This window comes from Hypanus sabinus, chromosome 12 (assembly GCF_030144855.1).
Source record: "Hypanus sabinus isolate sHypSab1 chromosome 12, sHypSab1.hap1, whole genome shotgun sequence".
Taxonomy (NCBI): Eukaryota; Metazoa; Chordata; class Chondrichthyes; order Myliobatiformes; family Dasyatidae; genus Hypanus; species Hypanus sabinus.
The window spans coordinates 109,427,244-109,535,567 of record NC_082717.1 but is presented as its reverse complement, the minus strand read 5'-3'; the positions used below and the strand labels follow the sequence as shown (position 1 = coordinate 109,535,567).

The window sequence follows — 108,324 nt, the reverse complement described above, 5'->3', positions numbered from 1 at the left end:
ACAAGTCTCCTCTGCCATTCCTTTCAATCCCATGCTCCTCCCTGTAATCTGCTATTTACTTAGATGTTTTGGAGGAACAAAAACATGGCATATGGGGCAAGCACAGGAGTTGAGGCCAAGAGCCAATTTGGCCCCAAGTGCACAGAATGGTGGGGCTGGCTTGGGGGGGGGGGGGTTAGGTGGCTTGTTCGTGCAATTATTGCATGTCCTATGAAGAGGTAGTCAAAACATGGATAGTGAGAGACTTTCTGCAGCTCAAGCAGATATAGAGAATGTGCACTTAAGAAGGGATAATTGATTTAAAACTTTATGAAGTTCAAAGACACTTGTATTTTAGCCTGCACTCTTAACCTCTTGAATGTCAATCATTTGTGGGGCTGGGAAGAAAAGTACAAGATAGCTTTTTGTAAATGTAATCTCTCTGGAGTACAAAAACCCCAGGCCCAATAAACAATTGTAATTCTAAATAATTCATACATAATCTTACATGAATGTGATGTCCAAAACTCACTGCAAACCCATGGTTTAAATACAGTGAGATGAAACAAAATACTTTCTGGGACACATGGGAACTAAGAGGAACACCTTAATTGTCACCTGAGATTAAAAGTTCATGTATTTAACTGTATCTAGCAATTAGCATGCAATACAGCATGAAATCTGTTGGAAGGTGAGAAACCAGAACAGGTCTGAAGCCAATATCTATTCTGGTAATGAAACTTGAATGGAGCATGAACAGCCATTGCTCCTTTCTCTGAAAATTCCATACAACATGGAAATTTGCTCAATGCTTATAGTGGGAAACAAAGCTCAACAAAATGCAAAAGCTGTTTAACTGACCAATTTAAAAATAAGTTAAATTCTTCCATCCCACTTTCAAAGTTGTATTTATATTTACATATGCATTTAAATAAGTGTTTTGATGCAGTAATAACTAGTATAAATTAGGGTACTGCAAGGCATCACCTCATCATGGAAAGAAAAAATCTATATTTATTTGCAAATACATTCTCTCCAACTATATATAACTCTTGAAAAGCAACTAGATTTTTTGACCCCTCCTCAACTAACTCTGATTACTCAACACTTCTCCAAACTCTTTCTAACTTGCCCACCTTAATTTTTGATAGACAAAAGTTAAAATTCATGCCTGATTTTTCTTTGGAAATGAGATAGAGAGATGGAAAGCCAAACTTGAAGATAGTGTAAATGTAGAATGTGTAATAAACTGAAAGTCTTGCGTTGTTAATACCCAGCACAGACCATCAAAAACCCATTCCCCACTCAATTACGTTAATGGAAGGTGATGCAAATGTGTGTCATAGTAGAGAAGCAGACACATTCAGTGGATTCTTTGTGATACTTCATGTACCTAATGTGGCCACTGAGTGTATGTTTGTGGTCTTCTGCTGCTGTTCCCATCCATTTCAGGGTCCATTGTGTTGTGGATTCAGAGATACCCTTCCACACACCACTGTTGTAATGTGTGGTTATTTGAGTTACTGTCACCTTGAATCAGTCTGGCTGTTCTCTGCCTCCCTCATTAAAGTGTTTTCACTGCAGCTCACTGAATGTTCTTTGTTAATTTTTTGCACCATTCTCTGTAAACTGTTAAGAAAATCCCAGGAGATCAGCAGTTAGAGATACTCAAACCACCCTGTTTAGCACCAACAATCATTCCACAAAGTAACTTGGATCACATTTCTTCCCCATTCTGATGCTTTGTCTGAACAAAACCTCTTGACCAATACCTGCATGGTTTTATGCAGTGAGATGCTGTCACATAATTGGCTGATGAGCAAATGTACAGGTGCATCTAATGAAGTGGCCACTGAGTGCACAGTGGTCCACAGATCACACCTACAACAAATCATTGCTTTGTTCTGTGAAACATTATGCAATTAAAACTGGAAGAAGTGATATTAATGTTCTAAAGTCCTAGAATCCACTGCTTGGATTTGCCTCACCTTTGAATTGCTCAATATGAAGATAGTAGGAAGTGTACATTTCCCAACACTAGCATCCAAATCAGTTCAAAAGGAACTCAATAGATAGGCGACCCAAGGTCCAAACCAATGTTACAATGTTTGAAGGAACTAAAACTGATCCCAACTTATTATTTTCCCCTTATGAAGGAAGAGACTTTAAGGAAAAGATACCCAGCACATTCCACATTGTCAGTCTGTGTGTTTTCCATTGATTCTATTGTATTTCTTTCTTCTGTGAATGCCTGCAAGGAAACAAATGTTAAGGTGGTACACTGACATACAGTACTGCGCAGAAGTCTTGGGCTCATGTACCTAAATTCTGTAATGTGAAGATGCTATCAAAAATAAATGAAAAGTTACTGAGTATCAAAAAGTGCTATGAAGTGCAGCAAACAGCAAAAATCAAAATCAAATAAATATCTGGTGTGACCACCCTTTGCCTTTTTCTGGGTACACTGTCGGCTGGGAGGTTGCTCCAAGCACCTTTGAGAACTTGCCCCGGTTCTTCCGCAAACTTTGGCTGTCTCAACTCTATTTTGCCTCCCCAGGTAATCCCAGACAGCCTTGATGATGTTGAAATCAGGGCTCTGTGGAGGCCACACAATATGTTGCAGACACCTTGTTCTTTTTGCTGAAGTTATTTCTTTATGACCTTGGCCACGTGTTTAGCATCATTGTCTTGCTGCAGAATGAAGTTGGGACCAATCAGACGCCTGCCTGATGGCAGATATTGTGCAATGGATGAGAATCCGCTTTAATTTCCCAACATTGAAGATTCCGTTAATTCTGACCAGATCACCAATTCCATTTGTAGAATTGTAGCCCCAAACCCGCAGGGAACCTCTGCTGTGCTTCAGTATTGACTGCAGACACTCATCCATGTAGTGCACTCCAATGGGCAAACTGCATTGTTTGAGCCAAAATTTCATATTTTGACTCATCAGTCGAGAGCACTTGCTGCCATCGCTCATCTCCCTAGTCTTTGTGCTTTAGTGACAAGTTGAGTCTCTTGACTTTGTTTCACTTTGGAGCAATAGCATTTTGGCAACAACTCTTCCATGAAAACCACATTTGACAAGACTTCTCCTGGCAGTACAGGGATGTACATGGGTTTCTGTGAGTTCAGAGCTCATAGCAGTGCTGAACTTCTGATTTGGAAGGGACAATATGATGCATCTCCCACCTACTGAACTCCAATTCAGTGGCTGACCTCTGTATTTCTGGTCCTCAGCCATGCCTATTTTTTTGTGTTTCTTCAGAAGACCTTGGACAGCACATCGTGAAAGTCCTGTAGGCCACAAAATTTCTGCTTGGGCAGACCGTGCTGATACATGATGACCACCTTGTGCCTTGTTGCAATGCTCACTCTTGCCAAGGTGTAAAAACTGACAATTTGAAGGCTAAACTGTCATATCTTTTAGTTTGACTACCCTTTTCCGAGTTTAATTCCTTCTGCAACGGCTCCAGTTAATCAGTTTAGTTCCTTCAACTCAGGATGGAATTGGTCATTAGCATTCAGTTTGTTATCTTTCTTTAATCATGCACAAGGCTCTGTAACTGCAAAGTAATCGTATTTATTTGAAAGGTGGTCTATTACTTAATATGTTTTCTTTAAAGAAATACAAAAAATTTGCTCTTTTCTACTGACACTAATGCAGAAGAAAAAACATCTAAAACAAAATTTCTATAAAACTCTGGAGTGTCTAATACTTTTGCACAGTAGAGTGTGTACTTAGATAATACATTTACTTTGAATATTCAGAAATAGATAATACTTAAACAGTGCAGAGGTTCACTTACAATCATTTGAGAATGAAAAGATCTGCACATGTATTCTCTCTTCACAATTTATTGCACCTATATCTTATGCTAATAAAGCTAAATAGAGCAAAATGTCCCAGTTTTTGTGGGGTAGATTGTTTATAATACACTGACTTGTGATGGTTTAACTTAACTCACCTTGCATCATGTTGTAAGGCAGTGGATTAAATAATGCATTGAACTACAGAATGTGGCCAAAATTCACAAAGCTACTGCGACCCATTCTTTAGATACAAATGGAAAAATAGGTATAATAAATGTTTCTGCTAAATTAACAATGGATAAAAGATAAAAAGGTTTACTTTGTCACATGTACATTGAAGCATCTTAGCAAACGCCTGTTGTTTGCTGTTTGTTGTTGTTGTGTGTCAATAATGAACAGCCTGAGGAGTGTGCCCTATCACGAGTGTTGCCACACTTTCTGTGACACCATAGCATGCCCACAACTCACTTACCCGAACAGTAAGTATTTGGAATGTGGGAGGAAACCAGACACCTGGAGAAAACTCAGTCATGGGAAGAACATGCTAACATCACACAAACCAATCTTCTATCCTTGGACTCGCTTTACACCGCACGCTGTCGGAGCAGTGCTGCCAGGATAATCAAGGACACGACCCACCCAGCCAACACACTTTTTGTCCCTCTTCCCTCCAGGAGAAGGTTCAGGAGCATGAAGATTCGTACGGCCAGATTTGGGAACAGCTTCTTTCCAACTGTGATAAGACTGCTGAAAAGATCCTGACCCGGATCTGGGCTGTACCTTCAAAATATCTGGACCTGACTTGCACTACTGTACTTTCCCTTTTCTATTTTCTAGTTATGATTTATAATATAAATTTTTATTATACTTACTTCAGGGAGCGCAAAGTGCAGAATCAAGTATCGCTGTGATGATTGTATGCTCTAGTATCAATTGTTTGGTGACATTAAAGTAACTCCATGAAGTGGTGGGAATCAAAGCTCAATTATTACTGGCACTGTAAAACAATTGCATAAACTGCTACACTACCATGCCGCATTCTGCAAGCCTAAAGCAGCATGATAGCAAAATTGTTAACATATCAAAATGATGAAGTCACCTAACCTAATAATCCACAGATTAAATTTCAATTTAATTCACAGCATTAAGAATTTAAATTTAACCAATTAAGTCTTAGAATTTAAAAGCACAATGATACTGCTAAAATGATTCAGTAATGTCTTTTAGTGAAGTAAATCTGTTGTTCTTACCTGAAATATGGTTAATCTTGTCTCTGTGCTAGATCCACAAAATGGTTGACTCTCGCTTGGCCTCTGGATTTTGGAATGGGCAACCTAACTCATTAATTTCTTGTGAATGAATCAAAGCAGCGATAAAATGAAAACATAAAAATAGTTGTTCCCCTTTGCGCCTTGGGCAGCAACCTTGATGTTTCTTTAGCATTCATCTATTTTTTTTTAAACAAGGCCAAGTTACTAGCTCAACACTCAAGCCAGCACAGTGTGTGAAAGGAGTTGGTCAGATTCAAACCCAGGACCACTCACCTCGAAGTACAATGCAGATGCCACTACACCACCAGCCGGCGGTAAATGAATAACTTGAACTTTAATCTGATAAGATGGTGGCACATTCAGGCGCAGTGGACTCTCAGGGGTCAACCAAAGGTGCCTTTTGTTATCCTTAAACGTCAGCTGTACAATCACAGGACAATGCTGGACATTAAGAAATTCAGGTACTACAGGTCTACCCATCAGCGAGCTGCTTGTTGGCAGAGCTACAGGAGCTGGACTTGGTGTGGACCATGTTCCTGCCTGCTACAGGAAGGCATTGGAGTTGATGCATGAAGGCAGCGTGCAGTCTAACAGTGAGTGATTGTCTTAGATGCTTCTCTTGGAATCTCAAGACCACAGTGTACATTGGTAATGTAAAATGCTGCAAGTCCTTTTCCCTTGTTTATTGGTGAGAAGATGGCAGGGGAGCTGTGTGACCTCAATTGTGGTGAGGTCTGCCTCATGCCTCAAGCTGTGGGCTTAACTGTTGCAGCATTCCAGGACAGGAGACACCGAGGCAGTGCAGCACACATCCACGCTGGGTTGAGGGTTGGTCCCTTCCATTGGTGCTGCCTCCTAGTGTTCAACTGGTGGAATGACAAACTGCTTGTTCTTGCCAGTAACACTGATGCACCATCAATTTATAGGATATGTCACTCAGGGACTTGGGCTGTATATTGTGTGACTATGTTTACTTGCTTTCTTAAATATGCCTTGAGCTGTGTATGACTGTTCTCAGTGTGTTTTGTATCTTGGCCCAGGAGGAACACTTTCATTTGGCTGTATTCATGTGTGGTTGAATGATAATTAAACTTCAAATTGATTAAAACAGCTGGACTCTTAACTCTTTGAGCGCCAATTATTTGGGGAAAAGTAAAGGACAAGATAATCTTTTGTATTTGCAGTCTCCCTGGGTGCCTAAAAAGCAGGCCCAATAAACTATTACAAGTCCAAATAATTCATGCATAATCCAACATCCATGTGATTTCCAAAATCATTGCAAACCCATTATTTTAAATTCTGTGAGATGAAACAAACAGATTATATGCCACAAAATTCTTACTACGACTGACAGGACCTGTTAACACCACCTCAATTGGTAAATGAAAATAAAAGTTCAGCAAAGGAACAAAGTTTGTTTTCTGTTTCAAAGGTAAATGGAGGTGAAATCAATGCAACTTATCAAGTGTTGGGGTGAGAGGGGCAAGGGATAGGAAGTTGATTGCATAGCATGAGAACTGGCACTTTAGCTCTGTGTCAATGCTATCATGTACAAAAGTACTGAAGAACATACAAGTTTAATTTGTGCATTTGTAGGTTCAATTATCCAGCGTAACTCCAAATGGGGCACGAGTCTTACTAGCTTAATTTCCAATAGAAATCTGAATGGAATTGAGATCTTTGTACAATTCAGCGCTACCTGTTCTTAAACAGGCTAAGTTGTAACTTAATACAATATGCTTAACCAAAAGTTGTAAAAGACAGACCACATGGTGATGGGGAAAAACAACTTCACGGCTATGAAACGTCAAGCTGTATCCAAACTTAAGTATCACTTGCTGATCAAGCACAAGATGATTAGCACAACCTACACACTCAAAGCAGGTGATTCAGGAGTCCACACCCATGAAGAGGAAGGGCATGCAATTTATGATTGCCAGGATCCACAAATGGAAGAGTGATTTTTACATTCAGTGATCGTCTAGAAACTGGTTTGCTTCAACCCCACTCAATGGAGTGATTCATTTAGTGGTCGACTGTGTAATCCCTATGTAATACTAATCTTTCAATGATTGGCTTTAACATATTAGCAAGCTGTTAGTTGCCCTATTAATTATCTGACTCAAGCAGGGTAACAGAGCTTAAGGCTACATCCACACTACACTGGATAAATCTGTAACTGAAGCATTTCTCTTCGTTTTTACTCTCCGTCCACACTAAAACAGCGTTTTTGTCCCCCAAAACTGCAGATTTTCAGAAACGCTCTCCAAAGTATGTAATTTTGAAAATGCCACTCAGGCAGATCAGTATGGATAGGGTAACCAGAGAAATCTGAAAATGCTCTCAGACGGCAGTGCGCCATTTCATTGTTTTCTTGAATGCAACCTAACAATTTCAGAACAGATGGCAACGAGACTAAAGCCAGAAGAGTTAGAAATGTACTCACTAAATACTTTGACCCATAACTTACTGACTAAATAAGTATACTCACTTTGCCCTGTTTTCTGTCCTTGCTTGTATGAAGGTGGTTTCCCTATTTATGCAAGTACTTCTCTGACAATAGATGTGTAACAGCCTAAAGTAACACTGTATGGAAATAGAAGATAATACTGATGCTTTATTAATGCAACAGACTGTCAGTTTTTCAATGTTCGTCGTTAGCCGGGTCATACTGTCCGTGAACTCCCTGTCAGTTGCCTCCATACGTTCCAGTATTTGTTTTTTTAAAGTTTTAAGTCCTCCTGCACGAGAGCCAACAGCTGCCCGTCATTTAAGTTTTTCTAGTCTGTAACTGAACAAACACACACTGTCTTTCACAGCGAGATTCGACACAAAACATGTCGCTTGCTTTTAGTAGATGTGTCCTGCACAGTAGGAGGAGATTCGCCAAAATATCCATTTCAATGTAGACAGAGGTATTTTTAAAAACACATAGTGTGGACGCCTATCGTTTTCACGTGAAACCGGCATTTTCAAAATTATCCAGTCTAGTGTGGATGTAGCCTAAATGTAAAAGTCTATTTGCACAAGGTTCGTTAACTGAAATCACATCTTCAGTATTTGGACATCAAAGTTTTTGAACTGGTTCCCCAAGAGCTCCACAGATGACAAGCAAAAGAATTTTGTCTCTTCTCTCCACCACCCCCCAGCCCCACGTATGTCTATGCATGAACTGTGACAATTAGTGCAGATACATGGCCTGCTTTTCAAGTTTTTAGTATTACAGCATGATTGAGCTTCCTGCTATTCAACTATTTATTTACAGGAACTACATGACAGGAGCAATCAAGAGAAACATTCATGAATGAACTCCAAAGAGATAGCTTGCTGCACAATTCAGAAGGGTGAATAACAAAGGAATAGTCACACACTGCTTTTTCGGTACAATATATTTGCTTCAGTGAATGCTGCATTAAATGCAGTTTGGGCTTTGAACAATGTCACAATACAGTGGTTTGCCATTCTCCAAAAATTAGAGATCCCAATTATACCCAGGCTCTCCTGACCCAGCCCAATATTTTTTTTCTTTATAACAATTACCAATCTCAGTTCCCTTTATCTCAAAATTCCATTGTCTAAATGCAGAAAGGGTTGAAAAACATTCCACACTTATACCAAAACTATAACTAAAATGACAAAATGCAAGACAATCAGAAATGGTTACTGGCAAATTGGTTTTTGCAAGTGGAATTGACCCTTCATGATACTTGCAAACCAAAACAACCAATTGTGCTTATTATTAGCTCACTGTACACTATTTGGCTCAAAATATAAGACACAAAATACAAGTCACCTCAACTTCCTTTGGCCAACAGACCTTACAGAAATACATGGCTAACAAATGTTTTACTAAATGTGCCATGACAAAAGAACCATCAGAACTATTACACAACCTCAGCCGCACAACCCAAAGTAATACATAATATGGAGTACATATCGGTATCAATGCTCAACTTTACAGACTTTACAGCTTTGAGGGGAAGAGGAGAAAGAGATTGGGAATATTGGGAAGGAAGGCTTCAATAAAGCATTCAGTTTAAACAAAGGCAGCCCCGGTGTATCAGCTGAATCTTCAAGACTTTTAACTGACAAAGAAATTTTCATTTCTGGATCAGGCATTCTAGACACCTTAAAGCAAAAAACAGTACACCTGATTTTATGTTTGATCCAGAACAATTCATCCAACTTTGACTAACCACTCAAGTACACTAAACTGGTGAAGTAAAAAGATTAGATCATTTGCTGGTTTAATGGCCATCACATTCCCCACTTTCATATGCACAAAAGTTATGCCATTAAACAAGTTCAACACTGAAAAATAGTGGGAACTTTCATAGACATGGCCTCTTAAACGCATTTGTAAGAACACTGTCATTTAAAATCACCGAGCATTCTGGATCTTGAAAAACAAATTTGCAAAGATTATACAACAGAAGAAACATGCACATTACTGGCATATATAAAGCGATACAATGTATTGAAAAAGTTCACAATAACATAGCAAGTGATTCTTCACTCGGTGCAGACCTCGCACAGTCTCCTTCACAGTCTCCACATTCAGATTAAACAGCCTCTTTCCCTTCCCCCCACCATCCCAAACCCTACTTCCAGCCCGCCTTTACCTCAGTACAGAGAAAAGCGCCTTTCCAATGTGGCAGCGCTCTGCAAGTCTTACTGCTAAATAAAATACGATAGTCACAGGGTGAAGCACAGATGGGACATAATACTGACAACAGAACTTTTCAGTGGTGGGATGTTCACCATTTGTAAATGGAGAACTCAACATCACCACACTACGACATGCAATTGAGCCTGTGGCTTCCTGTGATATCCCCTTTCGTCCATTGAAGACTGGTGATGAAGTAGTTGTACCACACAATGAATCTGTAGCTATGAAGAGACTGTGACATCGGATAGGGAACCATTCCGATTATAGAAGAATTTGCTGAAGGCATCTTCAAGCAAGGTGGTTAATCGACTCTGATCAATCTGTTCAAAAGATGGGAAGAAGCAATCATGATCAACACAAAAATGCCATAAAACTAAAACAAAATTTTCATATTTATTCAGAAATTTAGCACAATAATAGCCAAATAAGCTCATTCCACCAATTATACCCATATGACCAATTAACTAGTTTGGATTTGGATGCGGTCACAGGGAGAATGCACATACTCCGTACAGACAACGGTGCAACTGAACCCAGGTTGCTGGTGATGCAATAGGAATAATGTGAACTGCTACACTACCATGCCAACCCAGTATCTTAATTTACTTTCCTCCATTTTTAAAAAAGGCAACTTAATTGCCTATTTTATGACTTGCATTAGTAAACAGCAATCCCAGTATAATTTCTACCATATAGCCCTCCAGATAATCTTGACTATTCCAAGATTTAAACACGGAGTGCACTATCCCAGAAGTGGCAGAGAATAGACTTCAATCCCAATCTTGGTGCTGTCTGCCTGGAGTTCACACATTTCCTCTTGTTTTCCTTGTGAGTGTATGGGTTTCGTCTGCTTGCTCCAGTTCTCTCCCACATCCTAAAAGTGTGCAGATTAATCATTCACTTGAAAATGCCCCCGTGTGCAGGCAAGTGGTAGAATGGGGGGAGGAAGAGGAGCAGAAAAATGAGATCAGTGTTGAAGGATCCACTTCTACTGTATCTCTCCAGGGCCATCTAGTTTCTCCTAAGAATTGAAAACTGCAACACGACAAAAATACTGAAATGTTTATGCACATGCCCAAAAGTATGAATGATAATGGATTCTGGTTCAAAAAGTGATTTGTATCAAACTTTGCACAACTGTCAATTAACCATCTCAGTGAAATTGAGTAATGATATTAATAGTCAATATAAAGAACATAAGAGAGAACAGAAAGATCATGCTGTGTAGACATTTCAAAATTTGAAAAGCAAAATTAAGTCGCCTACCTCACTGATAAATCCCAACTGAACAAGTTCTGCTGCCAGCTCCTGGCAGCTCTCATCTATAAAGAAACATTAGCATCAATATTACTGACCGTACTTGGACATCCAGTATTCACATGTTTAGTAATCATAGCTAGCCTGCTCTTTTTGGAGCAACACACACAAAATGCTGGAGGAACTCAGCAGGCCAGGCTGCATCCATGGAAGATTACAGTCGACATTACGGGCTGAGACCCCCAGCATTTTGTATGTGTTGCTTGGATTTCCAGCATCTGCAGATTTTCTCCTGTCTGCTCTTTTTAAATTCTGTATTTCTAAACATAACTAATAGGTTTTATTTTCTTCATTCATGAAATATTTATAACTTGTTAAAAATAATCTTGAGTTTTAAGTCCTTCAGGCAATTTACAGTGTTTCATCTTACAAGTTTTGAAATCCAGTTCTGACTACTTGAGCCCAGAGGCTGCACATTGTTTTTATTGGAATTACTAGTTGGTTTTCATTGATGTCACTGATCATCTTGACTATTCCAGGACTTAAACATGGAAGTGCACTATCCCAGAACACAATGGTCTCCAAAGGGGAATAAACTACAAATCAATATTTGCCCTCACCACTAAATTACTTTCTTGAACTGGTAATTTAAATTTTGTAACATCAAATAGATCTTGGGCATCTTTGCAAAGAACCAAAATCTTCATTTGCACAAAGCAATGATCAGAATAATACATACTAGGCAACAAATCACAGCTGAGGTGTCGGTTTAGCTTGTCTTCCAGTTTCAAGAGTAGAGTTAACTGAAGGAAAAAACAATCACATCAGTGTAAATACCTCTTCTATCTTTTTCCCTCTGAACTTATTTTCCTAACAATGCAGCTTCAAAAATTCGTCATCACTTTTTCCACTGATATAACAGGTTTTGATCCTGTGATATTTTGAACTGATCAGTTTACTTGCAATTTTAAAACTATTAAATGTAACAAATTAAAATAAGGGATTACTGGCAAAAATCAGCAATAGTGAGGCTCAATTTTTGTTCAATGTATATTAACTGATATAACTTAGAACATTAAAAAAATAGAATCTAATGGCAGGACCATCTGAATTGCCAGATAGGTCCTACGCACATCTGGATTGACATGAGTAGAATGGGGGTAGATCTGGGAAAGATTCTTCATCAGTTTATTAGAAAGCACAGAGAAATATTCAGCAAGGGCAAGTACAGGGTCACCTCCAACAGTCATCCAACAGATGTGTTAAGCACAAATGCTCTTAGGATATTCTTAACAGCCACATTTTTATTTTAAAAAATGAATTTTGCTTCCCTGATACTTTGACACAGTTACTTTTACATGAAATACTTAAAATACTTAGGAGTTTAAATAATTTTAGAGTTGATAAACAACTTCTAACTTTTAGATCAATCATTGTGGAAGATAGGGGGAAGATTTTTTAAGCAAAAGGTTCTGATAGATGTTAATCAGTAAATTGTGTATCAGTGGCTATATTCTGACAATGTGAACAGTGTCATACATAGAAAACAATTAATCATCACAGAAAATGAATACACTGAAAATAAATATTTGTTGTGATGAATACATCTGTACTTAAGCTCATTCAACGCAACATGCTTATTAACAATTAAAAAAGCTTACATGATGTTTGGCTCCTTCATCAACTGGCTCAATATTGCATTGCATCTGAACAACCTGAAAATCAAGTTTAAAAAAAACAGGCTGAGAATCAGGTTTATCACAGACATATATCATGAAATTTGTTTCATGGCGGTCGTATACAAAAATCACACCAAAAATAGCAAAGATTTGGAATTACAAGGTGTGTTCATGTACTATTCAGAAATCTGATGACAGAGCAGATGATATTCTTAAAACATTGAGTGTGGGTTTTTAGGCTTAATTAAACAAACAATTCTATTTATTATCTGAAACCATCACTGAAAAGCTTTCTCCTTCCCAATTCTGACAAAGGCACTCAAGAAGACAGAAGCAAGAATAGGCCACCTGACCTACTATTTTGATAGACCAATGCAGGCTTCACATTCTCTATCACAGACCCTCCGTCCCAATGCCTTGAATTTTCAAATATTCAAAAGTTTTGAATATTTATCATGATTTGGCCTTCACAACTTCCATGGGTGAAGAAATTCTAAAACACCTTGACTATTGCCTTATCTTGAAACTATGCCACCCCGCTCCTCCATTTGAAAATCTCTGATAAAAGCATCATCTACCTTGGCAAGCCCCCTTAGGATTTTCTATGATCACCCTGAAACTTTTTTCAACAGATCGGCCTGCCCTGCTAATTTTCCAGCATTTTCAGATTTGAATATTAATGAATAGTTGTTTGCCTCATCACTGTCAAGATGAGGCCACACTCCGGTTGGAGGAACAACATATTGTATTCCATCTGGGTAGCCTCCAACCTGATGGCATGAACATAGATCTCTCGAGCTTCCAGTAATGCCCCCCACCACCCTTCTCCATCATTTCCCATTCCCTTCTCTCTCTCTCTCTCTCTCTCACCTTATCTCCTTGCCCACCCATCGTCTCTCTCTGGTGCTCCTCTTCCCTTTTCTTTCTTCCATGGTTTTCTGTCTTTCACCAATTAGCTTCCCAGCTCTTTACTTCATCCCTCCCCCTTCAGAATTCACCTATCGCCTTGTGTTTCTCGCTCCCCTCCCCCCCACCTTTTAAATCTACTACTCAGTTTTTTCTCTCCAGTCCTGCAGAAGGGTCTCAGCCCAAAATGTCAACTGTACTCTTTTTCATAGATGCTGCCTAGCCTGCTGAGTGCCTTCAGCATCTTGTGTGTGTTGATTGGATTGCCAGCATCTGCAGATTTTCTTTTGTTTGTCAACAAATACAAAAGATTACTGATTGGAACTAATTCGCTGAAATATTTGGAAAATCTAGGACTGAAACCACTGTAATTTGCTTCCTTTCCAAATCAGTGCATAGTGGCTATGCACGTGAATACAATTCTCAAAGTGTACTATATAGTGATAAAACCTGGCAAAAGATCTTCAGCAATTAGGAATAGACTAACTAGATTTATAGTGCTGGTTTCTCAGCGCAGCTTCAATATTTCGTTGATAACAATCTGTCACCATGGGGAAACAACTAAAAGATTCAAGTGAGCCCATCATCACCTCTCATCCCACTGGGAATGAATAACAAATCTGACTTTGTCAACATAAGCATCACATCCAAAATGAGCATAAACGAAGTTTCTAAGGCTGCAACCTCAGCTGGAAGGCAATTTGGTCAAAGACTGGAACCTTTAAGGGTGCATGTAATTTCTTACCTTCCTGGTCTCCAGTTCTGCAGGTTCCGGCGTAGGTGTTTTCACAGACGGTGGGATGATGGGTGATGTTACAGCCTCCTGCTGTGGCTGCTGAGGCATGGGCATCCCAAATGCAGTCAAAGGATAAATGCCATTCCTTCAGGTTGAAGTTAAAGATCAAAGGTCACTGATATAACACAGTATAGAAAACAAACTCCTTTCAGGTCATTCAACCTCATTTCTAAAATGAATAAACCTGGAATTTAATTTAAACTAAACAACTACAATTAAAATCAACCCTACTGTGGAATGCTTACCTCACATCCTCTAAAAATTTATCTAACTCCAGTGCAGGAAACTGGGAGAATCTGTGGGTGAGGGAAAAAAAAGGTGGTCTAAGAAAACATGCAAAACATTGTTTAATTTGAAATAAATTCAAATGAAAAGTTTAAATTTCATGAATATATTAGGTGTCTAAAATACATATTTAAAAATGGCTTGTTAACTCATGTTTATATCCATGGATGCTGCCTGACCTACTGAGTTCCTCCAGCATTCTGTGTATATATATCTTCACATACTACCTTGAGATTCTGTAATGTATCAGGAAATTAGTAAACAATGAATCCCATCACAGAACTTGCACTTCATTGAGATGACTGCAGCCTGCCTGCAAATGAAGTGAAGGAATGGTACGACCAAAACTGAAGGTAAAAACTTAATTGTAAAATGAAATCAAATACATCTATAAAGCATCAGTAATGATTGGTGCAGATACACTTAGATTATACCTAGCATTTGTAGATATTACAACAGAACCTCACCCAGTTCAGACTGTGCATGTGGAATCAGGGTATCAATGTAGATTGAGAGTTGGGTGACAGAATACAGCAGGAACAAATTGGTGTGTTTGTTTGGCAGGAAGTAACTGGAAGTACAAGTATATCAGTTCAGTGCTGGTTCAGCAGAGACTCAAGATCAATAAAGGAATGTTCCAATTTTGTGTAGCAATTATTGACGATCCATATCAATGATTTACCTTCTGAATGTGCCGAGCATTGTGAACATGCTATGTTGGCATTCACTTGTGGGCTGCCCCCAGCTCATTCTTAGATGCATTCCACTGTACGTTTCAATAAACATGAGATCATTTGAGATAATAGTATGGATAACAGTTTAGCTGACTTGCAGAAGGCAAAAAATGGGAACAAAGGGGACCTTTGCTGCTCGACTGTCAGGAACTAGTAGCGCTCCAAAAGGAAATATATGTGATAATTAAATCTGAATCTGTCCATAAGGACCAAATGTAACATTAAGTTTGCTGAAGACATGAAACTGCATGTTATGGATATGCAGGATATGGATACTGGAACAATGGTGGAGAAATGCATTAAGTTGAGCAGCATGATGACATAGTGGTTAGTGTAATGCTATTACAGTGCCAGTGGCTCATGTTCAATTCCACCGATGTCTGTAAAGAATTTGTATTTTCTCCCCTTGACTGCATGGGTTTCTTCTAGGTGCTCAGATTTTCTAACACATTCCAAAGACCTATAGATTAGTTGATCACTATGGGTGTCATTTGGTAGAGCAGGCTCATTGAGTCCAAAGGGTCTGTAACCACACTATCCCTAAATAAATTTAAGTGTGGGAGGAAAGGAACTGTCAACATTCGGGGTTGAAACTCCGCAATGGAGCTTGCTGCTTGACCCAGAGTTCTTCTTGCTGATTGTTAGCAGCAATATCAAAATATGGGTCAAAATATCAAATTAGCTTAGCTCTTTTCAGTAGGGATAAAAAACGTTGGTTGTACCTGCCTACCCGATCTGTACTCCTTCTGCATCATGCTGGAAAATCTCTGTTAGAACTATACACCTGATCTATAAACCTTCTGCATCACAGTGGAAAATCTCTGTTAGAATTACAAACCTGATCTGTACTCCTGCATCATGGTGGAAAATCTGTTAGAACTACATACCTGATCTGTACCCCTTCTGCATCACGGTGGAAAATCTCAGCTAGAACTGCAGTCATGTCCATGTTTTTTGTTATTTCTTCCAAAGCATTTTCAGGAATCATATCTACGAATGAGAAAACTGCATTAAAATCATATTCAGCCAATGATTTGAAATCCATTTCAATATAGCAAAGAAACTGGTCCAACAGTAAATTTAATTAAACAAAAGCAAACAGCTTTTCTTTAAAGAAGTCACAAGATATAAAGACAGTGCCATTCAAGTAAAACTCCTTTCAGAAAGGTGACAAAATCAAGGAGTACTTGAGAAATTGCATGGCTCATGGGGCACCAGGACCCCCACATGGCAAAGTGGAAGCAGTACAGTTGGGGTAGCCTACGTCTGAATATTTCTAGGGTCAATGATGCAGCTAGCTTCAAAACCAGGAAACTAAGTAAATGGGCCAAGGGACCAAGGTTGTGAAGGAGTAGTGAAGGATAGGATCAAGGACCAGCTGATTAATAGTTCACCAGACTAGATGGTCTGAAGGGCCTGTTTCTGTGCTGCAATGTTCTATGATTCCAAGTGTTAACTTAGGAAATAATAACCAGACTGAAAGGAAAGGAGAATGTAAGAACAAAGAATAAATCAGCTGATAAGACTAGAGGCTACAGAAATGTGCAAAAGGTACTGTAACCACACACAAATAAAAGTGTGACCTAACAGCCATTAGAAGGATTAAGATATTAATATTTGGGGGGGGGGGGCAGGGTAAGGTAAGGAAAAGGAAGCTAGAATGATGAAGGAATGTCTCCATTAATGACAGTCTAAGAACAAGAAGATTGTCTATGGTCAGGAGACCAAGCTGAGGGAGTGGTTCGGATGACGATGAGAAACAAATGCAATGAAGTCACTTATGGGACTAATAGCCAATATTTTTCCAATCCAGATTTCACTATGAAGACTTTGCAAACTCTTAAATATGTTTAGAAGAAACAAAAGCAACAAGCTTATTTTACATTCATGACTTTCATGGATGTATAACGCAAAGATGAAAGTAAATGCACGAAGGATGCACTGTGACTGTCTACTTTAGTATACAAAGCACTCTCATATCCCCCATCAGCTACCAGCTCTCGCTCTAAACTTTCCCTTCACCTTCTACTTTAAAGAGGCGGCCACCTCCCCCCTCTCCTTCCAGTCCAGGTTAAGGTCACGACCCAAAATGTTGACTGTTCACTTCCCTCCACAGATGCTGTCTAACATGCTGAGTAATAAAAAAGTTAATTCAGGCAGAGAAGGAGTGGATTTTGAAATCCCAGCAAATGCAAAGAGAATTAGCCAAATAAAGTTTGTAAATGTGGATACTGAGCAAATAACAACTATCTCAATTCTTCTCTTGCAAGATATGGCACACAAACCAAGCTCAATGAAAACAAAGAGGGTTACAGGCCTTTAAGTTGTAAAGAAGCATTTTGAATTCTACTGCAAATTAATGTTTCACAACAAGATCAAGTCACATTTGATATATCAACTCAAAACATTTATCATTTTCTTCATTACTTGATCTGCTTATTTTTAGCATATTCTGTCTTTAGTTCAATTTCTAAATTTTAGAATTCAGTGCAGAATAAAAGTGTTACATGAATCAAAGATGATCATTTAAATTTACATAAGTACTTACGAGGATGACTGACAATACAATGTGCTGCTAACAACTTTAATGAAGGTACTTCAAATAGAGCTGGGTGAAAAAGTAGTTCTCGGGCAGTGGGACGTTTAACAGGATCAACCTCCAAACATTTTTGAATAAATTCCTGTCATGAAAGGAGTCAAGAGAAAGTGCATTTAAACCACTGATATTCAGTGGCCTATTATACTAGCTTCTTACCACTAGGAGCATATTATGAATAAGTGCTCTAATTCAGTAAGTACACCCTCAACTTTGGACTATACATTTGGCATAAAGTAACAATTCCCATTGTTCAGTCTTTTTATCTTAAACAATTCTACTACGCTGATTAAATTCTACCTTGTGTTTCAGAGTAACATTTCAAACAGTTCAAGCAGCAATGGGATTGGATTTTTATTTTGTGTACATGTACTGTAATGACTGATCATCTATACTCTGATTACCTCCAGTATAACAGTCAAAGTTTATGCACACAACAGCCACTCCACTGACTCATGATCATACCTAACAATTTTTAAAATAATACAGTATCAAGTATTGTCTTAAAGCATCCAAATGCTTCTACATCAGCTACAGTGCCTATAAAAGGTATCCCCCCCCTCCTTGGAAGCTTTCATGTTTTATATTTTGCAACATTGAATCACAGAGGATTTAATTTGGCTTTTTGACGCTGATCAAAGAAAAAAGACTTGTGTCAAAGTGAGAACAGATCTCTCCACAGTGATCTAAATTCATTACAAATATAAAACACAAAATAATTAATTGCACAAGTATTCACCCCCCCCCCCCCCCAGTGAATATTTAGTGGATGCACCTTTGGCAGCAATTACAGCCTTGACTCTGTGTGGAAGGGTCTCTATCAGCTTTGCAAATCTGGACACTGCAATTTTTCCCCATTCATCTTTATAAAACTGCTCAAGCTCTGTCAGATTGAATTGGGATCTTGAGTGAACAGCCCTTTTCAAGTCCAGCCACAAATTGTCAATTGGATTGAGGTTTGCACTCGGACTTCGCCAATCCAGGACATTAACACTGTTGTTTATAAGCCTTTCCTGTGTAGTTTTGCCTTTATACTGAGGTCACTGTGTTGCTGGAAAACAAATTTCCCAAGTCACAATTCTCTTGCACACTGCATCAGGTTTTACTCCAGAATTTTTTACTGCATTCATTTTACCCTCTACCAGGGTCTGCTGCAGTGAAGCATCCCCACAGAATGATGCTGCCACCACCATGCTTCAGGGTAGGGATGATGTGTTTTTGATGATGTGTGGCTTACACCAAATATAGTGTTTAGTCTGATGGCCAAAAAGCTTAATTTTGATTTCATCAAACCACAGAACCCTCTTCCAGCTGATTTGAGGGTCTCCCACAGGCCTTCTGGCAAACTCTAGCTTACATTTCATGTGAGATTCTTCCTCCCCCCCCCCCCCCCATTAGTGGCTTTCTCTTTGCCACTCCGCCATAAAGCTTCAACTCGTGAAGCACCAGGGTAACAATTGTATGCACAGTCTCTCCTTTCTCAGCCATTTAAGCTTGTAACTCCTCTAAAGCTGACATAGGTCACTTGGTGGCCTACGTCACTTTTCACCCTTCTTGCACGATCACTCAATTTTTGAAGACTGCTGCCATCTTCTTTACATTTCTTGATGATTGACTCAACTGTACTCCAAGGGGTATTCAGTGACTTGGAAATCTTCTTGTATTCATCTCCTTACTTGTGTTTTTCAATAACCTTTTCATGGAGCTGCTTGGAGTGTTCTTTTGTCTTCATGGTGTAGTTTTTGCCAAGGTACCTACTCACCAGAAGTTAGACCTTCCAGATACAACTGTATTTTTACTACAGTCAATTGAAACAACTTGTCTGCACATGGGTCTTCAAAACCAAATCTCCATTTATCTAATTTTGTGACATCTAAACCCAACTGGCTGCACCAGTGATGATCTGGTTGCCATATTAAATGGGGATGAATACCAACGCAATCAACTACTGTTCTTTACATTTGTAATTAATTTAGATCGGTTCAAAGAGATCTGTTTTCACTTTTTGTGTTGCACAGTGTCAAAAAAGTCAAATTAAATCCAGTGCGTAATTCAATGTTGTAAAACAATAAAACACAACTTCCGGGGGTGGGGGAGAAGAGAGCAAATACTTTTCATAGGCACTGTATCTTTAATGGAAATGTCATACACACTAAATTAAAAAAAGCTTCACCAAGCAACACTGCTCAATCACTCAAAAAAAAAAGCCCTAGTGCACTTGTAAAGCAGATGAAAAGTTCCTACCTATAGTATTTAACCAAATCCTTATGAATGAACACTTGAAAATACCCCACCCTCAAAAACAGTATATCCAAATAGTTGTTTTAAATTAGATTATGGCGAATATCCAATTGTTTCCATAGATCTGCAACATAAATCACTGATCTAATCTATTTCAAACTCACTAAACAGATTTCTGCCAAGTGCATGCTATAAAATGAGTCAGATAATATCAACCATGTCCTCAACCCGTGGCTGAAAAGTTATAGCCAATAAAGTCCCAGTACCTTGGAAACAGTCATGGCCAAGAAGAACTTAAATGAGAAAGCTGTACTCAAAGTAGCTTAATAGAAGTACTCAATTAACACTTCTCAAAGTGGGGTGGTGGTCTGATCAATAATGAAAAGGAATGAACATAATACAGGAAATATACAAATTTTAAATACATCATAAAATGTGTCTTTTACTAACATATCATAATTATATTCTTTTGAATCAAGTAATCCAAATTAAATTTTGAGTGGAAAAATGTCACAGCAGTTGGCATTGCCATCTCACAGCTTTAAAGACCCAGGTTTGATCCTGACCTTGGGTGCTGTCACATTCCCTCATAACGTTTCTCCTGGGTACTCCGGTTTCCTCATGGTGCCAAAGCCATGCTGGTTGATTAACTGACTAAGTGTAGGGTATGGCAGGAGAATCCAGGTGAGAAAAGAGTTGACGGGCATCCACGATGCCAACTCTATTCAGAAGGTGTTAATGACTGGCTGTGTGATATTAAATTCACAAACAACTGCACCTTGCCTTAGAAATGCATGTCTCCATGTTAAGTAAGAACTTGCTGAAGAACACTTTACATCCTTCCACACATTTTAACCAACATAATAATACACTTACAAAAAAAATTAGTTAATTTAAATGAAGTGGAAATCTAAAATCTGAAACCACCTGATTCCATCACTGACATCTAGTCGTATTAGCAAAAGTAAAGTTCAGTACCATCACAAATCACTCATGCAGATGAGTTTTCACGTAGCCTAATTGAAATGTGGTCTGATGAAACTACAAACAAAATGCATGGCTCACAACTGAGTGAATGAATGTTGTGCTTAAATTCAGTAAAATACGGCAATACATACTCTTTGTAGAGTGTCTTCAAGTAACTGAATTGCATTATTGATTGCTTCTTGTGACACATAGGATGAGTCTCCATTACCCTGGATCTCCAATACTGCCATCTAGAAGAGCAAAGAGTGACTGATGAATTCAGCCAAATTGGACGGTCTACTTCAATTAGTTGAAACTAAAGCACTAATGCAAAAACTATTTACGACTATTTGTTCATCTCCCTAATTTCCTTCAAATTAACAGCAATAAATCACAAGTATACTCCCATAAAAGGCACATCTCCCAATAAACAGCAATATCATAACCTGATCATATTCCAAGATCACACTAGCATAAGTTTTCCTATTTCTTTCAGCAGCAGCTAGTATAAAAGATTAAAGACCAAAAGTTAAATTGTGAGTCTTATTTCAGCTGTTCTAAAAAACGTTAGCGTTGAAACATCTAGCAAGCAGTATAAAACTGAGTGCTGACGGAATGCTCACTCATCATCCATTCATTTGTGCCCACTGGGCTTTGATATTTCCACTGGCCAAGTTCAAATCAGACATGGCTTAGAAGAAAACTAGAAAGTGGTTTGGAACTTAACAGAATCAATTCATTTTTAAAGGGAGAGTTTCTTGTGGACAAAAGTGCCATCTGAGATAAATGTTGTTTTCTTCAAAAGTTTAGCTGCCCCCAAACTGAATTTCCCATTCCTCACCAATTGAGGTATGTATGTCCCTCATGATTTTATAAGGTAGATGGTTTCAAAATTACTTCAGCCAGAGGGTGGCAAGTCTGTGGAATTCATTGCCACAGACAGCACTGGGTACAGTGGCATGGAAAAGTTGGGCACCCAGGTCAAAATTTCTGTTACTGTGAATAGCTGAGCGAGTAAAAGATGACCTGAGTTCCAAAAGGCATAAAGTTAAAGATGATACATTTCTTTAATATTTTAAGCAAGATTACTTATTTCCATCTTTTACAGTTTCAAAATAACAAAAAAGGAAAAGGGCCTGAAGCAAAAGTTTGGGCACCCTGCATGGTCAGTACTTAGCAACACCTTTGGCAAGTATCACAGCTTGTAAGCGCTTTTTGTAGCCAGCTAAGAGTCTTTCAATTCTTGTTTGGGGTATTTTCGCCCATTCTTCCTTACAAAAGGCTTCCAGTTCTGTGAGATTCTTGGGCCATCTTTCATGCACTGCTCTTTTGAGGTCTATCCACAGATTTTCGATGATGGGACTGTGAGGGCCACATGGCAAAACCTTCAGCTTGTTCCTCTTGAGGTAGTCCATTGTGGATTTTGAGGTGTGTTTAGGATCATTATCCTGTTGTAGAAGCAATCCTCTTTTCATCTTCAGCTTTTTTTTTCACACATGGTGAAATGTGTGCTTCCAGAATTTGCTGGTATTTATTCATTCTTCCCTCTACCAGTGAAATGTTCCCCATACCAATGGCTGCAAAAAAGTCAAAGCATGATTGATCCACCCCCGTACTTAACAGAGGTGTTCTTTTCATGAAATTCTGCACCTTTTTTTCTCCAAACATACCTTTGCTCATTGCGGCCATAAAGTTCTATTTGAACTTCATCAGTCCACAAGACTTGTTTCCAAAATGCATCAGGCTTGTTTAGATGTTTCCTTACAAACTTCTGACGCTGAATTCTGTGGTGATGATGCAGGAAAGGTTTTCTTCTGATGACTCTTCCATTAAGGTCATATTTGTGCAAGTGTCATTGCACAGTAGAACAGTGCACCACCACTCCAGAGTCTGCTAAATCTTCCTGAAGATCTTTTGCAGTCAAACGGGGGTTTGATTTGCCTTCCTAGCAATCCTACAAGCAGTTCTCTCGGAAAGTTTTCTTGGTTTTCCAGACTTCAACTTGACCTCCACCATTCCTGTTAACTGTCATTTCTTAATTACATTACAAACTGAGGAAATGGCTACCTGAAAACACTTCGCTATCTTCTTATAGCCTTCTCCTGCTTTGTGGGCATCATTTATTTTAATTTTCAGAGTGCTAGGCAGCTGCTTAGAGGAGCCCATGGCTGCTTATTGTTGGGGACAAAGTTTGAGGAGTCAGGGTATCTATAAAGCATTGAAATTTGCATCACCTAGCCTTTCTTAATGATGACTGTGAACAAGCCATAGCCCTAACAAGCTAATTAAGGGCTGAGCCCTTGGTAAAAGTTATGAGAGCTCAAATCTCTTGGGGTACCCAAACTTTTGCATGATGCTCCTTTCCTTTTTCTCCACACTCTAAAATGTACAGAACAAAAATAATACACTAACCTTGCTTAAAATGTTGAAAAGAATGTTTCATCTTTAACTTTATGACTTTTGGAGATCAGTTCATCGTCTACTCACTTAACTATTCACAGTAACAAAGATTTTGACCAGGGGTGCCCAAACTTTTGCATGCCACTGTATATTTAAAGCGAAATTGATGCATTATTGATTAATCAGGGCATCAAAGATTACTGGGAGAAGGCAGCAGAATGGTGTTGAGAGGGGGATAACAATCAGCCACGATGGTACAGTCCAGGGTAGGGGAGTCTAAAGCTAGAGGACACAAGTTTGTGAGATGAGGAAAGAAACTTTAAAAGTACCTGAAGCATAAACCCCCCCCCCCCACCAAGAGAGTTGTGATGGGTAACTAACTGGCTTCTAACTGGTTGCATCACTGTTTGGTATGAAGGGGGTCACTAGACAAGATCAAGAAATGCTGCAGAAAATTGTAATCTCTGCCAGCTCCACCATGGGCACTAGCCTCCCCAGCATCCAGGACATCCTCAAAAGGTTGCTCCAATCATTAAGGTTCCCCTCACACAAGCCATGCCCTCTTCTCAATGCTACCATCAAGGTGGTGATATAGGCACCTGAAAACAATAGACTTTGATTGGCCATTGAACCCATGAACACAAATTCTCGTTTAATTTTTATACTTATCATAATTATAATTTATTATAATGTACTGCCATGTACTGCTACCACAAAGTAACATATGCCAGTGATATGAAACCTAATTCTGATATGTGGAACATGCTGCCAAAGGAAGCTGTAAACAGACATAATTGCAACATTTAAAAGACATTTGGGCAGGTTAATAAACAGGAACTTTTAGAGAGATATCAGCCAAATGCATGAAAATTAGACTAGCACAGATGGACAGCAGGGTCAGCTTGGAGAAATTGGGCTGGGGAGCAAGCTTCTATGACAATGATTTGAGTGACTGGACGTCATCAAGCTGCCAAAAGGAAATTGCTCTGTGACTTGAAAAAGCTGTTTAGTTTATAATGGACTGAAATCTACATGTTATTCAGGCTGAGATAGTTATTGGACAGTTATAAGTGAAAATTATAAATGAATGATGGCAGCTAAAGATAAAATAAATTGCTGCATTTTATATTAAAATATATTGCATCAGCACAGATATAAATTTCCTATATAAGGTAGGAACCATTTTTAACAAGGTTCCATTTGGAAGGATCAAGGGAACAGGAAACAATCTTCAGGGGTTTTTGTTTGGCAAAAATACAAAGTTAAAGCATCACAAATTTCCGTTTAATTTCTCCCTTCCCTCAAATGTAATTTTCAAACATAATAACAACATACCTCTAATGCACACATTCCAAATGAATAAATATCAACAGCCGTAGTCACATTTGTTACAGCTATAAAAGACATAACCAGCATTAGAATACAAATTCCATACACTTCAAAGATTAGTATTCAAGATTGCTTAGTTATTCCCTGTACACAGGTGTAAAGGAGGATAAAATAATTGTTACTCCAGATCCAACGTAGCACTAAAAGACGCAAAAGGCAAAGAACACAGTAATAATTAGAATAGAATACTGGAGGGGCAGGGATTCAGGAGAATGTGGGGAAAATAAAATGGAGATGATCAGGGACATTGTATAGCTAGACTACACAAGTTAAAATTGTAATTGCAGGATGTTCTAATGTAGCTATCCACATTGTTTAGTAATACACCGAAAGACAATATTGAACATGTCCTTTATAGACAATAGGTGCAGAAGTAGACCATTTGGCCCTTCGAGCCTGCACCGCCATTTTGAGATCATGGCTGATCATCTATTATCAATACCCGGTTCCTGCCTTGACCCCATATCCCTTGATTTCCCCTATCCATAAGATACCTATCTAGCTCCTTCTTGAAAGCATCCAGAGAATTGGCTTCCACTGCCTTCCAAGGCAGTGCATTCTATACCCCCACAACTCTCTGGGAGAAGAAGTTTTTCCTTAACTCTGTCCTAAATGACCTACCCCTTATTCTCAAACCATGCCTTCTGGTACTGGACTCTCCCAGCATCTGGAACATATTTCCTGCCTCTATCTTGTCCAATCCCTTAATAATCGTATATGTTTCAATCAGATCCCCTCTCAATCTCCTTAATTCCAGCGTGTACAAGCCCAGTCTCTCTAACCTCTCTGCATAAGACAGTCCAGACATCCCAGGAATTAACCTCGTGAATCTACGCTGCACCTCCTCTACAGCCAGGATGTAACCCTGGCAACCAAAACTGTATACAACACTCCAGGTGTGGTCTCACCAGGGCTCTGTACAAATGCAAGAGGATTTCCTTGCTCTTGTACTCAATTCCCTTTGTAATAAAGGCCAACATTCCATTAGCCTTCTTCACTGCCTGCTGCACTTGCTCATTCACCTTCAGTGACTGATGAACAAGGACTCCTAGATCTCTTTGCATTTCTCCCTTACCTAACTCTACACCGTTCAGATAATAATCTGCCTTCCTGTTCTTACTCCCAAAGTGGATAACCTCACACTTATTCACATTAAACATCATCTGCCAAGTATCTGCCCACTCACCCAGCCTATCCAAGTCACCCTGAATTCTCCTAACATCCTCATCACGTCACACTGTCACCCAGCTTAGTATTATCAGCAAATTTGCTGATGTTATTTCCAATGCCTTCATCCAAATCATTGACGTAAATTGTAAACAGCTGTGGTCCCAATACCGAGCCCTGTGGCAGCCCACTAGTCACCACTTGCCATTCCGAGAAACACCCATTCACCGCTACCCTTTGCTTTCTATCTGCCAACCAGTTTTCTATCCATGTCAATGTCTTCCCCCCGATGCCCTGAGCTTTGATTTTACCCACCAATCTCCTATCTGGGACCTTATCAAATGTCTTCTGAAAATCGAGGTACACTACATCCACTGGATCTTCCCCGTCTAACTTTCTGGTTACATCCTTGAAAAACTCCAACAGATTAGTCAAGCATGATTTACCTTTGGTAAATCCATGCTGGCTCGGCCCAATCCTATCACTGCTATCTAGATATGCCACTATTTCATCTTTAATAATGGACTCTAGCATCTTCCCCACCACCGATGTCAGGCTGACAGGTCGATAGTTCTCTGTTTTCTCCCTCCCTCCTTTCTTAAAAAGTGGGATAACATTAGCCATTCTCCAATCCTCAGGAACTGATCCTGAATCTAAGGAACATTGGAAAATGATTACCAATACATCCGCAATTTCCAGGGCCACCTCCTTCAGTACCCTAGGATGCAGACCATCTGGACCTGGGGATATGTCAGCCTTCAGTCCCATCAGTCTACTCATCACCGTTTCCTTCCTAATGTCAATCTGTTTAATTTCCTCTGTTACCCTATGTCCTTAGCCCTATGGTGTGTCTGAATTTTTATTTCATCCAATATAAGGCTTTTCAGTTGAAAAAGCAGCCAAAATAATGCTCCTTGCCCATAAAGTTTGAAGTAAAACTGTGCTGGAATCATTCACTGGTCTACTTCAGCAAATAGATAAAACTTCGTTCAGCAAAACTGGCTAGCGGGAAGTCTGGATTCTCTGGCTTTGCCAGAGTAAACCCAAACACTATTCAACAAATACAGTATTTCCTCCTTTGTAAAACATGATCAATTTGAAAGTGTCCCTTTAAAAAGGGCATATCAAAATCTACAACAGATTTCAGCAAAATAGGTGTGTAATAAGAAAGTTGTATTTATGAGATGAACTTTTACTGTGATAAGTTTGATAAGGAAAGAAAAGCTTTTTAAAAAAAATGTAAAGGATGAAATCAATTTGTATTTTCTCTTTGAATGCCCCCCTCCCAATTTTTAACTAATGAGCTGTGTATAAGAATGGGGATAGGAAGAATACTATACTCTTGACTCTGGTACTAGTGAAAAACAGCAATAAAAGCAGCTGACAAGATCTAAAATTGAGTATATCCAACATGCAGCCAAAATAAAGACCTACTTATTTGGATGCTACTTTCTACAAAAAAAAATCAAGAATCAAGAAAAACTGGAAGATGGCATGCAAAAATGAAACAAACTATCCTTTCTCAAGCACTAGATCCTTTTTAAAACTCTATCCTGTTTGTAAGCAATAGTGAAGTTGCCCTATTTAAAATCAATAACCAATCTGATTTGTGGATTAAATCATTTTGTAATCTGTTCCTTACCTCCATATTCTGGGGCAAAAAAGTGCAGGTTCTTCTGTTCCTCTCTACAGGTTTTCACATGGTTATTAATTGTATCTGGTGCAACTGCAAAGTAATATTCAGAGGTTAGATAAAGATGAAAATATTTATACAATGTTGCAGTCATTATTCAATCTAAGACAGATTAAAACATTATACAAACTACTTTGCTCCCCCTCTCCTGACTAAAGGTGTTGGCAATTCCATGAAGAATATCAATCATTCTTTACTCAGTCAGATCAATAAGTTGCAGAATGATTGCAGGCAAACCACAATCAAGGTCCAGATGCACACTGAAACCCAACCAACATCACTTCAATTGACATAAATTGATATACAAGCAGGCTTTTTCCACTGAGGTTAGGGGAGCGAAAAAAAAGGGACATGGGTTAAGGGGGAAAGGGGAAAAGTTTAAAGGGATCATGGGGGGGGGTGGCTTCTTCACACAGAGTGGCGGGAGTGTGGAATGAGCTGCCAGATGAAGTGGGAAATGTGGGCTCACTTTTAACATTTAAGAAAAACTTAGACAGGTACATGGATGAGAGGTGTATGGAGGGATAAGGTCCAGGTGCAGGGCAGTGGGACGAGGCAGAAAAATGGTTAGGCACAGCCAAGATGGGCCAAAAGGCCTGTTTCTGTGCTGTAATGTTCTATGGTACTGAGCAAGGTGCCATTCTTGAGTGCGCCCTATTTACCTGCATTTTGCCCATATATCTAAAACTTACTATTTATTTACCTGTCGTAATGTCCTTTAAACACTGTAATCGCTTCTGCATTTGCTTCCTGTGGTAGATTGCTCCACATTGTAACAGCCATACAATTGCCCTTCAAACAATTTTCCCCCTCTTATTAAACAATTCCCACTAGTTATAAACTCTCCTACCCTAAGAAAAAGACCATGACCATCCAACTTATCTAGGCCCTTCAATATTATAAACGTCCATGATTACCTCTCAGTTTCATTCGCTCAAGCATGAAAATATCTTGGCCTACCCAACCTCTCCCTGATATAAATCAAGCCCTCCAGTCCCAGTAAAATCCTTGTGAATCCTTTCTGCACTTTAACTTAATCACATCCTTCCTATAGTGCAATGACCAGAACTACAGACAATATTCTAGGTCTGGTCTGGTCTCTTTTGAAGCTGTGACAGGATGTCCCATTTCTTGTGCTCTATGTCCTGCTCAATGAAGGCAACATACCAGACACATCCTTCACTGCCTATCTACCTGTGTTGCTACTTACATGGAATGGTGTACACCTTGGTCTCTCTGTTCCACCACACTCTCCCAGGACCATTACTCACTGTATCCCCATGTCCTGGTTTAACTTCACAAAATTCACCTATATATGCCCAAGTTAAACTCCAAACTAATAATAGTATAGTGCATAATATCCACTCAGTAATTAATATCATAAAACAATTATAATCCTGAATAATTCCTCAAAAATGCATAGTACGATTTATGTAAAGTTGCAGGGCAGAACATCTGAACCCATGAAGCCCCTGTACAACTTCAACAGAAATTGAAGACATTTACTGTATTGAAAATATTGTGTTCATTAGCACTAAGAGGATATTTTCACCACAAAATAAATTCAACAAATCTGTATAAAATAACTTCCTACCCAAACCATTGTCTACATGAAACCATTTACACAGCTCTGATGACTACAATGTCCAACAAAATTTTTCACCAAATTTTAAGTTAACTGATTTACAAGTAGCCCTGCTTTTTCCTTCAGTGTGAATAAATTCAAGTCATTCACATATACGGTGCCAATAAAAAAAATACCCCCCCTCCCGGAAGCTTTGATGTTTGTTTTACAGTAGATTTAATTTGGCATTTTTTTGACTCTGATCAATAAAAAAAGAGACTAATGTGTCAAAGTGAAAACACAGATCTCTACAGAGTGATCTAAATATAAAACACAAATTAATTGATTGCTTAAGTATTCACCCCTTTTTCCATATGACACACCAGAACATCACTGGTTTTAAAAGCCAATAGGTTTTAAGTCATATCATTAGTTAAATGTGTGCAGTCAAGGTGTTTCAGTTGAACATAATAAAAATACACGGTATCCTGGCAAAAATTACACCACAACGACAACAGAGCACTCCAAGAAACTCTGAGAAAAGGTTATGATAAGCACAAGTTAGGAAATGGATACAAGAAAATTTCAAGTCACTGAAAATCCCTTGGAGTACAGTTAAGTTAATCAACAAATGGAAAGAATATAGACAGCTTTAAATCTCCCTGGAGTAGACTGTCCTCAAAAACTGAGTGACCATGCAAGGGGACTAGTGAGGGAGCCCACCAAGAGACCTATGACAACTCTAGAGGAGTTACAAGCTTCAGTGGCTGAGATGGGAGAGACAGTGCATACAACAACTGCTGCCCCAGGTGCTTCACCAGTCACAGCTTTATGGGAGAGTGGCAAAGAAAGCCACTGCTGAAAAATAAACTCTCATGAAATCGTGGGTAGTTTGCTGGAAGAAGGTTTTATGAAACCAAAATTGAGCATTTAGTCTGATGGCCAAAAAGCTATGTTCAGTGTAAGGCAAACACTGAACATAATCAAAAACACACCATCCCTACTGTGAAGCACGGTGGTGGCTGCATCATGCTGTGGGGATGCTTCACTGCAGCAGGTCCTGGAAGAAAACCTGATGCAGTCTGCAAGAGAACTGCAATTTGGGAGCAAGACAATGACCCCAAGCACAAAGCCAAAGCTACACAGGAATGGCTTAAAAACAGAAAGTTAATGCCCTGGAGTGGCCAAGTCAGAGTCCAGACCTCAAACTAATTCAGAATGTGTGGCTAGACTTGAGAAGGGCTGTTTCCTTGCGATCCCCATGCAATCTCACAGAGCTTGAACAGTTTTATGAAGAATGAGGGAAAATTACAACGTCCAGATGTACAAAGCTGGTTGAGCCTATCCACACAGTCTATGACTAAATGCTGACCCGAAGGGGGCAAATACTTCAACAATCAATTATTCTGTGTTTTATATTTGTAATTAATTTAGATCACTTTGCAGAGATCTGTTTTCACTTTGACACAAGAAGTCTTGTTCTGTTGATCAGTGTCAAAAAATCCAAATTAAATCCGAGATTCAATGTTGTAAAACAGTAAAACATGAAAATTTCTGGGGGGGGGGGGATTTTTCTTTTTTTATGGACACTGTACAATTTATTTTAGTCCCATCAGTTCAGTTTATTCCAGAACATTAATACATATCTAAACTGAAGTAAAATGAACTGTGACATTTACTAACCATTTACTTGGAAGCAGACTGTGCACCTGTAACTCAAATTAAACTTCACTGTAAACAAATCTGTAATTCTAACTATTTTTCCCTTCGTGTCGTGCAAATACCATAGCAATTTCCAAAATGTGTTTAAATGTATACGGTGAATAAAGTTGATTCAGATTTAAAAAAACAATTTTATTAAATTTTGGAATTAATGCATTTCTCAGCAGGAAATATGTTTCTGTGCAGATACTAGCCAAACTAAATACATAAGCATCACTAGATAGCTCACACTGGTATTCTGTCCAGGTATACACATTACCTGGAAAGTAAATGAGAAATGCAAAACAATGTATTTTCAAATACTGAAAGCTTGATTTTGTACCAATAAGTGAATACAAAGCTCTGTAAATTACCTGAAATAGTAAAGATACCCAGACAGTTAACTAGGCAGAAATAGGATTCCCCTTAGACCTTGGCCAGAAATTCAACCATGACTCACCATCCACTCTTTAAAACCCCTCTCCTACCTAAAGAGCATGACAGAAGAATGCCCTTATTTGTCTGGATGGACAAAGATCTAAAACCATGGAGGAGAATGCATGACAAACACTCCATCCACAGGCTTAGGGAATGCAGCTGGTAGTATCTGCAGGATGCATGGCAGCAACCCATTCAAATTTCTGTTACAGCTCACCTCAAACCATACACAGATAAGGGCTGATAATGATAAGAGGACTTCTTTTTTAGCCTGAAGGTGGTGAATCTGTGGAACACATTGCCAGAGATGGCGGAGGACAAGTCACAGGGTACACTTAAAGTGGACATTTTTTGATTAGTAATGGCATCACGAGGACAATAGGAGTATAGATAGGGTAAATGCAAGCACGCTTTTTCTGGATGAAACTAGAGCTGGAGCTCAGAGGTTAAGGGTGAGCAGCATTTAGAGCCCAGTGAGAGTGGCCAGTGGAAGTGGCGGATGCAAATTCATTTGCAACATTTAAGAGAAATCAGGACAAGTACATGGATGAAGAGGTATGGCGGGCCATGGTCCAGGTACCGGTCGAAAGTACTGGGCAGAATAAGCTTTAAATGGACTAGATAGGCCAAACTACCAATTTCTGTGCTGTAGTGCTCTGTTTGGGATAATAAATCAGCGACACTCAAATGGCATTAGATCAATGGGCTGAATGGCCTAATTCTGCTCCTATATCTTATGATCTTATGATAAGTTGGCTACAATTCCCATAGCCTACCTTGGGCATATTTGGGCTCCCTTCATAATCAATGGGCTAAAATCCTGAACCATTGACCAAACGAATTCAAAGCAGCAGCCCGGCCCCTTTCAAGAATAAATGAAGATCAATGACAGCCTATGTGCACACTGAGAACAACTTGAAATTCAATCCAGTTAACAAAGAGAAAGACACAACCAGATATTGGAGTAAGTTATTAGCCTTCCTTTTATCATTATTCCAGTTACTTTGTGATGTTACAGAGATCCACAGAGGGAATTCATATTAGTCTTGTTTTAGTGGAAGCATGATTATATCTAATACCACTTCAGATTCAATGAGAGGCCAAGAACTATGAAGTGCTGTAAAATAAGCACAAGTGACCATGAAACATTTTGCAATTGCTCATTGATTTTAATAAAATCTTTTGAGTTATGGCATTGAACTCGTCCGATAAAATATGTTCAATTAACTTCTAAATTATTGGATTTCCCAAAGACACTCAGATCTTTAAAGTTAAATCCAGGGGGACCCCTGGACTTCATTTTTCACTAGTCAGTGCTGAAGTGCCAGATTAGTCATTCCTAAATGGTTAAGAAGGGAAGGTTTGTATACAGGGTTAGAAATGGAACAGAAACAAAACAAACAAACAGCAAGATGGAAGGTCAACATAAGCGAGAGAGGAAAAAAAAGATTCTTTATCTAAAGAAATCTTCTGACAAATTATGGTTCACAGTTTTTTTACCAAAACATGATCAAAACAATTTTTCCAGTAGCAATCAACTTTTCAACATTCAGATCCAAGGGAACAGCGCTGAACATAAATGCCATAGTCAGACAGATCCCATGAGAGATTTCTGGCTCCAACATTGCATATTTACTCAAAGCACTCCAATCTTCTAAAATAAGCACAGCCAAGTGCAAGGTATAATTTTTTTAGATTTGCAGTGTATTACTGTAGAGTTAATATAGCTATTATGCATCAAGGTCACAAAATCTAATTGTTCTCAATAAGTACAAACCAAATCAATTGGACACCAGTTGCCCAAGATGTTTCCTCTTGCATTGTCAGAGCATGGGGTTCCCAACTTGGGGTGCACGGGATAAACAAGATTGGGAAATATTTTGTAACAGGAACACAACAGGAAATGCATGTACAAATTTAAAGCAATCTACCACATCATATCAAACTGATAAATATGGAAATCAATCTACAAAAGCCAATCTAGAAATTTCAGAAATTTTGATATATACTTGGACAAAGGAGTTGATAATACAAAGGTTACACACAAAATTCAACACATTAATCTCATCTTCAAAAGTAATGAAGCTCAAGGTAAGAAACAATCATTATTCCATTACAAAGTAAAGTCAGAATGAGGAAAAAGGTCATTTTCTAGTCAGAATATACAAGTATTTATCCTCTAGTCAGCCTTAATCACATTCACCTGACTTGCTCCTTTGGTCACATTTATTTTTAAACAACGTAACCACTGTAAAAATTTAGATAAACCAACTATTCAGAATTCTTGATTGCAAGACATTTAGTTCATTGTTAATCCAGAATGTGAACCAGGGCTCCAGAGTGCAAGCAGAGTGTTCAACCAGAGGCAAGCAGAACATGAAGCGCAGCTGGGGTCCAACCAAAATTGGAATAGGAGTCTTGAACTCCAGAGGCCAGGAACTTGGGTAGGTTTGTGGCAGGATCAGAGATGCATCATTCTTGCAAAATTCTCATTTCTTTAAACTGAATGGGTTTACTGGAATATTTATTGTACTGCTGCTTAGTGTGTAGGTGGGGGAGTTAAAAGCCTAAATCTCTTAGTGGTACCAAAATCCCAAGGATATCTCCACTGAACACTGACGGCTCCTCTGTTGAGATCATTAACAGCACCAAATTTCTTGGTGTTCACCTGGCAGAGGATCTCACCTGGTCCCTCAACACCAGCTCTATAGCCAAGAAAGCCCAGCAGCATCTCTACTTTCTGTGAAGACTCCCACCTCCCCCATCCTTACCACATTCTACAGAGGATGTATCGACAGCATCCTGAGCAGCTGCATCACTGCCTGGTTCGGGAATTGCACTATCTTAGATCGCAAGACTCTGCAGCGGATAGTGAGGTCAGCTGAGAAGATCATTGGGGTCTCTCTTCCCACCATTACAGACACTTACACCACACACTGCACCCGCAAAGCTAACAGCATTGTGAAGGACCCATGCACCCCTCACACAAACTCTTCTCCTTCCTGCCATCTTGCAAAAGGTACCAAAGCATTCAGGCTCTCATGACCAGACTGTGAAACAGTTTCTTCCCCCAAGCCATCAGACTCCTCAATACCAAGAGTCTAGACTGACATCTACATCATTTATTATATTGAAATCTGTCCTCTACTGTGCCCGTTGTCTTGTTTATTAATTAAATAATTATTGTGCTGCCCTGCACTGTTTTGAGCATTTTATGTAGTCCTGTGTAGGTATATAGTCTGGTGTAGTTTTTGTGCTGTTTTTACATAGTCTAGTGTAGTTTTGTGTTGTTTCATGTAGCACCAGGGTCCTGGAGGAACGTTGTTTTGATTTTACTGTCTACTGTACGGGCATTTTATGGTTGAAATGACAATAAAATGCGACTTGACTTTACTTGAATACGTAGTTCCATTATATCTACTTTCAAATACTGAATTATTGCTTGAAACATGAAACCTGGAAGTGAACAAAACCCTAACATAAGGTGGCTCATTTATTCTCCATTCTCAGTCCCCTCGATCTCAATCTGGATAGCTATCTGTTTTCCCCTCAGATCAAACACTGGAGGGAGTTTGCTTTTATCTTTGCTGTCACCATCTCCGTTAATTTAAACTACTGGCTAGGTTTCAGGCAGTTTTATTCCAATTAAAAAGCAGCACTTATTTTTTCGTGCTCTTTCAAAAAAAATACGGCAGATAAGTTTTTATCTTCTTTAGAATATTCAGCATAATAGAAAGCAATGAGATAATATAAATAAGAAATAAGGAATAAATATCAAATAAGGAATACCCAAACAACTGAACACCAGGTTGAATGGACAAGGAAAAATAAGCAAGATTATATATATCTACTAAAGGCTGATGATTGAGGAAGAGCCTCAGAATTGGACTCCTCTTTAGACCAGAGGCAGGGAGAAATTTCTTTCGTCAGTGGTGAGACGGTGGAATTCTCTTGCACAGGTGGGTATGGAGACCAAGTTATTGAATACATTTAAAGCAAAGGTTGAACAAGGGAGAACAGGAAGATTTGAGGCCTACTTCATTACTTTTGAGAACCAAGAACTTTCCAATTGGAACCTAAAATTAGACAGCACGAAAGTCAGCCAGATAACATTTTGTTGGAGTATCTATTATAAATGTTCTTGCATCCCCTAGAGTAAAGTATTCATTAGGGATGAGTCAACAGGATCCTGTTCCTAAACCTTCAGCTCAAAGAAATTTTCCGCTGTTACGTAGCAACATATCTGGTGTGACAATCCACAGTGAGAACGCAGTACATTTAAATTAGAAACATAAGAAATTCTACAAAAGCTGGAAATCCAAAACAACAGAGACACAATATGTTAGAGAAACTCAAGTTCTGAAGAAGGGTCTTGGCCCAAAACATTGTCTGTTTGTTCATTTCCATGGACACTGCCTGATCCACGGAGTTCTTCCAGCACTGAGTGTTAAGATTTAAATTCTGTTGTCTTACAGGCTGCAATGGCAAATTCTAAGTAGAATACGTAATCATATCATGGACAGCAGACCTATCTCAAATACATCCTCATCCATTAAGTCTTGATGATTACTTAAAACAAATCCAGAATCCGATGGCTGGTAACTCTTAACAGGTTGGAGTCCTATAGCATGAAAACAGGCACTTGAACTCACATCATCTCTAGTTACCAAGGTGCCATCCTGAACAAGTCCCATTTGCCTGTAATCCTCTAAAGTGTTTCTAATCACACAGCTATCCCAATGCTGTAATTTTATCCACCTCAACCTCTTACTCTGGCAGCTCATTCCAGATACCCACCATCTTGCACTGGGAATATTTGTGCTGCTCTGCAGGAAGAATGCAATTAAGGTAGAGAAGGTGTAGAAATGATTTGCAAGGACATTGCCAGGACTGGAGGATGAGTTCTAACGAGAGACTGGATAAGTGGGGCTGCTTTCCCTGGGACAAAGAAAACTGAGGGGTAACCCTATGGAGGTTTATAAAATTGAGTGAAGATAAATAGTCATAGGTTTTTTCCCCAGGGTAGTGGAATCTATCACCACAATAGGTCAACACAGATTCAATCTCAGTGGCTCGTCACATGGCCTTAGACCATCTGGACAATACAAACACTATGTCAGGATGCTGTTTATCGACTATAGCTCAGCATTTAATACCATCATTCCCACAATCCTAATTGAGAAGTTACAGAACCTGGGCCTCTGTACCTCTCTCTGCAATTAGATCCTTGACTTCCTATCGGAAGACCACATTTGTGTGGATAGGTAATAATATCTCCTCCTCACTGACAGTCAACATTGGTGCACCTCAGGGGTATGTGCTTAGCCCACTGCTCTACTCTATACCCATGACTTTGTGGCTAGGCATAGCTCAAATACCATCTATAAATTTGCTGATGATACAACCATTGTTGGCAGAATCTCAGATGGAGACGAGAGGGTGTACAGGAGCGAGATATGCCAACTAGTGGAGTGGTGTCGCAGCAACAACCTTGCACTCAATGTCAGTAAGACTCAAGAGCTGATTGTGGAATTCAGAAGTCGAAGGAACACATACTGATCCTCATAGAGGAATCAGAAGTGGAGAGAGTGAGCAGTTTCAAGTTCCTGGGTGTCAAGATCTCCGAGGACCTAGCCTGGTCCCAACATATTGATGCAGCTATAAAGAAGGCAAGACAGTGATTATACTTCATTAGGAGTTTGAAGAGATTTGGTATGTCAACAAATAGACTCAAAAACATTTATAGATGTACCATGGAGAGCATTTAGACAGGCTGCATCACTGTCTGCTATGCGGGGTGGGGTGGGGGGACTACTGCACAGGACCGAAAGAAGCTGCAGAGGGTTGTAAATCTAGTCAACTCCATCTTGGGTACTAGCCTACAAAGTAACCAGGACATCTTCAAGGAATGGTGTCTCAGAAAGACAGCATCCATTATTATGGCCACCCAGCACCCAGGGCATGCCCTTTTCTCACTGTTACCATCAGGTAGAGAATACAGAAGCCTGAAGGCACATACTCAGCGATTCAGGAACAGATTCTTCCCCTCTGCCCTCCAATCCTTAAATGGACATTGAACACTAGCTCACTTTTTAAATACATATTATTTGTTTTGTTGCATGATTTTTAATCTATTCAACATATGTATACTGATTTACTTATTATTTTTTTCTTCTTCTATATTATATATTGCATTGAACTGCTCCTGCTAGTTTAACAAATTACATGCAATACCCGGTGATAATAAACCTGATTCTGATTTAAAACTAGACAGCACTTAATAAGGTGGGAGAGGAAAGATGTCTTGTACAGCTGTACCAAGACATCCCAACTGTTGTACTCAATGCCTTGTTAAAGAAGCAAAACATCTGGTTCATCTCGTGTACCTGACTCACCACTTTCAGGGAACTTTGTACTTGTACCCCGAGAGCAGGGGTTCCCAACCTGGGGTCCACAGACTGTGTGATTAATGGTAAGAGTCTAAGGCATAAAAAAGGTTGGGAACCCCTGCCCCAGAGCAAGTGAAATCTGTGGGAAGATGAGCACAGTTAACCTTTTCAAGTCAAACTTTCAACCGAAAATGTTAACTTTTCCACTTTTCACAGCTATCATCCAACTTCTGATTGTTTGCAGCATTTTGCTTCAGATTTCCAGCATCTGCAGATTTTATTCACAATTAGTATCTATTTTGATGTCAGTTAACACAGAAACAAAAATCACAACTAAAACCATGAAACAGATCCTGTTACAAGTCCTATTGATAAAATCCATGCTGATTACAGCTGGCAGAAAATAAACTATGTTTGACGACCATCAAGAAACAAATCAATTAGATAAGCTACTACAGGATAATTTCAAATGAAGTAATTCCCATTCAATATTACAGACTTCTAGGAACTAACAATATTTATAGTTCTGAATTTCTTAAAATATGTTATCAAAAGGTTTCTAGCACCTTCATGTTGCTTTAAGAGAACAAGAAATTGAAAAATAGAAATTATCAATTGTATCACTTCAGCAGTTTCAAATGAAAATGATTTCTGGAAGATTTATCATAATCAAATAATTTAAAACTTCATAACATTTGTTTCAATACTTCTGCAACACTGATCATTTAATAATTTCTCATAACTACACTTATGACCTTACAAAATTTTACATTTCATTACAGCAGTAACATTTGAGAAATGCTGAGGCTGATGAAAGTGCTCACAAATTTATTGATTTATGGAAGTAATGTATTCCTGGAAAACAGCTGCCCGAAGTACATTATGGGCAGTTGGGACATTGCAATCCTGTGTACCAAGAGTGGCAAGTATGTTTTTAAAATATGAAAAATATCAAACAAGTATATCAAAAGGCCAAAAGACACTTCAATAAAAACCAGATTGAACACGAATAAACTAAGGACTGTGTACTTTGTTCCATTATTTTTACAGGTCCTCCATCAGAAGTACAAAAAGAATCCAGTTCCAACTTTGGCATAACATGATTTTTTTTAAGTCGCAGAACAGACTGGGATAAGGAATTTCAGCTGCAAGGTTACACAGCAGAAAATGTGGTATTCTCCTTTAAGCAAAAGAAATCAAGGGCACCTTGAATCAAATTTGTACAAGAAAATCACGGATAGAGAAAAGTTGTTCCATTAGTGGATGGTCAAAGATCAATGCCATAAGATGAAGATTTTGAATAAAATTTACTTTAAGCATACAAGAGAATGGAAGGAGAAAGTTGGTTTGATAATTACCTGCAACTTCGTGTTTGGAAGGGTGGTGCAAATTCATTCAAATCAATGCTTATTGAAGAGAACTGTATGGGTATGTCAAAGAATATAATCTGCAGGGTTTTTGGGAAGCAGCGGGGAAAGAGAGAAACTGTTCAGAGTTTCAGATGTGGTAGATTGAATGTGTTCCTACTGCTCCCCAAAGACAGCCATTCCATGAAATCAGTACCTCAAACCAATTCAATGATTTTCAAACAAGATTACTTTGTTTGCTGCTCACTCAGTAGAAAAAATAACAAAATTTCAGTTCTTGGTTTCTGCTTTATTTTGCATCAAAGTACGATTTATCCTTCAGTCTTTAATCTATATTCACTGGATAATTCTAAATTCTCAAAAATCATTTTTACATCTTAATTAAACTAAAATAGAAACAAAATAGTTCTAAAATCTTATATTTGATTTACATTAATATCAAAATAGGACCCACATAGAACATGCAGCGCACAGCACAGTACAGCCGGCAACATTTTGCCGACCCACATTCACAATCTAAACCTTCTCTCCCTCCGACACAATCCATAACCATCTGTTTTCTCTTACATACTTATGCCAATCTAAGAGTTCATTTTTATCCCTATCAGATCACCACCTACTACCACCAACAGTTCCAGGCACATACCAATCTGTATAAATCACCTACCTCTGACATCTCCGTTAAACTTTGCTCTGCTTATTTTAAACAGACCTCCTGTGAGCCAGATGTCCAACTATTAGGCTTGACTTAAAGGCAAAGTCCAGAATGCAGCATGACCAATTCCTCCTCTACTACACTGCTTATGTTGGAAACCAACTCCAGCCCACCCTTGCCCCCAGTTATTCTCTGATTCTGTATGCAATTGCAGGGAAAAACATGCAATCACAGTTTCATGGTTTCAAGCTGCATTCAAGGTACACTAGACACAAAATTCAGGAATGATAATTCAGTACACTATAGATGACATGCTCCACCATCTGTTACCTTTCCTTTATGAGAGAAACAAGTTTGAATCTGTTCTTAAACAAAAATGGATTCCAGGGAACTAATTCAAAGAAGAACAGGGCACTGGTCCCATTTCTATGGGTTTAGAGCATAACACCGTAAGATAAAGAAGCAGAATTAGGCCAATTGGCCTTTTGAGTCTGCTCTGCCGTTTCATCACAGCTGATCCATTTCCCTTCTCAGCCGTAATCTCCTGTCTTTTTCCCATACTCTTTCATGCCCTGACCAATCATGAATTTATCAACTTCTGCCACTGTTTACTAATCTGTCAACTAAAATAGATCATATTGCAACTTACAGATGCATGCAACATAGGTCCTATAAATCTCATATCTACAATTTTGGTTCCACTTCACTGGTTGCAATATGCTTTGAAACATCAATGCTCAAAAACACACTCAATTAATGCAAATTTCTCGAGGAAGAAAATTCTGAAAAAGAGTCAAAACATCTGAGCAGTTAACACCCTGTGCCTTCCATATAACTAGTGTTAGCCTTAGTGTGCAAATAAAATGAAAACAGTGAACATCATAAACTGTAGGGAAGACCTTGTGGGCCATCAGGTTTCTGACGTATCCTGGTTTTTTCTTCACCTGTACTAACACACAAGACAAATTAATGACTGGATGCAAGGATTTTATGAACATTCTATTTATCATAAATACCGTAACATTTATCATAAATAAATGTTCACATTTGGCCTTGGTTCTCAGCATTCTTACAATAATTTATCATAGTTTCAAAGATGTTTAACAACCCATCTCTGATGCGGACAGACAAGAAACCGTCTCTGGCATTTTGTTGTGGGAATTGATAAGACACACCCGATTGATATAATTGACTTTATGCATGCATGTATAAAAAAAGACTGATGTGTTCTTTGGAAGACATGACAATCACATCATTAGTGAGTCATTCTTCTCTTATTCATGAATAAAGATATTCTCTATCGTTTTGAATTCAGTGTCCAATTTATTTGTGATCAACTTTAAAGGAACTTCCTTAGCAAATTAATTTCCCTAACAATGTGTCCCTTTTATATGGGGTCTAAAGAACTGTTATACTGTGAGCTACTGAGAGTTTGAGAAACGAATTGATAAGGAGATCACTGGAAACGTTTGACCATGAGCCAGAGTCTCTGGGGGAGACAAGACCAGTGCAGAAGAGGAGCTCGACTGGCTGGTGACCATCCATGAGCTCCTGGAGAGGGGCAAGATGGTAGATGGTAGACATGGTCCAAAATCCACCGAATAGTCAAATTAAAGGACAACAGGGACTTCAAAGACTGAGATAAATTCTGGCCAGAAAAGGGCAAAGGAATTGCATTGTGATTGAAAACTAAATTTGATTACAGATTGACCTAAAACTAACAGGTAAGAAATGAGTAGTAATGAAAGCAAATGCTCAGAGGCCACTGGCGCTATAACCAAAGAGCAGAGATACAATCTCAAGGTCTGACCATCCACCAACAAAGGCTCTGATGAATAAACATACTGTGAAAAGGGTAAAGTAGTACAAGATGATTAAGCAACTTCTGGGTAAGCCCCCAATGCCTCTGGGCTCCCCAGCAGTCAAGGGATGACTGGAACATGGAAACAGCAGGTCTGTGATTACTTTTTCTAGTGGTTTATATGGATGGAGCTAGGGAGACTGCACCAATGCAGGCTCTTTTGATTTAAAGAAAATTCGTTGCCGGAAAGGTGAAACCAAAGGAGGTGATAGGGGACCAAATTGGGATTTAGAATACATGATGTGGTGTTTTAATAAATGGGAGGAAGTGGCCAAAAAGCACCAGCCACCAAAACCTAAACAGACAAACATACTTTATTGATCCCGAGGGAAATTTGGTTTCGTTACAGCTGCATCAACCAAGAATAGTGAAGAAATATAGCAATATAAAACCATAAATAAATAAATAAATAAATTGATCATGCCAAGTGGAAATAAGTCCAGGACCAGCCTATTGGCTCAGGGTGTCTGACACTCCGAGGGAGGAGTTGTAAAGTTTGATGGCCACAGGCAGGAATGACTTCCTATGACACTCAGTGTTACATCTCGGTGGAATGAGTCTCTGGCTGAATGTACTTTTGTGCCTAACCATCCATTATGGAGTGGATGGGAGTCATTGTCCAAGATGGCATGCAACTTGGACAGCATCCTCTTTTCAGACACCACCGTCAGAGTCCAGTCCCACCCCCACAACATCACTGGCCTTACAAATGAGTTTGTTGATTCTGTTGGTGTCTGCTACCCTCAGCCTGCTGCCCCAGCACACAACAGCAAACATGATAGCACTGGCCACCACAGCCTCATAGTACATCCTCAGCATTGTCCGGCAGATGTTAAAGGACCTCAGTCTCCTCAGGAAACAGACAGCTCTGACCCTTCTTGTAGACAGCCTCAGTGTTCTTTGACCAGTCCAGTTTATTGTCCATTCGTATCCCCAGGTATTTATAATCCTCCACCATGTCCACACTGACCCCTTGGGTCACCGGTGCCTTAGCCCTCCTCAGATCCACCACCAGTTACTTAGTCTTTTTCACATTAAGCTGCAGATGATTCTGCTCACACCACGTGACAAAGTTTCCCACCATAGCCCTGTAACTCAGCCTCATCTCCCTTGCTGATGCATCCAACTATGGCAGGGTCATCAGAAAACTTCTAAAGATGGCAGACTCTGTGTTGTAGTTGAAGTCCGAGGTGTAGATGGTGAAGAGAAAGGGAGACAGGACAGTCCCCTGTGGAGCCCCAGTGCTGCTGACCACTCTGTCTGGCACACAGTGTTGCAAGTGCATGTACCATGGTCTGCCAGTCAGGTAATCAATAATCCATGACACCAGGGAAGCATCCACCTGCATCACTGTCAGCTTCTCACCCAGCAGAGCAGGGTGGATGGTGTTAAACGCACTGGAGAAGTCAAAAAACATGACCCTCACAGTGCTCGCCGGCTTGTCCAGGTGGGCGTAGACACAGTTCAGCAGGTAGACGATGGCATCCTCAACTCCTAATTGGGGCTGATAGGCGAACTGGAGGGGGTCTAAGTGTGGCCCAACCCAAGATGGAGGAGGCAAAAATACAAATAATCAAAGTAGATCCTCCTCTCCCTCTTTTCTCCCCCTTCAGGACTTCATCTTAAAATTCTAGATGACGAGCTACCAGAAAACCCTATTAAGAAAATAGTAGTTTTCCATGGGCACTGCAAAATGGAGCCCAGCAGCTGCAACAAGTACAATTGTCAGTCCTATTCTGGGAACCAACTTCCCCCATATGAACAGATTTTCCCATCTGGTGCCTCGAGCACAGGGGTTTTTCTGCTCCCACGGAATGGGAACTGACACCACCAATAAAGTTTCCTCAGGGTGTAGGGATGCAAATATGGTTACAAGCCAAGAGAGTACAGTCTGTCACAGGAGCTAGCGAAAGCCATAGGGAAAGTATGCTGTCTGATGGTACTCTTGGAGATATACCCATCCTCAAGCCCTGCAGAAATTAGGAGTTCCATCAGTGATGTCCCTAACTCTATTAGAAAACCTATCATGTTCCACAATTGGTTAGCACAAACTTGTGAAAAATTTTACCCCTTTACCAGAGATATGTAGCGACTTCTGCGGGTCGCATATGGCAGTGCCTAGTCCGCCCTCAAAACAACGATTCGCTGTACCCCGGGAACAGACTGTAATTAAATTGAATTGACTTTATTGGGTCCTGGGTGAAGATAACCCCAGTAATCAGAAGTGGTTAGAACAGGTCAAAGAGGACATCCTAGCAGGGGCCAGACAACAGTGATTTTGGGGAGGTCATGAGATACCAACAGAAAATGGGTGAGCCTGTTAAGATTTCATTTCTTGGTTTAAAGAATTGTGAGAAAATAGTGCAGGAATACAATTGGAACAAAATGGACCTTTAGCCATGCAAACTTTTTAAAATTGTGATCCGAAGTGAACTCATTCAAATTGGCTCATGTGGAGCGGCAGAATAAGACATAGGAAGAAGTGACAACTTTCCTTATTAATATGGAATGTAATGGACTGTTCAAAAGTACAGGAGAGCGAAAGGACAGCATGTGCAGCAGGAAAGAGGGCGTTATGAAGGAAGAAGTCACAGGAGTGGAATGAGAGGGGAAGCGAAAGAAAAAGCAAATTCAGAGTATTTTTCCAATCGTTATAACCTATTTTGGTCCCGATACAGGAATGATAGCGACAAATCATCTGAAGATTCATCCTTTCAGGATCTCTTGTACCTTTAGATGAGACAGCCCCCTCCTTTTTCCTCAGAATGACCCTCCACTTCGACTGAAAGAAGTGGACCTGTGTTTATGGGCATTACATAAGAATCATGTGGGTCTAGTTGTCTCCGCGGCGCCCCACCAAGTCACACTTCAGAAAAATGTGAGATTCTCCTCCATTCGCCTATACCGTTTATCTTCTGAGGCTGTTAACAGTATTAAACCTGTTATTGAGACATTTTTTTACAGCAAGGAGTGCTACACATAATACAAAGCCCTTGCATTACCCCCACATTGCCAATCCCAAACCCGAGCAGGGCAAGTGAATAGAGGTTTGTGCAAGATTTGCAGGCTGTCAACCAGATAGTATAACCCTTTTTTCCCTGTTGTACCAGACACAAATGTTATTTGGGCTCTATACCATCTGAATCGCAATGGTACATGGTGACTGACCTCTGCTCAGCCTTCTTCGCATGAGGACAGTCAATACCTGCTCACCTTTATGTTTAATGGACAATATACCCAGAAGAGGTTGCCTCGGGGCTAAACGAAGAGTCCAGTGGTATATGCAGCTGCTGTACGAGGTGATTTGAATACATTACAGTTGCCTGGCACTGGTGGCATTTTACAATATGCTGATGGATTGCGGGAAAGACTCTGTAGCATTGTTAAATCACCTGACAGCCCATGAACAAACAAGCCTCATTATCCAAGTTACAGTTCTGCTGAACAGCTGTTACCAATTTGGGCCATGTTCTGCAGAAAGGCACTAGGAGACTTGGTTCTGAATACGTATCTGAAAGCGCACAATCCCCAAGACTAGAAAGTAAACAGATGCTTGAATTCTTCGGAATGTCAAATTACTGTTGACACCGGGTTCCTGGATACAGAACCTATGATGTTATGCTATACTACAGGACACACCGTCTCAAACCCAATGGAGCCCCGAAATGGAACAGGCCATAAGGTTCTGAAGAAGGAACTGCTCCAAGCATCAGCCTTGGATATTCCAGAAGCCTTCCAGTTATATACTAAAGGAGGAATTTGCGAGCACCATGTTGACTCAAGGACACAGTGGATTGAAAAGACTGGTGGCATAGTACTTCACTCAATTACCACCCATGGTGTGTGGTCTGCCTATGAGCTGTAGCAGTGATATCAATGATGGTCAAAAAGGCAACGCATATTAGAGCACTCCTATACAGTACTGACTCCTCAATTCACCAGTGACACAACACTTTACAGCAACAAAGTGAACAGGCCATTTGATTTTTAAAGAGCACTTGCCTTAATCCGACCACCCTTGCTCCCACTCACAGTGACACCGAGCGACATGATGCTGTGTTAACTGCAGAAGCCACTACCTCTCCTCAACCTTATTTGATTTCTTCTCCTTTAAATAACCAAGATCTGATACTTCTACTGATGGTTCACTGTGTAAACCTAATGATTTTGAGGCACTGGCTAAAGTGACTCCTCATGAGGTATTGGAAGTAGGTTCCCTCCCTTCAGGAACATCTGCACAAGTCATTGCGCTACTTGCACTCACTAGAGCTTGCATCTTAACTGAGGGTAAAACTGTCAATATCTATAATCGATTCACGATAAGCTTTGGGGTAGTACGCACACGATTTCAGTACCCTCTGGTAGCATAGATTTACCACCTCCTTTGGTAAAGCTATACAGCATGCTCAACTTACAAAGAATTTGCTACAGGCTATTTTATTGCCCCAGCAGATTGCTGTAATGAAGCCCATACATATAACTCCAACCCTGTGGCACAAGGTAACGCTGTAGGAGATGCAGCTGCAAAATCTGCCATCCCTTCTGTGGACGCCATAACTATTTCAATGAACTTACAACAATCTACACCTGGACACACTACCACAGATTCTTTACTGGCTGCACAGCAGGCAGCCAGTGCAGAGAAACAGCAACTTTTGAAAAATAAATACTATACCCTTGATGCCGATGGATTATGGTCTCACCCTGATGCTGCCCCATTTGTCCCCATGGTCTCCTCCTTGCCCTTGTTAGACTGGCACATGGCCAAGGACATGTAGGAAAAGGATGAGGAGGAGTGAAACACCAAATATGACAGCAGTGGTTTGTGCCAGGACTAACAGCAGCAGCATAACAACCAGTTAAAACTTGAGATTTGCCAAAGTAGTAATTGGGGGAAATCTCTTGTTAAATTTGATCATTTGACAACCCCAGAGGTACCATTTATGAATCTGCAGATAGACTTGTATTTATGCCAGCAACTGGGGGCATACAAGTATCTGTTAGTAATAATGGGCATCTTTTCTAAATGAATAGCGGCCTTTCCCACACAACAAGATGACACTAAGACAGTAGTTAAATTACTGATGGAGATTATTCCCTGATTTGGGATTCCCTGTAAGTTTAATAGTGACAGAGGAATGCACTTTATGGGGAAATTAACTAATGGATAAACTCTGGGACTCTCCTGGGAATGACATGTGCCCTACCAACCACAATCATTGAGAATAGAGGAAAGGATGAATGGAGTACAGAAGTACACTCTGACCACAATATGACAAAAGGCGGGATTAAAATGGCCTGAGGCACTGCCATTTGTTCTGTATACCTTGAGAAATCATGTCAAAAGACCATCAAATTGCCCTCTTTTTAAGTATTGATGGGCAGACCTATGCCCATGGGTTGTAAATCCCCTTTGACAAGTTCCCAAACAGCGCAGATATGGACAGATGAGAAAACCCAAGAAATAGTAAAAGTTCTAGGTGAAGCTATTAGAATGAATCAAGAAAAAAGTGACTGCGGCCGTGCCCAAACCTGGGGAGAGATATATACATCCATTTAAACCATGTGATGATGTATCTATTAAATCACTGGAGAAAGATTCTCTCTCTCTCTCTCCTCTGTGGCACCCTGTCAAGTGCTGGTAACCACCACTATGGTGGTCAAGGCACAAGACAAGGACAACAAAGCCAACTGGGTACATGGAACCAAGTGTGAGCTGTATCATGCCCCTCTTCCGAAGTCCGATAGTGTACTGGAAAAGACGGAAAACTAAAGGAAAATGCAGTGGCTAACGATATATGGACTTACTTGCCTTATTACTTTAATGTCTAGATTTGACTGCGCTTTACTTATTTAGGCTTAGCTCCGAGTATGCTACTTGGACCAAGTTGCTGAGTGGGTACAGGGATTCCTGCATAAGCAGGTGGGGTGTATGCCTCTGTGGCCTATACCCTTCAATCAAAAGGAACAGGAATGCTTCTAGGATATGCCCAAAGCCTTAGCTGCATACTACTGGCCAGCTGAAGGGAAATAATGAACAAAACAAGTAAACGAAGTACAAATCAATAAATCTAAATGGCTACCAATTTCTAAGAGTAATTGCTTCAAGGTGGTACATGCCGAACCATAATTTAGCAAACCCTTATGTGCCGAGATTGCACGTAGCTACCCAGAGAGCTGAAAAGTGCTGGTGTCAGACAGACAAGATGGGTTGATTCATGGAAAAGAATCAGAGTAAAGAGAAATCTAGTATCTGGTGGGGTGTCTATTGCACTCCTGAAAGATCTCCTCTGTTACTAAATGGTACATACTGGATAGGTGGGGATTGACTTAACCCCAGCTACCTTTTAACTGGACTGAATGCTGTTACCCTGGATTTGTGGTGCCGATGGAACATTAGTCTCATGGCCTAACTCCCCCTTACCTTAAGGGCGATTACAAACACAAAGGTTCTGGGTGAGAGCTTTCCCTTATTATGGGACAGGAAATGCAACATGGGAACTGATTAATATAGCCTCAACCCTTCAATAATTAGCTAATGACACTGTCTCATCCTTAAAAGGGTACACAAAGGTAGATTAAAGGCTTAACTGCTGAGGTAACAGCCATACAAACTATGGCCCTGCAAACCAGGATGGCCTTAGATTTTGCTTTAGTTGAGAAAGGAGAAATGTGTGTCTTTTTTGGGCAAGAATATTGTACCTATGTTCTTGATGAATCTGAAAACATAACCTACTTAGCCAACCATATCCAGAAAAGTGTAAAACAGACACAAGATCAGACAATTTCCATAACTACAACCCTCCTGGGGGCTGGGGTCCTTTGGTAACACCTTTGGTAGTTGGTGGGAACACTGGTACATTATGGAATTATCACTATGTGTTCTGGCTACCCAATTCGTAAGTGCAATCCTACCCTGTTCAATGAATCACCCTTTTCTATGTGCCCGAGTTAACACCAACACGTATGACCCAGAATACAATGAAGAATTCTTAGATGCGACCTCTACCCTCAGGGTATGAGGCGCCTTTTGAAAACACCAATCTATGGAGTTGATGTTATGATCAAAAAGGAGGGAAATGTGGAAGAAAATTCTGAATAAATTGTCAAAATATCTGAGTTGTTAACCTGGCACCTTCCTTTAAATAGCAAAATGCCTTATGCTGGCCTTAGTGCATTAACACAGCTGCACAAACAAGATGAAGACAGCGAAGGTCAAAAACTGTAGGGAGGGAGGACCTCGTGGGCTGTCAGGTTTCTGACAATTAAAAAAGTATCTTTGTTTTTTCTTCACCTGTCAGGTATAAAATACAAGACAAATTATACTTTTGTACGTTAATGACTTACTGGATTCTAAGGATTTAATGATCCTTCTATATAACATAAATAAAGTTTCACCATTCAGCCTGGGTTCTCTGCATGCTTGTAATTTCGTAGTTTCAAGGATGTTTAATAACCTCACTCTCTGTTATGGGCAAACTGTCTCTTGCATTTTTTGTGGAAATAATGAGAAACAGGGGATTGATATCTTTCAAACTTTGATGTAATTGACTTTCTGCGTCCATGTATAAAAAAGGTTGCGACTATATTTCATTGGAAGACTTGATGATCGCACTGTTAGTGAGTCATTCTTCCCTTATTTGTGAATAAAGATATTCTCTAGGCACTCCAAAGTCAGTGTCCAATTTATCTGCGACCAACTTTAATTGAATTTCATGAGCAAATTAATTTCCCTAACACTTGACCAGTTTTGAGGAGACTTTCCAATAAACAAGACTGCAAAATAATATAGTTGTAGCAAAGGTGAATTGCAAATACTGTACTTTGAAACTAAAATGAAACCCATACACTGGTAATTCCAGCAGCATTTTTGTCAAAGGAGAGATTTTTCTGTCTGCCCATTGGAATTAGAAATGAACAACAAAAACCAGGGTGTGAATTGAAAGACAACAATGATATAGCAGGGAACCATAAGCCTCCACAATTGAAACCGCATTTGTCACAACAAATCTTAGTTCATGACAGCAATATATTCAATTTTTAATTGAAAACCATTTTAGCATTTAGTTTAAATTAAAGACAACATTTTAAATTATTTCATACCAATGAAAAGGTGAACTTGCATTTATAAACACTTTCATATTCCTGGCAAATCACAAAATACTTCACAGCCAACAAGCCGCTTTTGAAATGAGAAGCTATGATTTTCACAAACAGTAGGTAATATGTATCACAAAAATAACCATAATGAAATAATCATTGCTTTCAGCAGATGACTGAGCAAATGAACATTAGAACCTTACACGTCTTCCTTTAAAGATAGACTGATATTTCCTCATGGAATTCAATTTCATGTCTACTGTTCAGTTTAACCTGCCCTCTTTGGCATGTTGAGTAGATATCAGTGTTTAGGTCAATTTATTAGTCGTTTTAGTTTGGGGAATGTGTATCTTTGCAAAAGACCTCATTAATAAGAACTCTTCCACTCTGTCTGCTAACAATGTGTTGTAAAGAAAATGAATAACAAATTAATTAGGAATTTAATTGCTAAGATGCATTCCTGATACTTATACTTTAGGTATAATGGATGACCACATCTCACAAAATACACACATGGTTTGAAGTCGGAATACTTCCTCCAAATTTCTGGCTCAATTCTTTATCACACATCAGCAATAATCTACTTCAAGAGATTAGACAGCTGAATATAGTGAAAGAAAAGATATTAAGCACCAAATGGTTAGCAACTTTTCCAGAAGAAAAATCACTGACAGTTGGAGGAACTGCTCTTCCAAAATTTGGTGTGTATCAATTGCAATGGCTTAGAAAAGAACACCTTGAAATTCTGTCACACAGTATTCAACGCTGATAGAAAGAGAAGTTTTTGATTTGACTTTTCATCAGAACTGGTCTATTTCTCTCTCCAGATGTTCTGATATTCTTTCAAAATTATTTTGATTTCAGACTTCCAGTATTATCAGTACTTTGGCTTCAAAGTACAACAAACTAATTGTTGTGTGCCTGATTAAAGGCAAAAGAAATCAACTTGAGAACCTACTTTGTTGGACATTGTTAACTGTGTGTAATAGAACCTTGCTGCCAGATGCCACAGAAGCGTCCGTATTTATTGAAACGAGCTTTAAGATGTCACTTTACAGAACTCAATTTATTTTAAGACTCTCTACAAAAAGCTCCATATAAAGCTAACAAAGCTTTGTAGTGTAAATACATGCACTCATGCAAAGCTAAGACCGCTAAGCATTCCCAACATAAATTGTTTACATTGGCACATTTAAAAGCTAAAGACAAACAAAACAATACACAGTCACATCACAGGAGCTGAGAAGTTTCTCACCATTAGCAAATATCCTATGAAAGACTGTTCGCAACAGAGCGGCCGTAAGCGGGAAATAAAACAAGAAATTGATGAGTGATGGAACAGCGAGCATTCACAAATACAAACCAAAAGCTTCAAACAAGACTCTTCTGTAGCTAGATGAAGGTGGGGAGGAGTGGGAGGAAGAAAAGGCAAAAAGGGAGAGCGGGAGGGACAGGGAAGGCAAAGGGAAAGATAGGAAAAGGGCAAGGAGTCTCTAGAGTTCATGAAATATTAGTGCAACACTCTTAATCTAGCTCACTTCCCCTTAAAGGTACCACTATGATTTTCAGCCCTAGTTTACAAGAGGAAATCACTTACCACAATATTCTGGATCAAAAGGAGATTGATTCCATTGTCAAACCTTTTTATTGCATTCAAAATTTACTATTGTTAATTACAAGACAAAGGACAAAAATTGGGCCTGGAGGGAGAAGCAATGTTCTCGTCTAGAGAATGCAATGAGTTGAGAAATTTCATTACTGGTGTTTGATAGTTTCAAAAGTGTTGGGAAATCTACAGATTTTCCATGTAAAATATGGATTGAGATTTTAGCCATTAACAAACAGAACTCAAGTAATGTCGGACAGAACCAACTGGTACCAGTGATTTGAAAGCAGTAATGAATACTAACGTTTTCAAAAATGGCTTTTCCCATGCCCAAATCAAGAACACTCTAGTTGGATAACTGGAAAGAAACTAACGGTCCAGAAATTGTCACAAGTCGTGTTGTAAGCAAATGGAAGCTTGAAATGGTCCTAATTTTGATCGGACAAGGAGAGCAACAAAACAAAATTTGATTTTTTGCAATCTGAAATGATGAATGATCAAGAATCACAGCAAATCTGCATTTTGAAATAGGTAAAGTAAGAAACTTCAGTGCTCTACATCAATTTTTTTTTGGTGATTGAATAGGTCAATTACTTAAGAGCATATTTTAAACAATGCTAAATGCAACAGGCTAGGATGAATTGGAATTGTTTAAGTGGAAATGAATAGTGGTGCAGTAATGTTGTATTGTTCCAACAATCGGGATTCCATCCCAACCTCAGGAATTTCTGCGTGCTCCATGCCAAAGAAATCCTGAGTGTTTTATGTTCACCTCACACATTTCAAAGATGTGCAGTTGGTAGGTTAATTAGCTCCTGTAAACTACCCCATAGAGCAGCTGCTTGTTGTATCGTCAGGATGGAGTTGATGGGGTGTATGAGAGGCAATAGGATGCATGGAAATAAGTAGAAGAATGGAGATGATGAAACTGCTTTGAGCAGGCATAAACAATAAGCTGAACAGCCTCCTTCAGAGAAGGCAAAGTTGCTGTTGAGAATTGTTGGGCTTGGAAAACGTACAAGATGGAGATAAGAACAGATTTCAGTGGGTCTTGGGCAAACAGGTAAAGAGTTGGCATTACTGACTCACGACAGTATGTTAAAGAGTATCAATTTAAAAACATCTGCAAGTTTACTAATAGGAAGACTTTGCCTTTCAGGTTTCTCATTTCAGCTTGGATACCAATACAAAATCGGTAATGTTTGAAAGGATTGAAAGGTATTCCCAGATGCAAGATGACTAAACTAGTTTCTAAACAGAGTTAAAAAAAAGTTAACTCAATACCAATCAAGCAAACAATACATTACAACAGACCAAGGGAGAACATGAATAACTGATTCCAGCTTCCAAACACTTACATATCATGCAAAAAATTTGAATTAGCTCAATCTAATCCTCAGAACAATGGAATTGTGAACATGGAATAACAAACAGGAAATTAAGACATTTAAATATGCACATGGAAAGCCAACAAACAAAAATGCGGGCCAATTATACAAACAGGCTTATAACAAAGCTCTTCAATTAATAGAACCATTCAAAAATGACTTCTCTGCAAAAAAAAATCAAAAATAGTAAAGTAATTGTACTCATGAAACAGTCAGGAAAGAAACCTGTCATCCTCATCCAGACCTAACCCTGGTAAAACAGTTCTTGATTCTCAAAGTTGCTTCTCCACAACCAATCAAGCACATCTAAAGTAATGATGTAATGTAGGAAACAGCTAAGTTGCACAAAACAAGCTCCCCACAAAGTGATAACATTCAGGTTTCTGTTGACGGGGACAAGAAGCAGATAAAATCCCTTCACAACTCCTTAAGATTTTACGCTCACCTGGGAGAGCGAGAAAGAAGACATTAAAGTACAGAGGCATGATTTAGGATCCAATATATAGCTGCCATTTCAAATGTTCTAAAAAGACATTCAGGTTGTCGAAGGTAACTAGTCAAAACAAAAGCGGATGGCCACATGGCTCAGACCAAGACGAAGCATTTCAAAAGTTCAAAGTAAATTTATCGAAGTGCATACATGACACCATATACAACCCTGAGATTCATTTTCTTGCAGGCCTGCTCAGTATATCCAAAATAGAATGATAGCCATAATAGAATCAATGGACGACTGCACTAATTTGGGTGTTCAACCAGTATACAAAAAACAGAAATTGTGCAAATATTTAAATAATAATAATAAATAAGCAACAAATACCTTGAACATGAAATGAAAGAAAGTCTGTAGGATGTGGGAACGGTTCAGTGATGGAACAAGCGAAGTTGAGTAAAGTTATCCTGTCTGGTTCAGGAGCCTGATGGTTGAGGAGCAATAACTGTTCCTGAATCTGGTGGTGTGGGTCCTGAGGTTCCTGTACTTTCTTCCTGATGGCAGCAGCGAGAAGACAGCATGCTCTCGGTCATGGGGGGCCATGATGATGGATGCTGCATTCCTTGTAGATGTGCTCATGGTGGGGAGATCTCTACCTGTGATGGACTATGCCATATCCACTACTTTTTTTTTAATAAGATTTTCCATTCAAAGCATTGGTGTTTCTAAACCAACCAATATACTCTCCAGCACACATCTACAGATGTTTTAGATTCCATGCTGAATCTTTGTAAATTCCTAAGGAAGAAGAGGTGCTGCCATGCTTTCTGCATAATTGCACTTAAGTGCTGGGCCCTGAACAGGTCCTTCAAAATAATAACACTGAGGAATTTTAAACTGCTGACCCTCTCTACTCGGATCCTCCGATGAGGACTGCCTTATGAACCTCTGGTTTCCTTCTCCTTAAGTCAATAATCAGCTCCTTGGTCTTGCTAACATTGTTTTGTATTTATGGCACTACTTAGCCAGATTCTCAATCTCTCTACTATATGCAGATTAATCACCACCTTTGATTTGGCCAACAACAATGGTTTCATCAGCAAACTTGAATATGGCACTGCAGCTGTGCTTAGCCTCAGTTATGAGTGTAAAGTAAGTAGAGCAGGAGGCTGAGCATACAGCCTTGTGGTACACTTATGTTGGTGGTGACCATGGAGGAGATGTGGTTGACAATCTGAACTGATTGGGGACTACAAGTGAGGAAATCAAGGATCCAATCGCACAAGGAGGAACTGAGGCCAAGGTCTTGAAGGTTATTGATTAGCTTTGAGGACATGTCAAAGGATTAAGTAGCCTAGTTAATGCTACAAAGCCCTCATGACAAACTCAAGGGATTTGGTACTGAATTGGAAGAGCTCAGACAAGCAACAACTTGACAGTCATACAACTCTCACTCACAACATTTTAGTTTGAGCACAGGATCCTTTCAAAATGATCCCTCTATTTATGTTCTGAGCCACTGGAGTGATAAATGCATTGAAAAATACAATCATTAAGGAATGCCCTGGGAAGTTCCAACCTATACTCCCCAAAATTTCTCTACATGTTAAACACAAAAAAGTGTCAATTGGCTCCCATTCCCCTCACTCAGCTAATGAATGGGTATTCAATGTTCAATGACATTTGAAATCTGTGCTAAAGGTACCAAAGAGAGCATATACTTCAGCATAGGTACTTCAGGATACAGAAGTGGAACTACATGAACCACAGTCGATGTTTCTTGTCTTTTGCACACTGATTGAATGTCCATGTTGGTGCAGTCTTTCATTGATTCTGCTATGCTTATTGTTCTATTATGGATTTACTGCACATGCCCTCACGAAAATGAATCTCAGGGTTGCATATGGTAATATCTATGTGCTTTGATTATAAATTTACTTTGAAATTTTAAGTCTAAATGATCAGCACTGCCACAAAAGTTGTGCAGCATATAAAGACCTGACACACACCTGATAAAGACCTGACCAACTTACCCTCTATCCTTTCAGGATGACCACTGCATATACCTTGTAGAGATGAATTGTCTTCATCTCAAGGACATCAGCACTATTGCATGGCATTGATAATGTACTAGGTGATGGAGAAATCTGCCAGCCTTGACGCAGAGGCAGTGACAAGATACTGAACTACCAACAGCATCATAAAATGCTGTTGGTTGGTATGCTAACCACAATCAGAAATATTCAATGGCACCACCATGACTGCAGTGTTCATTCACCATTTGCAAGATGGGATTGCAGTGAATGATAAGGCTTCAACAGTTCCTCCCAATCTAAAGAAACAAACAAGGAATCAAATTTCCCAGTTGTATACCTGTAAGATGCTATGACACACATTAACAAATTACCCTAGGTAATTTCTCAGTAAGGACATGTTCGGCACAGCTTTGTGGGCCGAAGGACCTGTATTGTGCTGTAGGTTTTTCTATGTTTCTAACTTAACTTGAAATATAATCAGCATTAATTTTTGTCACTGGGCCAAATCTCAGGAGCTTTCCACACAAATCCACTTTGGGAGTACATTCACATAATCTACAAAAATCTTAGGAATCAGTAAAGCAATGCACAAATATAACTAAAGCATGAAGTTATATTATTTCCCCATCTTTTTTTAATCGTTCCTGGGTTGACAGAAGCTCATAACTAATATGCATAAAAAGCCAGTGGGGGGGGGGGAGGAGAGAGAAAACCGAGCCATGATGGGTAGCTGCCATCCAGTAAAAATCATGAGCAAGCCTTGCTTCTGGCATCCCATGACAATGCCAGGTCAAGCCATCAATGAAATTTGTGAAAGCTTTATTTTTAAACCATACAAGCATGATACTGAATGCGCTCTAAATAATAAATTATCAGCAGAATAGGGATAACCTTTTTTTAAATGCAATGCTGAATGACCTGACAAGAACCTCTGGGAAATGGAGCCCATTCCTAAGTGGGGTTTTTATTTAGAACAAGCACAATGAAACAAGATCAAAATAAAACAGAACAAACAGTAAAACCTGCATAATTAGCAGAATGAATATACTACACAGCAATATAAATGGACTGTGTCACAGTTTAAGAATATTTTCACCATGTTTGTTTGCATCTTTTGGACTGAGGGGGTGGAAATTGTATCAGGATTAGAGCAGCATGCCTCCATAAAGGCCAAGCTAGCTATTCAGAAAAAAGATTTAGAAGGACCTCTCTGTATTGTGGTATTTAATGGTAACAAATGCTTGTAACTTCCCAATGATATTCCAAGCTGATTATAATCAGAATCCTGAGTGTCATACATGAAAACTAGTCTGTGTTCCTGGAATCTTAACTCCCAACCAGGAATGGCACCACTCTGATTTAAATTTTCTTGCTAAAGATATCAATAAGTAGCATATCCTCCAGCAAACACAACAAATTCAACATATGAAATCTGCAAAGATTTCGCAACAAATTCAGAAGCAATTCAGAAACCACTTGGGCCTTGTGCAGGATTCCTTACAGATTGAATTGCAAGTTGAGTCAGTGGTTAGGAAAGCAAATAGATGCAAGTAAGGTAAAATGGCTACATATTTTTGGAGAGCTGGAGAGTAAGGGAGTTTGGAGGCAGGCTGATTTGACAGAAGTGGGGAAAAAACACCTCGAGATGAGCGAACAATTTGAAAATTTGAAAGGTCTGCAGTTTTAGGGGAAGAATTAAACAGGAGGTGGAATAAACAGACTAGCTAAATTTAGAGAAGGAGTAACAGAAAAAAATCTTTAAAAAATGCAATTACTTGGTTTGATAGCATTGCTTCATCCAATAAGCCAAAATGGCTCTATTATCTTTGCATAAAAGTTCACATTCTATAACTATGAAAGACTCATCAAGAAAAACTGTAGCAATTCAAGGAAACAGTTTTGTACCCTCCAAACCATAGAACTCGACTGAAGTATTCGTGGAGAGGAAAGATGAGAGAGAATTGGGGCAATGTTAAAACTATAAATGGTGTCCTTTTACCTTCTCCTTCACCATCCAATGAGCTAAACCAGCCCTAAGTGATGCAGAGGTTCACCTGCACCGCTTCCAATATTACTTAGTGCAGTCTGTGTGGCTGACCTTGGAGAATCCAAGTGTAGACTAGGCGACTATTTTGACCAACCCTTGCTCTCCATCCACAGTGACCACCTTGTGTTAAAAGCTGCACGCAATTTTAACTTTCTTTCCCACTCCCACAACTATTTGTCTGCCCTCAATCTTCTTCATTGCTACAGAAGTTAAATGAAAGTTGGAAGAATATTTCATATTCTGCTGAGGTACATTCCAACCCAATGTTATAAATACTGAATTTCACAATTTCAGATAACCCACATTTTTGTGTTTTCACACACATACCTCTCCGTGTAGCTTACTTTTTAAAAAAAAGTCCTCTCCCACCTGGCTCAATTTGCCCATTGCCCCCTCCTCATCTTCCTAGCCTCTGTCCCACCTCCCTCTTCTACTGCCCTTTTCCTGCTCAGGCATGATGCAGAGTCTCAACGTGATAAACCATACACATTTTGCCTCTACAGATGCTGCCCGACTGCAAAGTTCTTCTCAGGTTCAGTATCCAGAATGTGTTTTATCCTCTCAGTGATGATCTGATCATTAAAGGGCCTTTATAGAAATTGTGCTCAATACAGTAGATTTGAGTTCTTCTAGCATTTTGTGTGTGTTGCATAAAAATGAAAGTAATTTAGATCAATCTGTAGCTAGAATTTTCAAGTCTTACAGATATGGAGTAAAGATTTTGGGTACAAGTTACGAATTGCAGATTGGCAAATTTTATATTCAACCCTCTTTTTCTTCCCCCTTTCTCTCAAGTATCTTCAAAACAGTGAATTACTTTCAGCTTCTATCATTGAAAGATAGTAAACAAGCATGGTTAACATTTAAATAATACACTTTACAATATACATCTTTAAAATAAAAGAGGACAAATGCTCCAGACAGTTAAAGTTACTTTTGTTTCAAGATAGACTGGCAGACAATATTGGGAAAATTAAGGCAAAGACAGTTATTGCAAGAAAGTGCTGCTAAGGTAAAAGATCATCCATAATCTTTTCTAAAATTGAAGTTACCAACTAGTCCACTCTTACTTCCTAATTTTATATTCAACCCTCTTTCTTCCCCGTTCTCTCAAGTATCTTCAAAACAGTGACTCACTTTCAGCTTCTATCATCTAAGACAACCCAAGGGCATGTAACATCATCCGCTGTTGCTGTGTTATCATGCTGTGCAATATTTCAATCTTAGTAACACCAATACTACAGACTAAGGCTTTATTTGTGCACAATGTGCTTTAGAGTTATAAGATCAGTAAAATCAAATATTAGGACAAACATATTTGGACTGAAAAATCCAGTAAGTGTATGTACATGCACAGCTGTTGCTAAAATGCTCCAATGCTCTATAAAAACCAAGCCAGCTGTGTTTTTGTTGTTAAATAATACAAGTTTTGACTACACTAAAACAATGAAGGTGATGTGCAAGGCAAAGACTCTATACTACTTCAGTAGTTGAACTTCATAACCTAAAACATTTCTGTACCACTGTCTTTTTTTTTCCTTCTTTGATAAGCATTTTGGGACACAAGTTCCACACACAACTATTCCTTTTTCACCTAACAAATGTAAAACTTTGACAATATTCCAGAGATGTCAAACCCAAACGTCGGACGAGTATTCTTCCCTTGGACTTATTACTAAAAGTCACAGCTTCACCTATTCACCAACTGTGCTATCAGAGATGCTGAAATGGATGATCCATTGACAAGGGCAAAGTCCATTTAGAAAAAAAATCATTCAACAGTTAAACAACAATAAATTATTTAAATGGCTAATTAAGCTAGTGTTAGACTGAATAGGATAGTTCTCCTTGGGTGGTGGTGAGAAATAGGAAATAATGAGGTAAATATAAAGGGACAAGTCCTCTGTTACCTACACTGGTGGGAACATGACCTCCCATGTCATTTTCTGGAAAATTCTGCATGGGAGTTTGATCAAAGTGACAGGGCTATAATATAAGCTAAATGTCAGATGTACTTCAAGCAAGACACTCAGATACTGTCTGTAGTTAAGGATAAAACACCAAGCAGCTGCCAAAGATTGAGTTTAGGAAAAAAAAAATCAGCCATTGAGAGAATTATTCACAGCACTGCTCACTTTGAAGTTGAAATGGCCAATATTATGTCTTTCCCTCAAAGCCCAAAGCAATCTGAACCATGCACAAATGCATAATTTAGCCATGCATAAAATGCAATGCACTATTTTCACTCACTCCCATTATAATCGTGTCCTGATTGAACTGTACATACAAAATACAGCAAATTAAAAATAGTCAATAGTTGTCCACAAACAGATCATTGTGACATTAACCCAATTAATTAAACCACAAGTTTTGTTGCATTGCCCACTGTCACAAACATTTTTCTTTAATTGTTCCATCAAAAGGGCTTATCACTAGCAACATGCATATTAAAATTTAATGAACAATTTAATAAGGATAATATTAAATTCCAGTTGGTGTTCAATCAGCATTGCAATAGTTATATCTCAACTGCAACCACAAAAGTTATTCTTGTTCAGATTTGGAAAGGGACAGCAAAAAGAAAGTACAAATACTAAATTTATAAAGTCGAGTTTAATGAAAGCAACTTGGCTCATGGGTTTTGAAATATAGATTTAGGCAAAAAATATGTGCTCTGAACAGGTGGAGGTTGGGGAAAGAGAAAATAGGAGACAACAAGGTGGAGGGGGTAAAACAAGAAAAAAAGAGTTAAGTCTGAGAGGCTGTTTAAAAACAATGAGAAAAATAGAGCTGACTACATACAGTACACAGAAATCAAGTTGTAGTTTGTTTGACCTAAACCCAGCGCTTCCACTTAACTGGCATAGAAGAGTCTACCGACATTGATTTGACCCACACAAGCTGGCCAATGTTCATAGAATGGCTCTCAAGTACACTACTTTGGTGACGAGGAGCTTTTCTCAAAAATATCAGCAATCAAGCACAGCCACTGATCTGATCTTTAGTTGGCGTAAAATAGTGCACTGTTAAATCACGCTAACTAGAAAGAAAGCAAGTAATACTTTCTTGTTTGCATTGCTAAGCTAGTAAAACAGAAATATTAATCCATAAATTGTAAAAGACTGGTTGGATGGTCAAAGCAAAGTTTCACTTTCTTTAATAATTTTTCATATTGCTAAATGAATTCAAGATATTACATGTTATAATTTCTGATACTTACCAGACCCAATTTTTATAAGTCCATTATGCTGAATGAATATCGTATCACAGGTCAGATTGCCATGGATGATGGGAGGATCACAAGAGTGCAAGTAGCTGGTTAAAAGAAAAACAACCACAACAATTTTGGTTACTTGAATATGCACAGAATTTCAATACATTATTTTTTTATATCAGCACAATGGCACCATACAAAATGATTTGTGGCTTACAGTGAAATAATTTAGGGAAATTAAATAGCAGTACTGTTTTGTTTCTTTAAAAAAATACATTTAACATTTTATTTAGTTATGTCTATTGAGCAGTCTGTTGAGAAGGCTCTTGTACAATAAAATGGATTCTTGTCCTCACCATTTACCTTATGGCTTTGCAATGTATTGTCTGCCTGCATTTTCTCTGTAACTATAACACTTCATTCTGTATGTCAATGCTTTTCTATTCTACTACCTCAACATACTGATGTGATGAAATCTGTATGGATGGCATGCAAAATGAAGTTTTTTCACTGTACCTTCGTACATGCAACAGTAATAAACCATTAAGTCGAAGACTAATTTGACAACCATTCCCAGTAGTCTGGGGCCAGAGGATCATTACAGCTTAAAAAAAAGAAAAGTTTATTATTTCAATAGTGCTCATCAATAGGTCACTATTGAGTCAGATGTTTGAAGATCTCCGGGTGACATTGCTACCTTTCACTCAGGCATGTTGTGAGACAATACAAGCAAACAGAAGGCAAGGCAATTGGTTAGTTGTTACTAGACTAACATGCATGAAGAACAATGGATTTCAAAGGGCAAGTTGAAGACTAAAATGTACTAACTTTCGAATCTGAATTCAGGTTACCTTCAAATTATAAAACACACATTAAAATATTGTGCAGTACTACACAACAGATTATAACCTGGAGAGGAAAAGAAAGGCCATTGAAGAAATATGACAATAAAAAGAAGTGCTGAAAGCACACAAGGGGCAACAGTAATCATATGATCTCATGAATCCACAACCACACAGCTTACTCAGTTAATGACTTGGATCTTGGATGAGGAACTGAGTGGGGGGGGGGGGGGGTGTTAATAAGTTAGCAGATGTCAAAGGTTGATGGAGTTGTGGATCATGTGAAGGGTGATTGCAGGTTAAATCAGGACATTGACTGGATGTGGAGCTGGGCTGAGAAGTGGCAAATGATATTCAACCCAGAAAAGTATGGAGTGATTCATTTTGGAAGGTCAAATATGAAGACCATACGGGTTAATGGGAGGATTCTTAGCAGTGTGGAGGAACACAGGCTTTGGAGTCCACATCCATAGATCTCTTGAAGTTGCTGTGCGAGTTGATAGGGTTGTTAAGAAAGTGCATAATATGTTGGATATCATTAGTCAGGGGATTGAGCTCAAGAGCCATGAGGTAACGTTGCAGGGGCTGCATGGACTAGAAAGCATATCTTATGAAGATAGGTTGAGCGAACTAGGGCTTTTCCCTTTGGAGGAAGATGTTAAATGGTGACCTGACAGAGGGATATGTGATGATAAGAGGCATGGATAGATTGGATAGCTAGAGAATTTTTCCTAGAGTGGAAATGATGAAGACAAGGGGCATAGTTTTTTGTTTCAGGGACATGCCAGTGCCAGAATAAAACTTTTTTTTTATTATTATGTACAGTTCTCTGCTTTGTAGTTAGTCAAGGGAAATTTTACCCACAACAATATTCTTCAGTTTGAACAAGGCAGCTGCATTAAGTACCCATCTGTTGGATTTTGGTGTGGTAAATTGGGAGAAAAGACAAGCTTAAAATGACTCGTGATCAAAGACTGAAATTAATTATTCAGTAATAAAGCAGTTTTGAGATTACAAACAACTGCCTTTAATAAAGAACAGTAAACACAAAGTGCACTGCAGATGCTGTGGTCAAATCAAGACGTACAAAAAAACTGGATGAACTCAGCAGGTTGGACAGCATCCGTTGAAAGAAGCAGTCAACATTTCGGGTCGAAGTCCTGACGAAGGATTTCGACCCAAAACGTTGACTGCTTCTTTTAACGGATGCTGCCCGACCCGCTGAGTTCATTCAGCTTTTTTGTACGCCTTTAATAAAGCACCCATGAACTACATATTGGCTTTGATCTGTTTTAAAATGCACAGCTAAATTCACCACTAGCTTACCAGCCAAGTGTGAATTTGTTTTTTTTTGTGAGGGAGGGGTTGGGAGAATTAATTTTTGCAAAAATAAAAATTACTAGGTACTCTACTTCCAGCCACAGAAAGACATTGGTGCTTTCCAACACTGCTCATGCTCATAACCCAGGTTGATTTATCTTAAGGACTACTGGCATTTGAGAAACATACTTAATCAACAGTCAAGTTATAATAAAGATAAGCAAGGAAAACTATGTCCATCACAAGAACTGAAATAAATTCCAGATCTAACTTCTTACCTCAATGCAGACAAAATCTGGGTGCACCATCTCTTCCAGGCCTATACAGAAATCAGCAAAGTTACAGTGGAATAGGACTACAAAAAAATCCATTTAAATAAAGTTTGCTTATATGAAACACAACAGTGTTCCCAGGAGAGAAATTTCTAATACAAGGGGGCATAATTTTAAGATGTTTGGATGGAAGTATTGGGGGGGGGGGGGGATGTCAAAGGCATCCTACTTACACAGTAGTGCATGAATATCCTGCTGGGGTGGTGATAGACATAGATACATTAGGAGCATTTAAGAAAAACTTAGGCACATGGACGACAGAAAAATGGAGTGTTATGGAGGAGAGAATGATTAGACTGATCTCAGCATTCAGCAGCATTATCTCGCAGCTCGAATTCAATACCCTGTCTAATGAAGGCCTACATACCACATGCCTTTAAACTATAAACTTGAGAGGCAACTTTAAGGGATCTATGGATGTCAACCCCAAGATCCCTCCATTTCTCCATATTGCCAAGAATCATGACATTAACCCTATATTTTGCACAAGTAAAGCATTTTATAGTTAAAGCACAAAGCAATCCTCCAACCACAACTAACTTCACCACATTTAAATCACAGTCTGATGTAATTTGCAGAAAAAGCACTTGGATTTATTATCCTACTCTAGCTGTCTTCAGGATGTCAGGTACTGGCAGAGAAGTAACTTCCTGAATTGCTTTGTTTTCTGCAGCTAAAGCATCTCAGACATTTCAAGATTTGACGAATGGTGAAGCAAAATATTCAGCACCAGATGGTACACAAGATGGACTCCTATGTACATTTGGCCCTTCCTTATAAATAGCTGAGGCTGCAGAAATTTTTTGACTTCCTGTATTATATTTGAATGATTATATTGCATGTAATGCAGTCATGGTGTCCCACTCTTATTCAGGGGAAAGATGTGCATCACACAAGCAAACTTTAGTTAAACTTGCACTAACTTTGCAGTTCCAAACCAGACAGTGGTAGAAATCAGGAATGCACAGCAAGAGGCAGATATCCTCACAATGTTCAAGTAATTAGTTGACCACTTGAAGAACAAAGGTATAGAAACTGGAGGTGAAGTGTTGAAAATGTGATGTTGGTGACCAATGTAGACAGTGGGCCAAACAGCCCATTTCCAGCTTGTGGGACAATGAAATTTAACAAGAAATGCACAGTTAATAACATTTGTGTCACTGATAAAGCTGCTAGGATGAAGTCAAGTAACTCATTCTTCGGTTTGTCACAAGCAAAGTCTAGCAGCAGGATTCTTCAAAACTTGACTTGTTCAAAGTTCAAAATAAATTCATTACCAAAGTACATATGTCAATGTATACTACCCTGAAATGCATTTTCTTGCAGGCATTTAGAGTAAATACCAGGAAACATAATAGATTCGATGAAAGACCACACGCAACAGGACGGACAAACAACCAATGTGTAAAAGGCAGCAAACGGTAAATACAAAAAAAAGTAATAACCATCGAGAACATGACATGAAGAGTCACTGAAAGCAAGTCCATAGATGGTGAGAACAGTTGGAAGGGTGCAAGTAAAATTGAATGAAGTTATCCTCTCTGGATCAACAGCCTGATGGTTAACAGGAGGAAATCTGCAGATGCTGGAAATTCAAACAACACATACACACAAAGGGTCCTGACGAAGGGTCTTGGCCTGAAACGTCGACAGTGCTTCTCCCTATAGATGCTGCCTGGCCTGCTGTGTTCCACCAGCATTTTATGTGTGTAACCTGATGGTTGATGTCATGAACCATCCTTAGCACCGATACTCATGTTCCTAACCAGCACAAATACACCATTCAGAGCTTCTTCAGGACAGCATTTAAAGGTGAAAACCATCAATCTGTCAGTAAAGGTTGGGCTGTAGACAGAGGTTTACATTTTGGATCCCTGCATGGTTATCATCAATACATACAATTTATTGTCCACCCCTAACCGCAAGCCATTTTAAACTGCTGAAGGTACTTTTAGGAATGTGGATAAAAAGTTCATGAATTTAAGTCTGATAATGGGAATATACTTCTGAGCTGAATGAAAAGGGAATTTGTGAGTGGTGGTGTTTCTATTTGTATTGTGTCTTTCCTTCCAAATAGCTTAAGTGGGCCTGCGAGTAATCATACATATTGCAAGTAACACACAATTGAAAACAGTCAGTTGGCTAATCAGGTGCAAAGCCTTTAGTGTGGTATCAAATCTATATCCATCTGGGCAGAGTGCATTTTACCACATTCTTGATTTTTCCGGTGAGAAGGGCTCTAGATTCAAGGATGTGAGTACTTGCCACAGGATACCCAGGTTGTGCCTTCCTCTTTTATGGCTTGACCAGTTACTGGTCAATGATGACTTCCAAAATGTTGTTAGAGGATGGGACAAGGGTAAATGTCAATGACAGGTGGCTTTGCTGGATGGAGATGGTCATTCTTTAGCATGTATAAAAATGTTATCACCCTGTGCCTCAGCCTCATCAAGGTTTTGGAAATAACAATCTATAACATACCTTTTCATTCATTGTTTTGTGGTTTTTCTTTGTTTTTTTCAAAAACTGTTTTAAGCTTCCTGATGACATGTACTCTGTTATGAATATTACCTGGAGGAACAAACAACATTTTCCCAAGTGTCAAATGTATTGAACATGGATACAAAATTAATGCATAAGATACAGGAGCAGAATTAGGCCATTCAGCACACTGAGTCTGCTCTGTCATTCTATCCCCCTCAACTCCATTCTCTCCATGACTAATTACGAACCAATCAACCTCAGATTTAAATATACTCAATAACTAGGCCTGCACAGCTATTTGTGACAATGAATTCCAGATCCACCATCCTTTGGCTCATTCCTCTTGATCTCTGTTCTGAATGCATGTCCCTCTATTCTGAGGCTGTGACCTCCGGTCCTTGGCTCACCCACTAAAGAAAACGTTCTCTCTACATCCATGCAATCTGGGCCTTTCAATATTTAATAGGTTTCAGTAGGATCCCACCGCCCCCCCCACATTCTTCTAAACTCCAATGAGTACAGACCCAGAGCCATCAATCAGTCCTCATATGTTAATCCTGTTAACCCAGAATCATTTTCGTGAACCTCCATTGGACTCTTTCCAGACCAGCACACTTTGAGATAAGGGACCCAGAACTGCTCACATTACCCAGGTATCTGAACAATGCTTTAAGACTCAGCATTGCATCCTTGTTCTTATATTCTCATCCTCTTGAAATAAATGCTAACACTGCGCCAGGTGTGTCGAGCTTCGGCACCGAAGGGACCGCATTAGCGAACTGGATCTGCAGCTCGATGACCTTCGTCTGGTCAGGGAACGTCAGGAGGTGATAGAGAGGAGCTATAGGCAGGTAGTCACACCGGGGCCTTGAGAGACAGATAAGTGGGTAACAGTCAGGAGAGGGAAGGGCAAGAGTCAGATACTAGTGAGTACTCCTGAGTCTGCCCCCTTAACAATAAGTATTTCCTGTTTGAGTACTATTTGGGGTCGGGGGGAGCTACCCGGGGGAAGCAACAATGGCCGTGCCTCTGGCACAGAGTCTGGCCCTGTGGTTCAGAAGGATAGGGAAAGGAGGAAGGCAACAGTAATAGGGAACTCTATAGTTAGGGGGTCAGACGGGCGATTCTGTGGACGCAGGAAATAAACACGGATGGTAGTTTGTATCCAAGGTGCCAGGGTCCGGGATGTTTCTGATTGCGTCCATGATATCCTGAAGTGCAAAGATGAACAGCCAGAGGTCGTGGTATATTTTGGTACCAACAACATATGTAGGAAAAGGGAGGAGCCCTGAAAACAGACTACAGAGTTAGGAAGGAAGTTGAGAAGAAGGACCTCAAAGGTAGAAGTCTTATGATTACTGCCTGTGCCACATGACAGTGAGTACAGGAACAGAGTGAACTGGAGGATAAATGCATGGCTGAGGAATTGGAGCAGTGGGCAGGGATTCAGATTTCTAGATCATTAGGACCTCTTTTGGGGCAGGCATTACCTGTACAAAAAGGATAGTTTGCACTTGAATTCGAGGGGGACCAATATCCTGGCAGGGAGGTTTACTAAAGCTATTGGGGAGAGTTTAAACTAGAATTGCTGGGAGGTGGGAACCGAACTGAATAGACAGAGGAAGGGGCTGCTGGCTCACAAATAGAGAAAGCTTTGAGACAGTTCAAGAGCGACCATAGGCAGGTGATAGAGAAGGAATGCACTTAGACATATGGTTTGAGATGTGTCTATTTTAATGCAAGAAGCATTATGAACAAAGATGATCCCAGATTGTGGATCAGCTAAGATGTTGTGGTCATTACAGAGACTTGGATGGTTCGGGGACAAGAACGGTTACTTCAAGTGCCAGGATTTAGATGTTTCAGAAAGGACAGGGAGGGAGGCAAAAGAGGTGGGGGCATGGCACTGCTGATCAGAGATGATGACACTGCTACAGAAAAGGAGGAAGTCATGGAGGGACTGTCTACTAAATCTCTGTGGATGAAAGTTAGAGACAGCAAGGAGTCAATAACTCTACTTTTTTTAAAAAAACTAGACCACCTAATAGTAACAGGGACATAGAGGAGCAGATAGGGAGACAGATTCTGCAAAGGTGTAATAATAACAGGGTTGTCATGGTGGGAGATTTTAATTTCCCAAATATTGATTGGCCTCTCCCAACAGTAAGGGGTTCAGATGGGGTGGAGTTTGTTAAGTGTGTTCAGGAAGGTTTCCTGACACAGTAGGTAGATAAACCTACAAGAGGAGAGGCTGTATTTGATCTGGTATTTGGAAATGAACCTGGTCAGGTGTCAGATCTCTCAATGGGAGAGCATTTTGAAGATAGTGATCACAATTCTATCTCCTTTACCATTGCATTGGAGAGGGATAGGAACAGACAAGTTAGGAAAGCGTTTAATTGGAGTAAGTGGAAATATGAAGTTATCAGGCAGAAATTTAGAAGCATAAATTGGGAAGAGATGTTCTCAGGGAAATGTACAGCAGATATGTGGCAAATGTTCAGGGGATATTTTGTGTCATTCTGCACAGGTGCGTTCCAATGAAACGGAACGGATGGTAGGGTACAGGAACCGCAGTGTACAAAGGCTGCTGAAAATCTAGTCAAGAATAAAAAAAAGCTTACGAAAGGTTCAAAAAAACTAGGTAACGATAGAGGTCTAGAAAATTATTATACTAGCAGGAAGGAGCTTAAGAATGAAATTAGGAAAGCCAGAAAGGGCTGTGAGAAGGCCTTGGCGAGCAGGATTAAGGAAAACCCCAAGGCATTCTACAAGTATATGAAGAGCAAGAGGATAAGATGTGTGAAAATAGGACCATCAAGTGTAACAGTGGAAAAGTGTGTATGGAACCAGAGGAGATAGCAGAGATAATGAATAGACTGCTTCAGTATTCACTACAGAAAAGGACCTTGGCGATTGTAGGGATGACTTACAGTGGACTAAAAAGCTTGAGCACGTAGATACTAAGGAAGAGGATGTGCTGGAGCTTTTGGAAAGCATCAAGTTGGATACGTGGTACCCCAGGCTACTGTGGGAGGTGAGGGAGAAAATTGCTGAGCCTCTGGCAATAATCTTTGCATCATCAATGGGGACAGGAGAGGTTCTGGAGGATTGGAGGGTTGCGGACGTTGTTCCCTTATTCAAGAAAGGGAGAGGAAATAGTCCAGGAAATTTTAGACCAGTGAGTACAGTGGTTGGTAAACTGATGGAGAAGGTCCTGAGAGGCAGGATTTATGAACATTTGGAGACATAATATGATTAGGAAGTGTCAGCATCACTTTGTCAAAGGCAGGTTAGGTTGTGCCTTACGAGCCTGATTGAATTTTTTGAGGATGTGACTGAACACATTGATGAAGGTAGTGTAGTAGATGTAGTGTATATAGATTTCAGCAAGGCATTTGATAAGGTACCTCATGCAAGGCTTATTGAGAAAGTAAAGAAGCATGGGTCCAATGGGATCTTGCTTTGTGGATCCAGAATTGGCTTGCCCACACAAGGCAAAGAGTAGTTATAGATGAGCAAACATGAGGAAATCTGCAAATGCTGGAAATTCAAACAACACACACAAAATGCTGGTGGAACAAAGCAGGCCAGTCAGCATCTATAAGGAGAAGCACTGTCAACGTTTTGGGCCGAGACCCTTCGTCAGCTGCCTGATCAGCTGTGTTCCACCAGCATTTTGTGTGAGTAGTTATAGATGGGTCATATTCTGCCTGGAGGTCGGTGACCAGTGGTGTGCCTCAGGGATCTGTTCTGGGACCCCTCCTCTTCGTGATTTTTATAAATGATCTGGATGAGGAAGTGGAGCAAATTTGTTGATGACTCAAAGGCTGGGGGTGTTGTGGATAGTGTGGGGGTCTGACAGAGGTTGCAGCAGGACATTGATAGGATGCAAAACTGGGCTGAGAAGTGGCAGATGGAGTTCAACCCAGATAAGTGTGAGGTTGTTCATTTTGGTAGGTCAAATATGATGGCAGAATATAGTATTAATGGTAAGACTCTTGGCAGTGTGGAGGATCAGAGGGATCTTGAGGTCCAGGTCCACAGGACGCTCACAGTTGCTGCGCAGGTTGACTGGGTGGTTAAGAAGGCATATGGTGCATTGGCCTTCATTAATCGTGGGATTGAGAGCCGAGGTAATGTTACAGCTATCTCGGACCCTGGTCAGACCCCACTTGGAGTACTGTGCTCAGTTCTGGTTGCCTCACTACAGGAAGGATGAGGAAACCGCAGAAAGAGTGCAGAGGAGATTAACAAGGATGTTGCTTGGATTGGGTAACATACCTTATGAGAATAGGTTGAGTGAACTTGGCCTTTTCTCCTTGGAGTGGCAGACGATGAGGGGGTGACCTGATAGAAGTGTACAAGATGATGAGAGGTATTGATCATGTGGATAGTCGGAGGCTTTTTCCCAGGGCTGAAATGGCTAACATGACAGGGCACGGTTTTAAGGTGCTTGGAAGTAGGTACAGAGGAGATGTCAAGGGTAAATTATTGTTGTTGTTGTTGTTTTTTAAAAACGCAGAGTGGTGAGTGCATGGAATAGGCTGCCGGCAACAGTGGTGGAGACAGATGCAATACAGTCTTTTAAGAGACTCCTGGATAGGGACATGGAGCTTGGAAAAATAGAGAGTTATAGGTAACCCAAGGGAATTTTGAAAGTACATGTTCCACACAGCTTTGTGGGCCGAAGGACCTGTACCGTGCTGTAGGTTTTCTGTTTGTTGCATTTGTCTTCTTCACCACCCACTCAACCTGCAAGTTAACCTTTAGGGAAACATGCACGAGGACTCCAAAGTCCCATTGCACTTCTGATTTTCGAAAAAATATCAATTCCCCATTTAGAAAATGGACTAGCCCTTTCTTTATTCTATCGAAGTGCATGACCATAACTTCCCTACACAATATTCCTTCTGCAGGTACTTTGCCCATTCTGCTGATCAGTCAAGTCCTTCTGCAGATACTCTGCTTCCTCAACATTATAGACCCATGCATCTATCTTTGCATCATCCACAAACCTGGCCAGAAAGCCAAGATGAGCAGTTGACATGTAACATGAAAAGAAGCACCCAACACTAACCCATGCGGAACACTACTAGTCACCAGTAGCCAACCAAAAAAAGTCCTCTTTATTCCCATTTTGCTCCCTACTAGTCAGCCAATCTACTATCTATGCTTGTATCTTCCCTGTAATACCATGCACTGTTAGTTTAAGCAGTCTCATATGTGGTACTCTGTCAAAGGCCTTCTGAAAATCCAGTTAAACGACATCTACTGACTCTTTGTCTATTCTGCTTGTTATTTCCTTAAAGAATTCCAACAGATTTGTCAAGCAAGATTACCCCTCAAGTAAACCATGATGACTCTGGCCTATTTTATCATGTGCCTCCAAGTACTTGGAAATCTCATCCTTAATGGACTTCAAACGTCTTTCCAACCACTCAAGTCAGGCTAACTGACCCATACTTTCCCCTCCCTTCTTAAAGGGTGGGGTGATATTTACAGTTTTCCAGTCCTCCACAACTTTTCTAGAATTTTGAGATTCTCAAACGATCATTGTTAATGCCTCCAAGATCTCTTCTGTTACCTCTTTCAGAACCCCAGCGAGTCGTCCATTTGGTGACTTATCTCCCTTTAGACCTGTCAACTTCCCAAGCACCTTCGCCTGCCTTTGTTATAACAACCACACTCACTTCTGCCCCAACACTTGAAATTCTGGCAAACTGCTCATCTCACAGTGAAGTGAAGGCTGATGTAAAATATTCAAAGCTTGCCCGCCATTTCTTTGCTCCACATTATACCTCTCTACCATTATATTCCAGCTGTCTGATGTCCACTCTTGCCTCTTTTTTTTTTGTTACACTTTATATATCAGGAAAAAAACCTACTGTATCCACTTTTATATTATTGGCTAGCTTACCTTCATATTTCATCTTTTATCTCCTTTTGGGTTTTAGTTGCCTTCTGTCGGTTTTGAAAGCTTCCAATCCTCTGACATCCCACTAACTTTTGCTATATTGTATATCCTCTCTTTAGCTTTTATGCTGTCTTTGACTTCCCTTGTCAGTCATGGTTCTGTCATCCTCCCTCTAGAATACTTCAGTTTTGGAATTCTGTACCTTCCAAATTGCTCCCAGAAACTCCAGCTACTGTTACTCTGCCATGCCTCCAGAACCTTCCTGGAATTCCCTTTACTCCTCTGTAATACCAATACATCTGACTTTAGCTTCTCCCTCTTAAATTGCAGGGTGAAGTCTAACATATTATGATCACTGTCTCCTAAGGGTTCCTTTACCTTAAGCTCCCAAATCAAACCCAGTTCATTACACAACACCTAATCCAGAATCACCTTTCTTCCTGTGGGCTCAACCACAAGCTGCTCTAAAAAGCCATTCACAGGCATTCTACAAATTCTCTCTTGGGATCCAGCACCAATCTGATTTTCCCTATCTACTTGCATATTGAAATTCCCCATGACTGTCATAACATTGCTTTCTCACGTTCCTTTTCTATCTCATGATGTAATTTGTATCCCACAACCTGGCTACTTTTCAGAGGTCTATATATAACTCCAATCAGGGTATTTTTACCCTTGCAACTTCTTAACTCCACTCACAAGAATGCAACATCTTCTGATCCTGTCACCTCTTCCTAATGTATTTTGCCACATTTCTTTTAAAAAACCAACAGAGTCACCCCACTTCCTCTGCCTATCAGCCTCACATCTCGATACAATGTTTATTTGTGGATATTATGATTTTCTTTCAGCCACAAATTGAAAATGCCCAAACCTGCCAAACACTAATTGTGCTGCAAGGTCATTGATCTTACTCTGTATAATACATACATTCAATACAGCACCATCAGTCCCGTATTCATTACCCTATTTGATTTTGCCCTCATGTTACCTTTAAACTCATCCCACTGACTGCAATCCTGCTCTATCATCTGTATGTCCTTCCTCTCGGACTCACTACACAGTGCATCTACTTGAATACCAACTGCCGATCCTCAGGTCTATCACTGGTTCCCATCACCCTGTCAAATTAGTTTAAACCCTCCTGAATAGCTCAAGTAAACCTGCCTGCAAGGATACTGTTTCCCCTTGGGTTCAGGTGTAACCCATCTGCTTTGTACAGGTCATACTTTCCTCAGAAGAGATCCCAATGATCCAGAAATCTAAAATCTTCCCCCAATTCCTCAGCCAAGCACTCATCTGCCAAATCATCTTATTCTCACCTTCAGTTAACAATCCAGAGATTACTACCCTGGAAGTCCTGCTTTTCAGTTTTCTGCCTATCTTCCTATATTGTTCCTTCAGAACCTCCACCCTTTTTCTATCCGTGTTACCAAGTGTGTACCAAGACTTATGGCTGCTCACCCTTTTCCTTTAGAATGCTGTGGACCCTATCCACGATGTCCCTGACACTGGCACCTGGGAGGCAACATACCATCCAGGTGTCTTCATCATGTCCAGGGAATCTTGGCTCCTCAAACTATGGAACTCCCTATCATTACTACAATCCTCTTTTCCCTCCTTCCCTTCAGAGCCACAGCACCAGAGACCAGTAACTTAACATGTCTCTAGCTCCTATCACCGACCAGAACTGAGCACAGTGCTCCAAGTGGGGTCTGACCAGGGTCCTATATAGTTGCAACGTTACCTCTCTGCTCTTAAACTCAATCCCACGATTGATGAAGGCCAATGCACCATCTGCCTTGCCTTCTTAACCACAGAGTCAACCTGCATAGCAGCTTTGAGTGTCCTATGGACTCTGACCCCAAGATCCCTCTGATCCTGTAGTTATCAGGGAGACTAAGTCTCCTAGAGTTACCACATCTCACACAAAGAACATGCCACTAACCCTGGACCCGTTCTCATGACACCAGCTATGTACTAATATACAGAGAAAAACAAACTGACTAGAAATTTAAGTAGAGCCTCTGCCTTTTCCCACCAAAGTCTGCCTGACCACTAACACTAGCCTGGTCCCACAACAGCCACTCTGCTTACACCTCTCTTCTTTTTATTGGTTCAAATAAAACTCACTACCAATGACATTCATCCTTTTCAAATGGCTCACCCCCTGCCAAGATGCTGCTCTCACTTGCTAATTCAAAGAATGTACACTCCATGATGCCATCATCCCCTCAATTAACAATACAGAACCCTGAAGAATGAACACAATGTGATATTTCTTCAAATACTTCAAATAGTTAACAGATAACTTGCTTTCTTTAATATTAATGAAAACTTAATGTTTTAAGTGCAAACCACTGAAGGATTTAAAACAAAGGTTTGATGAAAATCTGTAGCAATTAGTCGATATTTTACTTTTAACTGCAATATTATAAACAAGTGTCTAATAAAGCAAGTATCACTAATAGGCAACTTACTCTTGCTTTATTTTCTTTCACATCTGCCCAGTATTTGTGGAATTTCACTATGTTCAGGTGCTCCAACTGAATGAGATTGTCAAAGACAGCTTTAACCTTATCCTGAAAAGAAAGGATACTCTTAGCAGAAATGATCAACATAAATTTGATGTCTTGAATTTACACTGATATAAAAATAACTTGACCAAATTCTTAAAGGGTGCTGTCAAGAAACCACTAAAACATAAAACTTGTTACAAAGAAATATTTATAATCACAACATCAACTATCATGATTTTATAATAACCAAAGCAATGTTAAACAAATGTTGCTTTTAACTGATTGCATCAAAATAATTTAAAACTTTATTTTCACCTCTTGTAATTTGAAGTTTTTTCGTTCTGAGAACTGGACTTCATTCCACACAACTTCCACTCCCTCTTCAGTGTCCATTGCCAAATATGCACTGTCAATTCCAGGAACATTCCGCTGATTCACCTACAATAATTTCAGAATGATTTCAGTAGATCATCATTTAATACAAGGAACTTAAAAGTACTAGCTTGGCTTAGTTATCAAAATGTTGCCCTTAAAGCCCATTCTGGACTGCAGAACTCCTGTATATCATCTAGGCTAGTCACTGATGTAGGTCCATGTCTGAAAGAACTGGTTTTGAAGATGAGACTTCGAACCAAATAAATGCTTGTGGGAGTTGATTAATTTGACTACAAAAGTTTGGTGTAACTTTCCACAAACTGAAAATTGAGACATTCAGTATATGGCAAACCTTTCAAATATATTTCAGCAATCTGATGCTTGATATCTTCCTTCCCCATTTCTGCCAAGTAAAACAATAAAACAGAAAGCAATGATGTAATGAATTGATCTAGGTGAACAGTACGCAAGACAAGTTTTTCACTGTACCTCAGTACATCTCTGAAAAATAAATTAACTTGCCATTTGGATGCATCATAAATGGTGAAAACTCATTGACATACCTATCAATTCACAAGGTGTCTGTATATTTGACCATTATGGTACCAGTTAACCATTTGATGATTATGGACTATTTATCTTGCTTATGTAGGAAAGGCAAGTGTATGACAAATCTGAATCCAAAGAATAGATGCTGCAAATATACACCACTGTATATTAGATTAACACATGGTTCACTATGTTCCTTTATATAATCGGACCAACTGAGAAAGGATAGCTCCAAGGCTAACATACTGAGAGTAGCATGAGATACCAACAGATTTATTATATGGAATGAATGAAATTTTTTACAAGAAGAAAAAAACAATTTTCAATGTTTTGCTTTCATGATTCTTGCATGTTGCATTATCCGTGCCTGTACACTTTGATACAACCTGGTTTGGTTGTACTTTGCCCTCTCTTTTCAATAATTGTCTTTGCCTTTGACCAAAAGTACACCCAGGAACAAATGAAAACATTTTCAACTCTGAGATCACGTAATTTGAATCACTAACTGGACAAATTTATACCAGGGTTAATTGGGAACACAGATCATATTGTTTTGCTGGGAACACCCTTCCATAAAGTGATGTTATTTTCCCCAATTAACATGCTACTTCATGAAAATCTAGTTGTCAACATGTAGAATGCCTTTGTATGCATATAAAATGGATTTTCCAGACCATCTTCCCTTTTTACCCTACCTTTTGTCCATTTACTAACCTGCATTTACATTTTGGCACATCTTCTAAAGGCACTCCACTGTCAATTTAATGACTTTTAATTATCCAGAATAATTATTTCCATTATTTCAGTATTTCCAAAAATCAGTTCTCTTTTTTCTAATTTTGGACTATGTTTCAAATTTTAGGTAGAAAACTGGTTGCTTTAAACTTCTATTGATTGATCACCTTCTCATTACTGCCATCAAGGAGAACCATAAAATATCAGAGCAGAATTAAGCCACCAGTGTGCTCCACCATTCGATCATGTCTGATTTATTATCCCTCGCAGCCCATTGTCCTGCCTCCTCTCCATAACCTTTGATCCCTAAGAACCTATCGACCATTTTAAATATACCAAATGATTTGGCCTCCACAGCTGCCTGTGGCAATGGATTCCACAGGTTCACTACCCTCTAGCTGAAGAAATTCCTCCTCATCTCTGTTCAAAAGAGACATCCTTCTATTCTGAGGCCAAGCTCTCACAATATTGAAGCATTCTCTCCATGCCCACTCTATCTAGGCCTTTCAATATTTGATTGGTTTCAATGAGATACCCCTCATTCTTCTAAATTCTGGTGAGTATACTTTAGAGATACAGCATGGAACAGGCCTGTAGGAGCCATGTATCCATTTTCTGTCTGTCTGTATTTTGTGTTGTAAGTTTATTATAGGGAGTTTGCCAAGTAGGTTAGGGCGCAGAAGAAGTGAAGAGGATAGCTACGAATTCATGATTTGTTTTTCTGTTGGTCTTTAGTCTGGTTAGAGCAGAACAAGTAGGGGGAATAATTTTTTTTGTTGACATTCAAGAACACTTAGTTACATTTAACCCTAATGTTAAAATATGCTAAGATCACTAATGTTCAAATGTGCTTGAATACATTTAGATTGTTATTTCATTATATCTTTAGCTTTACTTTCATTAATTTCTTTGTTGCTACAACAGTTCATTTTTGCTGGTTTCTTAACAAAGGATTGAATGCACTTTCTTCGACTTAGAACTTCATTATTTGTGGAGCATGTCATACCCTGATACCATGTCAACACCCGGGGTGGGGGGGGGGGGGGTGCCACCATGCTTAATCTGAGTAGTTTTGGTTTGTTTTAGTGTTCACTACAAGACTGCACTACCCAGCAACCCATCTATTTAAAATCAGCCTAATCACAGGACAATTTACAATGACCAATGAACCTATCTTTGATTTGTTGCAGGAAATCGAAGCACCTGGAGAAAACCCACACAATCATGGGAAGAATGTACAAACTACTCACAGACGACACTGGAATTGAACTCCAAACCCTCTGAGCTGTAATAGCATTGGGCCTTTTATTCCCAGGATAATTCTCGTTAATCTCCTCTGGACCATCTTCGTTACTAGCACATCCTTTCAGCCCAACACTGCTCACAATACTCCAAATGTGGTCTGACCAACTTTAAGTATCAACATTAAATTATTGCTATTGCACTCTAATCTTCTGGAAATGAATGTCAACATTGAAGTTGTCATCCTTACCTCCAACTCAACCCACAAGTTAATCTTCAGGAAATCCTGCATGAGGACCAAGTCCCTTTACACTTTTGATTTCTGAATTTCCGTTCAGAAAATAGGCTATGTCTTTATTCATTCGACAAAACACTATATCCTACCTGCCACATCTTAGCCCATTCCCCCAAACTGGCCAAGTCCTTCGACAGACTCCCTGCTTCTGCAACACTACCTGCCCTTCCATCTAACTTTGTATCCTTTGCAAATTTGGCCATAAAGCAATCAATTCCATCAAATCAACTGACAAATAACATGAAAAGCAGCCCAACACTGACCCCTGCGGAACACCACTAGTCACTGGCAGCCAACCAGAAAAGGCCTCACTTTATTCCCACTCCTTGCCCCTGCCAGTCAGCCAATCATCTGTCCATGCTTGATATCTTTACCATAACGCCATGGGCTCTCATCTTGTTAAGCAGCCTCATATGCAGCATCTTGTCAAAGGCCTTCTGAAATGCAGGTAAACAACATCCATTGGCATTGGTACAAGAGCCTGAAGATACACACTCAACATTTCAGGAAAAACTTATTTTCCTCCTACATCAGAGTTCTGAATCAATCATGAACACTACACTCACTATTTTTCTCTTTATGTGCACAATTTTTATACATTCTTTATTGAAACTTACAGCAATTTATATATTGTACTGTACTGCTGCGGCAAAACAAGAAATTTCACAACATAGATCAGTGATAAGCCTGATTCTGATACTGCTGCTGGTATTCAAATTTTGGTTTATGAATATCTGCCATGTGGAGGAGTTGAGCATTTACACTTCATTATTAGTCACTTGTAAAAGGAAATGCCAAACACTTGACAGACTGACCTCCCAGCAACGATTCCATCCTACACTTACTAAACACACAGTTGTGCAATTGCTTGTAACATTGAGGATACCTCATTGTAACCATTTATTACAAACATGCTCAACTAATCAAATAAAACTCTTACAAGCAACCAAAGTTTAAGAAATACTCATTAAATCCTCAGCTAAATAAACAAATAATTTCACAATTTTGTAAAACTTTTTTTTTAAATTGCAAGCCTGTCCCGATCGTTCACCCCTGACAGCTGTGTTCTCCTCTTGTTTAATAACTTTAAGCTTTTTGCAACCAAGAATATTTATATCTTGGCCTTCAATATAGTTAATAATTTGGCTTTCACAGCTCTCTAGAGCAGGGAATTCAGAAGAGCAGCAACTTACAAAATTGAGCAACTGATTTACATCTTAAAACCCATTTTAGTTCTTGATTTCATCCCATCCAAATCTATCAAAAAGGGAATGTCTCTTTCTACCATCAGCCAACATTGTGTATTTTTGTCTCCCCAAAACTATGCAAAACAAGTTTGCCTCAATGCATAGATATGACATAATGAGTTACTTTAACTCTCTAGTGCTAAAGTTAGGACATACTCTCAGTGAAACATGTTCTATTATTACAAAGGGAACAATGTAGCAGCTCACTATAATACCTAGTGCTGTTAGGACAGCACCTTATTCATGAGTCCATGAACCACAGCCCCAGAGTAAAGGTATACATACACTCAGTAACCACTTTATTTGGTACCTCCTGGTGATGTTTGTGGTCTTCTGCTGTAGCCCATTCACTTCAAGGTTCAACTTGTTGTACATTCCGAGATGCTCTTCTGCAAACCACTGTTTTAACACATTATTTGAGTTACTGTTGCCATCCTGTTAGCTTGCACCAGTCTGGCCATTCTCCTCTGACCGCTTTCATCAACAAAAAGTTTTTGCCCACAGAACTCTCACTCACTGGATGTTTTCCATTTCTTACACATCCTCTGTAAACTGGACAATGTTGTGCATGAAATTCCAAGGAGATCAGCAGTTTCTGAGATATTCGAACAGCTTTTTTTGGCACCAATCATTCTACAGTTAAAGTCACTTAGATCACATTTCTTCCCCATTCTGATGTTTGGTCTGAACAACAATCTCTTCACCATGCCTGCATGCCTTTATGCATTGAGTTGCTGCCACATGATTGGCTGATTAATGAGTAGGTATATCTAATAAAATGGCCACAGTATATTGGAATTAAAATGGTTGGCCACCAGGGAATCCTGCTTGTTGCAAATGGAGCAAAGGTGCTCAACAAAGCTGTCCCCCGTGGGGTCTCACTGACGTAGACAAGGCCGCACCAGGAGCATTCGATATAGTAGATGACCCCAACAGACTCACAGTTGAAGTGTTATCTTATGTGGGGGCTGAACAAATGTGAGGGAGGAGGTGAATGGACAGGTTAACTGCCAGGAGGGATGAACAGACAAGGAAATCACAGGGAGCAAACCTTGCGGATAGTGGGGAAGTGGTAAAGATGTGTTTGGTGGTAAGATCCTGTTGAAGATGGTGGATTTGCAGAGAATATTTATTCTCTCATTTGATCTACAGTGGGATACCATGAATATCAGGATTTTAATACCTTTATCCAGTTGATACCAAGTAATATTAATTTGCCTTAATAAATCATCATAATCTGGACGGTTAAACTAAAACAAATGTATGTAAAACGGTGTAAATATAAAACAGATATGGTTCTTTGGTTCTACAGCCTTTTCTCCCAGCATTCTCAGCTAAGACAAAGACTAAATTTAAAAGTGCTCTGACAAAGTATGTGTTGCCTAGCAACAGATAAGGAAGTTTTCTAAAGACATTGGGCAGCTGCAGGAACATGTGGGAACAAGAACATGAAGACAGACTGGTAAAGTCATTTAAGCCCAGAGGAAGAAAACAGCCAGAATAATTGAAAGGTTAATCATACAGCAATCTGGGAAGAAAACAATTCTGTCCAAGGCCTCATTTCTCTAAAGTGGTGACCAGGCAAGATATATTCACAGAATTCAGTCATGATACACTGGCAGTTTGTATGCTCTCTTCCAGCAAGGAACATAGGTAATAGGCCTGAAATCTGCTCCAATGTTGCTACAGAAAATGCTGGAAATAGAATGTCAAGCTGTGTATCAGGGAACAGAAACAAAAGTGTTGACTGACAGGCTGAACATTTCCATGATTTTCAGTCTTTGCTTTTGGGTCTGAAGTTTAGCTTTATTTTCACTGACTTAAACACCCGTTTGTATATTTATGCACCAAACATACTTTATCATTAATCACCAGCCACCACAACAATTTACCTTTACTCATATTATATCTAACTTGACAAAAAGATAAAGATACACAACTATTGCAACTTCCATTAGAATATGCCAGAGCACAAAAGCAAAAGATCACCAAGATGTCATTAACACTATCAGCAAGGAAAGCAGTTGGCAAAGGCACCTGTAATTGAGTCGAACCAAACTTACACCTGTTTAAACACAAATATGCTCACCATGCCTGCTGACCCACTGGTTTATGTTCATATCACTGCCAATAAGGCTTGATTACACTAAATCTTCCCATTCTTAACAAAAGGTAGAAAATTAAGCCCATGTCCTACCTCAATGTAATGGCTATATCATGCACAAGCAACATCCTCTCATCAAAATAATATTCATAACCCGAGATGTCTGGACTTCAATGGAGAGCCCCCCCACAACCAATAAAAAGACCCGAATAGTGCTGAACAACTGTAGCCCAGGAAATCAGATGTTTTTTTGTAACTACTATTTGTAATAAGACTAACACGAGATAGCTTGAAGAATAGGGAAAAGCAGAATGATATTTCTTACTGTCAAGAATGGACATGACCTGCTCTGCAGTGAATATCTCAGATGCAGAACTACATCTGAGGATACCAATGCAAAATATCTAGATTCTGGTGAAACCAAGGACACCAACTATAATCTTACAAATAAACCAAGTTCACAATGATGGAAATTAATCCTCCAGGACTCCAGCCATAGAATAGAAATAAAAAGTCATGAATGGGGAAAAATTATTTTGATAAAATAGACATTATAGCCACAATGTTTCATCAGAGATACACAAAGTTGTATGATATGCAGCTAGAATAGGGTACTGCCCAAGCAAGGAGATCACAACATGACCCTATCATCCATGGCATGGAACAGAAATATATCTACTCAGCCTGGCTCTTAAACAATAACAAAAACAAACATTGCAAGGTATATAAACCTGTCTAAATCGTGTAAATTACTCCAGAGGTTATCCCTATCCAGCACTATTTTACAGCCTTGACAGTTATGGAAGTATTTATGTTGAATCCGATTTGCCAACTGAAAGGTGGAATATTTAGTGAAACTGGAAACCACAAGAGTACAGAAGTTCAGCATCACACATGGGACACCCTTCCTCAAAAATGGGCAAGTGATCAAACAAAGCCTGTTTCAAGACAAAGTGGAGAAAGTTAGGTATTTTCATGGAACAGCAGAGGAACAGGCCCTTTAACGCACAAAGTTCATTTCAACCAAGCCAATTTTAACTATCCCATCCACCTGCATATTGCCTATAACCTCCATTCCCTGCCCATTCATGAGCCTGTCTGAGCTTCCACATCCCTCCTGTAATGTGACAAACAGAATTGCTAGAAATATTCCAAATGCATTTAACAGTTTTACAGAGCTGCAATATAGCCTCCCAACATTTATACTCATCATCCCAAATGATGAAAAGCAAGCATTCACACACCTTCATTATCCCATGGAAGCAGTGGACTTGCACCCCAAGACTCCTATGTATCAATGCTCCCAAACTTCAACACCTCACACTTTCGGGGATTAAACTGAGGAATTGAGGTTATATAATAAAAAAAATAATTTTGAACCTATGTAACCTCTGGCTAAAAGAATAGTATGGACTGAACAGGAATTTTTGAGCTAAAGTAAGCTCTGTCTTCGGCAGTTAGCAAAAAAAATGGCTTATACCAGTTCTCTATTTACAGAGACATTGAGAATTTGATAAATTATACACGGTGTACCCTCGTTTGAGTGGTGGGGCGGGGGGGAAGGAGGAGGACTCACTGATAAGGACAGGAGTGAATATCCATCTGTAATTAAGTCAGGGCCTAGCAAAGGGAATAACTGATAAGGACTGGACAGCACATCCATCTGTAATTAAACCTTGATTTTGCAGACTCTCTTACCTGTAACTAAGTTTTGCACCAACAGACTTGGTGGGCGTAACAGTTCTAACGACATCTTGCAACAGTAATGTATAGGACTTACTATATATAAATATATGGCTATAACCAGAGAGGAGTCCACTTGTCAGATGATGGCAGTACTTAGGTGCCTTCCCGTTGACAACCGGCTCTCAAACTCTTGCAGGAGGGTACACAATAAACTGTTGTAACTATAAGAAGCTGGTCTCCCGAGTTTTATTTAGATTCAACTTTAACAAAACTCCATCTGCATTTCCCTGCCCTTACTGGTTTCTATCATGCTGAATCCTTTGACAGCTTTCCTCACTATCCACAACTCTGCTAATTTTCATGCTGTTTGTAAACTTAATATGCCTAAACTTCATTTCTATCATAGGATGCACAAAATTGGCAAAATAATATTACTTTATATAAAAAAAAACTAATGAATTGATACAGCTACTCAAATAGTAGCTAGAGGACAAAAGACAGCCAACTCATCTTATGAATTGTAAAAATAAAATGCAATCCCCTTCCTGAGTGATAAATAAAAACAGCAAATATCAATTCTATTATGTACTAATAAAACATCACCAAACAGAAAACAAGTTCTTTTATTCTTTGAGATACCATGCCCTTCCAGCCCTTCGAACTAACCCATTTATCCCTAGCTTAATCATGGGGCAATTTACCATGACCAATTAACCTACCATCTGGTACATCCTTGGACTATGGGAGGAAACTGAGGCACCCAAAGGAAACCTGCACAGACACTAGAACATACAAACTCCTTACAGACAGCAGCAGGAATTGAACCCAGGTCACTGGTACTGTAAAGGTTGTGCTAACCACTAGGCTAAGTTTGCTTATTTCATCTCATTTTGTAAAGTAAAGCAAGATAGATCTTTGACTGGATAAAGCCAAATCAAGGGTACATTTAGGCATCTGAATCACAAGTGTTATACAACCAGACCAGACAATCAAATTCCAAAAAAGGAATGTAAACCCTTAGACCAGAATGCATAGGATTTAATTTTGAAATTATTTATAGCATTGCCAGGAAAGAACACAAAGTCAAAATTACATATTGAACACGGTCCTATTCATAAAAATCAGAAACAAGCACAAGTCACTCAGCTACTCCAGCTTACATATTTGGTCTCTGTAGTTAAGAACTCAAGGCATTTTGATGTTAGATCATTTCACTGCAGATTATAGCCTCTATATCAAGTCTGCTCATTGAACCAAGGCCATCAAATCTAAAAGATAAATATTTCTAAACAGTGACCATACAAAAAATTACAATGTTAAATTATAATTTAACATTAAATATAAAATGTAAATTCCACTGATTGCATCAACACAAAGAATGCATAAACTTGTGTGTTTAATCAATACACTATTAAGAACAAATTTAATTTATCTGACGATACATCCTGAAACTAAAATGTGCATTACAGCAAATCAAATTTTTGCAATACTCCAAATGCAACCCATTAAGATAGCTGTTATTCTGAGACGACATCATTCAATCTTTTTAAGCTATTCACCATAATTACCCTGCTCATTAACTCTGAATGTCAACAACTACAAGTTTGAGGCAAAGCAACACAAATCCAACAAATATGATGATCAACCAATATCACTAAACTTCCCCTCTAAATTAAAAAAGGATCAAGAGATTCATAAAAATTTAAGTTCAGTCAAAATATCTGGTGTGCTGCAATAAAAATCAATTAATACACACCAGTGCAGATTAGATGAGAAAAATTGAAACATTATCTTTATACTTCCTGCTTATAACTTTAACATTAAACACTATAAGCACAAATGACAAACAGATTTAGTGTCATTTCTAGTTGCAAGAGAAACTATAAATGAAATTCACTGAGCAATAATTACTAGTCTATAAATGTCCTTGCACATGATGGAAAAAGTCCCCAAACCGAACTGCTATCAAATGACACTTGCTGGAATTAGAAGAGATGCCAATTTTGGCCAAGCGAAGGGTCAACATGACTGCAAAGGCTGTGCATGAACTCACCCAACTACATTTAATATCAAGCCTGATGAATGACTACACAGCCCACATTGGAATATAAGTATGTATTAGTGAAACGGACAAATTTGACTGGGAAACCTCAGAATAAAAAAAATTACAGAATGACAGTATTCAATGATCAATAGCAGGGAACTGAGCTCAAGACCTATTTTAAAATCAAATCCAATCTGTTACAATTTATTTAGTTCATGTTTATTTTTATTTTTTTAATAATAAGCTACCATTTATAGAAAATAAAATGGAAGACCCATATTTGACCACCATTTCCACAAAAATCAATCTAGTTATTCCATATACCAGGCTATTTCCAAAGACGTAAATATTCCCTTTCCAAGTGCTCATTTCATCCTGCTTTGTTCAAAGTTCTAAGCAGCATGGTAGTGTAGTGGTTAGCTCAAAGCTTTACAGTACAAATGACTCAGATTCAATTTCTGCCACTGCCCGTAAGGAGCATGTACATTCTCCCTGTAACCACGTGTTTCCTCTGGTTTCCTCCCACACTTCAAAGACAATGTTTGGTAGGTTAACTGGTCATTGTAAATTGTCCTGTGACTAGGCTCAGACGAAATCAGGTGATTGCTGGGCTGCATGATTCGAAGGGCCAGAAGGGCCTATTCCATGCTGTATCTCAATAAATTTATTATCAAAGTATGTGTAGGTTATCATATACTACCTTGATATTCATTTTCTTGCAAGCATGACAGGAAAATAAAGAAATGTAACAATTTAATTAGACAAAAACTGTTAATAGGGAGCAGGAAACAGAGTAATTTTAAATGTTTGTCACACAGCCTGTGTGTTGGAAGAAGCAAAAGACTTAAGTGAAGTGAACTCTGTTCGTTCCAAGACCACTTTTTGAGATCCACAATGGCAGCAGGGTACAGAATCAAAGACTGAAGCATGTCAGGCACCTTGTAACACTAATGCTTATTAAGAGGTGATATGCAACTTGATTATACCTTAAGACATGGAGTAGAAATAGGCCATTTGGCCCATCGAGTCAGCTCTGCCATGGCTGATCCTTTTATCCCCTCATTCCCACTTCCCGTAACCTTTAATGCCATGTCCAATCAAGAATCTATCAAGCACTGCCTTAAATACCCCCAATCTGGCCTCCACAGCTGCCTGTGGTAATAAGAAGCACAAATTCACCACCCTCTAACTAAAGAAATTTCTCCGCATCTGTTTTAAATGGACACCCATCTATCCTGAGGTTGTGCCCTCTTGTCCTAGACTCCCTCACCACAGGAAACATTCTTTCCACATCTACTCTGTCTAGGCCTTTCAACATTCAAAAAGTTTCAATGAGATTCGCACCCCCTCCCCACCATCCTTCTAAATTCCAGCAAGTACAGATCCACAGCTAATCAAACGTTCCTGGTATGACAACCCTTTCATTCCTGGAATCATCCTTGCAAACCTCCTCTGAAACCTCCCCAATGCCAGCACATTTTTTCCTCTAAGATGAGGGGCCCAGAACTGTTCATAATACTGAAGGTGAGGCCTCACCAGTGCCTTATAAAACCACAGCATCACATCCATGCTTGTGCATTCTAGACCTCTTAAAATGAATGCTAACATTGCAGTAATAACTTGTAGTAATAACTGCACTCACTTCTCTTCCCTCACTCCCTTCAAAATCTGACATACTGCTGGTGCCATCCACATTGAAGACTGGTGCAAAATGCTCATTTAGCTCATCTGCCATTGGTCCCCAGTGTTATTTCTCCGGCCTCATTTTCTAGCGATCCTATATCCACTTCCATTCCTTTTTTTTTTACACATTTGAAAAAGTTTTCACTATCCATTTTGATATTGTTTGTTAGCATGCTTTCATATTTCATCTTTTCCCTCCTAATGATTCTTTTAGTTGATCTCTGTATGGTTTTAAAAGCTTTCCAATCTTGTCTTCCCATTAATGTTTGCTTTGTTGAATGGGCTCTTTTTTGCTTTCACATTAGATTTGACATCTCGTCAGCCACAGTTGTACTATTTTGCCGTTTGAGTACTTAATCATGTAACTCCCTGGGTCGCCTCAGGCTCGCTCAGCTCGTTCCCGTCTAGGGGGAGCAGCCTTCGGCCCCGCCAAACTGGGTAATCAGCTGGTGTGGATGCTGTGTGATGTCCCCGCCTCGCCCAAAAACAGACAGCACACCATATGCGATTAAATGAGTACAATTTATAAAGGTTACTATAACTAAGTGATTAATAACGATACAGTATATATGAAGAGAAAATTAAAGAAAAGGCGCCAAACTTATCAAAGTCCAAACCACTTCGTGCACAACCGTTGGAGCTCAATTACTGAAGTCTTCTGGCCACCATTCGATCCCCTCCGAACTCCTCGACTCGCAGCTCAGGACCCTCCGAACTCCTCGACTCTCCAAACAGCTCAGGACCCTCCGAACTCCTCGACTCTCCAAACAGCTCAGGACCCTGCGAGCGGTCAACCAAGCACATCTAGCTTCAACCCCCCCCCCTCCTCGGAGAATCTCCCGGCCTCGGACCCCCCTTTGGGGTCCGATCCTCGCCCAGCTTAGAGCATTGCGTCCTCTCTCTCGACCCCCTCGCGCCGATCTGCCCAAAAGCCCGTCAACAAAAGCTTACAGACTCAGAAGAAAGAAAATTAATCCCCATTTGGTTTACAAAGGAATACCATTCTCGTTATCAGTAAATTAGCATTCCTGCTAGTTAACAAAAAGAAGAAACCCTCTTTACAATCATTTTTAGAATACATCTATCCTGCACCTTCCTCATTTTTCCCAGAAACTCACATCATTGCTGCTCTGCTGTCACCCTGCCAGCATCTCCTTCCAATTTACCTTGGCTAACTCCTCTCTCATACCACTGTAATTTCCTTTACTCCACTTAAATACTACTACATAAGACTTTATTGTCTCCCTATCAAAGTTAAAGTTGAACTCAATCATATTGTAATCACAGTCTCCTAAGGGTTCTTTTACCTTAAGCTCCCTAATCACCTCCGGTTCATTACCTAACACCCAATCTAGCACAACTAATCCCCTACTAGGCTCAATGACAAACTGCTTTAAAAAGCCAGCTCGTAAGCATTCAACAAACTCGCTCTCTTGGTTACATTGATTGTTTAGGGCAGGGGCCGGCAACCTTTACCACTGAAAGAGCCATATGGACCCGTTTCCCACAGAAAAGAAAACACTGGGAGCCGCAAAACCCGTTTGACATTTAAAATGAAATAACACTGCATACAATGTTTTTTTTGCCTTTATGCTATGTATAAACAAACGATAATATGTTGCATTTATGAAATCGATGAACTCCTGCAGAGAAAACAAAATTACATTTCTGCATGCAACAAAAACATTTTGAACTCCGAAAAAAAGACGTTGGGTTGAAGGTTACTCCATAGTTAGCCTACCTTGGATCGAAAAATTAAAAGAAATCGCGCACTGGCGGGTGTCAGGCATTGGCAGTGGTGACGTATATTAATAGCGATAAAAAAACACGTTGTAGCAGTGTGCTACACGCAGCGCTAAAATAACGACACGGAGTCGGTAAACTGCAGTCAAAGATAACTTTATTCGAACTAAACAGCCTTGCTTTTAAGCCTCCCTCAACCCGCCCCCCATGGGCGCGGATGCTCCAAAAGACACGCACTCACAAACCCCCGTAGGCTATCTCCCTTAGCCGGAATGCTGGCTAATTGTGAGCCGGTTCGGATGTGCCAGGAAATGGGTCGTCACAACGTTTTATTTAGATTGTACAAGATCACCATAATCTTTAAATTTAGAATTACATTTCAAAATGTAAACTAACATTAAATGCATTTTAATTAAATACTCATCATTTATTTTCCAAAGCCACAGGGAGCCGCAGCACAAAGGTGAAAGAGCCGCATGCGGCTCCGGAGCCGCGGGTTGCTGACCCCTGGTTTAGGGGCATGGCAGGGGCAAAGAATACAAGAGTCAGGAAGTTATGATGCAGTTATACAAGTTTGGTTAAATTGCATGTAGGAGTTATGCATCTGTTTTCTGCCTGCATTATATTCTGTGTTGCGCATTTATCATGGTCACCAGACACGTGGTTGGGGGCGGGGTAAAAGCGAAGGGTTTAGTTATGTATTTGTGCTTTGTTCTCCGCTGTTTAAGACTGGGGATCAATGGGTTTCATATCTTTTGTTGACTGCTTAACTTCACTTAAGTCTGCTTAAGTCCATTTAATATCATTAGTTTTAGTTTCATAAATTTCATCACTTCAAGATCATGTTTTACATGGTGCTAATAAATCATATACTTTCTTCAACTGTTTGAAAATTGGATTGGACCCACCTGGCTGGCAGCAGCACACTGGATTGTTTGAGTTGCTGCTACACCGCACTTTGCAGTATTGCATGAAGTTGTCACCCCATTGTAGGAAAATTTGGAGGCTTTGGAGAAGGTGCAGAAGATGCTGTCTAGATTTGAAGGTATCAGATATGAGAGGTTGTACAAACTTCAATGGTTTTCTCAAGTGTAAAAGGTGGAGGGAAGAACTGATAGGAATTGAAAGGCCGAGATAGCATCTACACCCAGAATATTTCCTGAAGTAGAAATGCCAAATACGAGATGGCATAGATTTGCAGTGAGAAAGAGAAAGTTTAAAGGGAACATGCAGGGCAAATGTTTTTTGAATATGTAGGGATGTATTGATATAAATTATGTGTAGGTAGAAAGAATTCTTTTAATTTGGCAGCACAAATATCATTGGCCAAAAAGTCTGTTCAATGTCATGTTTAGAAAATTTGTATATCTTGTAAACTGACAAGAGATTCCCTGCCAATCACACCTCCAGATGCAAAGTTTTGATTCAGACTTTTGATATAATCAGTCCAAAACCACATTCAGCTTGGGTGATTTAAGCAACAATCATATCTGGTAAGCCACTATATAAAAAAGCCTTAAAATGCAAACAAGCCAGTACAATATTCTCTCCCTTAAAATGAAAATATACCCTGGATATGAAAAAACATTAATTCACCTTCTACTTTAACAAAGATCTGCATGGGAGGCCGGTCAAGAAGTTTCGATCAAGTTGAAGTAGTAAATTGGCTTTGTGGGAGAAACTAGAGAGAGGATGTAGATGGTTATCTCCCTTATTGAAGGCCTGTAACTAGTGATGTGCCACAGGGATCGATTGTTTGACAACTATATCAATGATCTGGGTTATAATGTAGTAAACCAGATAAGAAAATTTGCTGATTACACCAAGTTTTGGGATGTAGTGGACACGAGGAAGACTATCAAAGTTTGCAGCAGGATCTGGACCAGCCGAAAAAATTGGTTAAAAATGGAATTTAATATAGACATGTGTGGCCTTGCACTTTGGGAGGACAAATCAGTACCGAACTTACACAGTGAATAGTGGGCACTGCAGTAGAACAGAGATCCATAATTTCTTGAAAGTGGAATGAAAGGTAAATAGGGTCGTAAAGAAGGCTTTTGGCACATTGGCCTTCATAAATCAAAGAACTGAGTACACAGGATGTCATGGTAAAGTACAAAACATTGGTGCGGCTTAATTTGGAGCTCTCTGTGCGGTTTTGATCATCTACCTTCAGGAAAGATGTAAATAAGGTTGAAAGAGTTCAGAGAAAATTTACAAGTTGTCAGCACTTGAAGACCTGAATTATAGGGCAAGGTTGAATTGGTTAGGACTTTATTCCCTGGAGCATAGGAGAATGAGAAGAGATTTGATGAAGGTATACAAAATTAGTGAACAGAAACGGTTAAAGTAAGCAGGCTTATTCCACTGAGGTTAGGTGAAAGTAAGGTGAAATGTTTACAGGAAACACAAAGGGAGAGAGAGAGGAATGAGTTGTCAGCAGAAATGGCGAATGCAGATTGATTACCCAATATTACTTGTACTAGAGTACTACTGCCAGTTATGTTGCTCACAAACTTTAAGCTCTCAAACCTTTCCTATTGCAAAGGAAAAAGGAAAAGCAACATCTTGCTTGGAGATTTAGGCCCAAGATGTTTCTTGTGTCTTTTCTAAGTTCCCTGGTTCCCATGCAGGAATCAACAAATATGGGCACATTTTGCAACCACAGCCAGATCCTAGTTTTAATTTGCTCTCATCCTCTGATGGATCAGTTCTTGTCAGACTTCTACAACTTGGTAGAAATAGCTGGAAAACATTGATGTGCACAACAAACAAATCTTTACTCAGAGAAAAGAGTGGAAAGGAAAACAGATTGCAACCGCTCCCTTGCTACTTCTAATCCTGCTGTTTGTGCATTCGTTTTACAGCAAGCATTAAATGTAAAACAAAGGACTTGAAGGAAGTGGGAAAATATTGTCGTATCCCAATTCATATCCCAAGTTTGTCAAACTTACTCATCAATTTCTCACCACATTGTTAACTTCTGGTCCTATTGCTAGAATTCCATTGCAAATCATCTTTCCTCTGTCACTCATGCTCTCAACAATATTATTTTCACTCATTCAAAAAAAAAATTAAACCTTAAACTCTTCTTGGGCTTCAAGTCAGGTACAAATATCAACTATTACCAACCTTTCGATGAACAACTCTGCCAATTTCTTCAGGGATGATGCCTGGGCAGGTCTAGTCCAATGACATTTATACCCCTGTACTTCCTGATTGACTAGTCATCATCCAGTCGGGTATCCACTCTCCCACCTAGTTTACAATTGAATTTCAGTTCTTATTTAGAGTGAGACCTATGGAAGAACTGGAATTCAATTGTAAACAAGGTGGGCAAGCGTAAACAAGGTGGGCAAGCGGAAACCTGATTGGATGAGGACTAAGCAATCAGGAGGAATGGAATACATGGGGATAAAAATACCAGCGGACTAGGCATGACCTGAAATCATTTGTACCCGGCTTGAATCCCTAGAAGTGTTTAATTATCATAGACACCTGGAAAGCACAAGATCCTTTTTCAATTTGAACCTTGTCAACTTTACAACCTTCCAATGTTATTAAATTGTGGCCACCTTTCCCACAACTCCATGAAATTCCTGTACTGATTCCATCCACCAGCTTACAGGAGTGCTTCACAACTGAGGCAAGGCAAATGTTGCAGGTCAAGTCCCACCCCAGAAAATTGAGCTGAAATGGGGACTGCCACTAAGTAATGCATAAATATTGCCTTTTAGATAAGTTGTGAAATCAAACCACCATCCACATAAACATGGCAAACAGCGCCATTTAAAAAAAGCTGGGAGTTAACCTAGCCTATTTATTCATCAAAAACCACTATTAACAAATTGGATCTCATCAAGTATCATTTTATTTATGCGAAATCACAAATGGCATCTTTTGTTCTTAACCCATCTCAGGATTGCAAAGTCAATGGTATTAACTTCCTCCCCCACTTTTAAATCTGCTCATCTTTTTTTCTCCTGTCCTGCTGAAGGGTCTCGGCCCAAAATGTCAGCTACTGTTTTCATAGATGTTGCCTGGCCTGCTGAGTTCCTTCAGCATTTTGAGAGTGTGGCACCAACTTCAAAGTGACTTCAGAATGCATGTCACTCAACGACAAACCAGATTACCTCCATCTGCCGCACACCATAAAAGCTTCATACATCACTGTCCTTATTCTTCGCATTTGATGAAACATGGAATAGTCAAGAAAGAGACGTTCAAATTTTACCTCATACTCCTGGACTATGCCTTTGCTTGCACATCAGCTTATTTACCACAATATGAGCATGAAAAATATTCTGGGTAACTTACCAGCTACTGTATCAGCTTGTTAACATTATATATATTCCATCAAATACTGCCTGCTTTAAGAAAAAAAATTCCTCCGTGCTTTTTCCAGAGCAGCCTCTGCCAAACCTCCATGCCCTTATCAGCTCTTTGGTCATCGGTCATCTGTCATCTGCCACTGAAACCTTTGATTCCTGTACACTGAGCTGCCCAAAGGGGTTTTCTGATTGCAAGAATTGATGTCATCAACTTATAAAATTCTTCTTCCAATATACAAATTCATTCAGAGCCTGCTCCATGCTCCCTTCAATCATCCCCCTTCTCACTCTTAACCTGTCAAAGCATGTAAATCCTTCACTTTCTATGACACACATCTTTTAAATGCTTCTAATTAAAGACACCATTTGATAATCAGTAATAAGTGGTTAGTTCTCTTATGTTTAATATTGCCCAGAACATTACCCAAATTGTCATGGACTGAAGGGTCTGCTTATGTACTGAAGTACTCTATGTCTTCCTTTATAGTTGAATGGGCCTTAGCTTCAAGATTTTGTCTAAACCTTTCTCGTTCTGCAATACAGTTATTGAAGCTGTGTTTCGAAGTTTTTAAGACCACCTATTTTCAAAACCATGGCTTGGTTGGTAATAAGTGGTCCTGAATGCGAATTCGCTGAGCACTAAACCTATGATTTAGAAATGAATGTTGTATTCCTCACTGTGCTCAGCAGAAAAAAGTGAGGAATAGAACAGCGAAGACAGCCAATTCTCCAGATAACACAAGACTTTCGACAACAGGCACGTGATAAAGAGACCATGACTGTTACAAATCTAGATGGAGGCGGTCTTTGTAATAAAGAAATTATGGTTCAGAAACTAAGTTTGGGTATCATTACAAATGCATAATTCAACATGAGAAAGCACGAAGCCTCAGATACAGAAATCTGAAACAGCACTAAGACCAATTTTCTCATTCCTCTACAGATGCAGCTGAACAGTTGTGTCTTCCCAGCATTTTCTCCTTTTAATTTTTAACTCAGCAACAAGTTGGCTGTGACAGTGTTGTCATTTGGTCATGTACAAAACGATCAATAAAATAAGCAGGATTTGGAGAGTTCCTTCTGCAGAAATTCCCGAAACCTTAAAACTATTGAGGGATCGAACGATTTCTTTTGTAAAAAGCAAAGCCTGCTTTTTTCTTCGGACTAATTAACACTGTTACTGTTAACAAAATTCACACTGTTCCATGTTTGCCAACTTGAACTTGTAAGCAGTCAGTGGAACAACACAAGTGTTCTGCACCTGTCCCCTATATCCAGAGGTGTTTCCTGTCAACAAAACCAAGTCACAAAATGGATCGCAATCTCAAACAAATTTAGTTATAATATGCCAAACTTTCTGATTGGTATTTTTCCCTAATGAGAACACATGGTTTAAAAAAAAACAGTATTGAGATAGGGATGATACCAGAACATAATCTCAATCAGTACAAAAATAAAACTTGGGGTTCCTTAATTTTGAAACGGGGGGGGGGGGGGGGAGGGCAGAGGAAAGAAGAAAGCAGAAGCAACAACAGCTCCGTTCTGACAGCCAGCAACAGGATCTGATGAAGTAGTTCCAGGGACATTTAATATAACATATTTACATGAAATGCTGTTGCAGGAGAGCAGCATCCAACATCAGATCATGCTCTGGGTTCAACAGTTACTACCTCCCAACTACCAGGCTCTTGAACAAAAGGGTTCAACGCTCTGATTGATCGTTCATTGATCCTGCTACAATTATTATCATCGAGTCGCGCAGCCTCTGGTGAGGCGGAGTTACACACTCGTTAACTTGTCAAACTTGAACGGAATATAGAAGGCTCCCTGAGGAAAAGGGAAGTCGTTTAAAGGGAGCCTGCATTGCGCGAGTGGGTTTCTACCTCCTTTACGAGCCTCACCTCCTCTCGTCGTTTCTGCCAGCGGCCGCACGGGCTCTCCTCCAGAATCTCACTCTCGTCTTCACTCTCCTCCTCCTCCTCGTCGTCCACTTCGGCCGCGGTGTTCATGGCCTCGGCTGCCTTGTCCGCGGCCGCGGCCGCAGCCGCCGCCACCGCCTTTTCCCCTTCCGACATCACCTCAGCGTCTGCCGAGCTCGCCGCCCCGACACCCGTCCGAATGGAGCCCGGCGGCGGCGGCCTTGCTTGTCTCGGACACCGGCACCGGGGGTGTGGTGATCGACTTGAAACAAAAAAATCTCGCTGACTGCTATTTACCGGCTACCTCGACGTATTAGCAAACTCCAGCGACGGGGTAGTTGACGGCGCTCCCAGTCTTCTTCAGACGCGGGAGCCGTTCTCCTCAGCCAGCTAATGGCGACCGCAACATCGACTCCATTCGTTCAGACGTTCAAACGGCTCGACCCACTTCCCTCGGGCGTCTGACGTCACCCTGACTGACATCTGACCAGGCCAATCGGCATCCGTCAAAGTCCGAATCGCAGTCAACGGTAGAGGGGGTGGGGTTAAACGGATGGGCCGGTGGACCATTACGTCATAGACAGCGCGCTCTTCCCTCCCCAACGGTTATGTCACGCGCAAGGGCAGTGCGGCCAATGACGCAACTGGGTGGAGGGGGGGGGAATGAAGCGTCCATTTCGCTCCCCGCAGTGGTCAAATTGACGCGATGCTATTCCGCATGACGTCATTTAAAAGTTACTGGCCAACTCCAGAATGATTGATAGGCACATTACCCAATCACCATCGCTTCGTTTTTTTCTACTCAGCTCTGGACCAGTAGTTCTCAACCTGGGCTATCTGCCCCACCCCGGAATTTATGCCAGATTTGGTAAGGGCCCCAAATTAAAAACAAGTAATTGGGGCCACAGGAGTTTCTCACTAGGTCATAAGTTTACTGTTTTAATGAAATATTTCTAACATATATAAATTAAAAAGACATGAATATATGTAAACACGAAAAATTCTGCAGATTCTAGAAATTCAAAGCAATACACACAAGATGTTGGAGGAAGTCAGCCAGTCAGGCAGCATCTATGGAAAGGAATAAGCAGTCTATGTTTAGGACCAAGACCCTTCATCGGAACTGGAAAGAAAGCAAGTAAACACCAGAATAAAGAAGGTGGTGGGAGGGGAAGGGGGCTAGCTAGATGAAGCCGGGTGAGAGGGAAATGTGCTAGATGATGCAAATTAGGTGGCAAAACAGCTGTGCGTGTGAGGGGTATGACATATCAATCGTTATATATTAGTGCTTGACCAGCACTAATCACCGTTCACACCCTGGAGGTGCCCTGTTGAGTCCCCCTCCACATCCACCCCCAACTCAGACAGACAGACATACTTTATTGATCCCGAGGGAATTTGGGTTTTGTTACAGTTGCACCAACCAAGACTAGTGTAGAAATATAGCAATATAAAACAATAAATAATTAAATAATAATAAGTAAATTATTCTGAGTGGAAATAAGTCTAGGTCCAGCCTATTGACTCAGGGTGTCTGACACTCCGAGGGAGTTGTAAAGTTTGATGGCCACAGACAGGAATGACTTCCTATGACGCTCAGTGTTGCATCTCGGTGGAATTAGTCTCTGGCTGAATGTACTCCTGTGCCTAACCTGTACATTATGGAGTCCTGCAAACACAAAGTGCACTGCAGATGCTGTGGTCAAAACAAGACATACAAAAAAGCTGGATGAACTCAGCAGGTCGGGCAGCATCCGTTGAAAGAAGCAGTCAACGTTTCGGGTTGAAACCATTTGTCAGGACTAAAGAAGGAGGGGGCAGGGGCCCTATAAAGAAGGTGGGGGGAGGGTGGAAAACCAATCAGAGGAAAGATCAAGGGGTGGGGGAGGGGATAGGCAGGAGAGGTGAAGAAGGAATCTAAGGGGGAAACACTATGGGTAGTAGAAGAAGGCAGAGTCATGAAAGGTGATAGGCAGCTAGAAGAGGAGAGAGTAGAGGTGGGATGGGGAAGGGAGAGGGAGGGAATTACCAGGTTGGAGAATTCAATGTTCATACCAAAGGGCTGAAGACTACCCCGATGGTATATGAGGTGTTGCTCCTCCAACTGAAGTTTGGCCTCATCATGGCATCAGGCCATGTATGGACATATCCGAATGGGAATGAGAGGGCGAACTGAAGTGAGTGGCAATGGGGATATCCTGTCTGTTGTAGGTGCTCGATGAGGCAGTCCCCCAATCTGCGTCGGGTCTCGCCAATGTAGAGGAGGCCGCACCGGGAGCACCGGATGCAATAGATGACCCCAACAGACTCACAAGTGAAGTGTTGCCTCACCTGGAAGGACTGTTTGGGGCACTGAATGGTGGTAAGAGATGAGGTGTAGGGACAGGTGTGGCACTTGCACTTGCAGGGATAAGTGCCAGGTGGGGAGGGACGTGTGGACCAGGCAGTCGCGAAGGGAATGATCCTTGTGAAAAGCAGAAAGGGGTAGAGAGGGAAAGATGTCCTTAGTGGTGGGGTCCTGTTGAAGGTGGCGGAAGTTGTGGAGGATAATATGCTGGATCCAGAGGCTGGTGGGGTGATAGGTGAGGACAAGGGGAACACGGTCCCTGTTGTGGTGACGGGAGGATGGGGTGAGGGCCAAAGTGCGGGAAATGGAGGAGTTGCAGGTGAGGGCATCATTGATGACGGCAGAAGGGAAACCACAATTCTTAAAGAAAGAGGACATTTGGGATGTCCTGGAATGGAAAGCCTCATCCTGGGAGCAGATGCGGCGGAGACGGAGGAACTGGGAATAGGGAATAGAATTTTTGCATTTGGCAGGGTGGGAAAAGGTATAATCAAGGTAGTTATGGGAGTCAGTGGGTTTATAGAAGATGTCAGTGGACAGTCTATCTCCAGAGATGGAGAGACCGAGAGATTGAGAAAGGGGAGAGAAGTGTCCGAGATGGACCAAGTGAATTTGAGGGCTGGGTGAAAGTTAGAAGCAAAGTTGATGAAATTGACGAGCTCAGCATGGGTGCAGGAAACAGCACCAATGTAGTTGTCAATGTATCGAAGGAAAAGTTGGGGAGCAGTACCAGTATAGATTTGGAGTATAGACTGTTCCACATAACCCAAGAAGAGGCAGGCATTGCTAGGGCCCATGCGAGTGCTTTGGTCTGAAGAAAGTGGAAAGAGCCGAAAGGGAAGTTATTAAGTGTGAGTACCAGTTCCGCCAACCTGAGGAGTGTGGTGGTGTTGGGGAACTGGTGAGGTCTATTGTCCAGAAAGTAGCGGAGGGCTTTGAGGCCTTCTTGATGGGGAATTGAAGTGTTTAAGGATTGGATATCCATTGTGAAAATGAAGCGGTTGGGACCGGGGAACCGGAAGTTATTGGACGGCATGGGATGTACCCCGGATGTAGGTAGGGAGGGACTGAACTATGGGTGACAAAATGGAGTCGAGGTAGGCAGATACAAGTTTGGTGGGGCAGGAGCAGGCCGAAACTATGGGCCTACTAGGACAGTCAGGCTTATGGATCTTGGGGAGGAGGTAAAAGAAAGCAGTGTGGGGTGTGGGAATTATGAGTTTTTTGGCTGAGGATGGAAGGTCTCCGGAATTGATAAGGGCGGTGATGGTACGGGAGACAATGGTTTGATGTTTTTTGGTTGGATCCTGTTCCAGGGGTAAGTACGAGGAGGTGTCGGAGAGCTGCCGTTTGGCCTCACTGAGGTAGAGGCCCATCCGCCAGACCACTACGGCAACACCTTTGTCTGCAGGTTTGATGGTGAGGTTAGGATTAGTGCGGAGGGAGTGGAGGGCAGTGCGTTCAGAGGGAGTGAGGTTGGAACAGGAGAGAGGAGTGGTGAAGTTGAGACGGCTGATGTCTCGGCGACAGTTGGAGGTGAAAAGATCGAGTGCAGGTAGAAGGCCCAGTGGCAGATTGGGCAGGGCTGCCTGAAGCGAGTACACTGGTTGGAAGAATATTATATATTATTAATAAAGCATCCTACAGTATTCAGAGCTTTGAAATGGTTTTATTTTTCAAATACACCTGTAACATTATAGTTAACCAAAATAATACCTATAACCAGTTAAAACATAAATGCTGCCCTCATATTAGAGTAATTAGTACAATTAGCTAACTATTGGAGTCTACGGATTGCGATAGCCACAGAGGCCACAAACAAAAAATAGTTGAGAACCGCTGACACAGTTCCCATCAATGTTTTTAAGCTGCACAGACCTACCGTTGCTCCGTGCAGGAAATTTTTACATGGCCTGAAAACTGTATGGCTCTTTATAAAAGACAATGCTGGCCATGAGGCAACACAGGCTATGTGCATGGGAGCATTTCAGTTCCAGCATGGCTGTGCAGCTCACAGAGCTCAGTGACAACACAGTATCCACCAATTATCAACTTGTATCCAAAGAATACTTTCCGGCTTTGAGTTTATTAACATTGAAAACGTTTACGGTATCAGAGTTCAATCTTGGTGTCTTCCGCAAGAAGTTTGTACGTCCTTCCCTTGGAATGCATGGGTTTCCTCCAGGTGCTCCAGTTCTTCACCCCACCACAGTCCAAAGATGTACTGGTTGGTAGGTTAATTGATCATGGTAAATTGTCCCAGGATTAAGCTGGAATTGAATCAGTGGGTTCCTGGCAGTGCAGCTTAAAGGGCTGGAAGGGCCGATTCCATGCTGTATCTCTTAAGATAAAGAAAGATATTCACCATTCCAACCATTACCTTCCAACATTAGCTAGAAGCAGAAAATGCTTGAAGTACCCTGCTGGGCAGACAGCATCTATGGGGAAGAGAGAGGGGAGAATGTTAATGTTTCATCTGCATGATTTTTCACCTGAACGTGGGAAAATTAAAAATAAAACAAAGGGAAAGAAAAAAAATACCCTGCAGTTTGTGGCAATTGCTTCTGAATACTTACAGCATTTCCTGTTAAATATCAAACATGTTCCGACTTGCAAACAGCAATGATAATAGTGGAGTGATAATAATGGAGAGATTATTACTTTAATCATACACCATTTATTTATTCTGTAATTTATGCTCTTGGACTGTACTACAGCTTGGATTTAATGTTATATTAGATCATGATCATCTTTATTCTGGAGCAACACACAACATGCTGGAGGAACTGGCATGTCAGGCAGCATCTCTGGAGAGACAAAAACAGTTGAGATTTCTAAAGTAGGGGCCTATTTCCCATTCCAGTTACCAAATTACCCCTTCTCTTCTCCTCCCCAACACTCATCATCTCCTTCCCTTTATGGTCTGATGTTCACTCCTATTGGACTCTATCTTCTCTAGCCCTTTATCTCTTCCATCTATCACCTCCCCCACCCACCTATTTACCCCCTTACCTGCTCCATCCAGTTATTTCCAGGACCTTCTGTCATAGCATTCCTTCCAGACCCTTGAGTATTTGTCCGGCGACTTTTGTCACCTTACCTCTGGAAACTGCTGGTGTCTGGTGGGGATCCCGTCCTGATCTTGTATCATCCACCGAACCTCATGGGGGAGTCACACTGCCGCCACAATCATCCACATATATTTCAGAAGTGGATAGAACGATTTCCTTACCGATATAGGGACCCAAATTCTGATGCATGAAATGGTCATTTCCTGCTGTCATAACAAGCTATACTGTGAAAATAATAGTGCCATTTACTGAGTTGTAGATCTAGACGGAATCTAGAGAAAGCCCCACAGGCCTTCAAGGCACTCTCGTAAAGAATGTTCCCAGCCCCATGACAAGTGGGTAGTGAGTAACTGCCACGTGGCTTTTTCCTTCACGTTCCTTTTCTCTATCCTTGAGATTTTGTAATGCCCAGGTCAATTCTACCAGGGCTTTTTGTTCATAGCAGGCCATTTTGATGGTTGATTTCAACTCTGGTCAAAGACCATTTACAATAATACTAAATACAGGTCCCATAGCCTTCTTTTTTGGCAGCCCTCAATATTGTTCCATTTTCTGTACCATCATCTGTATATATTCCACTACAGACACACCTCTACCTTGTGTCTCCATAATCTTAGACCAATTAGAGGCTTAGGGAGATGTGGTTTAAGACTTTTTAGGAAAGGCAATATGTAATGTAAAATCTTTGTTGGGCACGGTTTCCGGCCCTAGCCTGGCACCATTACGATGTTTGTGTTGTTCCTTTCCACACTTGTGGTGCATTGGGTGGCAGCCTTGCTGTTTCTTTAGCAATTGTCTGTTTTTTTAACAAAGCCAAGTTGCTAGCTTGACGCTCAGCCCAGCATGGATGGAACGCGTGCAAGGAGCCGGCCGGATTTGAACTTGCCATTCGCTTTGAAGTCTGGAGCTTATGCTACTGCACCACCGTCCAGCTACATTACGGTGTTCTTGAAAGCCCTCAAATTAAACCTCATAAAACTAATCATGCCCCATTAAGGTTTCCAAATCCACAATACCAGGTTTGTGACACAAAACTATAGTTTTGAGTTTCTAAATAGCTTTTTCCAAACCTGTCTCTGGGTCGGAGAGTTCCTCTACCTTGGCCTGTAATTTTCCTGCCGTCCGAGGCCGATAGATGTGCCCCAGGAGGTGATCCTGGTTGATCTGGTTATCCCTCCTGATCTTGACTGACCAGTGGCTGACGCATGGTTTCTTAATTCCATAGCACGCTGAGGCTTAGGGGCATGTGGTTTAGGACTTCAAGGGCACTAAGGGGCAGGTTTATTCAGGTGAACCGGTCGGACCTCACCTGGGATTAAGCCCGATCGGCCTGGGTCAAAAGCTTCAGTGGCACCATCACCCTGCCTTTGAGGTGGCATATATGGAGGAGGGGCAAAATCCCAATCGTCCTCCTCCTCAGGTGGGGCTGATACCATGGTGGCCAACCTCTCCTTCTCTTGCTTTCTGAGCTGAGTAGTAATTGTACTATAGTGCTTACTGTTCTCCCAATCCTCTAACACTGACTATCTCACGTGCTTAATTCGTCTTCAAGGGGTCCCTTTTCTCCAATCTACTTTCAATTGCTGAATCCTATCCCGATGAAAGACACGTCAGGGGGCAAGGTTTGTCGGTATCCCTTGTCCACTTGTCCACCTAGGCAATTCTTCCACCGATCCCTTTGTGGTGAACTACATATACCTGTCTGGACAGACCCCCCCCCCCCCACCCCCGACTGCTCCTGTGGCTCCACCCACTGACCCCGGTATAAAGGCGATTGAGGCCTGAGCCCTGCCCTCAGTCTCCAGGATGTAGTATGGTGTTCAACTACTGCTTGTTCTTTCTTCCAGTCGATAAAAGCCGATATCTCGCCTTCACGTCTCAGTGAGTTATTGATGGTGCATCACCCTTCCCATAATTATTAAACATATACCCTTATTTGAGGCAGACAAGGACTCCTCTTGTCCCATTATTACCAATTTCCCGTCTCTCTTCCTCGCCCTACTTTTTTCTTTCTTTTGTTCACTACAGCGTCTAGTAGAGATTAAATTGATGAGGTCAGTTTCCACAAATTTCACTCTTTCTACTGCTGCATTCTAGGTGCCATTCAAAACCAAACATTGATGCCCCTTATGTTTCTGGCCGCCGGATCTACAGCGTCGGGGTCGCGGAGGGAGAAACTGATTTACTCAGTAGTCAGTAACACAGTCGGCAGTGTGTAGAGTGGGAGCGAGGCAGATAGAGAGAGCACAGTATTCGATCCTCGCCTGGAAAGGCCAAACAGAGCAAAAAGCAAATTTACCTTTTGGTGACCACTCCTGTGTCGGAGTTTCCCCGGGAGCAGGCGCTCGCCGGAATCCCCCTCGGTCAGCTCCCGAACGCCGTGCTCACATTTGCGGGCAGGCGGGGATTGTGGAAATCAGACATGGTATGCCCCTGGATTATCGCCAGCTGTAAATCCAGTTTGTGAACAATGCATTTTACAAAACCCAGGGAAATAAGTGAAGGTGCACACCGTTCGGGTTTTTACAGAATTTCCTTTGTGTTAAGGATATAGTCTTCCCTGATATAGTTATTCCCAGGCATAATGTCTTTCCCGATGGTTTGAAACACTTCCTTGCAGAAGCAATGATGCAGCTAGATGTTTATCGAAGGAAATCATCCCGAGGTTCGGGGTCTTTGAAAGCTCTCCAGAGTCAACAGTATCCACTTTACTGGGAAGCTAATAAAAGAAGTATGAAGTCCTTACAGACTGGCCAACATCTTCATTGTAGCTGCCACCCTCGGTCGGCAGGCTGAGTAGAAAGGATGAATGGAACGATTAAAAACAAACTTCGTAAAATGTGTGAGGAAACTGGATTGAGATGGAAGCAATTACCTTTGGTCCGTATGACCATCAGAGCAGAGCCGGTACGACCAAAGAATTCCCACCCCCCACGAAATCATACTGCCATTGCGCCTGCTGTTCAGCGCAGCACCAGGAGTTAAGCAAATTGGCAAAAATAATTTGGATGAAAGCATGTAGCCTATTGTGTATCCTTGACAAAAAGGTATCACCAAGTGTCCTTAAGAGGTGAGGGAAGCACAACTGACGTCCAATACCAGGCGTCAAGACATAGACCCTGGAGATCACGTAGACTCAAGAGGACAGTTTGCAACCTCAGTTTGAAGGACCGCTAATAACTCATACAGCCCTCGTGGGTACACACCGCGCATGAGGCTCCTCAGCACTCCGCCGATTGCCCTGCTCCTCGGGGTGATTGAGGGCGGTCCCGTGACACATCTGAGCACGCAAACACGACTAGTGGGTCCAGGATCGGCACTCCTAGCCATGCTGTGGGGGGAATGCTATTAATACCGACCCCTCCCAATAGGAAAGAAAGGGGTTGTTGGAGAAATGTCTCTTGGGCTTTGGCATTCCACCTTGGGGAAAGCAGGGAAGGGGTAGCACGTTCCAGTGCACCTCACCCCACAACAATACAACACGAGCTTAACCCTTAAAGATCCTCAAAGCTTTCACGGCTGTTATTTCCCTCCCTACAACTTGCTTAATTCTAAGGTCCTGACTCTGAGAACAACTCCTCAACCAGAGGGGAAGGGGAAAAAGTATTGGTGTACACAATATAATTAGCACAAGTCCAAACAGTCAGTGGGATATAGTTAAGTGTGAGACATGGAATGAATATGACATCATCAAATGGTATTGCACAAGTGGACTCTTAATGGGAGCTGCTGGGCTCGGTACAGTTGCTGCTATCCGGGATACGTGGTGCCGTACATACGCCATCTCAGTGCTTTGGATGGGCACCCTGCCTCTGTTGGCCCGAGTAACAAACGGACTATCATGGAAGCTGAAAGATTCTGGATGATAGCCTTTCCCATGTATGGGACTGTGAGGTTAATTAATATAGCATTGACTTTGGAGAAAATGGTGAATGAGACCGCCTATGCCCTTGGTCAAACCCAACAAGCATTAATCAAGCTATCAGTAGAATTGATTGCTGTTTGTACGGTAGAACTGCAGAACAGAATGGCTTTGAATTTTATTCTATTAGAAAAAGGGGACACTTGTGGCTTGATAGGGTAAGAACGTTGTACTTACATTCCTGACAAATCACAAAACATGATTAACTTGGCAACCCACATCCCAGAAGCTACCAAAGAGATCAAGAAAGTAGGGGATCACAATTATTACACCCCAGGGGTGGCTGGTTGCCATTTGGGAGGCTGGGAGTATGGTGGGCAACTACCCTGTATTATGGTATAACTATTAGTATTATTATAATGGATATTATTCTTTTATGATTTCTGTGTGAAATAACAGGATGAAGGAGAGAGTATTAAGGAAAGGAGTTGGTACTCATTGACATGGATGAATGAAAAGTGAATTTTGGGTAGGGCTTTGAAACTGTATCATAGCTTTATATACATATATATGGATATTTCTATCACCGTATTTAGTGAAATGTAGTGTTATCATGAAATAACAAAAAGGAGGGAATATAGAAAAGTACTTTAATAACAAAATATCTTTTAGTCTGTAGTAAAATGGAACCTGTATTGTGCCAGTGTTTTGCTCATAGTGTTCGCTTAACGTTATGCCAAGCTGCACTCACAGACATGTTACTGGAACAAATACACTGATTAAGCAGAAGGACAGAATGCACTCTTTCCTTGAACTGCGATGTGGGTGGTTGCACTTGTGTATAAAGGAGTGAGTATGGAAAATATCCTCGACGCTTATGCAGTGATGGTCTCCCCTTGCTGCAAGTAAAATAAATGTGATCCACTTGAGTTATTTGTGGTTTGTCATGGGACTTAGCTCAACAGGTTCCCTTTTCAAAGATTAGCTTTATGCCTATCATGAAAGGCTGGGTAAACCTGGTCTGATTTCTTTGGAGTGGTGGAAGTGAGGGGAGATCTGATTGAGGTTTATAAAATTATGAGGGGCATTGAGTAGACAGGGGGTATCTCTTTCTGAGTGTAGAAATGTTGAATACCAGAGGGCATGCATTGAAAGCGAGAGAAGGTAGATTCAAAGATGATGAAAGGGGTAAGTTTTTTACTCAGAGAGTCGTTGATGCCTGGAATTGGCTGATTGGTATAGTGGTTGAGGCAAATACATTAGAAGATATTAAGAGAAGTTTAGATAGACACGTGGATGTGAGGAGGATGGAGGGATATGGATATTGTGTAGTTAAGAGGGTTTAGTTTTTGATTTAGCTTTTAGCTGGTCAGCACAACATTGCGGGCCAAATGGCCTGTTCCCGTGCTTTACTGTTCTATGTTCTATTTGTTATCTGCACATCAAAACATTCAAGGCAATGTGTCATTTTGTGTCAATAACAAACACAATCCAAGAATGTGCTGGGACAGCCCGCAAGAGATGCTATGCTTCAGGTGCCAACATAGCATGCCCACAACTTCCTAACCCTAACCCGTATTTCTTTTGACTATTGAAGGAAACCGGGGCACCCTGAGGGAAGCCATGAAGTCACGGGGAGAAAACACGAACTCCTTGTGGACAGCGGTGGGAACTGAAGCCGGATTTTACAGCTAGCACTGTAAGGTGATGTGCTAACCACTAGGCTATCTCTATTAAATAGTTAAGTAGTACAAGAAAAACAGAAATAAAAAATAAAACAAAAATACCTTTTTGTGAGGTAGTGGTCATGAGTTGAATGTCTATTTAGAAATCGGATGGCAGAGAGGAAGAAACTGTTCCTGAATCGCTGAGTGTGTGCCTTCTGGCTCTGTACCTCCTTCTCAAGTTACAATGAGAAGAGGGCATGCCCTGGGTGGTGGGGGTCCTTAATGATGGAAGCTGCCTTTCTGCGACACTGCTCCTTGAAGATGTCATGGATAATACAGAGAAGAGGCTAGTACCCATGATGGAGCTGACTAATTTTATAAGTTACAATCTGCATGTGTTGGAAATCAAAGTAATACACACAAAATGCTGGAGGAACTCAACAGGCCAGGCAGCTTCTACTGAAAAGAGTAAACAGTCAATACTTTGGGCCAAGACCCTTCATCAGTTTCTGCAACTAACTTCAATCTTACGCAGTGGGCCCCCCCCCCCCCCCATATCAGATGGTGAAGCAGCCAGTCAGAATGCTCTCCACAGTACATTTGTAGAGGTTTTCAAATGTTTTTGTTGACAAACCAAATATCCTCAAACTCCTAATGAAATACAGCCATTATCTTGCCTTCCTTATCGTTGCATCCAAGTTAGTCCTCAGAGATATTGACACTCAGGAACTTAAAATTGCTCACTCTCTCCACTTCTGATCCCCGTAGGAAGATTGGTTCATGTTCCCTCGACTTACCCTTCCTGAAGTCCTCAAACAGCTTTTTGGTCTTGCTGATGTGCAAAGCTGTTACTTGCTGTGCCACCACTCAACCAACTAGTATATCTCAACTTTATACACCCTTTCGTCACCATCTGAAGTTCTGCCAACTTATAGATCATGTTTGAGCCATGCCTAGCCACACAGTCGTGGGTGTAGAGAGAGTAGCGCAGTGAGCTAAGCATACACTCCCGTGGTGCACCAGTGATGATTGTCAGTGAGGTGGAGATGTTATTTCCAATCCCCACAGATTGTGACCTTCCAGTTAGGAAGTTGAGGATGCATTTGCAGAGGCCTAGGTTATGTAGCTTTTCGATCAGTACTATCAGAATCATGGTGTTAAATGCTGAGCTGTGGTCAATAAACAGAGCCTGACATAGGTATTTGCCTTGTCCAGGTGATCCAAGCCTGCATGGAGAGCCATTGAGATCTCAGCTGCTGTAGACCTATTGTGGTGATAGGCAAATTGCAGTGGGTCCAGTTCTTTCCTGAGACAGGTGTTGAATCTAGACATGATCAACCTCTTAAAGCATTACATCACCGTAGATGTGAGTGCTAATGGATGATAATCGTTAAGGCAGCTCACAATGCCCTTCTTCGACACTGGTATAATTGTTTCCCTTTTGAAGCAGGTGGAAACTTCTGACCAGGCACTCCATTGGACCCAGCCTCCACACAAATATCCCTCACTCTTTTCAACGTCCCACAGGGATCTCTCAAAGTTTAAATGTTCCCAGTAAATTCATTAGCAAAGCACGTATATATCACCATATACTATACTCATTTTCTTGCGGGCATTCACAGAACAATTGGAACAGGATCAATGAAAAACTGCACATAAAGACAAACAACCAATGTCTAACAGAAAACAGTCTGTGCAAATACAAAAATAATAAATAAATAAATAGGTAAATAAGTTATACTAAGAACATGAGTCATTGAAAGTGAGTCTGTAGGTTATGGAATCAGTTCAGTGTTGGTGTGAGTGAAGTTATCCCTTCTGGTTCAAGAGCTTGATGGTTGAGGGGTAATAGCTGTTCCTGAATCTGGTGGTGTGAGTCTTGAGGCTCCTGTACCTCCTTCCCAATGGCAGCAGTGGGAAGAGAGCATGTTCTGGTTGGTGGGGGTCCCTAATGAGGGGTAATAGCTGTTCCTGAATCTGGTGGTGTGAGTCTTGAGGCTCCTGTACCTCCTTCCCAATGGCAGCAGTGGGAAGAGAGCATGTCCTGGTTGGTGGGGGTTCCTAATGACGGATGCTGCTTTCCTGCGACAGCACTCCCTGTGGATCTGCTCGATGGCATGGAGGGCTTTGGCTATGATGGACTGGGCTGAGTCCACTAATTTATGTGGGCTTTTCCATTCTTGGGCATTGGTTTTTCCAAACCAGGCTGTGATTGAACACAGCTCACTATTATACCTCTACAAGCACTCACACCACCTTTGTGTGACAGGTACTCATGCAACCAACAGACGTTACTAGTTCTCAGCATCCAGGATCCCACTTCATCTCAGATTTCTGGTGTTTGTAGAGATTTCTAGCAGTTGCAGAACTGCAGCTCCCATTCTGCTCCCTCTTTCTCCTTTTAGCTACATCTACCAGGGCACAACAGCTTGTCTCATAAGGCTTTGCTTATGTCAGCCATCACTACAACCACCATTTGTGTTATTAAGCCTTTATTGAACTTTTATATATATAACAATGAAAATATGTTATGATCAGTCAGCTCCTTTTTCTTTTTGCCACCCTGCCTTGTTCTCTGAAATGTGTTTGACTCTTAACTTTTTCAAATTCTGAAGCCATTGAGCAGCCACCTTAAACAGAACTGGCCCTTCGGCCCACAATATTGCCCATCACCCTTTAACCTACTCTAAGGTCAATCTAACCATCCCTCCCATATAGCCCTCCATTTTCCTTTCATTGATGTGCCTATCTAAGTTTCTTAAATGTCCCAAGTGTATCTGTCCCTACCACCACCCCTGGCAGAGCATTACACACATCCACTATTCCCTGTGTTAAAAAAATATCTGACATCCCCCATACGTTCCTCTAATTACCTTATATCAAGAAGAGAATATCTGCAGATGCTGAAACTCAAAGTAATACGCAGAAAATGCTGGAGGAACTCAGTAGGCCAGGCAAGCATCTTTGGAAGAGAGTCCTGATGAGGGGTCTCGGCCCAAAACATTGACTGTTTACTCTTTTCCACAGATTCTGCCTGACCTGCTTTTGTGTTTATCACCTTAAAATTATTATTAGCCATTTCCACCTTTGACAACGGGCAGTGGCTGTCCTCTCTCTCCATACCTGTTAACATCTCTTACACAATTCTATTAAGTCACCTCTCATCCTCCTTCTATTCAGAGTTCCCGAGCTCACTCAACCCACGCTTATAAAACATGTTCTCTAATCCAGGCAGCAACTTGGTCAACCTGCTCTGCAGCTTCCACAACTTTCCTATAATGACACAACACAATATTCCAGGAAGCGCACACAAAATACTGGAGGAACTCAGCAGGTCAGGCAGCATCAACTGCTTACTCTTTTCCACAGA

At 40.4% G+C, this 108,324-nt stretch overlaps 1 protein-coding gene across 1 annotated transcript; it reads right to left on the bottom strand.

Annotated features, from left to right (window-relative positions):
- Positions 1–8,348: 8,348 nt before the first annotated feature.
- Positions 8,349–94,455, bottom strand: nrbp1 (nuclear receptor binding protein 1). Its single transcript, XM_059986721.1, has 17 exons — positions 93,990–94,455; positions 74,370–74,492; positions 74,016–74,117; positions 65,616–65,705; positions 63,081–63,121; positions 60,647–60,741; positions 27,791–27,874; positions 24,928–24,986; positions 21,345–21,443; positions 17,938–18,070; positions 16,277–16,379; positions 14,616–14,666; positions 14,320–14,455; positions 12,651–12,704; positions 11,729–11,792; positions 10,999–11,054; positions 8,349–10,052 (listed from the first exon to the last, which is right to left on the bottom strand). The coding sequence occupies exons 1-17, from the start codon at positions 94,161–94,163 to the stop codon at positions 9,954–9,956; spliced, it is 1,563 nt and encodes a 520-aa protein (XP_059842704.1). The 5' UTR covers positions 94,164–94,455; the 3' UTR covers positions 8,349–9,953.
- Positions 94,456–108,324: the final 13,869 nt, after the last annotated feature.

Bases quoted from the DNA above. Each gene is read 5' to 3' on its own strand.
- nrbp1 (XM_059986721.1), bottom strand. From the start codon at position 94,163: ATGTCGGAAGGGGAAAAGGCGGTGGCGGCGGCTGCGGCCGCGGCCGCG. The intron at 14,667-16,276 runs GTATGTAGTTCT...CCTCACCCACAG, and splicing joins GCAGAAGGGGTACAGATCAG to ATTCTCCCAGTTTCCTGCAC. The intron at 11,793-12,650 runs GTAAGCTTTTTT...TTTTTCCTTCAG, and splicing joins ATGAAGGAGCCAAACATCAT to TTAACTCTACTCTTGAAACT.